The sequence below is a fragment of the Zosterops lateralis genome, assembly GCF_965231275.1.
Source record: "Zosterops lateralis genome assembly, chromosome: Z".
NCBI lineage: Eukaryota > Metazoa > Chordata > Aves > Passeriformes > Zosteropidae > Zosterops > Zosterops lateralis.
In genome coordinates this window covers 16,524,721-16,655,534 of record NC_139800.1, presented here as the reverse complement: position 1 = coordinate 16,655,534, position 130,814 = coordinate 16,524,721, and the positions used below count along the sequence as shown (strand labels likewise).

The 130,814-nt window shown below is 39.7% G+C and overlaps 3 protein-coding genes and 1 long non-coding RNA gene across 6 annotated transcripts; 3 read left to right on the top strand and 1 right to left on the bottom strand.

Moving 5' to 3' along the window:
* Positions 1 to 11,092: 11,092 nt before the first annotated feature.
* Positions 11,093 to 93,824, bottom strand: OXCT1 (3-oxoacid CoA-transferase 1). Its single transcript, XM_083883994.1, has 17 exons — positions 93,695 to 93,824; positions 90,135 to 90,243; positions 88,721 to 88,811; positions 78,005 to 78,140; positions 73,715 to 73,864; positions 71,875 to 71,981; positions 64,840 to 64,900; positions 49,705 to 49,812; positions 47,009 to 47,120; positions 46,448 to 46,542; positions 45,736 to 45,784; positions 42,540 to 42,612; positions 41,701 to 41,776; positions 27,277 to 27,366; positions 22,925 to 23,005; positions 20,827 to 20,928; positions 11,093 to 14,835 (listed from the first exon to the last, which is right to left on the bottom strand). Exons 1-17 carry the CDS (start codon positions 93,764 to 93,766, stop codon positions 14,800 to 14,802), a joined length of 1,548 nt encoding a protein of 515 aa, XP_083740120.1. The 5' UTR covers positions 93,767 to 93,824; the 3' UTR covers positions 11,093 to 14,799.
* A 2,584-nt stretch (positions 93,825 to 96,408) lies between these two features.
* On the top strand, positions 96,409 to 106,221 carry LOC310923085. The gene is made up of 3 exons (XR_014592545.1): positions 96,409 to 96,517; positions 105,677 to 105,927; positions 106,101 to 106,221. It is a non-coding gene; the product is annotated as an uncharacterized lncRNA (long non-coding RNA).
* A 1,790-nt stretch (positions 106,222 to 108,011) lies between these two features.
* RIMOC1 (RAB7A interacting MON1-CCZ1 complex subunit 1) lies at positions 108,012 to 111,737 on the top strand (the record flags this gene model as incomplete). The annotated part of the gene is made up of 6 exons (XM_083884271.1): positions 108,012 to 108,087; positions 108,428 to 108,528; positions 108,919 to 109,065; positions 109,445 to 109,576; positions 109,784 to 109,898; positions 111,325 to 111,737. 6 exons carry the CDS (start codon positions 108,012 to 108,014, stop codon positions 111,612 to 111,614), a joined length of 861 nt encoding a protein of 286 aa, XP_083740397.1. The 3' UTR covers positions 111,615 to 111,737.
* Positions 111,402 to 119,712, top strand: FBXO4 (F-box protein 4). Of its 3 annotated transcripts, none has more exons than XM_083884171.1 (7): positions 111,402 to 111,517; positions 112,154 to 112,389; positions 113,987 to 114,204; positions 115,201 to 115,276; positions 115,774 to 115,952; positions 116,802 to 116,977; positions 118,001 to 119,712. In XM_083884171.1, exons 2-7 carry the CDS (start codon positions 112,175 to 112,177, stop codon positions 118,088 to 118,090), a joined length of 954 nt encoding a protein of 317 aa, XP_083740297.1. In that variant the 5' UTR covers positions 111,402 to 111,517; positions 112,154 to 112,174; the 3' UTR covers positions 118,091 to 119,712. The 3 variants fall into 3 exon arrangements, with proteins under 3 accessions (XP_083740297.1, XP_083740298.1, XP_083740296.1); XM_083884172.1 differs by lacking the exon at positions 111,402 to 111,517 and adding an exon at positions 111,773 to 111,779; XM_083884170.1 differs by lacking the exon at positions 111,402 to 111,517 and adding an exon at positions 111,811 to 112,016.
* The last annotated feature ends 11,102 nt before the right edge of the window (positions 119,713 to 130,814 follow it).

The following is a 130,814-nucleotide window of genomic DNA, read 5'->3' as shown; positions in this document are numbered from 1 at the left end:
TAAAAGGTGATACCCTAGATGCCCGAGTTCCATGACCCATAAGCAACTTAGGAAACTGCTAATGGGAGGAGACCACATGGAAGAAGGTTTTCCCCGGGCTGTTTCTGTGAGAGTTCCAACCCACAAGAGAACCTTTCTAGCTTGTCACTGGGAGAATTCCATGGTAAACACAGACTCCTCTCCTGAAGAATTGATGAAAGACTATATATTTAAATGGTCAAACTGACTGAATGTCACAGGTTTTGTCTCTGTGTTGTTTGTAGGAAAGTGAACATTGTGGGAGGAGGAGGAGGGTTTTGAAAGTTTCAAATTTTTTTTCTTTCTTTTCCTTACTGTGTGTAGGTTGAGCCTGTTTTGCCTTTTTCTCCCAAAATTCTATTTCCAGTTGGTAAATAAAATTCAGCGAATGTGAAACCACCACACACATCCAGCAATTACAGGCTGACATCCAGAGCTGGGCTTGAGTTCCTCTAGGATCTAAAACTTATGTTTTCGGTTTCCACATTTGCAAACCTGGTTCCACAAGTCTCTTACTGTGCAGTAACTCACCTTGTGGATCTATATGAGCCCATATTTCTGTGAAGGAAAACAAGAAAAATTTCTTTTTATTATTGCTGCAGATATGTGACACCACAACATTGTGGAGTTCATAGAAGCTTGCTTCTTCTAGAGACATTTCTGATCACATGAAGGGAGTGAAATCACAGATAACCCTTCTGACTGCTGGCTTTTACAAACTGAAAATCAACTAGAAAAAATCACCCATCACCTCAGAGATAAATGAAGAATGAGAATTTAAAGAAGAGGGGCTGAGTCTCCCTTAGCAAGTATTCAGTGAGAAGCAGCCAGTTACCTTCACCAGGTGTCTGAGATGTTGTACCTGGGGCCAGGATCACTGCCCAGCTGTGGAGTCAGTGAAAAGAACAGGTGAAATTCAGCAGTGAGAACTGGAAGGGAGTGAAACCAACACTGCAAAGTTAGCTCAGTTTGTCAGGAGATCACTTCAAGGTAGAAAGGGAAGAGCTAAGAAAGCCATGAATATTCCATAAAACTTTGATTTGCTCCCATCAGTCATTGTTACAATGGATTCCATCCTACTCTTCACCAGATGATGACATTTTTTGTGCTCTGGCTGTAACATGCATTACTGCAGGATGGTGCCTACCACTGTGAGGTGCTGATAAGCTGTACTGAACCCTATATACCTTCACATGAGAAATCAGGAGAACTGTTTTGCAGAGTTTTACATCCCAAGGTGCCCATCAGCAGCTACATCCCTCCCAAACTCTGAATTTTCTCAAGTCTTAAGCTGCACTAATTTTATCTTCTGAAAGTGCACTAAGCTTCATCAGGCAATCATGGCCCTGCTCATATTGCTTCACTGATCCTGTGATAAAAAGATTTCCCTTTATTCCAAACACTACCCACAAATCAGGTATTCAAAGGCATCATTGTTTGCTCAGCTGTGGACAGGTCTGCTCTCCATCCTGGTAATGGTTTCCAACAAAACAAATCACTATTTCTGTAAGCAGAGAGGCTGGCTCATGAGGTTGGTTAATATGTTAAGAGGTGGAAGAGCATGAGTTTGGTGAAGGAACATCATATCTTGTGCACTCCAGTGGTCTCCTCATGCATTTGGGTTGGCATCCCTGAGATCTATTCCATTAGTGTCAGGTGCTGACACTGCTCCCAGGAAGAAAAACTCAAGATGAAAAATCAAGTGTGTAAGAAAAAGGCAAAAAACTGCTTGTGGGATGTTTCCTGGTGTCCAGGCAATGGTGTGATGTTGACCCCTTTAGGTGTCTAAACACTATCCAAGGTGTCTAAACCTGTTTCAGAGTGTTCAGCCAAGACCTCAAATCTCTGAACACATCACTTTTGGAAATGTTGTACTGAGTGGGATGCACCCCTTGAACAGAGTCCAGGCAAAGCAGGCAGGAGGGTGAGGGGCCAGCCAGGACCCAAGCAGTCTGTCTGTCCTACCACCTCAGCACAGTGTCCAGCACAGGCTGCCCATCTGGACAGGCCCTTTGTCCAAAACTAAGCTGCTCTTAAGGCTTCAGAACCTCAGCTACTGAATCATACTTTCAAAGACTCAGAAATCTGATTCTTTGTCAATGTGGAAAAAAACTTTCAAAAAGCATTTGTTCCCCTGCCTTGTAAGAGTTGATCAAAACCTCACCAGCACTGGGGATGGAAACTTCAGCATTTTTTTGCTCAGTTATCTGCATCTTGAAAGCTGCTGTCTGGTTAGCCTTTGAAAACAACTTCCCCGGGAACATCTGGAAGCTGCTTATTTTATTTTGCAAATACATTGAAAATAAATGCTTCTGTTGCTCTAAGGAGGAATATTTTTATCTTTTTCTTTTTAAGTGGATTTTTTATACTGAACTGTTTTATTTTGCATTTCATTGAAACAAAATGTTCTAAATAGTGGATTTGAAATTAATATTTATCTCTTTTATATATATGTCTTTTGTAAAGGAAATTTCATGCATTTGGCTTCCTTTTCATTTTGCTTTGAAAACAAATAGCAACAATCTGTGGCTTTCCCAGGAAAAGAAGTATTGAATTTCAACCAGATCTGGTTAAAATATCTCAGTTGTTATAGTCTCAAGCATATGAATTGTGGAGTTTTCTCAGTATCTTTACAAACAGTGATCTTTTTCTTCTCCATTTTTCCTGAAGTTAACAAAGATTAGTGAGCTAGCAGAAGAGGCTAGGGAAGAGTCTAATTTGTTGCTTCTTAATGGTACAGATGTAAAACATTATCTAGATCCCTATTTACAGCTAATAGCAAGATAACATACCCGAGAGACAAATCATAGGCTCTGTAAAGTGCATGATAGCTCTGAAACACAGCACCCCACAGCATTCAGCAAATAACAAAGGCTTGCAAAGGCATTATTAAGTTTATTGTTAGAGAGTAATGATGATGTGAATGGACACAGGACTATAAATAATATAATTTCATGAAAGCCTGCCAAGATAAAAAATTGAAACCAGCACCATTGCAGCACGACGGTGGAAGTGAACAGGAGTGAAGCCCTGCTGAGGGTGATGGAGGAGGGTCCTGGACCAGCTGCTCTGAAAGCTGGTGGGAGGGTGCTCAGCCACTCCAGTGACCCTTACTTAAAGGGAAAAAAATGGCCTGAAATCCCATTTGTTTGCCTTCAGTTCTTGTGCCCAGGCTTTTGCCAGTGTTGCACATTCCCTGAGGGGGAACAATTCTTTTGCTGAAGTGTTGGCTGGAGTGGTGTGAGATGCCAGGGTGGAGGGGCCCCAGGCAGGCTGGGGTGGGTGAATACCCAAAATCAGGCAGCACAGCCTCAGCAGCAAAGCTTTCAGCTTTGATAAAAGGAAAAAATCGTGGGTTTTTTTTTTTTTTTTTTTTTTTTTTTTTTTATTATTTCCTACTGAGAGCAGTCTTGTTTGCCAAACTAAAGCACTTTCCTCTCATGCTATCTTGTGGCAGAGCAGGAAACCTGCCTTGCAGATAATTCAGGAACACGTGCCTCTCCCCGTGCTCCGTGCAGCACTTCCCTCTGGCCCCTCAATACTCTACACAGCATGATAAATCCCAAGAAATAGTCATGTAATAGCCTTATCTTTTTCTAGGGTTACTTGAGGACTTCCATTGTGAGCAACCTGGGAAGTTGCCTTGAACAACAGCATCCTGTAAGTCCCTTTAGCCACAAACATCAGAGAAATGACCCTGTTGAAGGTGAAGGTTGTGGGTGAAGGTTGCACTGTCCCTTGTGCCTGCTCTCTTGGACCCTCATCAAAAGAATGTTTGCATTGGAATATACCATTATTTGCCAGACTTACCGCCCTGGGAGAATTACTGTATAATTAATTGTGAAAAGGGCATTTAATAGGGAGAACGTACAGATGGTCAAACCTGCTTTATACTCAGTAACAGCTGACGTGAAGGTTAAGGGAAAGGATCTTCTAATGATGCTGTCAGATGGTAGGGAAAGTAATAACTTTTCTGGTAAGAGGAAAGCTACCACTATTGGCCAAAAGTTTCTATTTAAAGCAAGTTTCACAAGACAAAAAGTTTCTATTTAAAGCAAGTTTTCCCAGCCACAGGCATAGAAAGGAACAAATTCTTCTCCTGTACTTGGGACTACAGGAACTGCTCCTCTCTAAATTTTAAAATGAGCTGGTTCTCCCAGATATTCTTACATTTTCCTTTGTCTTTCATTGTACCAAGATCCTCTGGTGACTATTCCAGAGCCTGATTAAAAGCCAGAGTCCAAACTGAGCACACACAGAGTGCCCTTATCCCAAACCCTGGCCCTCAGCAGGTCCTTGCCTGGAGGCTCAGCTGCCCCAAGGGCCACAGCAGCCTCAGGCTCACATCAGTACCCTGGCTCTGGCATTACACACATCCCTCCTTTTGTAATCAGAGACATTTATTTTCACCTGTCCAAGAATAATCCGCAGGAAGTAATACACATCTCCTCTACTGAGGTCAGCTCTTGCCCTGGCAGCACTTCATGTGCTTTGTCAGTTCTAGCACTGTCCAAAATACAGATTGATAAACTTTATGCTCTTCAGTGATCTAAAAAGCTCTCACACTCTGAAAGCTGCACTTTGACCTACTTTCTGTCTCACTCTTCCCTCATTTTAAGCAGCTACAGGATTTTAATAAGACACACAGTGGCTTTTCCAGGACAGGAAACAAGACAGCGACTTGGCCAAATTGATTTTAAATTATCCTTAAATGATCCTGTGGCATTTCTAGTCCTATGCCACTTACTATCACTGTAACATGTTTGCCTATCATCTTCTCCCTCTTTATCTTACACTTATACAGGTGTGCACATGCTGATGATCCTGTTAGGATCATGTTGAAGAAGAGGTATTTAAAAAACCTTGTTATAAGATTTTTTTTTTCCCCACACACAGGGGAAAGGGTGAAAAAAATTACTGTGTGTACATGACCGGGGAAAAAAAAAAAACGGTGGAAGAACAACGTGGGAGAGCCGCCAACCTTGCCTGTGCTTTCTGGAGATGGCTCTTAGCTGCAGGGATTTTTTTGTTTACTAGGATTAGCAAATACCTCTGCAACCTTACTGTGAACACTCAAACAGCAATAAGAGTCCTCTTCTTTGAATAATATCTCAGCCACAGCTTCATGTCATGCTTAAGGACCTCTAATGTTTTGTGATGCCTTAAAAATTAGTAACAGCAACAAAGCTGGCAGAAAGTGCTAGTGGGGGCTGGCTGGCACCCTGCCACCCAGAACCTCACAGCTGAGGCAGCAACCAAACCCTGGGGCTCACACCACCCCAGCAAAACATACTTTGGGGAGAAATTAGGCTCATGTTAGACCACCAGCTTAATTCACCTGTGAGAACATAGCAGCTTTCCTTCTCTGCAGTCCTGGCTTTAGTGGCAGGAACCAGTTAAGAATTGACCTTTCCTCCTGTCATTTCAGTGCATTTGGGTATTATCCTTCTGTAGATGAGGATGTGCTGAGTGCATCATTTCCAGCTGCACTCCCACCACTCCCCTGGGTAATTGCACTGAGCCTGAGCGCAGGATGCTGACCTCCTCCTGCTGTGACACACGTAACCACATTCCCCAGCAGGGATGGCAGTGCTGATTTATTCAGCAAACCCAGTTATCTTTTTTCATTTCCCAACTTACAGATTCTCTATAACTAGTGGGACTCCAGCTGTATTCATTTTTATTACGGAAGGCTTCATCTCCAAATAGTGGTGGTAAAATTAGAGCTTGCTTCCTCTTCTCTGGCCCCAGTAATTAGGGAGATGAATGTCTGCTGCTGGGTTTGATTTGACAAAGTTCTCTTAAGCTGTGAAGCACTGTGTGAATATACAAAATTTGGAGTGATAAGTGGCAAGAAACTCACAGGAAACCTGTTCTCTTCCTACTCTCTTCATTTACTGGATTTTTACAGAACCTGTTACATTAAATCTAGCTTAATATTATGTTGTTATTATTATTATTAGATTATTTCAGATAATATTATTATTAGAATATTTCTAGGTTTTAGTGTGGCTCTTCTTAATATTTGAAAGCCAAGTACTTAAAACATTTACTGTGCACTCAAAGATGAAAGCTTGTACTGGGGAGCAGTAATCCTGGGATCCTTAGGCCACAATCTCACTAAATTAATAAGCATTTAGTAGTTAATGCTTAAGTAGCTAAAATTGCTCTGGGCAACCTCCACTTCCCCACAGTTTCCCCATGCACCTGCCCCAGCTAAAGCATCATGCCTTGCATATTCTCTTGTACTAAGAACTGGGATCCCTTTGGGGTAAAATTATCAGGTACTGCCAAAATTTGTCATGTCAGAAGCGTTATTCTGTATACAGAAAGCCTTCAGATGTGCCTACCCAAGCCCAGGTTCAGCTCTCAGCATCTCTGGGAAAAGACGTGAAATCTCTGCAAAGCAGGCTGAAGGTCTGCCCTTGTCGTGACCCAACTTGGAGATGGGAACTGACAACATGGGGAGACCTGCATTGCACAGCACTTCCCAGCTTTCCTGTCCCACCATCCCTGGAAGAGCACTATGTCCACACTGCAGATTCCCCATTTGCTGGTAGGTCCTGCTTGGCTGCCAAAAAAGCCCTCTCAGGTCACAGTGCCTGTTGTCTGACTTCCCCTGACCTCCACATCTAAGCTTATGCTCCTTGAGGGGCTCCTGGAGGTCCCCAAGCCCACACTTAAATCTGATTTGAAATATGAATATATGTTTAAACAACACATGCACTTGTCAAGATCACTTCAAAGAGGATCCCATCCAAATCAAGAGCCAGGAATCATGACCTGGTGGGTGGGTTTGCTGCCCCAGGACCAGCAGTGCCATGATGTGACAGTGCTGCTCCCTGGTCTCTCTGTCCCTTTCAGTTCCACTGTGAAAATATCTGCTGCACAGTTAAAATCCCCATGGAAAAACGGTCTCATGTTGTTGCTTTTGGATTGCTTTGCAATAGGTCAGATAGCTTGTTTGGTAAAGATATACTCAGGAGCGATTTGGATAATTAATTACCAGCCATGACCTCTCCACTTTTGAAGTGAAGTTATCAGTGATCATTCCCCTTTCTCAGTTTCTCTGTGCCAGGTTACCTCCAGGCTTTTGTCATTACAATATGATGGGTTTTTTCAGATTGGAGGAGTTTTGCAACTCCACATCCAAAGTGGTTTGAGGCCTTCTCTGTAACTTTGTCCTGCTCATAAACCAGTGATGACTTTCCTGCACAACTGAGGAAAATTGGAAACTTTGGAAATTATAAATTGGCTTTTGTGAAGCTGTAGTTTATTTTATATTGATCTGCAGCTTCTTCTTCTTGCAGCAGTTAACATGTCCTAAAAATGCTGAATTGCTCTTAATGAGAACCTGGATATGCTGTTGCAGAATAATTTCACCATCCTTCAGTTTTATAGCTAGCAGATTTATGCAGTTGGCTTTTTTTTTTTCCTCCTTTTCCAGGCCAAAGGTTGCCTGAAGAAGACAAGAATCTGAAAATGTTGGTATTAATCAATACAGCAGCAGAAAATCAGCAATACCAATGCCTGTAATCCTGAAGTATTAGCACTAGAATGAGAAGCATCCCCCAGTGGAACTAAGAGTTCCAGCAGTGGTTCTGCCATGCAGGACAGAAAAATGGGTTTGTGCCATTTCAGCCCCAGATCTCAGCTCCTTCCTTTTGATCCATATAAGTCCTGAGCCATCCTCAGCTCTGTCTCCCACCACTGTATAAGCACAGCCCACAGAACAAGCATCTATGATCTGAGAAGAGCCATGTCCAAGACTGATGTCTTCCTTCTTGTCCCAGTGGGCACAGCAGTCAGGAAAATGCCCAGGGCTTTTCGCTCAGATTCATCCTCTTCACTCAGATTCATCCTCTTCACTAATTTTACAAACAGAACAGCCATGTGATCTCCAAGTTGAAATAAAATTAAAAACAGAGAGGAGAATGTAACCGTGGAACAGGTTTTTTTCTGACAGGGGTGTGTGACTGACAGTGCATTAGAAACTGACCAGAACACCAGAGGTGCTGATGCTCAGTGGTGGCTCTCTAACACCATTCCCCAGCACCATCTCTGCCCGTGGTGTCCCCTCTGCTATTCTGGTTTCAGTTCCCCTGCTGGCATGGCTCAGCAGAACATGGGCACACACATTCTACTTCCTCTCCTCCCCCTAAGAACAAGCCCAGGCAAGCAGGAAAACTGATGAAATTTGAGCAGTCTTCCTTGAGCAGAGGGAGTTACTTGTTTAGGATTGGTAGGGTGCCAGAAAGAGGAAAGCATAGGTGATGGGGTTTATTGAAGCAAATACAAGATGGAATTAGACAAAAACGAGTGGCAAACCAGAGTGTCTGATTAAAGTTTGTGTTTTTAGGGATATTATTGGACAAGACAGCCTTTCCTGCTATAGCATCACATAGTTTGCCTTGTTTTTGGACAAATCTGAATGAAGTGTTAATTGCTCATACAGTCAAATTTTCCAAACAGGTGGAGGAAACATGATTTTGCAGGATATAGGAATCAGATCCAATTCATAGTCTTTATTCACTCACTGCTTAAACAGTGAAACAGGTTTTCCCTGCATTTCCCTGCATTTTCAGTTCCCTTTTCTACCTGTGTATTATGTACTTTCCAGCTACAGAACCAAAGAGAATATTTAGGAATTTATCCAAATTGTAAAAGCAATTTGTCATGAGCATCTACAAATTTGATTCATTTAGACAACCCAATCCTAAAGGGGAAAATCCCTCTGTGTAACTGTGCTGAGGTGTAATATGAGTACTCTGCTTGCCTTGCCAGTTCTTTAAGATACTTCACAGTTATGCTGCTTGCCCAAGGAACACCTTGCAGGTAGGCACCTACACACAGGGCAGCCAGAAAAGAGGGGAAGTGAGCTGCTTACACATTTGAAAGCTCATGTTAATGAAAGAAGAGCCATCCCCTGAAGGATAATTCAAGCCTTGTCACTGTGGGGAGAATGCCTTGCACACTACCTGGACATCTCCTGCTCCTTCTTGACTTCATTCACAGCCTTGTGGCTTTTGTCATCCTTCTGCAAAAGAAGACATTATTCCCTGGAGCAGCTCTCTCACCCAGATTCCAGGCAGCATGGCCGGTTAGGTGTTTTCCTGGGACAAGAAAGATGTACTTTTAATCCCACTGGACAGGGTTTTGCCAAACCTTTGCAAAAACTCTCCCAGCTGAGTTCATACAAGGAAAGAAACATCATCACCAATTTTCAAAGGACGTGGGGCTGTGCCACTTCTGTGTTGAAAACAGCACAAACCTACATACAAGGTGAGACCCTTTAGCAGCCAGGTGGGTGGACACTGGCTTGTGAACCTCACACAGGCACAGGTTTGAGATAAACATGATGATCTGCACTGCACCAAAGGCAGCATTTCTCACCTATGCAATAGCAGCAGGGGCAATGCCCTAAAGCACTACAGCAGATGTAGTCTAATCATCTATCAAAAATTTACACAAATTAAACAGGTTTTTTTCTGGATTGCATGCTCAGGGGACAGTTCTAAAAACATTGAAATAAAAATTCTAGGTTTAGGCTCTACTGCTCCCACAAATAAGTAATGTTCTGCTTGCTTCTGCAAGAGATTACATCAATAAAATACAATCAATAGAAAGTATCATGGGAAGCAGATGGAGAACCCAATCACTTTGAAGGCAAGGATTTCTCCCATGCCCTTACTTCTTCTAAATGTGTATATAAATATGTGAACCAGGCACAGAAAGTTTTCATGACCCAAGCACAATAGCTACTTTTATCTTTGCTGGAGCCCCAAAACCTGATGTTATATAAATACATTCAGAAAAGGAATTCCTTCCCCATCCTGGTGTTCTCTGAAATTCTTCCATTTCAAGCTGCCAAACACATTGTGGTATGGGTATGTTAAGATCCCTGCTTTCCAGGAGCAGATGTCTATGTGCAGAAGAGGGGTTCTGCTCTCAGGAGACTACTGCTGTGCAGCAAAGAAAGGATGTCCCAGCCGAGTCCCCTCCCACTCCTGTGATCCCCAGCCTCTTCAGTGGTGGGGTGGGATGAGAAGCAGAAAGGCCTTAGCTCTGTGCAAGCACTGCTCAGGATAAGGGAAACACCCCTGAGTTGTCAACCCTGTGTTCAGCACAAATACTGAACACAGCCCCATACCAGCTACTGTGAAGAAAATTAACTCTACCCAAACCCAAACCAGTGCAATACACAAACCAGAAGACATATAAGGCACCTCAAAACTACTCGGATATGCCTGTAACCAACTTTCTCCTCTTGTTAGAGGAAAACATAACCTTCCACATTTGCATGAGTGGATTTCAGAGCTGCAAGATTGCTGTATTATCTCTGGGGGTTTGGCACTTACCTTGTAGCCCCCTTCACAAGGATGTTGGATTTTGACCACACATATAAATTACTGAACACTTTCATTTCAGAGAAAAACATCAGGGTTTTTTAAAATAACTCTAAGCATTTTTCTTCACATTTTTCAACCTGCTTTCTGATGATACTGAAGAGAAAATGATTCTATGACACATTTATACATGACCTTATGACAGGTATGGAAAGATGACCCTACTACACACAGACATTTTCATCCCTTTGCAATCATCTACTTTATCATTCAGTAGGTGGTTAATGGAATTTGTCTTCATGTGTCATCTAGTACAATTTTCAGAGTGCAGCCACACGCTAACATCGATGATTAACATCTCAAATGTGATCAGTTCTACAGCAGTTTTAATCAAAAGGTAAAAAATCAGTTCTCTAAGGACTACATATGCAGTCCACTATTTAACTTGATTGAAAAACAAGTCATTTTGAAAATGAATGTGATAATTATGTTTGAGATTGACCCAACAGAGACATCAGTGAGAAGAGAGAACATGTAGAATCCAGCTGCTGATTTTCGAGCTTCATTATTTCTGTTTATCAAACCCATCCACATTCAGACAAGACCTTGAGGTTTTGCCATGTGCAGAGGCGTGACATGCTGGTGTGAACACAAGCTACTTTTACTTCTCCTAAAAGCAGAACAGAACACCACAAACAATGGTAATAGACAAATTCATAGACAAAAGCTGCAATTTTAAACCTTTACTTTATTGATTGTTTAGCAAATACATAGGAAGGACTCCAATGTTTAGTTTGCAGAGTTTACAGCATAGCTATGTTTTCTAATTTTTTTTCTTTTTTTCACAGACAAAAAAATCAATAAAATATAAAGTGAAGTCCAATGTGGTAATATAGTGGAATCATCATCTTCTTCAGGACAAAGAATATCAACTGTCCTTGTCTTGTGAAGTGCTGTCAAGCAGGGAATGATTTCAGTCTCAATAAACCTTCATCCCTGCAATACCAACTATTGCAACAACTGCTCAGAGTATACCTTACCTGTGAACCACACTTGTGTCCACAGAAAGAGAAATACTTAGGAGTGCTTTAATTTTTATTTTGCTTAACAAATGAATTTAAAAGGTGGATTCAAAGCTTGTTGCAATTAGCTTGTGCGGACTCATAACATTTTCATAACAATACCAGTATTTTGCCACAATCTTTTGTCCTCAAGATAAAAAAATTGACATGTGACATACATATCTTGTCTCCTGTTGCTACAGCATCGTTGCTGTATGTGGAGAGAGCCTGTTCTCCTTTTATCCCCAATTTTCAGCACCATGTGCTTTTGCTCTCTTGCGTTAAAACTGACACAAATAAGACACAGAACTCAAATGTACAGCATGTATGACAGTTTTCCACACTCTTGATCAAGTGTGATCCCCAAGTTGAAGAGAAACAAATTACCTCTTGCACAGACCTTAGCTTCTTATTCCTCACAACATCCCTGTGAGGTAGGAAAAACACCATCCCCTTTTCCAGCAACAGGAGACAAGGCAGAGAACACAGCTGTCATTCCACAAGGCAGTAAGTGGAGAACCAGAAAAGCTGGAAACCAGGAGTTCTTGGGTCCTAATTATTTGATTCAGAAACCAAGATGCTTAACTCCTAGACATTACTAGGTCATTAGTCTTTATATAGCCATGTATTAATTACAATAATGGCTTCTGTGCGTGTACCAGCAAAGCAAAATTCTATGCAGAAGCAGTGTACACCTGATCCTGCCCTCAGACACTTCTCCTGTTCTTCACAGATGTGTAAATGTTTACTGTAATTAACTAATCAGTCCTACAACTAATGTAGCATAGGTAATTGAAAAAGATCAGCATTTTCATTTATAGATTTCTTTAAGATTTGCCCATCTACTTAAATGTTTGTGTTCTTTGGTCTTTTTGTGGGTTTTTTTTCCCTCTGGATAAGTTAACAATAACTGCCTTTCCCTGTATTATAGTTTTTATAATTCTCCCCTAAAACCATCATCTATTTCAGGTACTCTATAAAAGACCTTTGAGTGAAGATGAACAAAATGCATTCAGGGACTATACCCATCCTCTTAGAGTAGCTCTTCACCCATCTCTGGCCCTGAAGGCAAAGACAGGCACCTTTTGTTGTCTACAGCACCACGGGGGTCAGAACGGCCACCGAACTGTCTTCATGGGTTAGGGAAGAGGCCTCTGGGCTGCTCTATTCAAAAGTGAAAGCCTTTACAGTTAGCTAAAATAGTTAGGTTATATTATATACAGATTTTTAATCTTCAAAACCTCTGTGAGCAGAACTTGAGTGCACCTCCACAGCAAAAAAAAAAGGTCAAACTTAACTTGTGTGGAATGAGTGAGTAACACAGGGAATACATCTAAACAGCCTAAATAGAGAAAACATGTGAAAACATGCAGTGTTAAGATATCTTGCAGTGTGGTTTCAGGTCTTTGATGCAAATTACCTATCAACCAAATCACTTGTATATGTTAATCATGAAATTAACAGTGGTCTTTGTACAACATATTTCTTTTCCACAGACTCAGCATCAGGTCTTGCCTACAGATGCAGGGTGCACAATGGCCTACCACCCACTAGCAGCTACGAGTTCAAGTCACAGCTTAGTTTATGGGAATACTTTTATACTGGCATAACAGTGTTTATAAAGGCATTTTGTTTATTTCTTTCTGGGTAGAAGGGTGGCTTGCTACGGTATTGACAAGAGATTATCAAAGAACTGTTTAGGGTAAGTGCAACTATACAATATAATACCTCCAATCAAAGCAGTTTTACTGCTGTAAAACCCATGTGTGAATCAAGACAGATTTTGTAACTGTTCCATGAAAGAGAAGCATTTCATATTTTAGAAAAATGCTATACAAAGGCTAGAACAAGAGCTAAATATTGCATGATTTTTCTGTCTGGTTGCCCAAAAAATGTGTTACATTCCTTCCACAACACACATTGACTATGGTGAATCCCTTATTCACTTAGTATTAGAATGCCTTTCTATGTCATGTGCTTAACATGCTTATTACATGTTTGATAGGCATTATGTAAACTTTTCTTGTGCATCTACATTTTACTTGTTTTTCAGTCACCTAATATGCTGCAGTCTTGATGCCACACATTATATCAGGAATTATTTTAACCAAAGTGTTTTATATGCTCCTATTTATACAAATGACAGAAATGACAGAAACCATTATATTGGAGAGAACACTGTATTTTAGTAAATGTCGATTTCCAGTCAATTTTGCCCTCTATAATAAAGACATATTGTACTGATTTGGTATGTGAGATCCAAAGCTGTCATACTAACTGTTTGCAAAAGTAACAAAATATAAAAATGATTTTGCAATTAAGAGGAAAAAGAATGCCTCCATCAAAATGACTCTGAGATAATGTCTTTTAATTTTGATTGTCTCAAGTCATGATGAAATTGGGTTCCAAACTCTAAATTTAGACTTAGCTGGTGCCTTGATTGACAAATGGTGCATATTGCTTTTATTCTTAACCATCTGTAGTCCCTTCAGAAGAATCTTCAAAGTGTCCACAACCTTCTCTTCCCCTTTTCTCTGTGAGAACTGGAAGGACAGACCTGACTCCAGAAATAATATTCATCTGCCTTTGACTGGGAGCTGGGGAGAAGCATTATATCTGGAGAATAAGAACTGTTCATAAGGGAAATTGTGCAGCTACCAATAACCTGCATAAGGACAGACACTTTTTCATCTTCCTCCTTCACACTTGCCCCATTCTAGTTTGTATGCCTGAAATATGAAGGGCCACAGTTGGACTTTGGGAGGCACAGGCCTCTCAACACCAACAGACACACACTGTGAAAACAGCAGATATATTTAGGTCCCAATTATTTCCACTGGTTTAAACAATTTTGTTACAGACTGATGAAAAGATTCAGAAAAAGGAACGTCCATATTCCTAATATCTTTCTACAGATACATACAGTTGTTATAGACCACTCCAGAAAAGAAAAACCCACATTTTTACAGGAGAATAGACATTATAAGTGCTGTAGTTCCAATGCAACAGATATCAAGAAACAGAGGCAATCATAAGTTTTGCATGTTTTTTTCTAATTCTGTATAAAAAAACTAGTATTTGGCAGACAGACTACAAGGCATTTTTTTCTTTTTACAATGATCATTAACATTTTACTGTAACATTATTCAAAACTTATAGAATATATTCACCATTCCATTAAAGTTGGTAATTTTATGAAAGCAGAATACAATTAGGCTTATAGTCACAGCCTGAGTTTAACTATCTTTAAACTACTTAGAGAGCCCTTAAAAAAAAAAAAGGAAAAAAAAAAAGTAAAATTACAAGACAGTCATCAACTTATTCCATTTGGAAACAAGCCTTCTTGTGAAATAAGCGCAGTCTGTGATTCACATTTAAATCTGCCTCATGGGTATTAGTTTCGGTGAAACCTAGCAAAAAGAAGGGGAAAAAAAACCACAACTGTTGTCATACAGATAAGATCTAGCAGTACAACCCACCATTCACTTTCACCTGTATCAACTATATATCACTGAAGACTAGACACTGTACTTACTTAACCTGCCATATTTGCAGTTTGTCAGAGATAAAAACTACCACAACTAAATTTTCTGATGCAAGAATACAAGATACGTGTGGTGCTATTATCTAGATTCCGAACTTCATTTATTTTGAGATAGATTATTGGTGTAAGAATGCAAGGATATTAAACTTTGGCAGATGAACCTGTACTTGCCCCCTACACAGTCTTCTGTGCAGAAACAGTCAATCAAGTTTTGGAACATGCATGTTTGCAGGGGAAATGCAATCAAAGTTATGCCTATACAATAAACACTCTGTAACTATTGTGTATGGATACATTCAATGGGATTGTTTGATGATGATACATTACAATATCAAATTTATATTTCTTATTTTTTAAAATGTCTTTCTTCCAGTCACATTCAATTTTATTTGTTTAATCATTATATAGTTAATCAATTTCAATTTTGCTTTTCTTTTAAAAACCTTGTATTTTTCCATTCACATTAATTTTTGTGTAAGGACACATCTATGTATTCTATTGTTTTAATTCATTCACTCACAAAATTCAGTTAGTGATATTATAAGATGTACAGCAGGCCAAAAATAAGTAAGCCTAAACAGGAAGGTTGATGAGGAAAGAAGGTATAAATAGGAACAATATAGAGAAGACTTTGTAGAGCAGCAGTGGCTAACATTTGCTTGAACTTTTACTCCAGGTCTACACAAAACCCCTGAGAACAGGTCTCTCCACAGAAGATCCAAGCCTCTTTAATTATCTCCTGTTCCTAGCCCAATGCTCCAAGATGAAGATCAGAAATAACTCATGTGATTCAGGATGAAAAATAGTTTCATGGAAAACCTGGCACCTAGTTGATTAATGCATCCCATGGAAGCATCAGCTACTGCATCCTCCTGCCTCATTAACCCATCTTTTTTAGTTAACACTACTCAAGAAGCTAATTCATGAAAGAATAATATATAAGTGCCTTTTCAAGCATTAATGCCTCTTCTTTTATAGGTACTGGGCTGTGTTTTCTGTACCATTTAGATTTCTATGTGATCTTTTCCCCAGCCACTATGTATCATCATTTATAACCTTATGAGACTAGCCACTGCAGAAAAGTTAGTTATTGACAAATCTGTTTACTGTATCAAATACTAATGAAATGTTTTCAGTGGATAGCAACAATTCATTGATTTTTTTCAAAGTTGTGTGTGAACTAGAAGTAATCGGTACAGTGTATCAGCATTCCTGGATTAGTTCCAGAAACGCTTCAACATTTGAGTCCAAGTTACTATGTGCCTCACTTTGTTTGGGCCTAATTCGGCCACAGCCAGGGATGGTTCCATTGAAACAAAGCTAAACACTGGAGGTTGAAGTAGCAGCACTAAAATCTGTCTTCTGCAAACAACAACAAAGGTAATTACTGGAGAGATTTCTATTTTTTCTGATGATGTAGATTTCAGTACCATCAAATCATCAAGCATTTCACATTTGATGAGCATATTACATTAAATGTGGTGTCTGCACATCTGATGCTAACAGCTGTCAATTGTGGGTACCACTATCCACTTCAGATGGGTCTGATGCCTGTGAGTCTGATGTGCCATAAAGTCTGCGCAACATAATGGAGCTGGTGAGAGCCCAGCACCAATCAGAACTGGACCTAAATGCAACTTTTGCTCTAACTAAAATGTGATTAGATAAGCAGGAAAAAATGCCAGCGTAACAAAATGGACGGTTTGTGCTTGGAAAACAAGGAATAATTAAGTCTGAAATGTAGAAAACATTTCAGGACTCCCTGAGTCCACTGCTTTGGCTCACAAGAGACAGTCAATCCAGTACCACCCTGTGCTAACAGCACAGCTTTTATAATGCAGACCTCATTCAGGGTGCACAGCTTCAGAGTTGCTACTTTCTTACAGTACCTCCTAAGCATCACATTCTTAATATTATTTCACTTACAAGAAGAACACCTTATCTTGGAAGCTTTAAATACTTTGCTAATGTTGGACAGGTAGGTGTTGTGGGAGGAGTTTGCCTGTGTAGGCCAGTATGTGGCCTCTCAACTGGTAAGAAGACACCTGGGCTCTGGGGCTTGCTGCAGCTCAAACCTGTTGAATCTCTGATTCCCAACCCCAAAATACCCTTTTCAGCTACACAAACAGCCCTATGTTTATTTCATTGATTTTCTATGTAGTGAAAGGTTCTGATTCTGAATAGGGCTTAATTCTGTTAAGTTTCATTGAACTTAACAAGTAAGCAATAGCAAGTTACTGTTCAAAAGTTTAAAATGACCCCCGAAAAAAAAAAAAAACAAACCCCAAAACCCATATTTGTTAAATTTGTAAAAGTTGCTTATCTCTTATTAACACTTATTTTTTTTCATTTCAGAGAAATGCAATCCACAATTTTAACATCAAATACATATGTATATACTTGATACAAAAATCTCTTTTTAATGGTTTTTGAAGCAGGGGTGATTGAGCAGGGAAAAAAACCAGCACAGCATCCATTTAAAAATGAACTTAATCTTGCAACAGCCTCAAAAGAAAATGTTCCTCAAAGGAAAATGTTTTTCCAGAAAATAAAATCTGTATCCTGTATAATTTTGAACTTGGTCATACTTGGACACACAATTCCTTTTTAAACATACACTAGCCTTTACAGATGTTTTCTCTATGCTCCATGTTATCTTTGAAGAATATTTTGAAAAAACAAAAATCTTATTTAAGCATGCAAGATAAGTCAACATTTTGTCTTCCCAGTAAAATTGAGGGCGGATTGTTTATTTTTTAAATTATGCCAGTCTATAATGAAGATTCTTGACTCTAAATCATGTTTCCTTTGACATTTTGTTTTGTAAATGCTCTTTAGGAAATATTTTTCCAAGTAAACAGGCTGTGAAATGGAATTGTATAGTCAAATGTGTGTCAAATATGGCCATATAGACTATGAAGTTCTCCTCTCCAAATATGATTTGTCTGCACGGAATGAGGCAGTTACATACAAAGATACAGCCATCTCTTAAAATCTCATTTCTAGTGAACTTAGAGAGACATTTGTTTTAGTTCAGATCATGCACTGCATCTACTGAAAAAAAAAAAAAGCTACTAGAAAAAGGGGCCAGCTCTTCATTTTCCTCTGATTAGTTCTGTTTCATACTAGGAAAATATATGATCCTGCTTTTACTGTGGCAATACAATATCACTAAAGCTCCTGTCACCAATATAAATAAACCCAAGATGTCTTATTCAGTGAACATAAATAATCACAAGCACAACTGTTACTCTTGCAAGAAAGCCTGAGGCAGACTTTTGAAATGTGAAAAAAAAAAAGGACCAAGGATGCTGCAGTCTGAATAACTGCCTATCACTGTGCTCAAATTTCTATTTTCTGAAATTCAAAACTAAGTAAAGAACCTGTAGTTGTTTGCTGTATATGAAATTCAGGCCATCAAGGGTCCAATATTACACAACAGCAACCCAGTCTTCCTGTCAAAGATTTCAAAATATTTGGTAAGGATTTCAATGACAGCAGGACAGGACACTATGGCCTGGAAACATTCTCTACAGGATGAGGGGGGAAAAAAGAAAGAAAGGGCTAGTGTGCTTCCATGTCACAGAGGTGGCATGATAACCTCCAATAATTGAGGTTCGTGTCATACTTTCAGCCTGCAGTGCTGTAGGGACTGTAGGCACTTTTGTAAGGAACCATCAGTAAATCATGCTGACACATGCATGTGCTCTGGCAGAGGTACATGCTTTGCAAACAAGCATTGCTTTGCAAGCATTTATGCAAGACACTGCTTTCAAGATAAGTACACGTAAATGCATAAAACAAAGAAGCATCTACATTTTTCATGCCCACAGCTCATGATTTCATGCATGACTGTGGCAGCCAAAGAAAGCAGACTATGCTGGAGTTTGCTTTCTGGAGAGCTAGGAAATGGTGCCTGTTAAGGGTCCCTTCCTGACCTTAGACAGACAAATCCCAGGGAGCCAGACAGGGCATTGTTCCAGTACCTCTCATCAACTCCTAACTTCAGGTTACACTAAAGATTTGAAGTTTGTATCACTCCTTTGTAACATTTCTAGGAAAGCACCAAGGAACAGTGGGTGGTGTTAATCTTTTCTTTGAACCTAATTGTCTTGCCCTATCATACCTACTGCAAAGCTTAATCTCATAGCCCTTTATTTTAACCATATCACTTCTTTCTCTGAATTCTTTGTTCACTTCTCCCTTGAGCATAGGCAGCTTGCCTTTACTTTGAGAAACACCACTTAATTGAATAGGTATCTCTTGGTCAGTCATCTCAACAAAAAAAAATCCAGATCCTTTCAAACCAGCAGGTTTGGAACACGTAAAGAGTGTTTTCAGTGTCTTCTGAAAACAGAAGTCCTTTCCTGTAGTTTACATCTATTTAAATGCTTACTTAAACATTGCACCTTCAAATTCATCATGAAGTTACTCCCCAAAGTAAATCTAAAAGAACAAAACAAAGTGACTGACTGTGATACCTGCAAACCTCCAAAGTTAATTTTTATGTTTTACTTCTGGATGCTAGCTGCTTGACAGGCAGATTAGCCCAAGAAAAAGAAGTTCTGACATTATCAAAGTTCTAAAATATTGATAATTTTTTACTAGATCAAAGTAAGAAGCTGAATGAATCATTTCACTTCCACACAGAACTGCTGTACGTGGAAGGCTGCTTCTACGTTAAATAAAAAAATAACGTCTTCCCTAAAACATTACATGGAAAGTTAGTAACCTAGCATAGTTAGGTTCAGCAAAGGGATTCTGTAGCAGCTTCCTGCACTCTGCAGTTGCAGGCCACTAGTCTTTAATCCAACATCTTTTTCTCGGATAATTAAAGGTAGTCTCAGCAGAGAGACCTTTATTTAAAATATCTAAGAAGAAAAATACATAATCATATTTGGTTATCAGAAATGGTCTCTTATGGACATAGGAAATAAATGGAATTTCACAGGTTCATTGCGCAGAAAGTTTCCTTACTACCAAGAATATGCTCAAAGTCTGAATAAAAAACTGTTGTACATACTAAATGCTCTGCAGTTTGTCAATCAGGTGTCATAACCATGCCATGAAATTCTGCAAAAATGAGTATTTTACTTCATTACTAAATATTCCTGAACTATTTTTATAGTACAATTTGTGCAGTCATACTTGCTGCCCTTGCCAAAGAAGGACTGAACTGCCCCAAAAGACTTCATAACCAAAGAAAAGATTTTGAAATGTTGATGTAGAGACAGGCCAAGAAAAAACTTCATTATCAACCAGACATGCATTCAGTTACACTCTAGAGTGCTATAACTTTCCATTAGTAAGTTCTGTGTTTGCATTAAGTGAAACTTAAGAATGAATGTGAATGTCAAAAGGCAAGGACTTGCTGGATTAATGCAGAGCGTAAGTTCCATTTGTACAAGGCAGTTCACTGATTGGCACTACTAACATAGAGGGGACAACTGTAGTCGCTCCTGTAGTCAAAAAGACTCTCAACTCCACCTAAAGATGGCACGGAAACTTCACTAACAGAGAGTTAGGTGAACTAACTTATACAGTGAAATAATACATATTTATCCATCTCTCAGAAATTAATCAGCTTCCATAGTCAAAGCATGGAAGTTTCCTTTCCACTTGTCTTTTTACTCTTAGTTATTTCTCCATCTCTCCTGGTTTTCCTAGCTTCTGATGCTTCCAACATCATCACACTGTATCAGCCCCAAATTATTTTTTGTTGTAAATCCCTTAATAGTCTATTCAGTCCTCACCTATAAAGATGAAACTCACTTCAACTACAAGCCTTCATGTGATAAGTATTTGTGGAATATATTTGTTCTGACTCCAAACTGTACTGGTTTTTAAAATTACTTACTGCGAAGTCACAGCCAGTGCTTTTCTTGATATCATCTACTGTCAGTCCTTCCCAGATTTCTATGAGGGTCAATCCCTTCTTCTTGTCCACATCAAACACTGCCTATTCAATTCAACAAGCACATAATTATTTTATTATTAAAAGAGAAAATGAGGATGTAAATGCAGTAATATACAAAATGGTGTGCTGAAGTAGATAGCATTCCTTCAGTAACATAAGATGCCACTTTTCACTTTCATGACTGACCAATAAAGATTTCTGCTGCATTTATTTGCACCGAGAAAGAGAATCTAGAATGTGTTAGAATATCTAGAATCTAGCATGTGTTAGTTTTGTGGGGAAAAAATACAACTGTTCATCACTACAGGAAATGTGGACTGTGCCTGCTGCTCTAATCTGGTGAGAATGGGAGGTTCAAAGGGAAGGGCTAACATGTTTTTTGCTGCGAGACAATGTCCACCAAGAGACCACAAAATAAACAGAGGAAAAGAATGTCTCCCCCATTCTTTTATTTCATTTCATGGCCAGTAAGGAGATCATCTTTGGCAGACTGCAAGTTTCTCCAACAGCTATTGTGTGCCCAATGCAAATGCTAGAATTTTTAGAAGCTAGCAGTGAAATACAAGATTCCCTGCAGTATTTTTAAAAGAAAGTCTGAGAGGAAGAGGCTCAGGAAGCGAAGGCTGTTCTATCTGATGTCTTCATAAGATATGCACTCCACCTCTGAGACTTAAAGTGCATCAAATAAAAATACCTGTAAAACAGTGTGCACTTTAATAGTGCCTACCAGAGGGAGACACACAGGTTGCAAGCTCTAGTTGCCAGGGAAACCATAAGGTCTAAAGTAATTTTCCTCTAAAAATAAAAGTTTAGTAGCAGAAGACCAGTGAAACTTGAACTCGAAATGAAAGTGAAGTCGTAAGTTTATCACAGAAGTGTCCTGAAATTTAGCTGTCCTCTGGGCAAGTGGAACTGCTTTTTATGGGAATAGAAAAGGACAGCTTCTTTAAGCCTTCAAAACTGGGCACAAAGAACATTCCAAGATGCTACTGAGGAAGCACTACCTAAATTTTGTTGCACATTTGTATAATTTCCCAATAAAGCCACAAGATCTGGTAATTTATGAATATTAGAAACATTTCTTCTTGTTTATTTTCTATTTGTTCTTGCTCCCTTTCATTTTCTTTGTACCTTACATTTGTACATGGCCAGCTGGTAGAATACTAATTGAAATACAAGAAAACATCCATATTTTAAAATATTTTCCCCTTGTGAAGAAAAATTCTTTAGATGTAGCAATATCCCACCATGAAAAAGCAAATTCTTCATCAGCAGCTTTGATGCATTCTACTTGGCATGATAGATTGCTCACAGAGAGACTACTCTAAGTACTTAAAAAGTAAACACCAAAAATAAAAGGAGTATGATTACAGCAAACAACCTTAAGTCACTTATCCTTTGCTGAAAAGATCCACTAATGTACTTTGAGCAGCAGCAGTATGAGATGTCATATGTACTTCCACTGGAGAATAAATTGCTTCACAAATGGAATCAAGTAAGGACAAAAGAACTAAAGCTCTGCTACAGTCACAGGTTTCTCTAAAACAGTATGTAGCATACATGAAAGATGTCAATTGTCCAACCTATGTGTGCTCTGCTGGGGAAAAAAAACTGAAACAAAACAAAAGGATAAAAACAAATAAACAAAAAAAAAACCCTACCAGAAGCAAACAACAATATACCCCTTTGCCTCCCAAGCTGCAATTACAGCCATATTTGAAAATTTGTATGTCACAGCAAATTTTCAGAAATACTTCACAGGAAAATGAGGCGATACACCTTTTTCATGCCTGTCATACGTGGCATCTTTGTTCTGAAGGCATCTAAGCATACAGTTCATTATACAAGATGTCAAAACTTTAAAAGGAAAAAAATGAGTCCGAAGACTTCTGGATCCAAGACCTTTTGAACTCCGAGGCCATCTTTTCCCTTCAGTGGTAACAGATGATGAATATATTCTTCATTTTTGCTAACTTTGCCATTGTTATTAGGGATAGAGGACAAAATTATTAACAAGGAGTCAAGAAAAATACTTTACCTTTTCTGTAATGATGCGGTCAACACATTGTTTCCCAGTAAGTGGCAAACTGCATTTTTCCAAGATTTTATGGACATTGCCCTGTGTTTAACAATATATAAATATCAGTTTTTAAAAAACTCAAACATGTCCATGAAAATCACAGCTCTAGCCATTCAGTGTAATTTAAACATTCAAAGTGCCTTGAACACTTTTCAAATTCACTTCTATGGCTGACTAGAAAGAATCTTACTGTACCACTGAGTGGAATCCTTAGTTTTAGAAGTCCTGCATACTGTTGCTTAATAATCTGCCCTTCCTGCTATGATGTGAGGACAAGAGGTACATAGAACTTCACTAAAGATGCATGGAGGACATAAATTAGGGAACAACATTATGGACAATGTATTTCCCTGTCTTATCCTTTATCACAAATGGTATGCGCAGGATCAGCCACACACAGAGGAACTCCAATCCAGTTTATTTACCCATACTGTCTCTCGGGAAGTCTTTGTCTTTTTTTCCTTTCTTTTTCTTAATTTTTCAAAAATAATAGTTCAAATATCACTCTAGATCATACTAAGTTAATGTAGGCCACAAGAGCTCTGAAGGGATGTAAGCAGATGGATCATTACTTTTTTGGTCAGTATTTTTAAGTGTTTTACAGAAGTAGCATTAAGTGCTACTTCTCCCATTACCCCATGCTTTTATTTTTTTGTCTAATTATCAATTTTCAGTTATGCATTTCAAAACTCCCAGAGTATAACATGTCTCATTCAACCATTTAGAATCAGCAGTTTACCTTAAGGCCTAATCAGGGGCCATGTCACAGCCAGTTTGATTCTTGAGTAATAACACAGTGAGCAATCCATGTGCTTTTGAATTTATCTTTTTCTGTGAGAAATTATTTCTTCATTCTAGTTACCTTTGATTGATCTACTTATACTCAGTCCATCTTGAGAATGTCCTTGTGCAATCTGCCTAAGAGCCAAGATTAATCTGTGCTATTTGTAATATCTTCAGTAACATATCTGATACACTTTTCAGCCCTGTGAAATGAAGTGTCTCTTCATGGTACCCAACTGAGACAGAAACACATGGACACACAGAAGTGACACATTGAAAGGCCCCCTGTGACCCTGAGAACTGATACATTTGAGCTTCTTAACACTTGAGATGAAGATTACTGTATCACCAGCTAGCCTTAAAGATGAAATGCATTTCCTGATCTTTTCAAAGGTTGGACTCAATAGAGGCCCTTTTCAACCTAAATGATTCTGTGACTTTTGGAAGACACCCATCTGGGCACTATAAGAAGTGCAATTTAAATGGAACTGCACAAATTTTACCATCTGGACTTATTCCAATTTATTCAGGATTTGTTCAGATAAAGAAAAAGACTATTGTGTAGATACATAAAACCTTAGGTGTTCCAGTCTGCTTTAAATAAAAAATCCTGTTGTTGAAGAACAAAAATGTCCTTAGTCTTCCACAACACATTAAATTCAGAACTTTTCACAGTATGAGAAAGGAGTTTTCAATTCAGTACTCCATGTTTCAATCAAGTGCTTAAAACCAGTCTCCATTCTGTTTTTCTGAACAGACAACTCATTTCACAACATGGAACAATTACCAGCCCTTACTTTACTGTGTTTTGCAAAACATGTCAACGATGGTATGGGGGTAAGAACTTGACTTCTATTTCTCTCATACAGTATTTAGCAAATTAGACACAAATGTACAGGGATTGTTTAGACATTAAATATCTACTATTCTTTTATTCATGGCTATGAAAGAAGAGGTAATTTAGCAAAAAATACATAAAGGAAAACTAATGAATTTGACATAAAGTCCATTTGCCAAGTGTCTCTCAGTGGCCTAAGCATATAGAGAAAAAATTGAAATATCTTTCTGCAGATATGCCCTCTTGGTTCCTGATGTGCTGTAATGCACAGATTTTCTGAGGCAGACTGCTTCCAGGCAGCTATATTTAATTGTCGTTGATGAACTCAACCTCATAAAATAGTTTAGTCCCTTTTATATATTGAATTCTATATATTTTTGCATCATTCTCCTATCATCCACAACTTCATTAGCTGACTGTGTTAGGTGTTTCTTCTTGTTTCAACTAATTTCAGTCAGTTACCCCTACTTTGTTCATGAGGCAATGGGAATTCTGCATCCACTTTCTCCAGTCCCTCATCATTTTGTTTACTTGTCCGTTATCCTTCCTCAAGAGAAGTTATTGAGCTGAAGATTCTTCTACAAAGCTGATTTCATGTTGTCTCATCTATCTTCTGTACATTTTGGTATCCATTACATGTAGAAACTTAAGTAACTTAAAATGTAATTAACCTGGGACTGAGCACATTTGTTTGTATTTGTAACATACTGCATATCAGAGTTTTAAAGAGTAAAGTTCCTTGAGTATTTATTTGAGTGGTAAGACAGTTACTAGTTCAACCATCATAATTTAGTGTAAATTATATTCTGTCTTGCTGCAAGGACTCAGCCTATTTCTATGTGTACTGAAAGGAGAAGCACTATTAAACTCTTAGCAAACTTACTTCAATGTTTAACAAGCCATTGCTATTATTAAAAGAAAACAAACAACCAAACTTGAAAAGGATTAGAAGATCCGTCACAAGATCATAACTGAGACAAAACTAGCACAAGAACTACCTCTTGCAGCACCTCTTGAACATGTCCATTGAAGGCACTCTAAACTCTACAAGCAGTTTTGATCTCTAAACACCAGATTTCTATATGACATCATCTTCACATCTGAGCAAGCAAGAAGCATCGATAAGAAGACCCCAGAAAGTGGCTAGGTAAGAGGAAAAAGTGCAATTTAAAAATAATAATAAAATAAAAATATTGCATATTGTTAATTTGGCAGGGCCTTTGCACAAAAGCAGAAGAAATTATTTATGAAAACCTGTAACTGGCTCTCCAGAAGTGCACACCAGGTGCAACATGCACAAAAGTGCCCAAAGGAGGTATGTATATGCCAAAATAAATAATTCTATGCCTGACCTGTTCATAACAGTGAACCTGTATCTGTTTTCATTCTTTTCCTGTTTCAGTACTCCTACAGAAAAAACCAAAACAACTCAGCAAACAATTTCCAAACATTGTTTTGGAAAACTATTGTAGCAATAGTACCTTTAGGAGAAAAACCAGTTTGAATAATTATATTGTGTGTGGACTCTAAGCCTCAACCAAATTCCACAGTAAGTAGACATTTAGCATAAACATTTATTCAGATCCCATTAATACCTGAAGTGCGTGTCTGAGCAAATGGATAACTCCCCAAGTTACTACAGTTTTTGGGAGGCTGTGTGATAGTGAAGCAAGTCATAAAGATGAATTCATTTTATACTTTCATTTACTTATTTATGCATATAAAAATGAAAACTATCAGGTTAAACTAAGCCCTGCTACTCAAAATGTGCCCCTTGAGATCACAGTTTAGTATAAATTGTGAAACTACTATATTTTTCAATATATATTTGTTTTTTATTTTCAAGTGAAAACTAATTCTTCAAATCTCATTAAAACTGTTAATATTAATATTAACTGTTAATATATTTACTCTCATACTTACATATTTACTATAGTTTACCATGCAAATTCTGACAAGAGATATTACTTTGAACAATACAAAATTAATTCTTGTTGCAGACATATAATAAATATGGAGTAACAGAAACACAAAAATTAAACAAAAAGTAAATTTTTAAATATTCAGGATAGAAATTTTTCTCCTTCAGTACAATTTTTCTCCTGTGTTAAAAGTTTCAAATGAAAAGTTTCCTATGATCTTTCTGGGAGGAGACTTCTATCTATAGCATATATGTGTATCACTGCCCCTACCAAGAAGTCTCTAGATTAACCACTTACACATAATGATGTAAGGCAGCCTGCATCTCATCATGACAAAACCATATATTCTATTAAGCTGTCAGTACCAATTTGACTGGCAACTTCAAACATAAGTATCTTTCCATCATAACAAGTATTTAACAATGGGAAACCTCATTTTTCAAATTATTCTGAGGCAAAGAGTAGAGCAGCATTTACTGTAGCTTTGGCAATGGCCACCCCCATTAAATTTGCATGGAGTATCTAAAAAAAATGTGTGCAGCTTTTAAACATGAATTTAATATTTCATTTTTTCCCCATGGTGAATGATTCACTGACAAGAGCAAAGGAACCATATTAACCTAGCCTCCAGTTGCATCACCATAATAACTAACAGCAAAACTGTCAAATCCTCACAATAGCAGAATGAATATGGGGTTTTTTCCTGTTTATTTTTGTCTTTTGTGCAGCACAAAACACTGATTTAGAAAGAAGTGTCAGAGCCTTACCTTGGCTGAGTGCTCCATGGTGACAACCACTTTGGTCTGCGCACTGGATACAAGGTCCATGGCACCCCCCATTCCTTTCACCATCTTACCCTAAAATGAATTTTTAAATGGAAATATTATTATTATTATTATTATTATTATTAATTGTGTCTGCAAGTGACAGCACAAGATAGTCAACTTTTCCTGCATTGAAAGCCCATCTATTTCATAACCACAGTATTCAAACACCAAGAGTGAAAAGAGCTGTCTCTTTCTTAGCTCTATATGATGCAAATAGGAGAAGAGTGATGCGTAGAAAAAGGAAAGCCACTGCCACAGCTGTTTCCCTGGGGTGGAACCAAAATCTGAGTAGTATCATTGGCTTAGTGGAAGCACTGACACTGAGGAGCAATGAATTTAATTCCAATGTTTTTGTCTCTTAAAAAGCAAAGTGTATATCGTCCTGTTGATGGAAATGTCACTGCTTTCCCCAAAGAAATCTCTACTTATGAAACGCAGCAACAAGAACATCTGAACACTGTACATCCACCTGGCAGTTTAGAAAGTCTCTTGCCACTTCAGAAAGCCATACCTTGTATCATTGTATCAGCAAAAATCAATTGGTTTTGTTCTATTCCAGATGACTGTAGAGTTAATTTCAGAGCATGGGCAAATATGTAAATGTGGCTCAGTATTCACTTCCATTTGTCCCTCAAAACAAGCAACATGTTCAGCCTCTGGACTCATCCCTCTCTTAAATATGTGTTACAATTGCACATGCTATCACAGCAGCTGTCTTATGGCTTGGTGTTCGGCTATCTCTATTTTTACTTTCCATAATGTTATGGTATTCAATCCTGCCTGCTTCCTTTACCTTAAACTGGATGCATCTGATCTTGGAAGATAAAGAGGTCCAGACCTGATACACTACTGACAGGAAATGATCAGAAGTATAAAGTTCTACAAGTATCAGCAGAGCAATCACTTCTGAACAAGCACTAGACCCCAATAATCAAAAATGGGAACAACCAGAACTGCCAAGCAGGAAAGAAAGGAGAGTGGAAGAGAGGTTACTAGGAAACATGATGCAAGGAGAGCAATGAGGATGGTGAAGGGCCTTGAGGGGAAGCCATATGAGCAGTGGCTGAGATAAGGTCAGCCTGGAGAATAGGAGGGGAGACCTCACTGCAGTCACAACTTCCTCTGCAGGGGAAGAGGAGGAGCCAGGCACCGATCCCTTCTTTGCAGTGACCAGTGACAGGATCTGAAGGAAAGGCCTGAAGCTGTGTCAGGGAAAGTTTAGGCTGGAGATAAGAAAATGGTTTTTCACACAGAGGGTGCCTTTCATGCAGGGCACTGGAACAGACTCCCAATCATGTGGTCAGAGAACCAGCCTGACAGAGCTCAAGAAGCATTTGGACAATGCTCTCAGGCAGACAGTGTGACTCCTGGGGATGGTGCTGTGCAGGGCCAGAAGCTGGACTTTGATGAACCTTGTAGGTCCCTTCAAACTCAGAATATTCTGATTCTGTGATTCTGTCAATTTTACAGATTAAAATAAATAAATTTCTGCCTCAAATGGTTTGCATTTGCTTTTGAGTGGTTATATGGACAGTAATACAAAATTTACTACTACAGATATAAAGCCTAAAAGTTTATTATTAAATGGCTGGAAGACTTGCTAGTACAAAGGTTTTCTCTTGTGCTTCCTTTTATCAGCTATGTTTATCCAGTATCTCACAAGTATCAGTAACTATGGTCCATGATAAAAAATGTATGGAAGAGACTTGTCTCATTAAACTGCCAGGCTAGCTACTTGTCAGTCTCTAGATCATCATGGTCTCTTATGTAATGAAGACAATTGCAAAGGTTTGGCAGAGCCTGGTTTTTGGTAGCAGGAGGGCCACAAAGATAGTCCTGTGAGGAGCTGCTGGAAGCTGCCACGACGTCCAGCAGAGTCAAACCCTGATGGCTCTGAAGATGGACCTGCTGCTGGCCAAAACTGGGCCAATGAGAGAGGCTGGTAATGCCTCTGTGATGGCATATTTAAGATGAAAATCAAAACGAAGTCACAGGGTTTTGCTTCTTGTCAAAGAGGAGGAGGTGAGAACATGTGAGGGAAAACAACATGGAAACACCAAGGTCAGTGGAGAAGGAGGGGCAGGAGGTGCTCCAGGTGCCGGAGCTGAGATTCCTCTGCAGGCCATGGTGAGACCATGGTGAAACAGCTTTGCCCCTGCAGCCCATGGGGATCCCTGGGAGATGCAGAGATCCACCCACAGACCATGAGGATCCACAGAGAATGGAGAGATCCACCCACAGCCCATAGGGATCCACAGGGAATGGAGAGATCCATCCACAGCCCATGGAGAACCACAAGGGATGCAGAGATGCACTCACAGCCTGTGGGAGAGGGGCCCAGGCTGGAGCTGGTGGATGCCTGGAGGAGGCTGTGATCCCATGGGAGACCCTGTGGAGAGAGGGTCCTTGCTTCCAGGCTGGAGCAGCCTGTCCATGGAGGACTGCACCCTGTGGGTAGAGAGCCACATAAGAGCAGTTTTGGGAGGGCTGTGTGCCTGTGGGAGGGACTCACGTTTGCAGCAGGAGTGGTTTGGCTGCTGCTTGTGAGAGTGGACCCATTCTGGAGAAGGTCATGGAGAACTGTCTCCCACAGGAGGGACCCCACAGCCTCACAGAGGAAGGATTCCTCTCCCAGAGCAGCGGAACAAAATCTTAGTAATGAACTGACCAAAACCCCCATGCCCTGTATCCCTGCACTGTCAATGGGAAGGAGGGAGGGGCTGGGGGGAAAATGTGTTTTAAGGGCTTATTTTACTTCTCATTTTCCTCCTCTGATACTGCTAGTAATAAAATTTCACTTTCCAACTAAAGTTGAGCCTGTTTTGCCCTTGAAATATTTCTCCCAGTCCTTGTCTCACTCATGAGCCTTTGTTCTTTTTTTTCCCTTCTCTCTCCTCTGCCCAGCTGTAGCAGGGAGGGTGAGCAAGCAAATCTCATGGGTGCCTTGGTGTTTGGCCAGTGTCAAGCCACGAGAGCAGAATTCGCACACACACACACGCACACACACAAATATTCCTATTTTCCTACTGTTGGCACAGTGAAGAATAAATTGCATCTTCCTAAATCTATAAACAAGCCCTTTGGCATTGTTCAGACAGACTAATATTTCAAATTTATCACATACATTATCATTACTACTAAATACTTTTTTGCAAATACAAATGTGAAAAGCATTTATCTCTGTCCTTAACTTCCTGTCACTGCCCCGATCATTCTCCATCCTGCCTGGAAAAACAGCTCTAACAGAGACTGCAGTGACCTGCCTGCCAGAGACTGCAGTGACCTGCCTGCCAGAGACTCCATGACAAGATAATGCAGAGTAGCTGTAGATGACATATTATCTCCACAGTAACTCAGAATATGTTTGCATTGAGAATCAGGCTATCAATACATCTATCCTGATAATGCCATTAACTCATTTTCCAGGCCTTTTCATTCTATTAACTACAAAAGACCTGCAGAAACAAATAAATCCCTGAGGAACTAAGTGCTGATGAAGATCATCAACAAATGTACTGCTGAAGAAGCTGTCATACATAACTAAAAGAAGAGACATCATCCCTTTGTGCATGAAGAAAGAGGAAAATACAAGCTGAAGAGAAGGACTTAAGGATTTTAAATTACTTCATCTGCTCCTCCCCTTCAGGAAAACATATTCATCCCTATAGGGGGGTGCCTTGTAAAGCAAATCAATTCAGCATTAATGCAACTAGCTAAGTAATTACATGCTTTTATTTTGAGGAATATCCAAAGCATAGGAGACTTATATTGCTCTCAGTGCACCTACCAAACTACCACAACTTGTATTTTCCCCTACACCATACTGAAAAAGGGGATAGCTGCACGCTAAATTTGAATTAAAATATTCAAGACTAAAAGTTGATTCCAAATAGACATTTTGCTCATTCTTGCCCTACCCTGCTCCCTCCATTTATTTATTTAAGATGATTTTTGTTAGCTCTTAATTACAATGGTGCTACTACCTTAAGAAACCTTTCAGAAGTAAAGATTTAGTGTGGTGGTAGAGCACTGGTAATTTGAAGCACTGTTATAAAACTCATTTCATCAGACAGAGCTTGAAGTAAGAATAAAAGATTTTTGAATTAGCCATGGGAGGTCCAGTGTTGGCAGTTATTTATCAAAGAGTTGGGTAGAGAACAGACACAAACTGACAATTTCCTTGCAACTTCTCAGTTACAATACAAGGTGGGATTTATCCTTTTCCCATTGTGCTTTCATCAGCAGTTTTTTCTAAGTCTCAGTCCAAACAATACTGGCGCACAAGACATGGAAATTTTGGCCCTGATGCTTTGGGTTTTCTTAATTGAGATCATCAGCTCTCCTGCTTCTTTGTGTAGGTCGAAAACCTACACATCACTAGTGGAACTTCTTATAATGCCTACTTATTGCAAAATTAATTATTTTGTTATTGTGGTAATGGGGCATCTTTAAGAAAATATGAGAGAAAGGTATGTATTTTCTCATCTAAAGCATTTATATCTGAACATTATTTGAGTGGTCAAAATACAACATGAAAGAGCCTGAGGAATTATTTTAGTCTAATAGTAATTCCTAAACAGGAAAGTGAATGTTTGTTTGGCCACATGTGGCACCCAAGACAACTTGGCATTCCAGTGGAAACTTGTGAGTACTCCAGTGTGGGCCAGACAGTCAACATATCTTTCAAGAGAATGTGATGTTTTGCCCAAGTGGTATTTCAAGCAAGCTAGAAAGGTGCTCTTGCAAGCAGGAAACAATTTATAAGAAAATCCAAGCAGATAAAGAGAGACAGCTGAGGAAATAAAAGAAAAATTCAGGAGCCTTCTAACACTGTTAGGGTCTTGAATCGATGCTGGTGCCTTAAGACCTTCCTCCATATTCCCAGGGGGAAGGACTTTTCTTCTGTAACTGAATTTTATAACTATTCCCAACATTGTACAAAAAAATGCACCTGTACTGTTTTGCTTCAGTTAAAATAACGTGATCTTTTGGGACAAACAGGTATGGCGTCAAGAGTATAGCAGAGCTGATGCTAATGATGAGTTCAAGAAACAATGAAAAATTGTCAGTGGTAAATGCATCTTGAATTATTCCATTGAAAACTGAGTATCAAAGCACAGGCGAGGTGAAATTGTATACCTACTTGGAAAGGAATCAAGTCACTTCCCTTGTAATAATCCTTGCTCATGTTCCCAGTTGCCCTAATACTGCATTAAATAAATAGCATTCAGTCTAAAATTTCTCTTTCTTTCCATTAGATAAAAGAATACAGATGTCTCACACTATGCTTAAAGTTAGTGAAACTGCTGTTTCAAAAAGTCTTACAGAAGAGAACAAGTACTTCTACTTTAAACTGCAAGCTTCCCATTCAACCTCAATTTTCAGGCATCCCCCTGAAGACTATGAACAAGATGCTAGGATGAGAGAGCAAAGAATTTAAAGATGTCAGCATTGTCTCTCCTGCCCACAGAAACAGATGAGGTGTCAGGTATGAAAGGAAAAGTGGCATGAAAGGTGTCCTTATGAAAGGAAATTATTGTATCATGCCAAAGACAGACACTAAAATTCAGAGCAACTGGAACAGTATGAGCTTCACAGAGAAAAGCAGAAGCTAAGGTAGTGCAGTGGATACAAGGTACTGCCATCACAACTATCAGTGGTGCTGCAGTCAAAAGGATAAACTGAAACCCACTTCAAAGGTCTCTGCTCTTCCCCTCTCTGCAGAACTGCTAACATATATCAGTCACACAGCTCTTCCTCTCTGTATAGACACTGCCAGCACACAAGGGTCAGCATCAAACAACACAGCACAGTGAAGGAGGTCATCAGATCCATACATAATAATCTCATCATTTGTTGTGGGGTAACACCTGGTTGGTTGGGAAAGTGCATATTAGCTCAAAAGTTTGTTTTAGGAAAAAAAAACAAACTAAAATAATCAGAAGATAATATTTAAAAAATACGGATGCATAAATCTACTCTAACTTCATAAAAATATAGATGTCTCCTTTGCCCCTTGCTAACAGCCTTGTCCTGTATTTAAAGGACAGGTATATTTTTAGTTGATTTTAAAATGAAAGTCACAACTCTTCCAGATTTCACTTTCCATTTTTCCAGTGTAAAAGATTGGATGAAGATTGTATCAAAAAGGATGAATAAAGCTCAAGTATTCTGAACTGTACTTCCTTTTTCTAATTTACACTGATTTTATGTCCTTAAATATGTCCCACTTACAGAATTATTGTAATTATACTGTCAACTAGGACAACTAGATTAGATTTTACTCTGAGAAAAAAACCAGCACGAAGTCATTAACAGGATTTTTCAATCAGAAGAATGCGTAATGCAACAATACAACAAAAAGCTAATACTGGCAGAACACAACAAAACTAAGCACACTCTAAATGCACAACAGGGTAAATGTATTTTTTTTAAATATACAAAATAACCCTAGTTGGTGGTTTAGCCATACAAGAAATGGCCTGGTTTTGAAGAATGTTAACCAGGTATCTCCTAAGACACATACAAACACATAGAGAAAAGCAAAAATTAAAAAGTAAGTCTAATATCTGAAAGAATGGTGTATAAGTTCTTGAATTACCTCTTTTTCTTGGCCAAATGTAATAATAGCTCTTCTCTAAAATTTAACATACACAAATATGTGCACTAGCTATATTTATATTTTTATTTTCCATAATCAGAAAATTAGGGCTGCATGAAACACATGCAAAGGAAGTTGGGCAAATTTCATTCCTTCATTCTCACACAAGCCTAACTTGAAATAACCATTTGCAACAGATTTGAATGACAGAGTAAAATTCAAATGAATACACTGAGAAGCTGCATCTCAAGAGCAATGCAAAACAGTCTGTGACATGCTTCATTGAAATGGATTTCCTTTACAGTGATGAATGTTATTTCAGTGTAATGGGACAATTAAGCTGTCCATTTACTTTTGCATACCATTTCCAAAACACACAGCATAGTCTGCAATAATTAAATTTTACTGCCAACATAATACTAGTCTCACTTGAAAGTGATGGTTCCATATCATAGTAACAGTTCTTACCACTCACCCACAGATCAGAAGTCCTTTGACATATGCTTGTATTTTTGAGACAGGCAGAATTTCTTCTGCTGCCCTCATTATACAGAAAGCAGAGCTGCCACTTCCCACACTTAAAATTTAAGAGTATGAATAAAATACCAATAGGGAGCTCCTACATTCCTTCAATGAAGTCTGAAGAGAAATAAACATGAAGAAAATTTACAGAAAAAGCCCTCAAAAAGGTGGCAGAAGTAGAGCCAACACAATACACTTAGTTTCTCCTCTTTGGCTGCAGGACTCCTGCAATAATGATAATTTTGTGTTCCAAAGGTTCTGCAGGGCTTTCAGGCCAATGTTCTTTGGGAGATAAGCAGTAAGCTGATATATTACTGTAGGCGTAATTTCAAGATGTGTATCTGGAAAAACCTAATATATCATACTAAACTAGTGTCCCATTGAAAAGTAGATTTCCAAGAAGACACTGGGTAACTGCAAGTCCCATCCTTCTCTTCTGTTGAACTACTTATGTAGCCCTACTCATGTCCTAGACATCAGACAACTTGACATTATTACTGAAATAAACCCAGTCATTAAGCATATTTAACCTGCACATTATCTATTCATACAGATTTTAGCCCATTTGTAGTCCTTCACACATTTTATAGTTAATAGGTAAATTAATTTTCTTGCAATGCTGTACAGCTTGAAACAAAACACTGAGTTTAATGCATTCAGTGCCACAGATATACTAGGAAAACCAGGAGAGTAACTAGACAATGTGCTTGGATTCAAAATGAAAATATGCCTTGTGTGAAGACACGCCTACCCAAGCAAAGTGACAAACAGGCTGCCGTAAGGCTCCTCAGAGAAGACTTACAGTGCTCTCAGGCATTCAGGGATGCATTCAGGGATAAGTGTCCTTTCTTCCATCATTAAAAATTATAATTTTGAATAAGAAAAGCCCTTGTTGTGGAGCCCCCCGTTTCCAGGTTTGGTGCTACAAATAGCTAAAGGCAAAAATAAAACCAAAAAACCCTCATGGCACAGAGTAGGCTGGTCTCTGCCAATTTACCTTTACATTAAAAATGTTTTTACTAATGAGGTCAAAGCGTCAAAAACTGTGCAAAATATGTACTTTGAAGCTCTGTAGAAAAACTACCAATAATGTATAAAATTATATTCCTAATGCCTTAGGTTATACTAACCTCTACAGACTGTAAATTTAAAGATTTACTTTTGAATTTGAATGCATTTCCTCATTTCTTCTTTTCAGATAATCTTCTTTGATTTCTTTGATAATCTTAGATTTTTTTTGTCATTTTATTTAATTCTAAATGTTTTAATCCCTTAGGTTTGACTAGTCCAAGTTACAGCAATAATAAAAAGCTTAAGATTTTTTTTTTTTGCAACTTTATTTAATTCCTGATATTTTAATCCCTTAGTTTTAGTTAGCCCAAGTTAGAGCATTAAAAACTCAGGCTGCTGAATATAAAATGTAATGATTATTTTTTCCAAGGAATGATACAGATTTATGTATCCAAACTACACCTTCTGCACAAATTACATCACTCTCTGCTTCTCTTAGTGCTAACTGCACTACCTTAGCAATCTAAATATGAATTTTAGACTCTAGTTGAAGAATATACAAAGCTAAAGTTTATTTTCTAAGTTTGTATTGTTTCTAGAAAATAGGGATGATAGACAGTGTCAGGTCCTGTATCATCTCTCAGGCTGCTGCTTGTTAACTTCTGGACACTAGGCTTTGAGTCTGCTGCCTTAGGAAATGGCCAGCTTCTTTCGTACCTTTGGATCTGCCCTTGTGAACTTACACAAATCCAGTTTATTAACCAGTCCTCTTTGATGGTGGGTACTAAGTGCTATATCTACACATCTCCTAAATACCTCCAGGGACACTGACTCCACCACTTCCCTGGAGAGTCTGATCCAATGCTGGACAATTTTTTGGTGAGGAAAGTGTTCCTACTGTCCAATCTAAATCTGCCCTGAAAAAATTTGAGGCTGTTTCCTCTTGTACAGCCTTGTACAGCCTCCCCATTTGTTGGGAGAAGAAGCTGACCCCACCTGGCTACAACCTCCTTTCAGGGAGTTGTAGAGAGTGCTAAGGTGCTCCCTGAGCCTCCTTTTCTCCAGGCTAAAAACCCCAGCTTCCTCAGCTGCTTCTCACAAGACCTGTGCTGCAGACCCTTCGCCAGTTTTGTTGCTCTTTTGTGGACATGCTCCAGCACTGCTAAGTCTTTGCTGAGCAGCTTTCCAGTCACTCTGCCCCAGCCTCTGGCACTGCCTAGGGTTGTTATGACCCAAGGGCAGGACCCAGCATCTGGTCTTGTTGAGCCTCACACCACTGGCCTCAGCACATCAATCCAGCCTGTCCAGATCCCTCTGCAGAGCCTTCCTGCCCTCCCGCAGATCAACACTCCATCCAGCTTGCAGACTGACTGAGGTACACTCAATGCACTTGTCCAGATCATCAATAAAGATAAGAATCAGGGTAGGCCCCCATACTGAGCCCTGAGGAGCTCTACCAGTGACCAGCCCCAGATGGATGTAACTCCACTCAGCACCATTCTCTGGACCCAGCCACTCACAGTTATTTACCCAGCCAACTGTCCCCCCATCCAAGCCACAAACAGCCAGTTTGTCCAGAACAATGTTATGGGAAATGATGTCAAAAGCTTTACTGAAGTCCAGGTAGACAACATACACAGCCTTTCCCCCATTCACTAAGCCTCTGTCATGGAAAAAGATCAGGTTCTCAAGCAGGAATTAAACCCATCTGTCCGATCTCCTGGTTGTCCTGTATGCCCTACATGATGGGACTCAGGATGATCCATTCCATGACCTTCCCTAACAATGAGGTCAGGCTGAGAGACCTGCAATTCCCTGGATCCTTCTTCTGGTCCTTCTGTAGGCAGCCGTCACACCTGCCAATCTCTAGTCACCTGGGACCTCCCAGGTTAATCACGACTGCTGGAAAAGTGTCTCAGTGAGCACATTCATCAGCTCCCTCAGTACCTTGGGGTGGCTCCCATCTGATCCCATAGACTTGTGTATGTCTAAGTAGCATGGCAGGTTGGTGACCAGTTCCCACAAAGTGTGGAGGGTTTATTCTGCTCCCTGTCCCTGTTTTCCAGCTCAGAGGACTCAGTCCCTGGGGAACAACTGGTCTTACAACAAAAGACTAAGGCAAAGAAGGTATTAGGTACTTCAGCCTTTTCCACATCTTTTGTCACTGTGTTTCCATGCCTCCAATGAAGGATGAAGAACTTCCTTAGCCCTTCTTTTGTTATTGATGTATTTATAAAAGCACTTTTTACTGTTTTCTATGGCAGTAGCCAAATTAAGCTGGACTTTGGCTCTTCTGATACTCTCCCAACAGAACTTCATAACATCCTTGTAGTCCTCTTGAATATGCCACCTTCTCATTAATGATTTACTACATAGTTGTATTTTTAATGGATTAGATATATTTTAATATATCTAAAATACCTGATGTCATGGATATTTTATCCATTTTGTGCTTTCAGATTCATCAACTTCCAGCTGCAGAGACCCTCCACTATTGTTTCAATACTTTTTCTGCTAGTACAGAGTGTCAGCTGTATCAGTAGTCATACTAGGATTGTTTAATCTTATGAGTTGTTCAGAAATGCACATTAAAAAGACAGAGGCCTTGGTGTCACAGGGCGACATGGCAGAAGTTCTGGTGTTTTACTCTGACCTATGCCCAACCTCTGATACATGTCACAACAACCATCACAGTTATGTGCCTTCTCTTTAGAAGGATGGGGAAAATAAAGCACTACTTTGTGCAAGCTGCAGCTGTAGTACTTTTTAGTAGATTTGGCCTTTGCAGAAGGGCAGGAGAAACTGTTTCATAAAAGCTTCTATTCTTAGGGTTTCAAAAAGACACTAGTTGAAAGGAACTGAAAGCAAGTACATGCAGTCAATCACATATGTGCAGTCAATCATACATGAAGTCAATCACACAACTTTTAAAAACATGTGTGACAACTAATGCTGCTGCTCTGTACATGCTTGGAAGCTGCCCTGCTGGCAGCAATTTCTGATATTAATTTGAGACAGACAGATAGATCACAAATGTTCTGCACTCATTAAACGAAATGTGGCTCCACCCAGTAGCAACCAGCAGCCACGTTGTGGCCTATCTGCCCCACTCCATGGTCATGACCTCTGTGCTTATCTTCAATTACTCTTGGCCAGCTTCTCACAACTGCATTCTCTTCCCAGGGGATGCACAGAAATTTGCCTCCTTCTCCTTTCCCTCCTCAGAAACTCTCTTGTTAGTTGGAGAAATACCGAAGTAAGGAAGACAAAAGGCCATTAAGTTGTAGTACTTAATGGAACAAAATTACCAATAAATGTCAGTATTTAGGAAGTAACTTCTGCCTAAGCAAACAGCATTGTTTACTGCATGTGCTTAAAATATTCACACCCTCTTCTTCCTTTACTCACGGGATTTTTCTCTCCATTAAAAGTCAGGAGACAAGAGCAAAGAAAGGGCTGTAATTACTGCAATGAGACTTCCTCAGCTCAATTCCTAGAAATAAGTGCAAGTAAACACACACATGCACACGCTGGGGCTCAAGTGTTATCAGGCTCTTATGGGACAGAAAGGACTGCTTCATAATGGTACTTACTCAAAACATACAGAGCTATTACTTGCCTTTGAAATAAGGGCAAATATCATCAATACAAGAATTCAAAAGCTACACTGTATAAGAAATATTTAACCAAAACTAAATGGAAAGTGAAAAATGTTAGAACAAAATACAGCTTGAAGTTTCCTTACACTATAAGTTTTCAGCAAAGTCAGTCTTTGTATCACCCACACACAAATCTTGTGACTAAAAAAGAAACACATCTTGCTCACAATTAAATTTAACTGACAATAATATATCATCTTATTTACAGGAAAAGCAGGGAGTTCTGTATATCTATGGGCTGGTTAATCCCATTTTAAAAATCTGTACTGTAGAATAGTAGTAGCACATCAATAAAGTAGATTAAGACTCATCCATCCAACAGATCTCCATAAAAGTAACCAAAGAGAAATTATTGCTGCTTGGAAAGGCTCCTGGTTGGATTTATGAAGTGTTATTGGCATTTTTACTCAGGAGTAAATACAAACTCACTATAGAGGAAATTTGCAAACAGCCAAATATTAGTAAGGGTGGAAAACAACAACAGCAAAAAGTAACAAGGATCCATCTGATGTATACTGTAGTATGTAGTAACAAGGTACATCTCAAAGGCAACAAAAAGTCAAACAGTATTTCAGTTGTATTTTACACTTTCTTGTTTTGAAAACTGTGGAGGCCCAGGGGCCTCCCAAGGTTATTGTGCCACAGCCAGGGAGGGGCTAAGGCAGATGAGGAGAAATGCCCCTCTAGATTAGGGTGAGAAAAACCTTCCTCCCATGGGCCTTTGTAGCCAGATGTTAATACCTCTTAGGTTTCATTGCTCTATTTGTTTTTTAAGTTTATGTCACCCTGTTCAGTCCTCATTCACCATATATGCTCCTCTCCTAGAATGTTCTTCCTTGCCTTGAACCCTGCTGGCTCTGTCTTACAGCAGTACCTAACCCCTATTACCCTATTAGGGCCTCCCTGTTCCTAATTACCCCTCCGCACCACTTCCCTTTAATCCTATTGGACCTCAGATCCACACCATTTGTCTTCTTTATAACCCTGTGCCCTCAGCCCCCTACTCCTTCTCGTCCCTGATTCTGTTCAAAGCTGTTCTTGTCCCTGAACCTCTATTCTGTGTCCCTGGACCCCTCTGCTATTCCCGCCTGTGTTCCTGCATAAACAGTCTCTGGATATCCAAATGAGAACTTGCCTCTTTATTGCTTCTCAGTGCCATTGCAGTCGTGCCCTTACAATCCCACAACCCCAGGCTCAGAGACACAAAGTTGCTTTTTAGGACCCTGTGACTGCCCTCATGCAGTAACAGAAAACATACCTGTTCCTCATAAATCTGGGGCTGAACAGAACTGAGAGACAACTTCATAGGTAAAATAAGCAATACCAGATATAAAAAATAATCTTCTCAATATATCAATTTCTTTTAGAGAACATAAAGCACTGAGGGAAGAACATGTAAATCTGAAACATTTTGAGAAAGATTACAATCAATCTTAGCTTCAATGTTTCAAGAAATGTATGTGTAAATGGATCTTTTTATTAGTACAAAATGCTGTCTTCATCTTTTGATAGTTCAGATCTTGGAAAGTACACTTCAACCTAGCCATAATCCTTCTCATCACCCAGAATTACTCACCCAGACACCTGGACTAACCCTTCACATAACCCCTTCTCCCACATCGCTTGTATGGCTCCAATGTCAGACTTTGTCCTCTCTCAATAAAGGCTGCATCTTACAGTCCAGCCACTGCTCCATGATTTTTATGCTCAAAGGTCTGCTGTAGGTCTCTCTGCTGGCTTCAACTAATGCTTCCCTAAGAGACAAGGACATTCATTCGGGTTTTTGTCCTCCTCTAATCATCTTTCAGTTTCCCAAGGCCTTTAACACTCCTCAGGCAGAAAGAAATATGTCACATTACTTCAAACAAGGCTTATAAGAAAATTTGCTTCTAGACATCTCTGTTACAAACCGTATCTGAAAGTACCGTATTGAAATCCATTGAAAATACCAAACTTGCCAACAGTATGAAAATTACTAACGTTGTTTAATTTAGAACATAAAGTTCAAAGAATGGCTTAATGTTATGAGCTGTTTAAATAATGCTGGAATTAGCCTATATTCCTATCATTGAAACCTGAAGGTCTGTTTGGCTAAATACAGTATTATTGCTTTTTTCTTAATGTATTTGAAAGGCCAATGCTGCAATATTTTGACAGAAACACAGGAAAATGATGCAGACTATTTTATAGTTTTATAAGAACTACATGCTGGTTTACACTTTCCTTCAACTTACTGCTCCAGGTACAACCATACAAGAGTCATCGCTGTCAAGAAAAAGCATCAGTCCTCACCAAAAAAAAGTGACATTTGAATGGCATGGATATAAAAGGCAGGAAAAAGGTTTGCATAAATAATGTTTTGCTTTTCACAATGCGCAATCATAATTTAAGAAGGCTGACTTCTGATAATGGATTGCTTGGTGCCAGCAGTATGCAGGAAAAATACACATATCCTCTACCTTAATACTTTCAGCTTCACACCTCCCATTCTACTTCTGCCCTTTTCTCCTTCGCCTGGTCCTCAGCTACATGTTATCCAAAACACTAACAGTAGTTCAAAAACCTACTTACAGGAATCATCCAGTTGGCCAGGTCACCGTACTTAGACACCTGCATAGCTCCAAGCATTGTCAAATCAACATGACCTCTGGTAACAGAAAGGGTGTAATTAGCACATCATGTTCAAGTAATGGCCCACAAATCTTAACAAGCCTTTGTTCATTCTCACTACATCAATTCAAAAATGATGGCATATGAAAAAGGTAGCAACCATTTGTCACACATGTATTTGGGGCTTTTTCCAACTGGATATATCACTGATGCAAATGTCTCTTTATGCCTACTGAGCCTCGAAAATGTTCCTACTTGTGTCTGGTTTGGTTAATTGCATGCGCAGTCAATAATCTCTGAACTCATACGTTTTAGAGCACTCTTTAACATATTTACATGCACCCATTATCTTTTCAGAGCCATTAGGATTTAGTGCTTGTTTGCATCCAACCTGCTTTCCGAAAAACAAACAAAAAACAGGTGCAGACATTGAATTTCCATTAAGGAGGTGGAATGAGGATCACAGTTGCAAGCTGAGCAAAGAAAATATACTGAGTGCAAGTACAGATTAGATACTTGGAAATGACAAAAAAATAGTTGTTAAAACATCATTATAAATGTGTTTATAGATGGCCAGGTGGTGGTAGGCACAAACATCACCATGGTATCTATTAGTTTAGTGGGGTTTTATTTCCAATAGCTAGATCTACCTTCTGTAAACCATCACTGATTAAGTCCATGATAATTTTACAGGTTGTTAAATGCTAACCACATTTGGAAGAAATACTAATGAGTTCAGTCACTGAAGCAGTTTATTCTTTTCCTGTTTCAAAAAGATCAGAATTTGTGTTGTTACATACCCTCTTATCATCGCAAATGATTCATCGCTAGAGAAATAGGAAGAACCTGGAAGAACAGTGACTGTCTCCTTACCTGTAAAAGAAATAAGCTACAGTATGCATTGTTTCTTTGACAAATGAAGTCACAGCTATTTACCAAGAAATAGGAAGTTTTTAACAAATTCCTTTGGATTCAGTACAACTACAGACCTGATTACACTTACTTCATCACATGTAAACCTAATCAATCCTATTGAATTGTGATGCAGTTTGTTAAGAGTTTATAGAGGCAGAATTGCCCATCACAAACATCGGAGTCTATGAAATATCAATGGACTTTGGGTTTCTGCTCCATTCACATAAAAAGTAAGAAGTGTCTCTTTTTAAACAGAGAAAGATAAACAGGCTGCAAAGAAAAGCAAGCAGATTAGATTGAACAGTTTATAGTGCTAATGATGAAAAATACAAAAAAATAAATGACTGGTGTAGTCTACTCTTGATTTTTTAAAGGGCACAAGAAAATGTGCTTCTCTGTGCTATAATGTTCTCTGAAAAATGCTTGAGTCAAGCAGTGGAGCACACCTGGAAGTGTCTTATTTTGCCTTTTTCAGGGCCCTTTACTTCCTCTTCTGCCAGTTCTTTGAAACAGACTAAGCAACAAACACTTACATGGGGTGCCTCTGAAAAGGCAGAAGAAACACAGATGAAGGTGAAATTATTTTAAAAATTATAAACTTGAGAAAAAAAAATTTAGCAACATGTGACCTAGTGAAGAAACAGAGTAGCAACAAAGAGGAAGGGGAATGATGCATCATTACACAGTTTCCAGAAAACAGAGGAAAAAAGACAATGTGTTTAACTAAGAGAATGCAAAAAAGGGAAAGAAACAAAAAAGGGGAAAAGGGAAATAAAACTTTAAAAATAGAGATCTAAGATACACGCTTTAATTATTGAACTCATCTGAGGTATATTTTATGCCATTTGTAGGGAAATTAAATAGAATAGTATAGAATTAAGGTCATACAAGTGCACATTTCTCAAGGAATTCACCATGCTAACACCCAAACCTGCTGAGACAGCCTGAATTATCTTTCCCTACAGGGCACCCACCCAAGGCACTGAGAGAGAAAACAGGGTTTGCAGGCAGCAACATGGAGAGAGAAGCCTGGGATAAAGTAACAAGATAATGATGAGAAGAAAGACACATGGGGGGCTTAGGACCACAGACTATTGTATAAAGAGCACCACATTACCCACTTCTTAAAATGCTCTCAGGAGGTCAGTACTTCTATTTCTGCTGTAATACAGTAGCCTACCTTTCAGTTTCAGTCAAGATATACTTCAAATGAGACATTAAGAAAACAGGACAAACAGAAAAACACATACATATTTCAGAGCAATACAATTACATTTGCAGAGAGAAATTTGGCAAAAGCCCAAACTAGGTATACGTTTTAAAAATCTTAAACTGGACTTTGGGGCTGATACTGGATCATTCAAGTTAATGAATGACAACAAGATTAATTTCTATTCCTCTGCCATTCAGCTTCTGTTTTCTTCACATGATTTTACAAATTTGATTGGAAAACACCTAGAATGGTCATAATTCAACCATGTGAATGTATCAGCAATTATAGCAATAATTATTTTGGTGGTCGGTCTGATATTTGTCTATCCCATATCCTGTTTACTGCAGCTTCAGAGGGACATATGAAGCTGCTTAACACTGAATTAACAATACTAAAATACTCTAATTTTCATGTTTCATTCTGACCTGTTATGTTAGCTTCATCTCTTCCAGATTAACTCTTAAAAAATATTTATCAACTATAAATAACAATTCAAGATCATCTCTATCTCCACGTTAAAGTACAACTTCTTCAGAGAATTTATGAAGTTCTTGAGTATTTTTTTCACTGTCATTTTGTTATTATGTTCATTTTTCATACACACCCATAACAAAACTTAAGTTCTAACGTGCATGCATATAATTTCACTCATAGTATTTTTTTCTTCTAAATATTTTTTCTTTCAGTGACTCCTCTGACATATTCCTTCATGCAGTTCTCAAAACAATTACATATATACTGGTGAAATGCTGGACTCAATTTCTTATATAATTTTTAATTTCAAACCAGAAAATAGCCTCAAATAACTCCACATTTAAAATACAGTAACAGAGGCAATTACACAGCACTGTGATAAGTATCATCTAGCTAAGCCAAGCAGCAAATGATTCAAGTCAGTGAACAATTTCTGGACTGATATTAAATTAAAATTATTTTATGTCAGTGCTTTATCTCTTTTGACTTTTCAGAGTTTAATTGTACTTACTAACAGCTACTGAGAAAGGTACTGTCTGAATAGATACATATGTAGACACCCATACATGCATTTGTATGTATGCATGTGTATATTTAAATACAATTATTAAAATATGAAATATGTATCTTTTCCATATGAAAAAAGAAGTCTAAAATGCCAGGTCTATTACCTATACCAGTAATGTCAATAACAAAGTTACAAGTCCCACTTCTGTTTATCACAATGTAATATTTAGGTGTATTTTTACATGGAGGCAGAGAATGCACGCAGGCACAACTTTTCCATGAAAACAATAGAAATCAGACAGGTGCACTAAATCACACAAAACTTACATTGTTAGATTGAACAGCATTTTCCAAGGTGAAATGCCCCAAAACAGCTGGGCAACAACAGTATGTGAGAACTGACACTCCTTGCTAAAACTGGCAAAAGCAGCTGCCCACAGCAGTGCCCTCGGTGTGTCAGTTCCGAGCTGGGCAGCTCTTTCCCCCTGCCTTGGTTACCACTCCCTCTCTGAATGCAAATGAGTTATATTCCTGGCTAGGAATAAACCAGGCCATTATACACTGGATGTTTTAAAATATGTCCCAAGCATATTGAAAACCATTTTCTAGAAGACTCAAGATGAAAAGCAGCAGGAAAACAAACTCATATTCCCTTACAGGCTGCACAAAACAATCACTTCTGAAAAGGATGATTTGATCATTTAGTGATGGGCCTGGAAAAGAGTCTCTCCCTGTAGAAGAAGACTGTCACTTAAATGAAGACAAATACATTAATATCTATTATCAAAGAAAACAGGACTCTAGGTTCAAATACTGAATCAAAAGAAAAATTTTATATTAACATAGCTATTAATTTTCCATTAATTAAATTTAATTAAAATATTTACCTGCATTAATCAGATCTGGATCTACTTCATTTTCAAGTGGATAAGGACCCTGACAACAATACAGATGGTATGTCAAGCTTTATAATAAAATACTTTTAAAATACTATTAATAATTGCCATATTATTTCTAATATTTATTACCAAAACCAGATCATGCATTTTTAATCTTTTTAAAATCAGAATTCTATTTTTTATCAGAAAAAAATCCTAACATTACAAGCCGGTTTATATCAAGTATAAAGTGCCTGATGGACATATTTTTCAAGGAGGTTAGAATTACTAAACAACCATGAAGGGAGAGGTTTGTTTGATTTGGGTTTCTTTTTGTTCCTAACCACAGTGGCAGATATTTTTCAGAAAAAGGTTGTAACTGCAACTTCATAAAGCCATATAACAGTAAAAATACTATTCACTTTAAGCTTAATTTTAAATTATGCTTGCTAAGGTTTACAGTTCTTGGTCTTGCAAATTCCTGATTGTTTTGAGTCCAGAAATACACATTTTTAAGGACATCCTTAGCAAAGTAGCACCATAATCATAAAACTAGCATTTCCTAAAAAACTTCCCTGTACCAAAGTGAGGATTTTGTGATAACATAATATTGCATATATATTTTTAGTACTATAATAATCAAACTGGAGGTGAGCAGGAAATAAAACCCAGCCACAGCAAAATAAAAATACTATAACAACTGACCAAGACGTATTCTTACCAAACCCAGGACTCCATTTTCACTCTGTAAGTGAACAGTTATGTCTGGGCTGATGAAGTTACTAGCCAACAGTGGGATTCCAATACCCAGATTAGCTGAAAAGAAGTGGTTAAGGCAGAAACACACATTGCAAACCAGTAAATTTTAAAAAATTACTCTTATACTATTAGTAGATTAGAACTCTTCCTTTCACAAGCACATTTGTTTTTACTTAAATATCTCATATTTGTGATGAATTATTTTGCCATTTGGACTGTCTAACTACATTCTGTCAAATCCTTTACATGACAAAAAAATCAACAGTGCAAATCAAGCTTCTTTTCCAACTTTTCCAAGAAATTCTCTGACACATTCAACTGCTAACTAAGCCACCAGACATAAAGACTCCATGTATTTTATGTGTTAGCATCCCTTATGTTTCAATTGGGTATTAACAAGATGAGAGAATCATAGGGTCTAGTAAAGACAATGAGCAGTTCTCATCAACCTGTTCTAAACAAACAGATGGATTTCTTATTCTAGTCAGCAATCACTTTAACCTATAGCACAGCTGAAGGATACCATACATGCCATCTTCAAACTCTAAAGCAGCCCGTTTGATGATCCTCTCTCTCACATTGTCTCCTTTTTTTTGTTTGGCTGATGAGTCTTCAGGCTTTCGGATTGATAAACGCTGCAAAATAAGAAGTAATCCTAAGTAAAGATTAGAATCCAGATTTTTGCTTCTCAAGACAGAAAAGCTTGATTTGTGATTCCACTAAGATACTTGGTCTAAGAATAAAGTTATTTTTTCATCTTCTACAAAAAAAACCTTTTATTTTTTGCATTCAAGCTTAGCTAAGTCAATAGAGTGATCAAATATCGCCAATGACAGCCTTAGAGCAAAATATTATTTCTTGGTCTGTATTACCAAACCTGAGACATAGAGAAGTGGTGAAGAAGGCACCAAGCAGTAGTGCAAATACTAGTGAGTCTGAGATTCATTACCCCAGAGACACCTAAATAGATTCGTAAAATGTCAGCTAAAAATACAAATACTGCTCTCTTTCTGCATTCATTCAATTCAATGAGCTATTCTAGATTTATAAGGATGAGACAGACAAATGCCATTCATCTAAAAATACCAGGAGCTATGAATCAAAATCTTCAAACTTAACTCTATAATCTTGCACACCCCATGAAGTTGTTTCCTGATATTTTCTCAGCTTAAGTTCATGTTTTGTAAATCACATGTAGGTGAAAATGCCATGACATTCAAGAAGTTCGTAACATCTTTCTTTTAAATTATTGTCTATTTAGATTATGCTCTTTGCGCATCTCTCCTTTGCATATCAAATTCCTCTGGGCTACATCATGTGCTGCACCCCCATATGTCTTCATACGCTCTCCCACTTCAGGCTACAATTAACACATCAGAAAAAATTATTCTGTTACTTTTTATCACCACAAAAGAATTTTTGCAAAGTCACTTTCCCCTCAGGCAGTCAGAAAAAGTCGGTATCAATCCTCTTGAATTTCCCATCACTTCCTTTTTATGTCTTGGCTATTTTCCCTAGAATTGCTTCACTTGTGGATGATGGATAAAGTAAGAAGAATTAGAGAGGGTTTCTACACAGCAAAGAGAAGGCTGGATAGAAATTATAGCTGGTGCTAGAGAGACCACTTCTGAGCCATATTAGGCAGGAACGGCTATTTAAAGCCAGTAAGAATTATGACAGACTAGTTTCTCTTTATTTCTTATATTCCTCATCTTCTCTCACCACTTACCATACTCAGTGCTTTCCTACATACAGCCAGTTCACTTATAAAACTTAACAGAAGAGTAAATAAATCTGCCTTTTCCTTCCTATAACTATACCTAGTGAGAGGTCCCACTGCCAGAATTACAAAATTGCATAATATAACTTAAGCTCTGTTACAATTTTGCTTGGCAGTTTACAGTAGCTTTCTCCCTCACCCCTGCCCCACTTCTTTTCTGAAGCATATAGGGAAGGGGGCAGATGACCAGGTAGGTATTCACCAGGTATTCAGCACTAAGTAGGTATTCACTTCTGCAGCTGAGATGCAGTAGAAGTAAGAGTTTAATAAATTAAAAAAAATATTTCTGTCATAAAAGGTAAAGAGCTTTTCTGGGAGATAATGCAGCCATTCAGAAGAAGAAAACAGGCCATTAATTGCAATCTAATCCAACACAACCAGAGGAAAAAAAAAAAAAAAAGGTTTGACACATCTGTTTGCAGTCAATTACTCAACAACTTGCAATATGCTTTTGCAGAATGAACAGATGGAATTTAAAAAAATGCTTCTTAACCTTAGCATTCACAAAAGAGAATGCTCAGAGAAAAGGCCTCGTATGACTCCCTAGGACTTAGTGACTTGATTTTAATAACACAAGTTTAATTATTACAATTCCTTTCTGCACTTTTTTCTCACATATTTTTTTCCTTCTGTCATATATCTTCCCTTCTACCAGCTTTTCTGATGACATTTTGAACAATTCCCACCTCCAGAGTATGGAGACACAGAAGAAATACAGAATTTTCAACTTCCCTTCAAAAGCATTGTCACATCACCAAAATGAATATAGGGATGTAGTTGGAGTGTGGCAAAGCCACAGAAACAACAAAGAGCAATTACATAATCATAATTTTCTTGCGTGTTTTACATGGTAGAATATTATTGCAGCAATTTTTATAGCTATTGACATTTATTCAGACCAGAAAGGCCACCAGTCAAAAAAGTTCCTGATAAAAGAAAAGGGAACAAAGGTCTCCAGGACCTTTGCAATATAACATAATTCAATACACAGCACAAAAGGGACTGAGGCTGGCCCTATGTGCCCACATTGAAAGCTGTCCAGTGGAGAAGAAAGTTTCTACTTATTGAGATCAGATCCTCGTCTATGTGTTCCCCTTGTTGCATCTACAGCAGATGAACTGAGAGAGAGAAGGAAAATTTAGTAGCATTTTCCACTAGATTTTCAACTGCAGTAAAGTCATTCAGGGCTACAAGCAGTTGCTCTGAATTGTTCAGGAACTGAACCACAGAGTCTGAGGTGTAAGAAGGAAGGCTCAATCCTCAGGCCCCCATCTAACTACCTAAGTACCTACCTAAGCTCCAGTTCTTAGCAAAACTGAATGGGTCTTTCTCACACTATTTTTTCAGTGCTAAGATTTGGTGGCTAGACTAAAAACCATGCAAATTTTAAATACACCCCAAGCTGAAATATGTTGTGACTCAGAAGTTCAGCAACTTACTTCAATTCTCTTCTCAAACTTCTCTCCTTGTAACAGACGATCAACATAGATTTTGGGAACATGAATGTCTTCTGGGGCAAATGCTCCTATATCAACAATTTCTTCTACCTAGACAGTGAAAAGGAAAAGAGAAAATATTTAGAAAAAAATTATTTAATGAGAGGTTTTAACACCAATGAAGTTTTGAAATGAAACATTAAATATACAGCTCAAGAATCATGTCAAGAAAACTTCTGAATTGTAATAATGGATTGCAAGAAAGAAGATAGAAGAGGAAGATCTAGAAGTCTTTACAGTTAGCGAAACAGAGATGTTTCTCAGGCCAAAACGACACTCATCTAAATATAGTAGATTTGAAATGTCATCTCTCAGGAGCACCACAAACAATAGGGGTTTCCTTCCTTCTAGGCCTGAGTTGGGGGTGATCTAGTTAGAAACCTTGCTACAGACAGATACCTGTCCCACAGACCCTCAGCCATGGCTGGTGCTTTCCCAGCACGTCTGAGGTACACAGAGCACATCTCACACTGCCACAAAACAGTTACTAATGTTAGTGTTGTTTGCAGTTGCATCCAATCACACGGAAAACATATAATGCTAGAGCAACAGTTAAAGATAACATACAACAATCTACTACACGGGACATAACAATGTACTCAGAGATTAAAAGACGATTTCCAAACTGCTTTATCACCAGGGATTCAATAAACTCTTAGGAATGTCCAAAGCCTAATAATCTCAAAAAAAGACCAAGGTACGGTAGGGGTAAATCTCTTAACAGCTGCCACCAGTGAAGCAACATTAAAGAGTTTAAAACTCAATTTGACATCCTACTGGACAATATGATCAATACTAAAATCTATAGTACATGTGATAGACAATTACTTTCATACTGTGCCTTGAAATGTGACAACAAACAAAGAAACCAACCAATCCACCCTAAAAGCAGGAGAGGGAGAAGAAGAATAAAAGAAACCCCTAAAGATCACCCTAAGGATCATAGGTTCAGATAATCCCTAAAAAAGTCCTAGGTTAAACAGAAGAAAGGATGTGAAATCTGCAAGGCAAACATCCTAAACAAAAGGCAGTAACAGCTACAGCAACACCAGGCTCAGTGCTTGTGGAGAGCAGAGCCCCACATCCAGAAAGCCCTTATCCACAAAATAAGGAGAGACAATTAATTCAGTATCTTGAAAATTCCGATTTGGATATTCATGAAAACATGCTACAGTTTCATCCATCTCACTTGAAGTTTCTAATTTTATACACTCATTTTAAGATTAATATGGAGACCAAGTCAAACACAGGGTAAAATTCAAAAATCCTGAAGCACACAGCTGAAGCACACTGCACTTTTTGTGTGGTGACTACTGTCAGAACATCCTCAAAAGGGAGGAGAAGCACAAGACAAGACTTTCCAATGAAGCAATAGGCAAGCAGATGATCTGCTTTCTACCAGTAGAATTCCCAAATTCACCCTTGCTAATTAAATTTGTCTTCACTTATCAGATGAAAAACTAGGCCTGGGGAATACTAATTGCTCCTGATTTGAACTTTCTCACAGATAACTACATTTATTTGCTGCAGCAGCTGAGATTATAAAACCAAAATCTTGGCACAATTCAACAAACTTGAACAGAATTATGCTGTCAGAAAACTCTGACACACTGAGCCTCTCCCCCCATGGAATACACAGAATAAATTATTCATCCAACAATAAATTGTTGGATTTTGTTATCAGTCATGCCATTCTGCTAATTGGTTTGTATTTTGCCTCTTGGGACACAGCAGTCAGCCTGATAGCTTTTCCTCTATTATTTCCAAACACCATCCTAAATGAACATAAGACTGCAAACTGTATTTTGTCCTAGGGATTTCAGATAAGCCTAAGGATCCCTGACAACTGGAATACCTTTCCATGTTCTACCATTATATGGAATAAGCATCAAATGTAACTAAAATTAAATATGTTCAAATATCTCTACAGCAGTAAAGAGGAATTTTTAAAAGGGATTAAGAATTTGCATGTGATGTATGAAAAACTAACTGTCTTCCAGTTCAGCAAGCAAAAGAATCAGCACGTTTACAAGGAGAAGGGAGAATTCACGCAGGGGAAGTACAAACACCGTCTGAGTGCTCCAGCCCTCTCTCCCAGGGAACTGGATGATGAGGCACCACACATGGGCTGCCTGCCATCAGCACTGCCAGAGACGAAGTTGTGTCAGCTGAAGTGACACCAGGAAATCTGGCAGCTACAGGAATCAGCACCTTGGTGCCTGTGGCCACCACAAGGCATTGTCTGAGTGTCTTCCTAGACAAGAACGATACTGCAGATTTAATAGTCCCATCACTGAGTGTATACACTTCCCTTTCAGGTTTCATATTTCTTTATGAGTCAGCTCTGTAACACCTCTGTAGACGAAGCCTCAAGGAGAAAGGCAGGAGTGCATCCATATTAATAATTTAAAGGAGATGTGTGAGTTTTTCTCCTGCTCTGTTCTCATTTTACCTATGCTTCTGTTCTTTCATTTCTGTACTCACCCTGCCTCAGGCTTTATTTTGTAACATACAGAAGAATCTTTGTAAACATCAAAAATCATTATGTGTCATCTCACCCAAGAGACACCAAGTCTGGCAAAGCATACAGAGGGAACTAATCAGGGCAGACTACCTCCTGTACTCTTTGTAATAAGAAAGTCAAAATCCTCTGGTACCTTTTACATTGCCTTGATCATATGCATTCATCTTAAATCTTCATTTCATCAACGTGCAAAAAGACAGAAAATATTTACATCTTTGTTAAAAGTAGCTACGGGAGACCATGACTTCCCTCTTCTGGGAAGGCTCTGATGACTGACTCAAAAATCCTTTCATTGTTTCAAGAGTTTCACAGTACTGGAGGTTTCTTTCTGGGGATAGTGTTCTTGCAAATCTTCCCTGATTGCTGACAATGGAAAGAGGCTGAATGAATTCAGTCCTTTCTGAACACTGGTTTATCTGTAAGTACACCCAGAACATAAAAGCTGTTCTCCACTGTGATTCACAAGAGCCTTCTGCCATTCCTTTTGGTATCAGCACTCACAGAGGCAGTGGTCATTTGCTTCACAATATCACTTCCTTCTGTAATTACTTTACATTTACTTTTCCTTCATAAAGCAATTTGAATTCCTTTTCCTTACAGAAATTCAGCTATTCTTCTGGTTTTATTTCAGAATTTCTGAAGGCTTACAGAGAGAAAAAGAGAACCTTGATAGTTATGGACTTCTAGTGAGAAAAATGAAAAACTATGGTTCCTTACCAAAAATTGGTAAGGAAATAACAACGACAAACTATTTATGTGAAAACACTCAAAAATAAAAAGGTCTTTGATTCAAATATGTTTCTTTTATGTATTTCTGCAGCCTAATTATGTACTTTATGATATGTTAAATGTTTTCAGCTGGCTTAGTTTTAAATCTCAGTTTTCATAAAACTAAGCTATAACCAGAAATTACAATTTATTCCTTATAACAGAAAAAAAATCAAAAAAGTCCATATGAAAGAAGAAACAGATGGGGGGCGGGGGGGAAGAATCAGAGCGTAACAAACCTATATACTTTTAAGTAGCTTATTTTTACACTAAATTTATTAAATCCATCACTATCTTAATTATTTTAGTTCACTTCAGTTCTTCAAACTGAAATAATGATCACTACTAGTAGAATGCTAGTAAAATAAAACATTACAATTGGTTAAATGTCCAAAACAACAAGAGGAATGAAATAAAATTCAGCTACTTAGATGCTCAAGAAAAACTCATCAGTACATATCTTCAGTTCACTATTGGAAAAGTCAGGGTATCACATTCATTATAACATTTTTTAAAGTCTTAAAATTAAAAAAACCTTAAAATACGTAAGGGCTATAAGAATAAATTTTATGTGTCTGTATTCAAGATCACAGAAACTGTGATCAACCATTCATGGTGGTTAATTGCAAACAAGAGGGGGAAAAACGTTAATACTAATTGTTTAGACTGAATTTCACAAAAAGCTTTGATATTTTAAAACTATGAAATACACTCTGAAAACAGTTCTCTAGAAATTAAGAACACACTATAAAAACTTTCTTAATTACAGAAAAACGCAAAGCAGGTTACTGAATTCTGCAAGCAGGGAGATAAAACAGAGGATCTTCTGAGTTCAAGTCTTTCCTTTTGTAAGATCAAACAAACCATGAAATTTCTACTCCTGTCAAAATCTGACAGTAATGGAATGACAGCCAGTCAATATCCATCCTGAAAAAGAGACTTTTATAACTTTAAAATCAAGCAACTACCAAATAGCTTTATAAAGGCACATCTTGGTCAACAATTATCACATTATGGTCACATACGACTTCAAATAAATGTTTTCATAAGCATATTGTGGGGCAGGGAACAGTAAAAACCTGTAAAGTTCGTATTTGTTTAAGAGAACCTTTCACAAAATGAGCATGGTCTGGGTCACACTGAAGGTCCACTTAACCAAACAGCCCTTCTTCTTAGCAACAGGATCTTAAAAGGCAGTGTGATACTTCTGGTTGTAGTCTCTCAGCTGCTAGCACGTGTCAGTTGCAGGATGTCCTCAGTCAGAGGCTGGACATACATCACTTTCTTCATAGCTTCTGATAAGCCAGGAACTAATTGTTTGAACCCAAGAGACTCTATTGATGCATTTCTTAAATTTAACTATTATGAAAAACACTTCTTAATACCTCTTATAATTTCACTGTGTGCTCCCTTCTCTGTGCCATACAGGAACAGCACACAGCAGCTCTTTATTTGTCTGGTTCATGCTGTTGAAGATCTTATGTACCTTTATGTGTTTTTCTTCTTTCCAGTGGATTGTTATCCTCTGTCATCACCACAGAGAAAAACAATGAGATCTGTTGCCAGTAGGTTGTATCTGATGATTAGGAAAGCAAAACTGACATAAATCTCCTACATTTGTCTCCAGGTTTTTCGTCATGTGGCTACAGATCCTCCTAAATCAGGAGCCCCTGCTAGAATGTACTCAATTCACTTTTGTTTTCTCTGTTCTAAATCTCCCCAATTACCACCTCCACTTGTAGTTGCCTCAGGCTTAATCTCCTTTCACACTTCTCCGCACCTGCTGCCTGTTTCCTCCAACGGCCCCTTTCCATTCCATGCATTTGACATCTTCCTCCATGCTGACAGCAGAGGAGAAAACAGACAGCAGTAAATTACCTGCTCTGGGTGCTCACACACAACAGCTCCAGGATAAATACCACAAAGAAAAGAGGAAGCATACTTGATTTTCTGCAAAGGTTATGTATATGTAAAGATATGTGCACGCATGGAAGAATATGAAAAATTTAACCACCAGTCTCTGAAGAGATATTGCCATACACATAGAACTACACTTCAGAAATTTTTAAGCTAGTCACATATTAGCACAGAGAGGATACACAGTGGTCTTAAGTTTCAAGAACATGTTCAAAGTCTGAGGATACCAACATTTCTCAAAGAAGTTCCTCCATTAATTTGATGGGCTTGCTTAATTCATGACTTGCACTAGCACGTCTATATAATTCTGTATCCATTAAAAAGTGAAAGTGAAGATAGCTGTCTTTATATCTCTTTGAATTCATTCCTTTGGATTTTACTCTATTATTTTATGGTAAAATTACCCGAATTTAAAGCATGAGAGATTACTTTAAGATCCAGCAGTCCAGCAGCCCCAGCATTACCAATCAAACCAGGCTCCTCCAGCAGGCACACCTAGGGAGTGATTCCTTCCGAAACCCTGTGGCTGCTCTGATATAAGTCATCAGTGAACTCCTGCTGGCTGTGATCACATTTTGTGACTTCTGCTTTCTTGATGAAATGAGGTGATAAAGCACCCAATTCGTATTCAATACCTAGGTTCTTAACACAAAATAAAACATAACCATCTATGTGGGATTTATACAAAATCACCGTCTCACATCTGGAGAAGGAAATTTTGAAAAACAGTTTTTTAGATTACATGACGGAATTATTTTTAATCATAGAATTAAATAATGGGAGAAGAGCCAGAAGACAACGAACAAAACTCCCATAATCAGTGAATATAGTCTTCATTTGCTAAGGACCAGTTAATAGCAGAAAAACCTGTTTAATCCATACTCTGTTGAATAAGGGGACTGATCACATCCCCAAATACTTCCACTCCAGAACAGAATAGCTGCTAACAATATTATCTCCATTGGCATATAATTTAACATTTTTGCAAATAAAACATACCTTACTTTAAATAAATTAATGCTGTATTTTGTTACTTATTTTCAAATTGCTTTAGATTGAAAGCCTTTGAACTTATTAGAGGGTAAAAATAAATAACTGACTTTTTAAATTAAAATTATTCATATTTTACCAGCAAAATTGAGCCCCCAGAAAAACCCAACCATAATCACAACCACAGATTTTATTTTCTTACTCACATCAGAGAAATGACAAATGAAAAGAGACTAGAAGAGTTGTCATATCCTACACATTCCAAGAAATGTAACTTAAAGGTCAGGAGATAAATTTAAACTTTACTTTCAAAAATGAACTAAGTGGAATTTAAATACTGAAGTGAAAAATAGAATAGTAAAATGAAAATTTAAAAAAAAATCAGAGATTTAATAGCACTATGCAAGAGGTGGTTTTTGTACTTTACAGTCTATTTAACAACAAACCCTCCCTCAGATTCGGGGAATCTCTCTAACTAAGGATCAGACCAGAGCATGCTCAGCAGAAGATATATAGCAAGGTAATGCCAGTAAAACCATGTATTAGCAGCTGGTGTGTAGCTAATTAGGTTGCTGGTTCTCTCTGGTAAGAAAAGAAACCCTGCAGGTATTTCAATAAAGGTAACTAAAAGGTAATTTCATCCCAAACGACATGTTCTATACATACATCTGTTAGTTCTCCTTATTTCAGATGTTCATTAGAGACAGTGGTAATTTACAGAGTTCTGAAAAATACTTGACATGCCAGCATTTTGTTTCTCAACAAGGAATTACTATGGTCCATTTCACCTTCAGAATCGTAGCAGATATCCAACTCCCCCAAAATATTCAAGATAAATAAACCTCTCCACAGTTTTGAGGAATAAGGTAGTCAAAGTACCTTTCAAAGAAAAGTTTGAAAGAAAGAAAACAATTGATGTGGTTTAAACACTTTCAACAGACTACAGAACTGTGGGTATAAAGAGATTGTCAGTAACAATTTTTAAGAAGAATTAAGTTTTCTTACACTTAATCATTATCCTTTCTAAAATCTGCCTGGAAAAGAGAGCAATAGACATATATGGAAATTAAACCCAATTCTAAAAAAAAAAAAAAAAAAAAAAAGGAAAAAAAAGTGCTTAATGAAAGCACTTTATTATTATTTGAATATGGTAGAAACTTTTAAATCAGTCTTTCAAACTATAAAACTGGAATTTTTGGCTTATCATAGCCTAACAAGAAAATTCTGATTTCACTAGAAATGCTGAAACATTGTCTTGAGCACAAGTGTCCCTCATCCCATTGCTTACACAGCCACTTGGCTACATATCTCCCCCATTCTAATTAGGATTATTTCACAGAATCATCTGAGTCAGAAGGGACCCATAAGAATCATGGAATGAAACTCTCAAGTGAATGACCCGTATGGGGATCAAATCCACAACCCTGGCATTACCAGCACCATGCTCTGACCAACTGAGGAAATATGCTCATGTCTTTGCCTTTCTCCACTTCTTTCAACAAGAAGAAAACTGAAAAAAATACATTTGACTTATTCCAAAAGTCAACAGAAAGGAAGACTGTGCTTGCTTCTCTACTAAAATCCCAGGAACACCTCTTCAAACATGAAGCTGCTTTGAGATTTGTTTAGTTACTGCTTTCTCCAGATGAATCAGAGGTGGCAAACTAAGGATCTTAGTATCTAATTCATGGGAATATAAACGGGAGTGCATTTCTACACACTGGACACCCTGAGTTCAAGTTCTTTGTAACAGAATTTAATAAAGTTTTGGGAACAAAACACAAAAACAAACAAACAAAAAGGAAGACTAGGAAACTGTTTGGGACATGGAAAATTACTCTGTTGTCCTTGTTCCTTCTTTCACCATTGTCTTCAGCCTGAAATATCAGCATGATTTAAGTCAAGTCAGTCTTGGTATCTCAAAACCCATTACTTCTCTTTAAATACTCACTTTTTTTACTGAGTAATTCAATCGCATTTGCAGGGGAAGGATGCTAAAAGGATGCTGCTAAAATCTGAGCTACTGATTCAATTACTAAAAAAATTTTATTCCAGCAACAATTATAAGGCTGCAGCTTTTCAAATCTCGTATATTGATCACCTGAAAAGATACATTTGCTTCATGTCAGAAGGCAATTTTTTTGAAGATTATCAGTTTGGATGCTAAATCTTTCTCATTCTACACTAGAAATCTTCATCAGAGATATTAATAGCACGGAAAACAAATTAATGCTTTAAGATACCAGGATATATGCTTGTAAATTTTTTGAATCATGCCTAAAACTCTCCCATATTTTCAATGCTATAATAATGTACGATTTCAAATGCAATTTCAGGTAAGTCATTGATTGATTTACACATTTTGTACATAAACCAGAGCTGAAAAGTTAGAGTACTGTAAATTTAATTTTCAAGTTCTCATGACAGAAGACATGAGTACTATTAGTGAAATATACTTCAAATGTACAATCTATGAGATTTTCTAAAAAATGTTATGAAAACCCCTCCAATTTCAGCTTTAGAAGCAAACAGAGGCTTTCCATCAGTTTCTCCAGCACACTGACTTCCTGGCAATCTGCAGTATCTACTGATCAACCATGAGCTTGCTTTTTTTTGTTCTTTGTGAATGTCATATTTGTTTTTAACATATGTGACAAGGATAAAAGGAATTTTTTTTCACTGAAGAATATATTCACATCTGCAATGAACTTAGGAAGCTGAATGCTGAGAAAATATGCATTCAAGAAAGTATAATTTAGAAAGTAATAAAATAAAAGAGACAGTTAAAAGAAAAACAAATTCAAATCTTCCAGCAGTATATTATGAGTAGGTAAAACTACCTGAACAGCAGTCAGCAACAATTTGATCTGCCATGAATTTTAACTACTTAATATTCACTACTTGAGGAATAAAGTGCCACATATGAAGCAGTTTAATTAGATGTTATATATAAAAGAAAAACAACTGTAGGGAAAAAAAACAAAACAAACCAACAACCAGGAAATAAAAGAACAGTAAAAAAACCAACAAAAAATCCCATCCGAACAAAAAACATCAACGAACTTCATATAGCAAAATTAACTATTAAAGAAGTTTAATCTCCTGAAAATTACAGAATAGAAAAGAGTCACAGAATAGAACACGCTGTGTTGGAAAGGACCCATTGGGATCATCAAGTTCAACTCCTGGCCTGGCAGAGGATGCCCCAATAATCATACCATGGATCAGAAGCATGTTAACTAAATATGACAAGAGCTACCATATAAACTCCCTTCTAGCCCAAAACTACTTATATTCCAGTACTTTTCTAATAATTTTAAGATGGTCTGCATCACAGCCATAGAAATACTTTGTTTTTCGATTCTGTTTTTAATAAACACATGCACACACAGAAGCAAGTAATCAAATACAATGAAGGGATATAAAACCAGAAAAAGTGTATTCAAGTCTGGGGGTGGCATTCTTTTCGGCAAACTAAAATTGTTGTGGAAATGGTGTGCAAATGCTTCTAGGAGCTACTTTTCAAAACAATACTAGTAGTCCCTGAATTTCAACTCTAATCCTTCTCTGATGTGCTCTTTAATTTTCTATGACTGGCATCATTATAGTCACCAAACTGGTTGGTAACTTTGCTCAATACTGTAGGAGAAAAGGCATTGAACACTTCAGTCTTCGTTGCAATCTGCACTAATAATTTTAGTCCATTCATTGAGCAGTGAAATATTCTTGGTCTCCCAGTCCACTATGTATGTATTCTTAAAAAGATTTCCTGACACTTTCAAGTATTCCTTATTTTGTACTGGGCTGGATCTTTCTTAGAAGGTTAAGCTTTTTGGTTTGCTTTGGCTTTGTAATGCTTAGATTCAGACATTTGACCTTGGTTCTCACTTTCCATCATGTTTCTTTTCTGTGTTTGAGATTACAATGATTGTGATCAAGGTCAAACTCCTACTGCTCTTCCAATACTTCCTCCAATTTTATCCTCAAGCCCATTAACACAGTCTTTCTATAACTTAATTTCTTCTTTCCCTTCAAAATTTTCTAAGAATCATTGGCCTGTATTTCAAATTTGCTCTCCCACAAGTGTTCACTCAAATCTTTCAACTAAGATCCCTCCGAAAAAGGCTATTTTAATGTCTATACATTATATTTGGGTTATCTAAATTCAGATCCACAGGCATTTCTACTCAGGATTTAGCCAATTCTACTATCATTTGTGCCAAAAGCAGCTGTAATGTGGCAGGACTAAGAAGTTCAGTGTCCATCCTGTTACAAACGGAATTCTCAAAAAAAAAGCCTTTCCTCTACCGCAGATACATGAAACACTCCCTTACAACCATTGCCTAAGCACACACAGACTCATCATTGATCAATTAAATAATACAAACAAAAGATATAGCAAACACAAAAGCTCAGTGGTTACAGCATTTGCACAGAAGGACTTCAATTCTATGTCCTTCATCCTGCTCTGTGGTTTCAGAAACACACACTAATGTAAAGTCTGTGCCCATTCCAAAGCCATCCTCTGCCAGCGTTCACTTCGGAGTTCCATGGCTGGAGCATCCAGGTGACAAAAAGATTCTATTAGATGATTGTTTTATTTTAAAGTGGTACTTACAGGCTTTTTATAATAAACTGTCACTATGCAAAAATCTTGAAGAATTCCTCAGAACAGAGCTGTGCACATGAGGAAAGTTTTGCCATTGTTAAAGCATTTGGAAGAATAGACATACACACACAAAAATGGTTCGTTTACAGTTTCCTCAATAAAACCAAATGTCATGATTTAGCACAGATAACAGGATACAAATAGCTTATTTCAGTCTGATTCTGTCCCTTAGTGCCACACAGTTCATTGTACCTGAGAAAATGGTGTTCACTGATGTGGCTGTGTTGTTACTAGGCAACCAGAGATAAAATGCGGGGCTTAATGATTTTTATTTAATGCATTTTTATGAGAAAGTACACTCTTTTTTTTCCCCTCTCTGATATTATTTGAGGTGTAAATGCTATTTATCCAAGGAGATATATTTAGCCATCCTCCGTGATCTGAACAAGAAAATTATTCAAACTGGATATTCAAACAGCCAGTCAATAAATATTTCTAAACATATTGACCATTACCACTACCAAACACTTTCACAGTGGTAGTGGTTGAGCTCTCAAACCACTTCACCAGGGAAAAATACTCAGTAGGTCTCACAGCAGAGAATAACAAGAAAACAGGTAAGAACTCAGGGTCATTTGGGACATGTTACAGACATTTATGTACTCTTCTGTGGCAGAAAGCAAGAGCCCAAGCCTATATCACCTTTTCCCATGCTGTCATGACACCATATCTGGCAAGGTCACACCACATTTTCTCCCGTGGCTTTGGGTAGCCCCAAATCCCTACAAAAAAGAGGTGTCATGACCAAAAACCCCAGTGGGGCTCTGCTCAGAGGTGTCTCTACACGGAGATGCACATACTAAGAAGCACCCTGTTGTCACAGCCCTTGCTCTAGGAGTCTAGGCACATACCCAAGAGGCCCCACTGCAACTCCAAGCTGCCTCGCAGTTCATTTCCTAACACAAAATTCAACAACTCTATTGAGGGTGAAAGCAGTGACACTTCCTCAATTCAACTTGACCTTCATTCAACAGTGTTGGAAGTTACAACATCTGTAACACCACACAACCTCTCAAGTTTCTTCACATGCTGTACTCTTTCTTTCAACCTTTACCAGGGCTGGTGGCTTCTATGTAAATTCTGACCATTGAGTTTGTTTTGTATCAGCCAATTTCCCAACTCTCCCATCTTTGCTACCGGAGCAGGAAATTGTTAATAGATCTGGAAAAACCTGAAAGCCTCAGGCTGAGTGTGTGCTTGAGAGCTCAGGTTCAAACAAAGTTACAAGTCTGACTACATGCTTAACTTCTGCAAGTTCTGCAAGCTGAAGTGAGAAGCAGATGAACTCCCTGCATCATTTTACTTTTATGTACAGCACCAAAATAACATTATTTAGCATTTGTCTCTGTAAAGGTTAACTTCCAAATAACAGGAATCATGCAATTCAGCTGAAAATTCGATTTTGACCTTTAATAATGGGTCACCTTCAAATTAAAGTAGAAATTCCTTTGGACTTGGCACAGTTAGATTTCCCCAGACAGTTATCTGTCCCTCAGATAACCCATCCTTATAATCTTGATAACAGGTTCTACTCCCTCTCACATAGATAAACAAAAGAAATTCATGCAACAGTTAAAAAAAATTGTGCAGATCAGTAAGCACTTGTTGCATTTTATTATAAGCTTACAATCGATGTATTTTTGATCCCAAAATGCATACTGAATGGCTACTTTGATCATTTCCCTATTCAAAATAAACAAGGCTGAAAATTTAATCTGACATTTATAAATCATTAATTCTTCACTGTGTATCCCAAACATAAAAGGTAATACAGCCTGACTTCCTCCTTCTTCAGATGCCGCTATGCACAGCCAATCTTGCTTCTCACAATACAGGAGAATTTTTAAGCAAAGAATAGCTATCAGTCTGTGAGTTTGGGAAGTGGGGTCTTTTAATCTTTTATCCTTTTTTTTTCTTTGCCTCTGAATTGTTACAATTATTAAGTGTCTGTCTGTACTTCAGATAAGAGCATGTAAAACACCACACAGACTAAAATTAGAGAGCAGCAGCATTAAGTAAAGAAAAAAAAGTCTTCCACTGTGTATGCATGTCAGATTTCACAGCTCCTCAGTTTAATTTAGCAGGACATGTTAACAAATGTAATTAATCTCCAGTTAACTTCCTATTTTCCACAATTTCACAGATACACTGAGATTGGATTTCCAGTAGTTTTTATTAGTATCTTACTATTCCAAATGCCATTCCATATTTGTATCAATGATGAGAAACTAAAGTAAATCTCAGGAAAGTGGGAAACAATCCTGAAAAGCCCAATTAATCACTTTATCTTTGAAGACTAGCTTGACTCACAGCTATTTTGATGAAAAGGAGCAGGTTGGCTTCAAGTCTCTACTCCTAGAGACTAGAACTGTCTGCTTAAATTCAGTTAAATGTTTAGTCAGTGAAAAACAGAAATAGAGCTGGGAACAAACACCAGAATTCAGAAATTAATGCTGCCAAGACAGTATCTGAATTACTACCCTAAACAAACTTATTTCTTCTCCTTGTAACTGGGATTGAGAATTTCAATGTTCAGCCTTGACCAACATTAACTAAGGAGTCAGGCAAAACTCAAATTTTTAGTTGCCTCAGTTCCCTATTGATAAGCTAAGACAGCTTATAGTGCTCAGTACTAAGGATGTACTAGACACCACATAGAGATACCTCCCTTCTGATTCCCTGTGTTTTAACTCTTAAACCCAAACACAACATTCTGAATTCCACTTCGAAAGAATGACATTTAGATGTTAAGTCAAGAATGGTTCAAAATATTTGTCCTAAATCTGCAAGTTTGCATCTTCATCTAATTTGTCCATAAAAAAAGAGAATTGTGAAGTAATAATAATAATGCATGTTGCAAAAGATTGACAGTTCTATAAGTGGTATTGAAAATGCAACAAGACTCAAAGTGGACACAGTGCACAGCTGATCTACTAAAAACTGGTAAATGGAATTACAGCAAGAACAATGTCGCATCAGTTGCTCACTGACAAGAAAATTCTACCCTATCATATGCAGATAGAAGAGCAGAAAGAGAGAATGAGATGGAATGTAGGTGGAAGGCTTTGATCTACGTAAATTCTTTAAATGCCAGACTGAACAAGGTGTGAAGGACAAGTGTCTAGAAGAAAAAATACTTTATTTAATTTTTAAAGAGAAAAATACTTGAAACCTTTCTTAAAAACAAAACATGAAAATGTTTTGCTGCATTGTTGCTGTAAGTCATGTGGCAAATATCATGGTATTTTTGTGATAGTTCTGTAAGGCACAAAGAAATAACTGAAGTTCCCAAATGTATTATCCAGAGATGCTTATATAACAAATATATTTTCCAGATAGCATCTTACAAACAAACAAACAAACAAATAAAACCCCAAGCCAATCCCCAAACAAAACAAACAAGAAACGCTGAAGAAATAAAAGCCTTTTCTATAAACCATTTACTAGAAATAGTCTAGAAGAGTTTGTCTTGATCTTACTGCCAAACTGTATTTAGCTTTTATTAGGCATATAAAAAAACTTACCAGAGAGTGAAGAAAGACCTAATAGAGCAGCCTATCTTTTACATATTGCTATGCTTTAGTAACTCTCCAGGCACCAATATTTTTCCAGTGTAGGCTGCTTCATGTTTTTAAATATTATCATTTCAGACAAAGAAAAAGGGCAAAAAGATTGGAAGAAAATTCTAGATCAGCTGGCCCATCCTCTTTCTCGAGACACAGAAAAATATCTGTATCTTATTATGGACTGATATTTATGTAATTTATTAAATTTTAGAGACCACAACTGTGGTAGCTCTATAGTTTCCCTAATCTATGTTGGTACACACTTGATTTTATTTTCAAGAAGTTTTGCAAAAAGTCTTATGTGAATCTTCTCAAGCACAGTCTAAGCCTCTTTTTCTCTTTCATCCACACATTACCTTATTTAACAATTCTGAAGGCTCTTTCTTTCTTTCCCTTTCAAAGGCTGATCACAGTGAACATGAAGTCCTGGTCAGCATCACATGTACAGCAACAAAGGAATTAATCACTAAAGCAGAGCACAGTGCCAGGATAAGGCAATCCAAGGAGAGAAGTTAGACCACTGTCCCTGATTTGAAATCCTGCAATGATCTAAAATCCCCCCAGCCTGTCTCCAGAATATCATGTAAGATAAAGGGGTGTGTTGACTATACCGGTATAGGGCTTAATATGTTTCAATTCCCTACCTCTACTACAGTTGTTTTTGCAGCTTTGCACATCGGTTGGTTGAAGTTTCTTGCAGTTTTCCTGGGGAAAAAAAATAAATTAAAGGCCATAATTAGTACAATGAAAGACTGTTCAGAGGTAAGCTACTAGAGGAATATCTGTATTTTAAGTATCACAAAGCTTTTTGCCAAATACCTGGAGAACTAATAAAAAAAAGGGAGAAAAAAGTATTATGGAATTACATAAGATGCATCTGAAATTAAATCACATTTTGCTACCTTAGAAAGTATTTATCACAGCTCTTTTGACTTTTAATCAGCACACTGTTTAATTGAAATTGGGTATGTTACTGATACATTCTTTAATTGGATCCAAAAGCAGCAGCAAGCTGGACTTTGTACAATGCCTTTATTTCACTGCACAAAGAATGAAATTAATCTCCACAGGGGACCAGCACCAGGCCTAACAATCTCTCAAGTATACTTTCCTAACTCAGACTAGGGCTCGGGATAGCACTTTACTCAGAAGTAAAAGCAATCCAATTCTCTTAATTAAATACAAATAAACAAACAAACAAACAAACAATAAACCCTATGTCAGTTTTGGCACTTACTGTAAGACTCTGGCATTCACCCTAAGCATTCCCACAAAGTATTCCTGTACCAAGGAAAAACAACTAGATAATAACAGCAACACTTGACTGTTGGGAACCTGTGTATACCTGTGTTGGGAACTGCACTAAGATCCTCATAGGCACAGGGGAAGCAAGTGACCTGTGTCAGTCACTTTTTTTTCTTTTCAGAACTCCCCCCAAAAAAACTGTGTGGCACATTTAATAATTAAGAAGTACTATGAAGGTTTTAGTGGTGTTCCACTGCTAGCTTGTCAGGATTTTTCTGTGTTAAAAAGCAGAATTCTTTCATCAAAATCCATGAAACCAGATTTCAAAGTAAGAGCAAACCTCCTTTTCCACATCGTTTTCCCACAAAAGCATTTTTCCCCCCGACCATTCTTATTTCACAGACTCACAGAAACACTTAAGCTGGGAAAAAATCCCTTAAAGAGGATAGAGTCGAACAGCTGACCCGCAGGGCGCTGCTGTCCCTCTCCCCTCCCTTGGCTCCAGCCCCTGCCCAGCGCCGCAGCCGCTCCAGCCTGGGGCGCTGCTGCCCCCGCGCGGCCGCGGGGCGCAAAGCCCGACACCGAGAGCGGCTCCGGCGGGTTCCGGGGCACGGACTGACACAGCCGAGGCTTCACCCAAAGACACGTATCTTGGGGAATCGGCGTTCTATTGGCAATATACAGAAGCTGTGAAGCCTCTAACAAAGGGTCAGCCCTGTCCTGGGGACATCAGGCACAGCACGGCCAGCCGGGCAAGAGATGGGATTGTGCCGCTGTGCTCTGCTCTACTCTGCACTGCTCTGCTCTGCACTGCTCTGCTCTGCTCTTCTCTGCTCTGCACTGCACTGCTCTGCTCTGCACTGCTCTGCACTGCTCTGCTCTGCACTGCTCTGCTCTGCTCTTCTCTGCTCTGCACTGCACTGCTCTGCTCTGCACTGCTCTGCACTGCTCTGCTCTGCACTGCTCTGCTCTGCTCTTCTCTGCTCTGCACTGCACTGCTCTGCTCTGCACTGCTCTGCACTGCTCTGCTCTGCACTGCTCTGCTCTGCTCTTCTCTGCTCTGCACTGCTCTGCTCTGCTCTTCTCTGCTCTGCACTGCACTGCTCTGCTCTGCACTGCTCTGCACTGCTCTGCTCTGCACTGCTCTGCTCTGCACTGCTCTGCTCTGCTCTTCTCTGCTCTGCACTGCACTGCTCTGCTCTGCACTGCTCTGCACTGCTCTGCTCTGCTCTGGAGCGGCCTCACCTCCAGGGCTGGGGGCAGGTTTGGTGCCACAATATAAAAAAAAAATACTAAACTATCAGAGATTGTCCCAAGAGGGTCACAAGGATGATGAAGGGCCTTAGGAGGAAGCCAAATCAGGAGTGGCAGAGGTCACTTGCTCTGTTCAGCCTGGGGGAGACTGAGGGGAGACGTCACTCAGTTACAACTTCTTGAAAGGGGAAGAGGAGGGGCAGGCACTGATCTCTTCTCAGGCACGCATCTCTTCTCTGTGGTGACCACTGACAGGACCCGAGGGAATGGCCTGAAGCTGTGTCAGGAAAGGTCTAAGTTGAACATCTGAGAAGGGTTTTTCACCCAGAGGGTGTTTGGGCACTGGAAGAGGCTCCCCAGGGCAGTGGTCACAGCGCCAGCCTGACAGAGCTCAAGAAGGGTTTGCACAATGCTCTCAGGCACATGGTGTGACTTGGGGATGGTGCTGTGCAGGGCCAGGAGTTGGACTTTGATGATCCTTTTGGGTCCCTCCCAACTCAAGAAATTATATGATACTATGATTCTATTAATATCTTCTGCCTATGGGTCTTCTTGGTAGCTATACAAACCCAAGAGATGCAAATAACAGTAAGAAACAAAAGAAAAAAAATCCACAACGTGAATTTATACTCTCCTTGGAGAGATGAATACAATACAAGTTAATAGTGATTCAGGAAAAGCTACCATAAATTAGGCAGAGTTGCAAATGAGAAGAAAAATAAGAGTTATAAAAGCTGATTTAAAATAGCTGAGAAATGGATACAGATGGGGGAAAGGAAGATGACAAAACTAACAATTCAATATTGATCCCATGTAACTACTTTACTGAGCCAAAGACTTTCTCCAGATTGTAATGGCTACTCTGCCAGTAAAAAAACCCTGAAATTATATTTACATAAGGAAAAACTACAAGAAATTATTTCAATGTTAATTTGACATTAAGAAGAGCTAATGGTCTCTAATGTGACATAATTTATAAAAGCTTCTGCCATTTAAACTGTTGAGTTAGTAAAGTTGTTTCAGAAGCAGCAGTCTTTTACAGGATCAAAGGCTTTATTTCTAAAGAACACACCATCCAGAAGTTGTATAGGAACAAAGGCCCTATTTCTAAAGAGCATATCGTCCAAAACGGAAAAAACCAAAAGCACTACACTTATTTTCCAGCACAAAATAATGTTAAGAGGTTAGCATCAGGAAATTCAAAAATTCGCTAAACCTTTTTTTTTTTTTTTTTTTTTTTTTTAATTGTTATCTTTTTACTTTAAGAAAATTTTCTTGAGATCTAGACTCAGCTCCACAAAGTTCCATTGTTCCACTGGATTTGTAAGCTGACCCAAAGGCATGATATCTTTTCTCCCAGAGGCAAAAGATAGCAAACTTGTTCATACGAGACTAAACCAACAAACTACATCCACTACATACCTAATGATACAAAGGTACAGAGACACTTCAGGTATGAGCTGAATTTATGTTTTGCAGAACCAGTCAAAGCATGAACAGATGACCTGACATGACTCTGACAGAAGAGGTTCCAATTCAGGTTATCCCTTCAACATTTCTGCTTCTTTGTCAATAGTCTATTTTCATCACCAACAAGCCACATATCTGCTTGTAAAGTCAAAGTACACTGGGCTAGAACAACCAGCAAAATTGTACCAGAGCCAAAGGAGGTAGATAAATCACTCTCCATGATATTTGAAAAGTCATGGCAGTCAGGTGAAGTAACCAGGTAACTGGAAAGAGGAAAAGATGGTTTCCATCTTTAAAAATCATGTAAATGAGGGCCCCAGGAACTACTGACCTATCAGCTTCACCTCTGTGACTGGGAATATCATGACACATACTCCTGGAAGCTGCGTGAAGTCACAGGGAGGACAGGGAGATGATACAGGATAGCCAGCAAAACTTCATACTGGTTAGGCAAGTCCTGCCTAACCAATATAGTGGTATTCTGTGATGGGTGGAGTGACTCTGTGATGGAGTGACTACATCAGTGGATGGGAAATGGCTACAGATGTAATTTATCTGCATTTCTGTAAAGCTTTTGACTTGGCTTTACAGTCCCACAACATCATTGTCCCTAATTCAGAGAGAGATGGATTTGATTGCATAGATTGTTTGGTAGATGAGAAATTGGTTCAACAATCACATCCAAAGGTTAATGGTCAATGGCTCAAAGTCCCAATGGACATCAGTGACAAGTGATGTCCCCCAGGGGCCTGTACTGGGACCAGTGTTATTTGATATCTTCATTAATGACACTGACGAAGGAATCGAGTGCACCCTCAGCAAATTACAGATGACACCAAGCTGGTGGTGCTTTTGACACTCCTGAAGGAGGGGATGCCATCCAGAGGGACCTGGATAAGCTCTAAAAGTGGCCCTTGTGAACCTGATGAGATTTAACAAGGCCAAGTGCTGGTGCTGCACGTGGATAGGGACAACCCCTGGTACCAGCACAGGCTGGGCATGAACAGACCCAGAGCAGCCCAGAAGGACTTGGGGGTGCTGGTGGGTGAGAGGCTGGACATGCCCCGGCCATGGCACTCACAGCCCAGAGAGCCAAACGTGTCCTGGGCTGCATCCAGAGCCCTGTGGGCAGCAGGGGAGGGAGGGGATTCTGTCCCTCTGCTCTGCTCTGGTGAGACCCACCTGGAGCTCTGCATCCAGAGCTGGTGTCCCAGGGACCTGTTGGAACAAGTCCAGAGGCTATCAAGATCATCAGAGGTCTGGAGAACCTCTCCTACAAGGGAAGGCCTGAGAGAATTTGAATTGTTAAGCATGGAGAAGAGAAGGCTTTGGGGTGACCAAATTACAGCCTTCCAGTACCTGAAGGGAGTATTCAACATAGATAGACTTTGCACAAGGGCACATGGTGACAAAACAAGGGAGAATGGCTTCAAATTGAAAGAGGGGAAGTTTAGAATTGATATTATATCTGATTTAGATTTGATTTTAGATTTAGATTTGACAAGGAAGAAATTCTTTACTGAGGGTGGTGAGGAACTGAAACAGGTTGCTCAGAGAAGTTGTGGATGCCCTATCCCCAGAAGTGTTCAAGACCAGTCTGGATGGAGCTCTAAGCAACCCAACCCAGTGAAGGGTGTTCCTGCCCACAGCCAGAGGCTAGAACTGAATGATATTTAAGTTCCCTTCCAAACCAGGCCATTCTGGGATTCTCTGACTGTCCACAGAAGCAGTGGCACTCCCTGATGTTGTTCCTAATGAGCAAAGCTCCAAGGGAGGTTAAGACCTTTGTTAGACAAAAGCTAACCACTGCCAAGTGGTGCAGAATAGTCCACTGAGCATGAAGATGCCTGACATGAAAGCCACCACAACATGTTGTATGGAACAAAAGATCTAGGGCTCATGAAATGTAACTTTAAAAGAAACCAAAACAAACAGTTTTAAAGGCAGCTTTCTAAAGAATTCTGCAGTTCAAGAAAACAGTATAGCTTGATGTATGAGAATAGGAAAAAAATTAATGCCAGCCTGTGGTCCAAGTAAGTGTACCTAGAATTCATTCTCTAAATTTATAAAAGCTCTTAGCTTGAGGGTGATTAACAGTTTGGCAGACACATCATTGCTACTGGCTTCACAGAGTCACAGGAAACACACTATAAATAGTACCACATTGCTGTGAAAGTGGTAGCAGATGGCAAGTTATAAGATGAACCTATGTTTCTCTGTTCTGTGTTATCAGATAATCATGTCTCATCCAGAAACAGAATATGTCACTGCTTATCGTAAGCAAACTCCTTTGAGCTAACAATATTCTATATGGAGTAGGACACCAGATGATGATTAGTTTCCATCTTCGATTAGTTACAGTTGAAGGGAGGAGTCAAAATTTTTAGGTCTTCACCCCAGATGGAAGTAGTATCTGTTATCAGCTGTACTGTGTGAATGTGGGCTTCATAATGAAGATTTCTGAAAGGAACAGGAAAAAGGAAAGACGTGGAGAACAACAGGACATAAAGGAAGAGGATAAAAGGAGAACACAACTAGTCTGTTTCTGTGGAGAATGAAAGAACTTTTGAGAGGTATCTACTATGCATCAGTAGAAATATACAGGATAAAAGCAGAGAGAGTAGAGGCTCAGGATCAAACAAAGACAAGGCCAAGGGGGAAGAGTGTTTCCTGTATTCAATGTACCAGAACCTATGGAGAACAGTTTAGCAGCCATCAAAGTCATCTGCACCCACACAAAAAAGTTCAGCTTTCAACCAGAACCATATTGTCTTGCCAGTGGGTAAGTCAGGATGTCAAGAGTTGGGCAGAATAAAAACTTACTTATTAATTTTTCAAAAATTTTGATTTAGTATTAATTATGCGAATATATAAATATATATACACACACACAATACATACATAAAGAAAAGCATTACTTTATAGGTATTATTTTATACACATATTTTTCAGTATCTTTTCCAACTCCTTGTTTGTTCTAATACAAAGACAGACTCTCAGTCAGCATGTGCTTGTAATAAACTGCAAGTGATAACTACAACACTTACCTTTTCATCTGATAGCCGTAAGACAAACAAATAAAAACCAGGCATTAAACATAAGCAAACCTCTCTCCCACTTCAGTTCAGGACAAATCAGAACACAAACAAAGCAACTCATATAAAAGATTTTCTCAGTAGTGCAACATCAGATTTTTAATTGCAAAGTGTTTAAATTCATATGATGCCTTTCCCTACAACACTGAGATAAAATCAACTTTAAGCACAGTTTTCTTTATACAGAATCAGTTTTCCTATCACTGACTGGCCAGAAGACTGAGTTAATTCCCTTCTCTTCTGTCGTACATGAATCTGTACTTTTTGGGTCAGCCTTTAATTGCTCAAGAAAAAGGACCCAAACTAACATGAAAATTGAAAGAAAGAGAATGCCACTAAATTTCTCAACAGTCATCATAATGAGTTCGGTCTGCTGTGTCTCATTTTTAACTATGAGTGCTTTATTTCATAGCTATGTTTGAATCCTCAAAAGTCATTAGAAAAAGCAATTATATTTTGGTGTTTTATAGCAGTGTAATTTGACAGTAGGGAAAGGCAATATGAAACAATGTGAAATCAGTAAAACATTATTTTGCCATAACACAGGAGACAGGATTCTCTTCTTTCATTACCTAAACTGTAAAATAATCTTTCCCACCAGTAAACAAGTCATACCTGAAAATTATGTTTCCTGCACGATCAGCCTTCCATGCCTTCACAAGAGCAAAATCTCCTGTAATCGATTTCTCCAGAATAAAGTGACGGCCATCAAACTCCCTCACCTACAGAAAAAAAGTAGAAAATTGTGATTTAGGTTTCTTCCAACAGATTTCATGTGTCATACTTATTTTAGGGGTTAATTTTGCAGACTATTATATTTCAACTTCTTTTTGCACTCCATAAAATTTTAACTGAAAAACTGTATGATAACAGAGAGGCATGGAAAGGCTATAAACCCCAGTTTTATCATAGTGTCACAGTGAAACATCATGAGAATCCATATTCCTCTTGCTCCATCTACTGGAATTAGACATGCTTACTCCTGCACATTTACCAGGTAACCAAAAACTGAAGTGCTAAAGCAGAATTACTGAAAAAGTTCATAAGCCATGCCCATCATTCAGAAACCCCAAATCCAAAATGAAGTCAGTTCAAGATAGACTACTCAAATCATGTCATCTCACAGTCTGAGTTTCATTTGGTTTTCCATGCATTTTTGATCAATATTTGCAATGAATGATACTGTGCCTGAAGCCATATTACGGAACAGGGAGAACTAGTCTTTTAATCCTATAAAAAGAGACGGAAGACCACCTATCTTAGCAATGCAGAAGGTAAGAATATACACAAATATTACTTGAGAGCTTTTTAAAATTGCTGAAAGGGGAAGTAAGTATGAGAAAAGTGTATCAGACATCAGTTTGCCAGTACCATAAAAGGAGATCTGAGCCTTTATAAAATGCCACTTCTGTGCAAAATGGATGTGGAGAATGGAATTGAACAAATCATGCCAGTCATGTTATTAGCACTCCACAGTTATTAGACTGAGGAGAGTAAGAGAGATTTTCCCCAAATTGTCAAAAGAAAAACAAATGAAGAAAAGTGTTATTAAAATTATAAGCTATTTAATGAACAAAACATTCCTCCAAAACATCATACTGTAGTAAAAAAAAAAAAAAAAAAAAAAAAAAAAAAAGAATATAAAAGAATAAGACAATGTGTAGATACTGCGAATAGTCATGTATAAAATACATGAAAACCATTGGTTAAGATAGAATTACCTTCACCCCAGAAATGTTCTTGAGGTGGAATTTAATGTTGTATGCAGCATAATTGGAACACACACTATTAGCCCCACCCACTTCTTCAAGAAAAATTGCAGCACCGATATATCTCTTCCCTTCCCTACATGCAATTTCAAAATGAAACCCTTGTTTCTCCCTTGAAAGGCAGAGTCTTTTTATTTCTTCACAGTTTTAAAAACTGAAACTAAATTGCATTTCAGGTGTAGGGAAATGCATTTCCTGAAATTTGTGTCAACTGAGCTCTTCCCAGTTTTACATGAGAATAGCCCATTTCTTCTAAGGCTGAAGCTCATGTCCAGCTGCAGGGCTGCTTACTGCATAGTGCAGTATTTAAAGAGCACCTGCCCCACTAACACAAGACTGTTATCAAACAGCTCTATGCATTACAGTGGCATGCTACAAAATTTTGTTTGAATACACAGTGAACATGGGCAAAGAATGGTCAAGTAAAGAGTAACTCAGCAAGACAGGCTTTCACTTGGACCAGGTCTTGATGCTAAATCACTCCAGAACTGCAAAAACTTCACATCACAGAGGACAGCAGTAAGCAGTGGAAGCAAAGCTTATGTGTCTGGTACCACAGACATCCAGTCAACTGAATACAGTAAGGTTAAACTTAACTCCTTCTTAAACTCTTGTTTGTCTTGTAAATATGTTAGAAATTAAATTTTCAGTGCTGAAGGCTTCCTAATGGCAATCAGACCTCTTACCTCTCTTGGCTGGCTGGCAATAGCAATGGTGCCATCTGTGTTGTACTTGATGGGTGCACCCCCTTCCTGCACCAGTGTCCCATAGCCAGTACTGGTGTAAAATGCTGGGATTCCTGCTCCTCCTGCTCTAATACGTTCAGCAAGAGTACCCTATGGGAAAACACATTTAAGAAGTCATCATCGGGGAACAACAAATCCAACTTTGATGAATGGCTTGCATTAACTTTATTTTATATCCTGTCATTTGTAGCCTTTCCTTTTGTACACAGTAGACAGATGTGATCATCTATTTCTTCCTCACAGTTTAGCTTTCCTGTGTGGGATTACTACTGGATATGGCAAGAAATGCCTGACACACACTCATTAACTGCTCAAGATGACACTGTCATACAACTACCTGCCAAATACCAGGCCCAGCACTTGGCTACTTCTCCTCTCCTTCAGTTTCCCAACCCATTATTCTTGAGAATAACACAAAGATCTTTTTTTCCTTTCCCACCTGGCTACATATTCTAGAAGTTTTTTCTTCTCTGATAGTCCTAAACATTGATATTCATTCTTCAACATCCTAAGAAAAACTTCAGAACCCACTCCTAGTTGAAATAGCCAAGCATGGCAGATGGACAAAGAGAGTCCAGTGATTTGGGTTGCCTGTGCCAAGAATACCAAAAAGCTAACAGAGCAAGTTTTATACTGTCTTTCACCACCCTGTCTGCACTCTTCTCTATGTCCAGCTGTAGTACAGAATACTAACAGCAAAAATTCCTCATTTGCCTTAATTTTGGACATATGGACAAAGTTGTGTGTTTGCTTTTCATTACTGTCATTTCCTGGATTTTTTTTTTTAATGTTCTCCTGGATTCAAAGCAAGACAAGAATATCATGGTCAATTATCCAGTTCAACAGCCTCTAGACCACAGATTTGATTTTCCCCAGTTATCCTGCAAGAAGCACAATGGCTTCTGGTTTTCAAAATGGTAGCAAGAAACAGATGCAAACTATGCAACAATACAGAGTCCTGTGTTCTAAGAAGCCTTAGCATTTCAAGATCTCACTGTACTTCTTCCTTACTGTGCAACAATAATACAAAAGTATCCCATTTTCCCTAAGGTTATATCAAACTGTTTTAGGAAAGACTATTTTTTCTTGACATAAGTAGTTCAAATCCCCACATCTCCTAGCAACTAATTAATTCACCTTACTGTTTCCCATTATATACTGTAGGCCCATTTTTCCATGCTGAATCTGCATAGCTTATCTGTAGTCCACAGAGCCAACTACATGTCTAAGGAGTTCATGGTCCTCTAGGTGAAAGGACTGAACATTAGCTAGGAAGGAAAAAATGCATTGTGAGATTTATGACATTTGAAACATCAGACATGACAACTGTCTGGCTATTTTCAGGTCTGCTAACAGGGTATAAAAGGAACTTTTCCACTCACGTCTATAATTCTAAGAAACATTAGAATGTTTCCATTCTCACAGCATCCTCATAGGCAAGCTCAGGAAGAGTGGACTGTACGAGAGGGCAGTGAGATGGACTGAGAACTGGCTGAATGTCAGATCTCAGAGGGTTGTAATCAGTGGCACAGGATCCAGTTGGAGGCCTGTCACTAGTGGTGCTCCCCAGGGGTCAATACTGGGCCCATTATTGTTTAACTTATTCATCAGTGGCTTGGAGGAAGGGCAGAGGCCTCCTCAGCACGTTGGCTGATGACACAAAGCTGGGAGGAGTGGCCAAGACCCCAGAGAGCTGTGCAGCCCTTCAGAGGCACCTTGACAGGCTGGAGACATGGGCAAAGAACAATCTGAAATTCATCAAGGGAAAATCCAGGGTCCTGCAGTTGAGGAGGAACAACCCCTTGCACCTGTACAGGCCAAGGACTGACCTGCTGGGAAGCAGCTTGGTGGGGAAGTACCTGAGGGTCTTAGTGGGCAACAAGCTGACCATGAACCACCAGTGTGTTCTTGAGGCCAAGGCCAGTGGTATCCTGGGGTGCATTAGGAAGAGCATCTTCAACACATCATGGGAGCTGACCCTGCCCCTCTGCTGAGCCCTGCTGAGGCCATGACTGGACTGCTGTGTCCAGTTCTGGGCTCCTCAGGACAAGAAAGACATGGAACTCCTGGAGTGGGTCCTGGAGGGAAGGGTAACAAAGATGCTTAAGAGACTGGAGCATTTCTCTTGCAAGGAAAGTCTGAGGGAGTCGATCTGTTCAGTCTTGAGCAGTGGTGACTGAGAGGGACCTTATCAACGGCTACAATATCTGAAGAAGGAGTGCCAAAACAAGGAAGTCAGGCTCTGTCCAGGAGTCCTGAGCAGCAGAACAAGAGGCAATGGGCAGAAACTGATGCATGGAAGCTCCACCTGAACATAAGGAAGAACTCCTTTACTGTGACACTGGCCACACACTGGAACAGTTTGCCCAGAGAGGTTGTGGAATCTCCCTCACTGGAGATAACCAAGCACCATCTGGACACAATCCTGTGCCCTGTGCTCTGGGATTGCCCTGCCTGAGGCTGGATCAGAAGACCCACTGTGGGTCCTTCTAACCTGACCAATCCTGTGATTCTGTGACTCACAAGAGAGGGAGCTGAAGATGCTATTCTTAATAAAAAATTAACACAGATTTTTTTTCCCAGAAACTTAAATAGCTTTTTAAAACTTAGATTTTATGTGTCACTTCTGAAAATGCCACACACTAACACGCTGTAGGCTTTAAAGTTAGAGCACCAACTTCAGACAAGTTGATCTCAATAAAACATAACTGATATCAATGATTTTAGGATCTCATTGCATTCATGCTATTTGGATAGCTTGGAAGTGCTAAAATAATTTAAAATACAGTGCTAAAAATTGAAGTTTTAAATTTGCTCACAACAGTATGCACAGATTAATTAAGAGTTAATGAACAAGCCCAAAAAGGTTTTGTCTCACAATGAACGAAATCTCCGAATTTGATTCCTGCCCACTAGATGGCAGGCATTGCACAGGCAACGTCCCTAAAAACTGCCAGCAAGATGGGAACGGAGCCGCTCCTTGACTTCCTTCCCTTTATATGGGGCCACAGCACTGAGCATACTTTATGCCTTTTTCTACATTCTAATATATAGGCTTCAGATTAATACAATCTATTAATAATTAATTAATTCCATTAAAGGAATTCACACAAATAACAGACAGTTCTTAACAGATGCATGACCCTAAGATGTTGTATTGACTTTGCAAGGTTTTGGTAGCTACAGGGGTGGTTTCTATGAGAATATGTCAGAAGCTCCCCCGGTGTCCACAGAACCAGTGCCAGCTGTTCAAGGCTGAGCTCATCAGCAGCAGTGGTAGTGCCTCTGGGACAGTGTACTGGAGAAAGAGAACCTCCTGCACAGATTTAAGCACATCCAGAGCAGAGAGGAGTGAGAACATGTGAGATAAACAACTCTGCAGACACCAAGGTTCAGTGGAGAAGGAGGGCGAGGAGGTGCTCCAGGTGCCAGTGCAGAGCCTGTGGCAAGACCACAGTGAGGCAGCTCCCTGCTGTCCATGGTGGGCCATGTGGGAACACAAATCCATCTGCAGCCCCTGGAGGACCCAAGTCCAAGCAGGTAAATGCCTAAAAGAAAGCTGTGACCCCATGGGAAGCCCATGCTGCAGCAGGCTCCTGGCAGGACCTATGGCCCCATGGAAAGAGAAGCCCACACTGGAGCAGGTTTGCTGGCAGGACTTGTGAATCCACAGGGGATCCACATTGGAGCAGCCTGCTCCTGAAGGACTGCACCCTGTGGAAGGAACCCACACTGGATGGCAGAAGAGCATAAGGGGTCCTCCTGAGCAGAAGGGAGCTGCACAACATGTGATGAACTGAACACAACCCCCTATTCCCTCCTACCCCTGTGCCACTAGCAGGGAGGAGATAAACTGTGAATAAAGTTACAGCCAGGAAGAAGGGAGGGTTGGGGTAAAGTGTGTACAGGGAAGGGGGTGTTACTTCTCTTAGCCTACTCTGATTTGATTGGTAAAAACTAAATTAAGTTCCCTAAGCTGAGTCTATGATGCCCATGATCATAACTGGTGAGTGATCCCTCCCTTTACTTATCTCAACCCAGGAGTCTTTTGTTATATTTTCTCTTCCCTGTACTGCTGAGGGGAGTTGAGAGTGAGGCTTTGGTGGGCACCTGGAGTCCAGTGAGGGTCAGCCTACCATAGATGGAAAGTGCCTTTTGCACACAAGCAAAACATTTGGATTGCAAAACAATTTTATAAGAGCACTTAAGCCTCTTAGAGACACTCCTTACCTGTGGTGTAAGCTCAACTTCGAGCTCACCAGATAAATACTGGCGTTCAAATTCAGCATTCTCTCCAACATATGATGACACCATGCGCTTTATCTGCTTTGTCTGAAGCAGAAGACCAAGTCCAAAATTGTCAACACTGTGTAGAAAATGCCAGACATTACAGTTTTGTTGTAAACAAGGCACTTGATAAGCTGTAATGACTTAGCAAGAAGAAACAGAGTTATCTCCACTGCACATAAGGATTTGAAGACAAAAATCAAATTCCAGATTTTACAGGATAAAGCATCAAAGCTACAATTAAAATCTAAGATTTCAGTGTTCAGACCTCATCTCTTCAAAGGCATAGAACACATCCTAAACTTCCATTTAAAGTAATTTCACAAGTTAATATCTAAAAATACCAGCTTGACAAGTGGTGTTATTTTACATATCTGCTCCTTTAAAAAGCCTTATCAAATTAATAAAAAGTCAGACATTGAGTGAATAAAGTCGTATTTTTGTTCACACTCCTGCTCACTGGGAAGAAGACAAGTGATTGCCTAGCACCCAAGGAGAAAGGTACATTGATATTTATAATACTAATATCTATGTGGGGTAAGAGAATGTATTTAAATTTTCTTATTGTAGTAAATAATTTACCCTCTTACTAAATAACTGCCTAGTCCAACAAAGGATTTTGGCACTACAAACAATATTTGCTTGTCTGTTTCAGCTGAAACCGAATGCCAGAGATGTTGTACAACCTTTTTCTTGTGCCAGTGCTTCTAAAATTCTAATATCCTTCATGATATTTGTCATGCTATATTGTGTACTATTGGATTAGGAATATTTTACAGGAGTTCCTGCAACCAAGGTTGTTCTGTAAAAAACACTATTCAATTCAAGGAAAGATGAGGTTAATACATAAATATGGAAATAAACATAGATGATATTATAAAGACATATTTCTTTCACTTTTACAGCACATTATGCAAGATGTCAGCAGATTGGTATGTGTGTGAAGCTCCTCCACATTTATGTTGCATTGTATAAGCAGAGAACTCAGACCTTCCAGTCTCGCTGCACATAAGATTCCATGATCCAGAATTACCTCACAAAAAATGATGTATATCTGCCATGAGTTGGCTCAATTCGACTTAATTATCCACACAATGGCTTGATATTTCAGAATAAGAAATACAGGAAAGTATTAAAATAATTCTTTAAGATACCAATTACTCTGCACTTTGTAATTAACACATACATGTTTGCAATATATGAATCCTGTTGAAAATGCCCTTCCTGAAGAAAAGCTCCAAAAATTAAGATTAAAAAGCTTCACTATTATGCAGCATTCATTTTCAAATATAAAAGTGGTAATGCTTGCCAGCCATAGCACAGGCTGCAACGATGCAGGGGAAGAGAGAGGTGCTGAGCAAGCAGGACCAGCACCAGCTCTTCATCTCCAAGCACAATACTGCAAGAGCAGCATGGACAGACATGCAGTCCCAACGCCTTCGCAACTGCATGCATCATGAGCACTATTTTAAGGTTAGGACTATTTTAAGGAGATGGCCCACTTCAGTGCATATGCAAGCATTTTTAAAAACTGAGAGGAAGTGAAACAAGCTTCTCTGATCTGGTTCTCTGATTTTATTCTGTGTTGTCTAGATACAAAAGAATGTGATTTATTATAAAAGCTTGCTCCACTCTCCAACTCTGACCGATTAAAAAAAGTTAGAAATCTAATGGTGATGCAACTTCCAAAGTGTTCTGGTGCCAAAGCCTTGGGACTAAAATGTGCGTTGCCTAGAAACAACCCGTGTTTCTAACTCCCCACAAGAAAAAAAATCCTCCAGTTTGAAACTAGAAAAGCTGAGAATAGAGTTTTGTGGGCAAAAGAGATTACCAAAGGAATAAAAAAAGACAGAATTTCCTGTATAGATTAATTCAAAGCAGGGCAATTCCTCTCACACGAAAGCCATCAAACTCTGACCTCTCATTATAAAGGTAGTAAACAAATGTAAAAGACCAGCCAACATCTGATAGCAATTAAACAGGTGAGTGTAACTACGACACTGTGTGGCAAAAGTACAGAATTCAAACAAAACTGTGCAGTGCTTTCCAGTGCAAGAACAACGGGAAGTTTCCTGAATTGCTTGTAAGCCACAATTTGCAATTTCTGTGTATCATCCAGGTGGTCAGCACTGTTCTTATCATTACAAATCTTGGAAGTTAGAAAATAGAAAAGAACACTTCTGCATGAAGACAACTAAATACTGTGTGCATTGATGTAAGAAAGGATGGCAACAGAGGGTCAGGAGCAGATTTCTAACGGTTAAAGAAATTTCTGCTTCATTTCACTAAGATCCATAATCCTTCCTCCTACAGTCTCAGAAGCAGCCACTGAAGCATATTGTCCTTAACAGGATTTTGCATATCATCATGCAGGATTCCATGTGGATACACTTGATTCCCTGATCTACTACTGTGACATATCTTCTATCAAATGAAACTTAGTAGTTATGAAGAAATTAAGCAGAAAGTTGCACAAAGGTTACTCTGTAACACTCATGCCAAGTTGTTCTTCACTTCTTACGTCACTCTTTCTTTCTCTTCCCTCAGATGTAGCCAATTTGTTCAAAAACAAAACTGCTGCGAGGATCTGTTACTGAACATACAGGTAATATACATTATTTCCCATCACACTGAAAACAGGAATTTCACCTTTCAAAAGTCATGCACCAGGAGGCTCTACCTGCCTGGAAACACAGAATTACTTCAACTCCCATATGCATTTAATCTTCAGAGCAGCACCATAAAATCCTGTTGCCATTACTCACATATGGTTTCTTCAGATGTACATTTCTTAAAAAAAATACCCTGCCATCTATCTCTTTTGAGGATGTAATCTGTATTCAGGTTTCCAGCCAAATAACCCTTTTGCTTTCAAAAGGGTTTTTTTGCACCAGTTTTCATCTCCCTCCAAAATCTCATTTTCAGCACTTCAGCCTATTTTATGATTCCTACTATGTTTTTCTTTTACATGTCGGTGTCCCAAGAAACACACATTTCACATAGAAAACTCTGTTCCCACTCCTACTTCCCCTACCCTTTTATTTTCATGTGACATCTCTATCTCCGATTACAAATTTCAAAAACCCTCTGGTTTACAGAGATTTCTTTCAATATAACAGTTCTATGGCAATTTAAAGTTATTAGCTCTCTCTTTCTGTATTTTTTTGCTTTCTTGATTGTGTTGTTTTAAGCACAAGAGCTTTTTGAACTTTTCAGCTTTAATTATGTTTACCCTCAAAATGTTACCCACAAAATATTTGCTTTGTAGGCAACACTCCACTTATCAAACAGCAACCATAAAAAAAAAAAAAACCCTTTACTGAGTGCATGCGAAGAACACACCCCATATACCTTTTTCAAAAGCTGGACTCAGTCCTTTAAAAATTAAAACAAAGGTAAATGCAATAAGAATGTGTTGCCCTGGACAGGAAGGAAGAAGGCGTGGCAGAAGTTGACATATTTGTTATGTGTGCAGCCAGAAAAGGAAAAGTACACATTAGTGCTAGACAGTAAATGCATTCTTTTACCCTCAGAAATGTTTGGATTTCTAGAAGTTTCCTCATTCTGTATTAAGATGAAAAGTGAATCAACAGAATACATGAAACACATATAGGAAAAGAGATCTAACTAGGCATTCATCAAGGACATTGGTGACCCAAGTTCCCCAAGCTATTAGTGCAGGCAAGAAAAATTAAGGACCTCTGATTGTCTAGCAACACATTCATTCTTGTTATTTCGTCCCTCTCAGAAACCTACAAAAACTTACTGCCAAAAACTATGTCTGCCTTTTCTAATTAAAAAAAAAATAGCCAAATATGACTCCCAGACAGATCTAGCCCACACATCTCCAGTACACTGGAAGTAGTCAAAGGTAACATGTCAGTATTTCACAGCAGATAAATAATAATCTGCTGGTCTCAGCCCTTCTTCTTTGGTGGCACATTCTACAGCATCATAGGGAAGAAGAGATTACTTAAGTTTCCAAACTGATAAAAGCCTCACACACTAACAAGCCTTATGCAGCCTGATGAAACAGGAAACAGAAATCTGCATTCTTATGCAGAAAAAAAAGGCTACTTGGAATGTCATACATTCTGGCACAAAACATACAATGCCTTATTGTTGGGACGGGTGGGGTTTGAGTAAAAGGAGACCTCACAAGACAATTACAACTATCCTCTCTCTGTGTCTTTGTAAAGACATTTATTTGTTTCTAAAAAATGTGGGTGTGGTCAGAACAGACTGGCTGCCCTTACTGGATGGAAAGCAGCATCAATTAGAATTAGGGTCTCCTTCCAGATTTCTTGAAGAGACAGCTTCTTCTACTAATTGTTCGAAGATTCTTCAGAAGCTGACATTCCTGGGAGATTACACATGACCAGAAATCATTAGTTACGCAATATTAACATGAATATCTTGAGTTTGGAGAATTAAAATATATTGACTAAGGAGCTAACATAATATGCCACCTGATCTTTCTACTCTCATAATTTGGGGACTGGAAAGATAGGGTAAAACTACATCACCTCTGAAGACTACAGATCGAGAAGGAAAAGCATGTAAAAAGAATCCTGGGGCAAGGCTCCACCTCAGGCAGAAACTAAAGTTTCTTCAACTAGCTGTTGCTGAAAAAAAAAAAAGCACATAAATGGCTGGTCCTACTCCTGGAAAACATTTCATGTAAAGAAACCAGTCAGCTTCTGGAGATACACAAGCAGTCTTTTTAGGCATTCATCAGCTCCAAGTGTTACATACCAAAGCATGAAACTTGATAACAGACCTGTGCCAGAGCTAGAAATTTTCTTGGCAATAGGCTAGGAGTGGGGAAAGGAAACTATTTTCTCTGAATTCCTCTACATCCTCCATGTAGATAGAGGCTGATTTTATTTGCAACATCAGCTTTTCAGTCTTCAAAATTATTTCCTCCAAGTTACATACAATTATGCCTTCTGATAAATCCACAATTCCTATGGAAGACCAGATATGCTTCACAACTAAAAGGAATGCATCATCAACACTACCTGTGGGGCATCTCTTAGTAGCAAAGATTTAGCTTTCAGGCTTACTGGGGTGCCTGACTACAACATGAAACTTTACCAACATGAAAGGTACAAGGTACAGAGGTTACGTGGAGAAGGGAGGCAGGGAGGCAGGGAGGCAGGCAGGCAGGCAGGCAGGCAGGAAGGAAGGAAGGAAGGAAGGAAGGAAGGAAGGAAGGAAGGAAGGAAGGAAGGAAGGAAGCCCATGGTTGTGGAAAATCACAAAGCGCTGTGTGCAAACTGGTGAACGTGAGCTCTACTCTCCCTCTACTCCTCTGCATTGTCTGCACTTGTCCTTCTGCTACTGAAGTATTCTCATGGGCATTCTGTCTTTTCTGCTCTCATAACTTAATCACAAGTCTCACAGTTAAATGGCAGTACTGTTCCTCCACCATCCTCCTCCAAAAATTATTCTCTTCTCCTGTCACAATGATGGGTGCAGGCATGTCACAACGATGGGTGCATCACTGCATCTCTTCAGTTTCTGAAGAGAAGAAATATTGTACATTGCATGGTTACATCAGCAGCAAAGTCTCCTCTCTCCACATTCCTTTCTGGTATGGAATGGCATACTGTGTTTTTATGATAACAAGTAAAACAACTCTATCTAGAACTTTTAAAATATACCATGTTTTCCTACACAGAGAAGTTATATGGTATAGAAGCAATCTGACAAATTTGTTAATTTCATCATTAATGCATCACACTTCAAAAGTCATCGAGCCAAAAGGTAGGTTTAACTTTCATTGCCACTTTTCTATAACCAATTCCTCAAGCATGCTTAGTTCTGTATCTATTTTTTCCTCCTTTGTCATCCCAACCAGAAAGTTATCTCCACAGCTGATTTCTCAATAGTTCCACGTATTACAAAGTTAGTACAATTTGCCCTTCCAAAATCCTAAATAACCTCCACACTAAAATTAGCTAGATGACCTAGGCAGATTTTCAGGGATTTGCAGTTCATTCACAGTGTCAGCAATTTAACAGCTGTAATAAAGCATCTGATTAAATTTTTTATAAAGAATGCAGACAAATAAAAAAAATCAAACTCAAATTATCAAATTCACTGAAAATATATAGTCTCCTGATTTTGGCAACTTGCCATGTGCAGGATTTTACATAACTCCACTCTTCTCTCTCTAGCAAGAGCTAAGAATCACCGGTGACCTTGTTTTTCATTTCTGAAAGTATATTTAATTTGGGATATTTGAAGAATTTCTTACGAATATACAAAAATGACACACACGTTGTAAGACACTCTGAGGGTCACCTTGATCCCATCTCTACGTACATACAAGCCTCCATGCCAGTTCCTCAGACATCTTCAGTTACATTTTAACTTTCTGAATCAAAAGACTACCAAATTTGGTCCACTAAAGCTATCTAATACCTAATACTATATGGAAAAACTTTACAACCTTCTGCAAATTTAAAATGCAATTTCCACATGATGGGGTTTTTTATATACACATTTACATTTGAATATGTTTTTAATAAGTATAAGTAATATAAAGACAGACAAACAGACTGATAGATATTTTAGTAACAATAACAGTGGAATTAAGCCACATGAATTACATGCAAGAAAAAACAGGGAATCCATGGCAAAGGTGGCAGACAAATTCTGGTTTTAACAGAAACATACCATTCAAAGAAAGGACTGAAAAATTAGATAACCTTTAACTTACAGAACACTTATCAAATCTGTCTTAAATCCAATTATTTTATTGCTAAGAATATAAAGATACATTTTGTGCTTTAAAATATGGGGTCCAGTAAATTTACCACTGCATCTGATCCCATAGAGTACTGCCTTTTCGGGACTGGGGAACTACAAACAGCCCAACCCATCAGGAAAACAAGAGTATTATATGCTTAATAGAGCTAAGTAATGGCACTCAGGCATTACGCTCAAAAGTGCAAATGCTTATCTCAAAGTCATCTTTTCTTTCCTAATGTATAACATTGTAACATTAAAAGACCTTCCAAAAGAATACAGAGACCAAAGGCTCAAAAAGCTGGTAGCTGGTAATGCCTTATGAGAACAGAGTCTGAATCAGTGATAATCTGACAGATGCTGTCAATCTCCTTTCAGATGATCATCCAGGTGATAAGCAATTAAGATCTTAAGTGTGACTCCTCTATTTTTAGTGCAAGTGAAAACCTTTTTTTGAACACTGCTGCATTCAAAAAGGATGCATTTTTAAATCTCAAAAGTAGACAAACCCCAAATTCGATACAACAATCAGACCATACACAAATAATGGGCTTCATTTTCACTCTGCAAAATTCAGCCTATTCAGGTGGTAGATACAATAAAAATATTTATTTCAGTATGTGACTATAGACAAAATTATTTATCCATTTTATTAAGCACAATTAATTAAAATAATAATTTCATGCACATTTTTAACTTTCATTTTAAATATTTGGCTATGTTATAGTTTTTGCTGCAACACAGGTCCTGAAACAACAGGTAGCCTGCATTAGGAAAGTCTTGGCATAGGCTGAGCCAAAATAACCAAGTCCTGAGTTCCAAGTAACTTGAAATTAGTATGCAACAGGATACCGTGATGTTACATGGGGATGAGTAAACAGCCAAAAGATACGGTATACTAATCATAGCTATGTTGGGAATTTACTGACTCTATGTTTAAAACAAGATTTTAGTTTTTATTGATCATTCATTCATTCATTTTCATTTATTTATTATTTTTATATACTTTTATTAATTTTTATACTGGCAAATGTGGAACAAACCAAATTAAAACAAGAATGAAGAAAATCTGTAATAAAACGGATTTTGATAGCCTACTGAGACAGAATACTCCCAATTTAAAGGGCTTACAAAAACAGTGTAAATAAAGTGTTTACGGTGTGAACAATATAAGAAAAACAAGTTATAAGAGAAGGTGTGAAAGATTGTATTTTAGAAGCATACCTATCTACCACGGTTATCTTGCACTATTGCCCTGGTTCACAAGCTTCAGTTTCCCCTGCAGCAAGTTGTGCAAATACCAGAGGTACTGGATATTTGAACTGCTTCACTTTCAAACACTTTGCCTTGTTTGGCTTGGCAAAAGAGTAACTGCTCTTAAAGGTGCTGTTTCACTGCTAGCACACAGCATGAGTGCAAGCATAATGTGCAGCAGCAGACGGTAAACTCAGCAGTGTGACAAAGAGCACCCCAATGCACTGTACAACTCGAAATGCCTTAAACAAGCCAAAAACAGGACTTCACCTGCCAGCAATGACATGATTTGAACAAGTTCTTGCAGTAGGAATCTCCTGCCAATTACATTGCAGCACAGAACAGTAAGTAGGATGTGAACTTGTGAACATCCTACTCCTTTAAAGTTGTTTCCAGAGACTGCAAAGCATTTCTAGGTTCTGCTAAAGCTTGTTTCCAACTAGAAAAGTTGGCAAGAATGCTTCAGGACTTTCTAATTACTGCTGTCCCTCGGATGTAAGCGAATAGCTGTCTCCATTGCTGCTATTTTTGTTACAAACAGACAGCTCTGTAACATTCAGTGGTTCTCGCATACTGAAAGGCATGTGACTTAATCCGTGTAGCCGCGCTGCTCTCCAGAATAGGCTGCCTGTCTCTGCACTTGGCTCCTTCCCTGCTCCAATTACAAGCTGCTGCTAACCCCCGCAGGATGAGAAAACCAATTGATGACCACAACCAATTACCTCCGATCTGCTAGAAGAGCTGGAGAAAAGAAAGCAGCTGCAGTCAAGAAACTGAAACACATCCAGGCATCAACTGCAGCACAAGGTCACCACAGAAAAGCACATTAAACCTTATGGCAATTTGAAAGTGGCAAATTATTCATTCCACAAAGTGCCTGACACCTCAACATTACAGGAACAATTCACCCTTTGAATACAACTGCTGTAGGTATATGGTTGCTGTGCTACTTCAGTTCTAAAGGCATTTATTAGTGTTGCAATATTTGATAATACCACTATACTTTTAGATATGGCATTAGAAGATGCTAAGAAGATGCATGGTATTATTAAGAGTATGCTTTTTGACAGGCTAATTAAAAGATTAGAAATGGTATCAATTGCTGTGATGAGAATTCTGACTTTATTTCTGACAACAGATGTGTTTTAACTTGGTTTCCAAACACTACTAAACTGTACCAGGCTAAGTTCCATACAGTAGTAATACAGTAAATAAAAACATGATGAAACAGTTATTTTATTATTAATTAAATTTCAAAATAAATTACACTGTTCAACAGGAGAGTAAAACTTGTGTTTTTACAAACTAGACTTTTAGAAAAAACTCTAGATGTCCTTGAGCATTTTCAAATCGTTACACTGTTCAGTGAGGAACTCTCCAGGTTTTCATGAATGTTCATACAAAACTAGTTTCAAGAAAACAGGAATTCAATTTTGCTTTCCTGCCAGCAGCCAAGAGTTTTATAGAAATCACTTCTGCCTGAAAATCCGAAGAACTTGCAGGAAAGTAAACATTATTTCAACAAAAATTAATTCTAACCTATAACATAGGCAACTATATTCAGAATACAATACAAAACGTCTTATTTTTCATCCTATTCCACAGTGCTCTTTCTACCTTTTCTCATATTCAGACTTTCACTGCCCTTCAGCAACATCTGTGCAATCTCTTTATCTGCAAACACATGTGTGTTATTCAAAAAATCAGACTATGAAGAAAGTTAATGATCTCTACTCTAGTGCTTCATCTTTCCACTCAAAATTATTTGTCTCTTTCTTTCTCCTTTTTATCATCCAGCAGAAATTGTTTCCCACAGGATCCTAAGAGCTTAAGTTTGACTGTGTATGTACCAAATACCAAAACAAATAATCTGTTATCCAATGAATGTGCAAATAATATTTTGCGTATTAATATTTTTATTTAATTTCATTTCTATTTTTATCAATGCACTTCAACAGAAGTGGCTGTAGTTATTTCCTTACATGGAGATCATTAGGTATTGCAGAGTTTACTACAATTAACGGCTTGTGTAAAAATTAGCCTGAATGAGAAGATGAGAAATTATACATGAATGAAGTATTCTCAATTTCAACCCCACATGAATTTAAGGGGCAAACATTTAAAAAAATAAATCAAAAATCTGAAGAGCCATTAAAAAGACTCTCCATTCTTTAATCTTAGATATTCTCCACTGGTTTTGTGTTGCTTGGAGTTTTTTTAAAGTAACAGAAATACAGTAAGAGGGTCAGAAAGCACCAAACTGAGTTTAAAAAATATATTCCTATTTGGAACTTCAGAAAAACACACGCATGCACACAAAATCACTGATACTACATTTAAAGCCTCTGAGTTAGACTCTTTAGTTACAGTCAACCAGTTAAATATACATCAATTTAAATATAAATATTTATAGTAATATAATTGCAACTCTCTACAGCGTGACAACTGGTCCCTGACAAAGTCGAGTATGCGTATAGTACTGAACTTCCTGGGGTCCTTCCAAAAATAACACTTTCAAACCAAGCAGTCTGGTTAATATGAAAATCATGCTGGTGACTAGAAAGAATTTTTTTTCATATATATCAACATTTTCACATAATTGGAATCCTTAGTCTGTACTTATTAAACCACAGATATATGAATACCTACCCTGCATTGTTACTAACTGCTGTTATTCCCTTTACTCCAGTCTTCAGTAAACCTCCAATGAGGTTTTCAGGAATCCCACACAATCCAAAACCTACACAAAATAAAAGAAAACTGATTATATAACAAGTGTTTGAAAGAACATAAAATGTTCAGAAGTATGGGAATTAAAAATGTTTTCTGAGTAGAACAAGCTCCTTAGTCAACTAAACAAATCAACGTTTCCAGAAAGAGTATCCCACTTACCAGACACTTCCCAGTCTGGATGAAAGCTCTTTACCTATCAGAGTGGGCCTTTAGGGAAGCACTCCAGGGCCATGGCTCTTGTTACATGTGTCCTCAACCCTGTATTCCTTATTCCTCCTTCTCTCTCTACCCACTTAACCTTCCTATCTTTGCTGCACATCCCATAGCTTAGCCTTAGGTGATAAAACTCTGGGAGTCTGAACACCTTTGGGAGGATATCTGCCTGGAATCACAGTAATCTAGATCTCCACCAAGACACAAGAGCCTCACACTCCCACCTATTATGCTGAGATGTCAGTGAATCTAAAATATAAGAACATGTCACACTGCAAGCACTACCTTTTCACAGAACCACAGAATCAATTAGGTTCTAAAAGACCCCTCAGATCATCAAGGCTGAGCTATCTTGGGCTCAAATATTCTTTTCTTCACAAAACAGTAACGACAACAACAAAAACAAACAAATAAAATTCCTGCAAAAGGAATTTTGCCTCATTACATATCTCCATAGAAGCATTTTATAATGTTACATTCATTACTTCTGCAATATTAAAACAACTTAAGAAATAGAGAAATCACTTTAAAAAAAAATGCAGATTAAACAGAAGAAACTGTGGAAAGCATCTACAACATCCAAAAGCTCAAGTCACAGTTCAAGTTAGTATGATGCAACTTCTTGACCCCTCTGGAAACACCACACATAAGCATTAGGTGTAACATAGATAAGTATTATCTTCACTTTCTAACACAGAAACAGGTTAGGCAATTTGTTCAAGGTCACAGAGACCCAGAAACAAGGCAGACAAAGGATATAAAGAATGCTAACATAAAATAATCAAACCAAATTGTATTTATTCATCATGTGAAATAACAATGCCATCTTGAGTATTCCCAAGCTCATTTTCTGGAGTCAAACAAATAAGAGTCCAATTTTTGCTAGTGGGGAAAAGAGCCCATTTTTCTGAGGCTTTTTCCCCTTCCCCAAGACACAACCTGGATTTTCTCACTGAAAGAGTATACCTCTCACGAGCAGAGTAGGAAACCACTTGTTTAAATTCATGCAATTCCATGGATTCTCAAATTAGTTAATACTAAAAGAAACAAGGTAAATGAGTAAAAAGTATCTCGTTAACATAACATAAGTGCCTCCATAAAGAATTTAAATATTTACCACCAACAAGTATAGTTGCTCCATTGGGTATATCTTTTACAGCTTCAACAGGATCAGTGTAAAATTTGGTGTTGCGATGACAGCTGGTGGAAAAATAGCATCCACAAACCTGCAACAACAATAAAAGAAGTAAGTGAATGAATAAAAGGCACTATACAGTAGCTCTGTAATGAAGACCATCCCTCTGGCTAGAGAGGGGAGGAAATAGATACAGAAAGATATTGCTGCTGTAAATACTAAGGGGAGGGGGGAAAGGAGAGCAGGCGGGAGGAGGGAGGGAAGTACAATGCAGGTCTCCAAACCAAGAGAATTACATCCTGAATTACTGACAAATTGTGCCTCTCTGAGAAAAGATTTACAAAGGTAATTCCTCAGCACAAGTTGGAGCCATCCACAGACTTGTTAATTCTAAATATTGCTACATGAGCTTCAAAGACATCCAAACACTACACACACAGAAACTGCTTAAAGAAAGACAAGGGTACCATAAAATTTGAGTGGAAGTCATGGAACAATAGGAAGGACAGCATTGTAACCAGCAGTATGGTAAGCTGGGACACCCTTCCACAGATCAAACCCTGCCCCAATTTCCTTGTGCAGTCTTAGAGCTTTCTAAACAGCCTTAGAGATCCTCATGTTGTTGAAGAACAGACAAGAATCAAGGAGACTCCAAGAAATATGGAGGGCAAGAGGGAAATCAATACAAATCCTACCCCAAACCTGGACGTCAGTGTAAAGCCATTACACAGTAGCCATCATAACTTATGTATGTACTACTATGTACTTAGATCACAGTTACCTTTTTTCTCTTTAAGTATTTACCACTAATACCATGCATTAATACTACTCAAGTATTTGTTTAGGCACCAGAAGAAAAATTGACCCCTAAGTCACTTTGTTCAAACAGTCCCAATAAATTCAGAAAATCTAGAAGCTAAAGTACTACCTACTGGTATTTCAAGTTCTAGCTTGATAGCAGGAGTGAAAAAATTTATATTGTGAAAGAGGGAGAAAAATTAATAAATAAACAAAGTAATTACATATTTTGAAGACAACAGTCCAGTTCTTCCCTGAAGAGTTACTTTAAGAGCTACCTACAGTTACAACCAGGACAACAAATTTTGGTTCAGTTTCAATATTACACAAGCTGTCCTCTTTTTATAATTAAAGCTGCAAGAATTCATACTGAATATTAAGAAAACCTTTCTGAATGGAAGCTTACCTCCTTCCCAGTGGAGACACTGATGTTTCTCTGCTTTGATGGGCTCAATAAAAAATCAGTATGTGGGTCATGAGAAACAATGTCATGTGAGAAAAACTGCAACAGCCTCCTGCATGTCAAATTATACCATGAACGTTTCTCCACTGATCCATGGTATTTGAAAAGTCATGGAGTCAGGTGCAGCCCCTTAAGACTTCCCTGAGGAAAACAATGTGCCCATCTTTAAACAGGATAAAAAAGGAGGACCCCAGGAACTACCGACCTGCCAACCTCACCTCTGTGTCTGAGAAGCCCATGGCACAGCTCCTCCTGGAAGCTGTGCTAAGGCACATGGAGGACAGGGAGATGATTCAGGACAACCAGCACAGCTTCACTGAGGCCCTGCCTGATCACACTACTGACCTTCTGTAATGGAGTGGCCACATCAGCGGACAAGGGAAGGGCTACGGACTCATCTGGACTTCTGTAAAGCCCTTGGCACAGTTACATTCACAACATCCGTCTCTAATTTGGAGAGAGATGGATTTGATTGCATGGATTTGGTGGATGAGGAATTGGCTACATGGCCATATCCAGAGGGGAGGGGCCAACGGCTCGGGGTCCTGATGGATATTGGTGATGCATCATGTTTCTTAGGGGTTGGTACTGGGATTGTTTAATGTTTAATATGTTTAATGTTTAATATCTGCATCAATGACAAAGAAAGATCAACAACACACTCATCCAGTTTGTACGTGACACAAAGAAATTGCCCCACGGGAATCTGATAAGGTTCCTTTGATAAGGCCAAATGGTGGTGCTGCACATGCATCACGGAAATCCCAGGCCTGAGTGCCAACTGGGAGAGGAACTCATTGACTAATTGGTGCTGCTGGTGGGTGAGAGGCTGGACATGCCCCAGCCATGGCACTGACAGCCCAGAGAGCCAAACGTGTCCTGGGCTGCATCCAGAGCCCCGTGGGCAGCAGGGGAGGGCGGGGATTCTGCCCCTCTGCTCTGCTCTGGAGAGACCCACCTGGAGCTCTGCATCCAGCTCTGGGGTTCCAGCACAGGAAGGACAAGGACCTGTTGGAGCAGGTCCAGAGGAGCATTGAGCACTGGCAGCCTTGGGAATCACAGTACAACAGGGCTGCAAGAAGGCTCGAGGGCCAGGGCTGAAGGGCCTCTGCTGTTGTCCCCGTACCCATTCATAGGAAAGTATTTCAGAGGCCACGTGGTACCTTTTCTTTAATCTTCCCTACTGTGTGCAACAGTGGTGAACAGCGCAGCATGTGTTATGCAAGTGTGCATTTGCAGGTTGGATGTCTCTAATAAGTGTATCTTCTCTTCTGCTCTTCTGTCCTAAATATGCTCCTCTCCTAGTCCTTTTCCTACTCACCTCATTGTTTGAGAGCAAAAGGCTTTCAGGGACCTGAGGCACCAGGGATCACCTATGCTTCCCTGCACACCGAGGCAGCAAGCTAAGACCTCAGGAACTGGCAGCAATTCTGGCAGGTTTAAGGAAGCAACATGGGGACAGATTAGCTCCTTCCTAGAATAATCAACAGAATTTAAATATCTGGAAAAGCAAAATTATGACTTACTAAAACAAAGTCTGAAAGTGCTAAGATTTGTCCATAAGAATATCAGGAGTAATAAACACAAGCATAAGAAGGTGAGCTTTTTCAACTAAAATAAATTAAGAAAAGCCACAGAGACAGTTCTGGCTGAAGAGACAAAAAATAATAACTTTGCTATGGTTACGTGTGGGCTGGAAACCATTTAATCTGTGAGGCTGGGCAGAAGCTTCCCAAAGGAAGCGAGCTGCACGGCTGCACAGCACACGTTTATAGATAGCAGTAGATGGCGGGCCTGCCAGGGAGCCGTGCACACCTGCTGCCCACCCCCGGGAGAGGAGGCGGCGAGAGCAACACACGGTAACCGAGCTGCCTTTTGAAACGACGGGGAGCTAAATAAATAGTAACAATAATAAATTCAATATAAAAACAAGACCAAAAAAGCCTCCAAGCCAATGCTCCGTGTCAGCCTCTCAAGGTCACCGCATCCCCACCCGCCGCCGGGCCCGGGCCTGCGGCGGGGCCTCCTCTCCCCCTCTCCCCCTCCTCGCGGGGCCGCGGCGGGACAGACCCCTCGGGAACAAAGCCATCCCTTCCCCGCGGGGCGGTCAGCGCCTCCCCCGGGGCCGCAGGGCGGGCGCCCACCCCGGGGCTCGGATACCCCCCGGCACACACGCCCATCCCGGCGCGGGCGGCTGCCAGCGGGGTCCCGCCAAGGTCACCCGGCGGGCAGGGCGAGGCGGAGGGGCTCGACCCGCCTTCCCCGCGCCCCCCGCCCTTACCTCAGCCCTGCGCGCGGCGGGGAGGAGGATGCGACGGCCGAGGGACGGCAGGAGGAATTTGAACGCCGCCATCTTCGCGCTGCGCCGCCGTCGGGGAGCGGAGAAGGGGTCGGGGGCCGGGCAGGCTGGGGCGGCAGCGGCGGGAGGCCGAGGCGGGAGGCGGGGAGCAGGAGCGGCGGGACGGCGGAACCCGCGGCGGAGGGAGGGCGAGGGGCTCGGCCCTGACGCGCCGTGACGTGGGTGCGCGCGAGGCGGGGCCGCCGCTGAGGGGCCCGCGGGTTGAGCGGCGCCGGTGCCCCCGCCCGGCCCGGCCCGGCCCGGCCCGAGAGCTGTCCGGCCTCCCCAGCACAGCCAGCCCGGCCCGAGAGCTGTCCGGCCTCCCCAGCACAGCCAGCCTGGCCCGGACCGGGCCCAGAGAGCTGTCCAGCCGCCCCCGCCCGGCCCGGCCCGGCCCGAGAGCTGTAGAGCCCCCTCAGCCCGGCCAGCCCGGGCCCGGGCCCGAGAGCTGTCCAGCCGCCCCGCTGTCCAGCCGCCCCAGCGCGGCCCGCCCGGCCCGGGCGCTGTCCCATGGCAGGGAGCAGCCCCGCTCCTGCAGCTTCCACTGACACCTCCCCATCGTCAGCGGGTTTGTTCATAAAACCATCAGAACCCGCGCAAAACACGGGTGGGCAAACCGTCAACCACCGACATACCAGTGTAACAATGTTACAACCACTTCAGAAAACAAAACCTTTTCCTGTTTTTCTTTCTTTTTTCCTGTTTCCCTTTCCACGATTTCCACAGATGGACACGTCAGATGTGCCATCTCAGCTGTTTGCCCCGTAAAGTTAAGGCGGGTTAAATTTCTGTGCTGTCACTTTGTGACCAAGGACGAGCAGCACAAGAATTCAGCCAAGGGCAGAGGATAAGTGGTTGAGTTTCCAGTGCACAGTCCTCAGGGTGAGCCAGACTCAAAAAAGCACATGGTCTCCACGGAGAGCCGGGATGCTATGTTTGGGTGGGAAAATGTTACTAGAATAGATGTATACTCGTTGAAGTGGCAGCCACATGATGTGAACTGCTGTCCCTTTTGCTGCTGCTAAAAGGAAAATTTAAGGAATGCCTCAGCTAACATTTACACTTCCTAAAAATACCGCAAATGATTAGTGCATGCCCTAACGATGCCCAATGCAACAGAAGGATTCATAGAAAAAAAAGGTGCGAAGCTGTTTGGAGGCAGGAAAAGAGAAATTCTCCTCACGCACATGACAGGAGGTCACACTTGTGGCCGGTCATGCTGACCCTTGTCTTGCTTCCAGGCAGTTTCCAGCGCTGCTGCCAGCCTCACTCTATTTTCCCATTGTGGTAATCAGCATGTGGAAGGATAAGTTACAAGGAAAACTAGGTCTTCAGAGTGTGCTGGTGGCCTGCAAAGTCTCTCTGCAGAACCCACCCATTTTATTCAGAACGCTGGTCCTGCCTTGCTGGTGGCACTCTGTGGCCTGGGACATGCCACTCTCAAATAAGCATTTGGAAAAGTCCTGGTTCCTGTACTTAGAGTTCACATAACAGGCACACCTTGCAGATACCAGTGAAATGAGGTAGGAACACTTCGCTATTGTGAAGGGTTTTAGTAATTTTTTTCTTTTTTAGTTATTCACCATATGTATCTAGTCAGTTAAGTGTGGGACAGTTCCAGGTGAAAAAAGCTACAAATTACAGGGGTATAATGAACTAGACCCAAAATAACAGCACAGCTTGTATTCTTCTGCGACTACTCATAGTATAAAAGTTTCACTGGATTTCTGAACCTTGCTTCTACCTAAATTTCATATAAAAAAAGTAAATTCCTTAAGTCATGTTTCCTTTCATGACAAAATTTCCCTAAAACTTGTCTAGAGAAAAGCTTAGAAAGAAAAGGTTTTTAGATAGAAAAACTTGTCTAAAGGAAGTTTTTTCTCTTCAGTTCAGTAAGCTATCTTCCTTTAAACCAACTGTGTGCACTCTAGAATTTACCAAAATGTTCAGCACCAAGTATTTGTTACATACCCAGCTACCATTTATTTTGCATAGAGTTTGCACAATTTGGAATTCCAACAGTATTCCTCCTTACAGAGTGAAGGTAGGGGGCTAACTGCCCACAGTAGGTATAGTGATGAGTATTAACAGTTCCTTGGAACATCTATTATGCAAAAATGGTTACTCTACTTACAAAAATAAGTTTATTAGCTAAATTTTCCTTATCAGGTGCTACAGATTATGTTAACCCAATTAAAAAAAAAAAAAAACCCAAAACAAACACATTCACATGCTTTTGACTGCAAGCATTTTATTTTGGCTTAGAAAAGCTCAAAACGTGACTGGAAGAGCAAATAAAATAATTTGTTCTGGCGTAGCTTAGAAAGGACAGTAGATCATCAACTTTTCTTAAGATGTCTGAAAGCTCTTCACACAATGAGAACAACTAAGCAGCCAGTGTGAAACAAGTCTCTAAAATGATCAAGAATTTTTTTAACATACTATTTTGTTTAGTGAAGTAAATCACATGACAGCAGTAAATGTGAGTCAAAACACCTTCCAAATTCAACACCGCTTACAAATGAGGAGAGTTTTGAGCCCTTGGTGCCCAAAACAAGTCAGCAGGTAGGCATTCTGGAGCTACCACAGGTTAATCATTATATATACTGTATAACAACAGGTTGCTTATACTACTACCAAACATAAGATGTCAAAGTCAACACACCAATACAGTGAAATAATATTGTCCAAAGAAGCCATCAAGGAGTTAGCAGGTAGTTTGGAGGTTTGATTTACCTGCACAGGGGGAAGAACTGGAAATCTGAGGTAAAGAATTTTGTTTCTCAATGATTTTTTTTTCTTAATTTGTTTATACTTGACCCAGGCTTTAGCTAATTAAAATTTAGCAATTTACCTTGTTTTCAGACCCATTGGAATTGGGCAGGAAAATTCAGTTAGTGAGGCATGAAAACCATATACAGATCCACAGAAAAGGGAAAACTCATCTAACCAGGGATCATCTAGAACACATAGACAACACCTGAACTTATCTTCAACATGTTAATAGGTTCCAGTTCCGAAACAAGAGTTTGGTGTTTCAGTACTTTTGATTATTACTCAAAATACTGAAGTATTATTTATATTATTCATTTAAGAGCACTTGCAACTCGTCTTTGAAAAGTGCAATGAATCTGATTCCCTTGATATGGGATGGAAAATCAAAGAAAATTGAAACATTATTTCATGGCTTCCTCATATTCCTGTAAGAACAAAGTGCCACTGGGAAAACAAACAAAGAGAGGATACAACACTTGTGATACTGACCTAAAAGCATTAAATAATTACAGATAAGATGAGAATATGAAAATACTTACAAGCTGTGTGTAATACATTCAACAATTTCAAGATCAACTCATAGCACTTACAGGGTATATAACTAGGGGAAGACAAAAGGGCTGCTAGCTGCATGACTAATTATCACACTAGGAAGCCAGGGAACTTAAATACTCAACTTATTAACAAGATTTTAGTGAAAGGAAGGTCATTACAAAGAAAAATTAATATTTACAAGCCTAATTAAAACTGTATATTTTAAAAGTCATCAGGGATTAAACAAATGAAAGTTCAAACATAATTAAATATAAATACCAAAGACAAAATTAAACTGGAAAACAAAAAAACAATAACAAAACCTTCCAAACAGTAAAAGCCATTTTCTAGATGGTTAAGCAAATGAGAGAAGCACAGAGAGAAGGTTTTTGATGGAAACAACACTTGAACCTATTGAGAAATCACTTTGCTAACTTTTATAGTCCTAAGCTTAGGGTAAAGAGGGACATCAAACTATGAAAGAATAGTGAAGCTACATAATAGGGAAGAACCAACACATTTTGGCAAGAGCAGTTCTTTATCCCTGAAGAACTTCTTGAGCAAATAATACGTATTAAGTCCTCAAAAATTTTGTTACAGTGAATATTGCAGTAGCATACTAGAGCTCATCTAACTAAGATATTTAAAAATGCAAAAAATTTAAAATAAAACTAAAAATTAATCCAAACCAACCAAACCAAAAAAACCCATTTACTGGATGAGGAGTTCTATACAATGAAAAACAATCTTAAAGGCTTTGTTTGGGTTTTTTTGTTGGTTGCATACTTGTCCAGTTTTCCTTATACCACACTCATACTTTAAGTAGAATGCCCTATTTTCATATAAATTATGCCCTACTTTCATTATAAATTACAGAAGCCTCTATATCTTGTTGGACTATCATCTCATTATTACAAGGTAAGATAAGCAACTATGCAGAATTTCTTAGAAGCCACCTTAGAATATTTTTTACTCAGCAAACTTTGAGAATTAAAGTTATCACAGCAAATTATTAACCTTGACAGCACTTGAGAAGTAGCCACTGAAAGTAGCAGTTAAATCAACAGTTAAGTAGTCACTGAAATTTGGTAGTCTTTAAAAAAAATGACAGAACTTCAGATTTTCTCCCCACTGCAAATGCTGCATCTCAATTCAAAGCCACAGCACTTACAAGATCTAATTATAGAGCACTTAAAATTAAGGTGTCATTTTTCTTTAAACAGAACCACAGAGTCTGTTACTCAGCATGACCCTTGGCACTTCTATTCATGATTATATATGGCTCATTAAGTAACTGGTGTTAATATTGTCTAAATAAGTTATGTGCAATAGCCTTTGAAAGTGACAGTCAGTATGTCTAACAGTTGTGGAGAAAGGATAAGTGGCTTATCATTCCTTTACAGCAAGAGTAAGAAGACCACAAAATGTCTATTCAGCAGATATTTGCAGACATCAGCTGCACAAGTTCTGTATGTTTGTGTATCGATACTTATGGAGGATGGTATAAATGGCTATTTAGAAAATTCTACTACCCTCTGACTCCTCACATTTGCCAGGAATTTTCTGCTGTGAGAATGCAACAGAACTGGAAAGTCTTTCCCCCCACGCCATCTGGTAAAACTGAAAAAATGGGGGGGTTTACACTCCATACCAATGGTGCTGTAAAGGTAAACATAGCAAAAGTGGCTACAGAAACAAGAAACTGTCAACAGGAATCCTGAGCAGCTGTCACACGGCAAGTCAGTTCATGTTTGGTTACAGCACTACTGTAACAGGCTTTTCTGGGTTTTGCAATGCAATGTTACATTATTAAGCTGCAGATTGTTCTTTCAAATAAATCTCTAAAGCAACAGAATATACCATAAAAACAGACCGAGGTAGACTTTGTAAAACTGCTAGTGAACCAACTTTATTCCCTCCATTTGATATGCAACATATAAAAAGAATACAGAGCCTTAGTAAGATTATGCAGGTATTCTTTTGCAGAGGTTGTGCACAGTAAATAGATCACATGGACACACCCTATCCCACGCCTCGCTAGTGCTATACAGTAAGTCCACAGGGCCAACCTGCCAGAGCTGTAAATGAAGAAAGGCAACGCCTGCCTGGTCAGCAGGTTTTGCCTGCAACTGTGGTTTCCTCTTTGAAACTTGAATTTTGCCATCTATTTCATGAGTGTGGAGCTTAATTAGAAAGCATCATTTCACATCTACAAGAATCTAGTACACAACACATGCATGTACTCCAAGCCTTTGTAATTACTTTATCATCTACTGACAAGGGAGACAAGTCCATACATGCAGCAAAAAAACCAGGTGCCAATCCATCTTCAAACTGGTTTAGATGTTAATTGTTTTGCCTAATTCTTCCAGACCATCCAACTGCAGAAGGAGCAGCTGTTTGGAGCTCAGAACAGCTTCCCCCTTACAGTTGGCAGCTTATCAATGACTTGTTTAATATTCTCAACAGTCCAAAACTTGCGTGTCTAAAAGCAGACAGTCCTTTACAGTGACATTTCATTTTTCGATCACAAGCAAATTAACAGAATTAGTAAGGAATATAACAACTTGTACAAAAGATGGCAAAATATGAAACTTTTGCTGTTAATTTTTTGGAAGGTGATTTAAAATGGGCTCCTACAATTCCCTCCTCCAACTTTTTAAAAGGCCTCTTAGTATCCATTAGTCTTAGAGTACCGTGCTTTCCTTCAGCTATCCCTGGTTTTGGTACAGTAAATCTGTCCGATTTTAAAACAGGTTCTACAAAGCTCAGAAGGAGCTCTGGAGCCTGCCTGCTAAGCCTAAACAGCAGATTGCCTGCATTTACAAGCACACAGTTGCTTGTTGCAAAGCTCTTGGGTTTCTTGCTCTCAATTTCAGCATATCCCAGAGATATTGATAGTTTGTTTCAGGGGCCAGTTTGATAAGACATCCATGCTCTGGTTTTTGAGTTTTGCGGTGTAAGTAAACACAATCATTTCACTTTGACACCACTTCCATGAAATGTCCTCCTTAAAAGCTGGACTGTACTGAGTGCATTGGTGACACCCGGTGGCATCCTGCTGAACTCTCTAACACAAATGGCTTCGAGGTCCTTGACATACATCTTCTCAGCAGCAATGCCTGTCCTTAAGACTACCAGGCACCAATGAAGCACTACTTCTGTAGCAAGTTTGGCGTAGAGAACCTTAAGTTGCAAAGGTAACCAGTAACACTGGATTGAAACTAATTGCTATTGGAATGGTAAAAAGGTCTTAAGACTCCCACATAATTTTAGAATGCATAATTCACATGACTAGATCATTTAAGCAAGTGATAAACATGATAGGTTTTGCTCATAGCACATTTATATCATTTATAAGTTCAAGCAATCACTTGAAGAATTTTCCTTAGCTTGCAAATTATGCACAACAGGAATCAGAACATTTGTCAACAAGCTTGAATTTTTTTGTTTACCTCACAGGGTAAAACCTTGATTTTCATTATCATAGTTTGCCACCTCAACAGCTGCACACTGTAACAGAGGCATTTACCTGTGACAAGATTAAGTAATCAAACTCAGTATGTTTATATTTATTTTCTTATTACTTCAAAAGGTGGAGTATTTAGTTGAACAGAAGGCTCAAGAGGGTCTCTTGGCAGTCACACTCACAGGTAGCAGTTTTCCAGCAAGCCAGCCAGAACATCCTCCTCCACACTTAACATACAACAAACACAGACTTCGTGCTCAAGCAAGGGCAGTGCATTGATTTGCATAGCTGAACGTCGACCTGTAGTACTGGAAAAGGGGTCGGGAGGCTTTTAACACAGATGAGACTTCCAGCCACACTAATCTGAAAGTTGCAATCATGTAAGCACAACTTAAAAGTCAGTGTCATAGACCAAAGTAGCTGGTTAAACTCATTTTCTTCCAAGAGTAATGCTTGCCAGACTAAGGCATGACACCTGTTTTGCGTACAGCTCAGGTACATATTTATTCTTATCCATTTCATGACCCTTTCAGGAATGTTGATTGGTTGGTTTGGGCTTTTTTTCCCTCATGACAAACCCCAGAAGAACAAGAAAAGCTTTTGTGCTGAGTGCTATGTAGATTAATACAACATCCCAATTAGTGGATTTTATTTTGCTATGATCCAAGGGAATTAACTATAAAACCTCTTACAGAGGCAAAAAAACTTCAGTAAAAGCCAAATAAATATTCTCTCTGGGGACACTACACATGACAGTTTCAGAAGGAAGCTATAGTCTCATTTTAGAGACATTCTGATGACCTTGATGATTCAGCTGCACATTAGGTCTGTGCAAGAAATGGGCAGCATTCAGTCAAGCAAGAGAGCAGATGTTGTGAACCAAACCATCACACAACTCTAGAATTAATACAATTAAAGATCCAGTAACTGATGAAAGTCTGTTTGACCAAAGAACATCACTTCTGTGTTTGCTGTAAGTCGACTGTGAAATCACACCATAAATTACAGTGATCTGTAACATTTGGAAATTATGATGAAGACTGATGTAAGCAAGTTCTCCCAGACCAACACTGACAGAAGGCAATAAATGAGATGTGGCAGGTGCAGCATTCCTCTGGATGAAGGCTATAGTGTACACACCATTCTTTCTTCATTAATCATGTAATAGAAAAGCCCAGGTTTGCTTGCCTGTTGCAAGTAAAGCATTTCATTCCCCATAGAAGATTGTCCAGAATATCTATGATTCCTTTTTTAAAAAGAAATTACTTCCCTCAAACAGCAAGAAGTTCCTATATGTCAGTCTTTAATGCTCCCCTCTTCCAGGGAGGCCACCCTAGAAGACAGCAGTTCCAACATCAAAGTTCAGTGCATGCCACTCTAACAACCAGATATCAAACTGCTAAATTACCTTCTTTGTTCAGAACCTAGTTCAAATCCAGTACCACATTGTTCCAGTAGCAGGCTATAAGAAAGCAGCTGGTTCATATTTTGTCAGGGCACCACCTGAACTATAAACAAAATAGAAAGCAGGTAGAACAAAGAACAGCTATATAAGATCAGGCAAATAGAAATATGACACACCTGCAAGTTCTACTAATCATTGGCATTCACATGCCTCTCCAAATAAAATACATTTCACATCTATTTACACAAAGGTGAAATTCCAATACAGATCAACCTTATTCTCTGATTTTATGTTTGGCATTGACAATATGAATATCAGATGCCCTCACCTGGATATATTTCAGACTAAATACACAGCCTAATTTTAAGAGGGATGATTGAATTTGATACTCTCCCTTTATAGTGTAGTGAATAATGACATTATGAATAAACCCATGACAGTATTCCATATGACTCTAGATTCTGGAAATCATTTCATAGTTTTTAATCCCACAAACATGAAGGAAATCTTTGGTAACAATTTTCCACTTCCTTAGCATTATTCTGGGTAAATTCCAGTTTTACTCCCCTTCCCTGGTAATTGCAAAGCCATGAAGTAAAAGGCAGAATGTATATCTCCTTTTTTGAACTTGAATAATGTCTGAAAGGTGACTACCATACTACTGACCATCAGATTTTATTACAGATATTATTAGCTACAGCAAACACATGAAGCTCACATACAATAAATAAAGACCTCTGATTCATATTTTCTGGGCATAAATACAAATATTTATTTTGCTTGTATTCAAGAGCAGAAAGATCTACTTCAAATAATACAGTGATGAAAGACAGGTGGAGAACCAAATATTATGCAACACATTTTAATAAATTTAGCTTTAGTCAAGTATTTTTATAACCAACTCTTCTTGTACTCCTCAACTAATTATTCATGCTCGAAAATTAAGGGGAAGTACTTATTTTTGAAATCATAGTAATTCAGTGTCATTCTAAGATGCTGTACCAAATACAGTCTTATAACTTTGGCCAGTTTCTACAGGACTTGAAGCATGATAGACTGCTTTATTTGCTACAAACTCAAACTAGCCAAATTTACAAAATACAGCTGCATTAACATCCATGATACCCTCCTTGTTAGTTTTACACACAAATTTTGACCACAGTCTAAAACTGTTAGGAATCTGCTAGACAAGGGATAAATCTAACAATTTTTGAGTCTTGTCTGATCAAGTCTGATCTCATCTTTCTACTTCTCTAATTCCATTAATTTTTTCCATTACTAAGTACTTCCACCTCCACATAACTTTTTTTTTCTTTTAACATTAGGAGTCAATTCATAACCGAAACAATCAGTAATAAATCCAGTGATCATCAGGCTTTGTAACCTCTGGTCAGAGGACTAATTTGCTGGAAGCTAATTAGCTTTCTTTCTAGAGATCAAAACAGCCAGCAGTCAGAAGACTGAAGAGTAACCTCACAGGAATCTGGGCCCTCTTAACCAGGCTCAGGGAGGCAGAGGAAGAAAAGGTGCTAATCTCCCCTCTCTGGTGACCCACAACAGGACATGAGGAAATTGGACGAAGCTGCATCAGGGGAAGTTCAGGTTGGACATGGTGGGGTCGACATTAGGGAGTTGGTTTTGCTGATCCTTTTGGGTCTCTTCCAGGCTGAGGAATTTGTGACTCTATGAACATATACAGTTCACTTGAACCCACAAAAATTCCTCTCTTGGCTGCTTCACCCAAGAATTGGTATGAGGTATTATAAGTATTACCTATTTTAAGTGTCACAGTTTAAGAAAATTTGCATAATTCAAAAGGTCTTGAAGCTGCTAATAATAATAAAAAAATTATCAATCACTGCTGTGCAAATCTGTATTTCTTAGACAATACTGTATTTTTGATTAAAGCTAAAGACATTTCTCTAGTTTAAATAATATTAAGAACACAAACGAACAACTCTCTTGTGTTTAATCACTCTTTAACTTTCAATATAAATATTATATGTCCCAGAGCTACTAAAGCCAAATAACTATGTATATTCAAGACATTACTTATTCTAGTATGTTCCAAGTTTTCAGGTATTTGGAAGATATCAGGATAGCCCATTTCACAGTTACATATATCAGGACAGTTAGCAAGTGCTGATGGAATACCACAGGACAAAAATAATCCCCAAGTGTGTCATTATAACCAGCCTGTTCTCTAGCAGCCTCTACATCGACATACACATGCCAGCAGGACAAGAGTATGTGGTTTGGAAGGAAAGAAGCAATGGAAGCCAATGTAGCAATCTACAGAATCTACTTTACATTTGCACCATGTATACATACATGCACATATACACAGAGATATATTTATATACAAACCCAAAATATCAGGAGAATTGTAGTGGCAATGCCCCTAAAGGACAGAATCATATTACCTTTCCCTTTTCCATCAAATGCACTGTTGACACACAACACTCTTCCCGGTATTCTTCCATCAATTTAGGAACAGACCATGTCTCTAAACAGTTATACTGCTTATATCAATACTGTTATCCATATTGATAACAGTAGCCTGAAAAACAGGTAGTGCTAGGCAGTGAAAGAGCATGAATCCCACCCGAATTCCCTCACCAGAAATCATTTTATCGTAACTGTTCCCTTGAACATGAAGTGAAACATTTTTTTGCTTCAACATAACTTACGGTGTCACTCAGAAAGAGTTTCTTTTTAAACATGGAAATATTCAGAAAAATATGTGATGCACCTTCATGTGAAGCTCTAGAAATTTGAATGCTATGTTTCCCAAGCTCTGAGAAGAACGGTGAGAGGTAGCAAGCCAGTCCACTCCCTTGAAATATCTGACAGGGATTTTATTCAAATAGGTTCTAAGCAAAAGCAAAAATTAAGGCAATTCAGGTCACCATTCCCTCAAATATTCAGACACCTTGTCTTTTACCAGTCTTCAGACCAAAGCACTTTGAGGAAAAGACTAGCACAGCAGCTCCATGAACTACAAAACAGAGCTTGGGGGTTTAGTGCTCAAGGGAATACAGCTTGAGGAAGGGATGGGCATGAGGCCATTCAGAGCCCAATCCAGGCAGGAGGGAGGCAGGGGCTGCCTGGGGCCAGGGCTTGCCAACTGCAGTGAGGAGGCAGCACCCCATGAGAGTTCAGCCCAGACCCTCTTCCAGGCTCTGCAGTCCCTCAGTTACTTGCCCAGAAGTCCTGTCATCTCTGTTCCTCACAAACCACCTCCCAGTGGGAGTATGTAGGGCATGAGAGAAACAAATGCCAAGAAAAATGACACTAGAGATGTTTTCTGCCCCCTCACATATTTCATGATAAAATCAAATTGGGGGAAATAAAAAACCAAACACTACAAATCTTTCAAGAGAAGATTTTAATCTTTGCAGTAGCTTCTATTTTACCAGCTTGATATTAGCAGCAACACACCTCTTACATCTCAGCAACTGATAAAGTCAAAACCAGTTCCACTGGATGTTACAGAAGAAGTGGATAACAATTTCTGGGGAAAAAAAACAGTCACTGCATATACATTTAGCTTTGAAAATGGATACAACTAAAGTAAGCTGCACACTGCCTGAAGCACAGGAAAAAAAATTACTACTTCCCTTATCAGATAAGTCAACACACAACCATGGTGCTTTGTTCTGGTTTAGTTGTTTGGGGCTCTTTACTTTTTTTTTTTTTTTTTTTTTTTTTTTTTTTTTTTTTTTTTTTTTTTTTTTTACAGGAGACATCTTGAAGGCTGGGTGACATCTCCTTCACTATTAAGAGCTGACGCACCTGCCCACTTGACTAGGTATGAAAAAAAGCAGCACAATCATAGCTGGGGATTGAAGAGAAGAAGTAAGGATCAACAAAGCAAAGGATCTGAAGAAGGGGATGTCTCAATCTCACAAGCCTTTTTCAGTCCCAAAGCTGACAACACGGAAAGTGTTGTATTTCACTTTAGCCATGAAGCACCATCTCCTCCACTGACAGGTTAGCTATGAGAATACTTCTGATATTCTTAACAGGGCTGTTCTTTGATGAAAAATTGCATTTGAGTATCAACTACACAGGAATGGACAACAATCCATTATCCAATCAAACCTCTGATTTCTTCTACAAATCAAACCATTTTCAGAAGAAAACACTTTTTTTTTTCTTTTTAGGTTTTACTTTTTTTGTTGTATTAATCTGTTTGGCAACTGTTTCATAAGGCATTTGACAGACAACAGCAAAAATAACTCTGCCTGTAAGTAGACAGCTTTTCACTTCTAAAAGACTCCAGTAAATGACTTTTTTTGGGGGGGGGAAGGGGGTGGTGGAACAGGGAGGGGGAGGCTTGGTGAGTTTTTGCTTGGTTGGTTGGTTGGGTAGTTTTCTTAGGTACTTTGGTGGAACACCGGCAATGACAGAATGAACAGCATATGACCTCAAAATAGGAAAATGTCTTTATTCAATTATTCTTTCAAAATATTCAAGTTGACAAATTCTGAATATTGTGTGAGTTTGTTTTATATTACTACAATAGGCACTGAGGTATTAGCTTTTTCTAGGCAGGTAAAGATATGGAGAAGGCTAGGGAAACAATATAGTAAAATGTAGCACTTTTGTAACTAGACAACACAAAATATTTGATGATTGGCTGTCAGATAGCTAGATTTTGTTAAAAATAAAAGGAAAACTTACAGTTTCCCCCTCATGTATGGAAAATATCATTTATGAAGTTCATGAAGAGTATTATTTAAAGCTGGACAAAATGTTGGAGCAAGTGCTTCATTATTCTAATCAAAGGTATGTAATTTCAAGATGATTTAGTGTATTTTCACAGCTGTACTTCTGCATGTTAAGTAATTAAATACTAAAATGTAGTTTAATAAAAACCCCTTCACTGAAAAGTAAGTATGAGTTTGATCCTTGCTGCCTTTGTTTTAGTTTGTTTTTTGGGCAACACCTACTATTGTGCAGTGAAGGTGGAAAGCATTAATTGATAGGGGCAAAACCCCAAACAAATTTTTGCAGCAGAAAAGGACCTGGGAGTGCTGGTGACAGTGACTGAACATGAGGCAGGGTGTGCCCAGAGGGCCAAGAAGGCCAAGGGCATCCTGGCCTGGATCAGCAATGGTGTGGGCAGCAGGAGCAGGGCAGGGATTGTCCCCCTGTGCTGGGCACTGCTGAGGCCACACCTGGAGTGCTGTGTCCAGTTCTGGGCCCTCACTGCAAGAAAGACACTGAGGGGCTGGAGAGAGTCCAGAGAAGGGCAATGGAGCTGGGGAAGGGTCTGGAGCACCAGTCCTGTGAGGAGCAGCTGAGGGAGCTGGGGGTGTTTATCCTGGAGAAAAAGGTGCTCAGGGGAGACCTTATCACTCTCCACAACAGCCTGAAAGGAGGCCGTGCCTCTTCTGGCCTCTTCTCCGGGCAACCAGTGACAGCAAGAGAGGAAATAATCTCAAACTGTGCCATGGGAGGTTTAGGTTGGACATAATACTGTTTCACGAAGTATCTTACGAAATACTTCGCAAAACATTGTTTCAAATTGCTTTAGGGAAGGGGTGATTATATCTTGGACAGGGCTGGGTGCCCGGGAGGCGCTGGAATCACCGTCCCTGCAGCTGTGAAAGACTGGACACGGCACTCAGTGCCATGGTGGGGTCGACATAACGATACTCGGTCATAGCCTAGAACCAGGGGTATTTTACAACCTGTAAATTGATTCCGTAAATACTGTAAACACGGGGTCACGCTAGGGACTCTCCCCGGGGAGGGACAGAGCTCTGCAGACGCCACACGCGCGTTATGAAAGAGCCTTCACGCCACACAAGCCCAGAGCCGCAGACCCAGCCGTCAGCGGGTGAGGGGCGGGTCGGGGGTCGGGGCCGGGTGTCCGGGCGGGGTCCCGGGGGCCGGGTGTCCTGGGCGGGGTCGGGGGATGGGGTCGGGTGTCCGGGCGGGGTCCCGGGGGGGTCCCGGGGGGCGGCGGCAGCGGCCGGGCCCGGCCCCGCTTCCCGCTCCCCGGAGCCGCCCCCGCCCCCTGGCCCGCGCTCCCGCGCCTGCGCGGAGGGGCCGCGGCGGGGCCGGCGATGGCGGTGGCGGCGGCGGCGCTGCGGGCGCGGGTGGCGGCGCTGGGCCGGCGGCTCGGGGCGCCCGGGGCCCGCGGTGAGCGGTGCAGGGGGGCGGGAACGGGGCGGCCCTGAGGGCAACTCCGCAAACGGCGTGGGCGCTTGGCAGCATCCGAGCCTGGCCGCCGATTGCCCTAATTTAATTGTGAAAGGCGTGGTCTGACAGGATGACCGGCCTGCTCAAGTGCTGAATTATTGAGCCCCAAGGACGGATGATAAATCCGTGTGGAAAAGGAGAGTGAGTGAGTGAGTGAGTGAGTGAGTGAGTGAGTGAGTGAGTGAGTGAGTGAGTGAGTGAGTGAGTGAGTGAGTGAGTGAGGAAAAGGCTCCTGCTGGGTGCTCATCCGTGCTAAGGGAGCGTTGTGTTCTTCCCTCAGATACCTTCTTAGCGAAAGGCTCTGCCAGCCTGGACAAGCTGAGGGACCTCTGCGAGGAAGGGAAGGAACATCCTCCCGCGCTTCTCCAGCTCTATACCCAGGTATTCTGCTATGGACATCACAGTCCCTTTCAAGAAAATGTGTGTAGGGTGTGGGAGACGGTTCGCTGTAAAAAAGGAGGGTGGGGCAGAAAGGCGTCCCCATTCCTTGGGGGTGTGTGGTGAGCGTCAGTGAAGCACAGAACTGATTTTTCTTGGATGACTTTGAGTCGTTTGTCCTGTTACTTTAGGGACAGAAGGGGGTTTGGCTTTACATTCACCATCACCAATCCTTCAATACTTCTAACTTGCACGTTTTGTAAACTAAATGTTAAAAAATACCTTCAAATTGTAATGTTTTGTAAACTAACGAGTTTTCTATGTTACAACACACTACCATTTGATTATTTTGACTGTAGCATTTCTACTCTGTATATGTTCTTGTCTTCATAGGCTGTCCTAGATATTACATATTTTGAGGAAAACCAGCTTGTGGATGAAGATTTTCCAGAAGAATCTTCCTTGCAAAAACTTAAAGAACTTATTTGTGTTCTTTCAGAACCAGAAGACCTAGTGAGGGAATGCAGCATAAAAGAAGAAGTGAGTAGGCCAGAGGGTGAATTATTTCATTATTTAAAACCAAAAAATCTGAAATGGGACAGTAGTGTTTCTATTTTTGATGGGCAGAATTTAAAGTACTTTGAAACATTTTCAATTCTTTTTGGTATTTAAATAGTAATTCCTGAAATGCCTTTTTGTGTGCTCAGATTTTCTCTTGCTAACATTTCATGATTGCACAGGCAGTTAACAATTCTCTTTGACGGGCAGTGTTAGGTTAGACAAGGCATGTCTCTGAATGTTGTTATCAAGCACAGACCCAGAAGTAAGATTTACAAAGTGTTTGCATATGTGACAGTGCATATGAGTAGTTCAGACGGTTTATTTTTGTGTTAGACCAGTTTCCTGGATTTTATTTCAGCCCATCAACATCCTTGGTGCAGAGTTGTTAGAATGTCTTTACTGGAGAAAAGGAGCCCTGCTTTACATGTATTGCCACACAGCAAAAGAAAGGAGTGAATGGCTACAAGAAAACATTGCCACATTTAAACAGGTAAAGGAGATGAAAATGTTCTATGAGCTTGTGAATACAGCTTTAAAGTTTGACTCTTCACTTTTAAAATTTGGCTGGGTTTTTTGTTTTGTTTGGGGTTTTTTTTGTTGTTTAATCAGGATTTTGGGGACTTCATAGTAGGAATTATTTCTGTCTGGCATTAATTTAACAAGAACTTACTTTTTCCTCATTTTTAACTGTACTCAGTGTCTTAATGATGGAGTTCATTACTTGATGAAGATGCTTAGCTTTAGATGCCCTCTTCAGCTAGATGAAGATGTTTCACTTCAAGATAAAGACACAGCTAGATTACTCAGTGAAGGTAAAAAAAACCCAAAAAACAACTCCAAAAAACTTTTTAACCCACTCCTCTTAATAACTTCTTCACTTTATTAAATGCTCTTCTGCGTGTTTTTTATTGTTTGACTTAATTTATGTTCAAGACTTGATACTTTTTAGAACAAGGAGATAATAAATGAGGCAAATAAGCAGGCACCGGTGGCCCCCCCCCCCCCCTTTCTTTTTTGACTCATGAATTTCAGGAGGTGTCAGTGCTCATTTTCCTGGTGTTTTATGAGTGCACTGGAGGGAGGTGAACTGAGGCAATGAGTGTTTGATGTACACTTGTGTTTTACACTGGCAGTGTTCATACACAATATTTTACAACCATCCAGTTCACAGCTGACAAATGTTTAAGGCACAAATATGACTGCAGAGGGTGCCAGAGGGTCACACATTGGTCTTCCTCTTTAGCTGTAGGACAGCACAGATACAGACGCCATTATGGACTTCATGCAGGTAAAACTATTTGCAAAATTGGAAAAAATACCTCTGGTTCTAGCCTATGACCGAGTATCGTTATGTCGACCCCACCATGGCACTGAGTGCCGTGTCCAGTCTTTCACAGCTCCAAGGGACGGTGATTCCACCGCCTCCCCGGGCACCTAGCCCATTCCAAGATAAAATCACCCCTTCCCTGAAGCAATTTGGCAAATGCTCTCTGTCACCACTTTATGTAGCTTTATGTAAGTTTCATTCCTGTTGAGTGTTTACAGGAGGATCTTAGGCTGCATCAGTGTGATGCAGGTAGGGTGAAAGTAGGAGGGGTTTTGTAAAGTAAAACAGCTGGTGCTAAGAACATGATGTTCATGTTGAGCACACTCCTAAACAGCTCTGCTCTGACTGTGGCAGGATGCAGCACCTTCTTGTTACATTTCATCTGAAAGTAGCATTGCTGCTATATAGCTCCATAATGCAAAGTCAAGTTGTGGATTTATTTAGCAGGATTTTTCTTTCTGTGGAAGACACACATGTGCCTTTGAATTCAAATACAAAAGCTGTTGCTGGTTAACCTGAGTTAAGATAACCTCAAACAGTATCTTTTAAGTTTAAACTAAGGGAGGCATAGAAGTACTCTAAAGTAAAATGTACAGTCATGACTGTTCTAAAGAAAACTGTAAAGAAATACTGAAAATCTATGAGATAATTAGGCAAACAAAATTATGTAAATAATATTTCTGTGGCAGTCTTAAAAGACTTTAACATTATGGAGGGCCAAACTGGACAGATAAATGAGCATGGTCTTGATCCAGGTTTCTTCTAGGCATTATATTTTTATATAGTTATATACTTACACTCTCTTTTTGGATTTTTTTTTCCCCAGTGTTACTGACAAAAATTAAAATTAACAAGCTGTGTACTTGCCTATAGCAGAACAATAAAGTACTTAATCTAAATTATTTTTGCAGGTATATTTAGTGACACTCACTTGCTGGCAATGATGTACAGTGGAGAAATGTGCTACTGGGGACTGAAACACTGCAGAGAAGAGAAGCAGGAAAGCCTTGAGTCAGTAGATCCTGTGTCTAACAGTGACCCGGGCAGCAGTTCACAGAGCACACGGCTGGGTTTCCAAGAAACAGGGAGATACATGTTAACAAAGTACGTTTCCGTATGTGAAGGACCGTTAAAAGGTCAAGGGTGGAACACAACAACTGCAAAACAAATGCTGCGTTACTTTGTGGAATCCCACAACTAAGATCCGCTGCGTTGTCTGTGCTAGAAAAAAACTTGCGGCATGAGAGCACACTCTTCTGTGACTGACTTTTCTTTTTCTTTTTTTCCAACCGAAATGTATACTTCGTTGCATTAAAAACGCGCATTGCCGGGCGCCCTGGCCTGCGGTGCAAAGTGCGGTGTTGCGGTGCGGGCGCGGCGGCCGCTCCCGGCCGTTCTGGCGGCGTGTCCGGAGCCTGCGCGGCGCTGGGCGGGCGGGGCAGGCGCGGCCATGGCGGCGGAGCAGCGCGGGGCCGGCCTGGAGGCCGCGGTGCGGGGCGGGCTGCGCGTCCTCCGGGAGCGCTGGATGCGGGGCCCCGCGCCCGACCCGCTGCCGGCGGCCCCGGAGGGCGCGGAGGGGGGGAGCGCCCTGCAGGCGCTGCCGGTGAGCGGGGCCCGGTCGCGCCGGGCGGGGCGGGGGGGAAGGGGGGACCTGGGGATGGCAAAGCGCTGCATCCCACCCCATCCTTCTTCACTGCTGCATTCCTGTGTCGTTAAACCCCTGCTCTCAATGGTTTGCAGATCGACGTGCAGCTGAACATCATGTCCTTCCTCTCGCCCCAAGATCTGTGCCGGTTAGGAAGCACGAATTGTTACTGGAGGGCAGCTGTGCAAGATCCGCTGTTGTGGAGGTATTTTCTCCTGCGGGATCTCCCCTCTTGGACATCTGTTGATTGGAAATCACTTCCAGATGAAGAAGTTTTTAATAAAGCCTTTTCAGAGGTCAGCGACAATGCGCTGTATGATTACATGGCAATGTAAGTATCTCAGTATTCTCTTACTTGATTTCAAGTGTGCCTACAGCAGTAATACTCAGTCCACAGGCATGTTTCATATTTACAGAAATAAAGCTCTGCTGTAAGCTGCTGTTTAAATTTTGATGTGTCTCTAATCTATTGTTTATTTTGGAAATACAATTTCCCATCGTTCCATGGTCTGGTCAGCTCTATCTGTTTGGAACTCAACAAGAATGAAAAACATTGTAAAAAAGATAATGCTGATGCTATAAAAAATTAAAGCTTTTTGTGTTTACTGTGTCCACTGTGGCACAGAAATACTGCATACTGTTGATCTTGATAAAGAAGTGTTCTTTGCTCTCAGTACCATGGCAAGTATTTTCGTAGAAGTACCAAGAAGTCTTCCAACTACAGGAAGTGAAATTAATTTTTTTTTTTTAATGTTATTTGAAATACCTTATAATAAAAAAGTTCACAGAATGTGCATGGAATAACAAGTTGTATTGTTTTAGCTCTGATTGTCAAAGGCTGTAAGACAAAGACTGGTTTCAGCTAGTATAGCTGAAAAGCATAGCAACACAATAAATATGTTTGGATGGCTCTTAAAACAAGTAGATTATTTTGTGATGATTTATTTTCTAAACTTCATTCAGTTCTCTTAATTTACAGTAGTGGTCTGTGGATTTGTGTGAGATTTTTGATTTATTTGCAGTTACATTTTCCAAAGGTTGTCCTTAACACCTGTGGTAAGTGCACTAACTTCTGCAATCTCTATGCCCTTCATCCCCTCGTAACAGATGGGAACAGTACACCCAGGATTTCATGTGCAAATCATGTACTAATTTTGAAATTGGATTTAAACCTGTTTTGGTGTGAATCACTTATATGAAACCACCTGTCACTGATTTCCATTGTGTCCACATACACTTAGTGGTTTTGCTGATCTCAACTGAAACATTTCAGTGTGCGTATAAAGGTGCCCACATTTGATGTTTCCTTGAAGAGGTTTGTCCAGCAGCAGCCTACCATGACTGCAGAAGCAGACTGAAGTTGCTGCTCTAGGATGTCAGTCTGATTGTTACTCTTCTCCTCAATAACCAGTCTTTCCATGGCATCTAGCATCCGCACCAAATGAACATATAAGTTTGCAGACAGCACTTGTCTCTTTCCTCAGCTTGCATGCTCTGTACCTACAGGGAAAATGGTTCTTTTTAGGTGGTTACTTGTTATAAACACAAAAGCAGTCTAATGAAGGTTTAAAATGCACTCATAAGGCTAATTTTTAAAATGTTATTTTTAATGGGACTCTTCTGCTTTGGTATTATTTTACCTATGTTGTGTATTCAATGAGTTTGGGGTATATGTGATTTTTATTTTAAATAAACTAAACAATCTGTAGATAGAGGTGTACTAAGGTCTAAAAAGTCAGTATTTGGACTTCAAAAGAGCTGATGCTGTTGCCTGCTTTATACTGGTGCTTGAAACCATCAGTTTGGAACTTTACAATTTTTGACCTTGCTTTGAATTGCAACAGTAGCAAAGCATAAAAAGCATGGGACCTAAATTATTTTGTTTGGTTAATACCTCTTCTGTATTTTGTGTTATCTATTTTACACAGATATAAAAGGAGCTGTCCTCAAGGTAGAAGTTTGAAATCGAGCCGTCCCCTGTATGGGGCTGTGACTTCCTTTTTGCAATCACTGGTCACTCAGGCAGAACCTCGCTTTGCTATGTTTGGGCCAGGTTTGGAACAGCTGGACAACTCTTTAGTACAAAAGATGATGACATGCCCAGAAATTCTGCTGGTAGCTGGCCTACCTCATAGACAAATTCATGGTAATGATAGTTTTGGCTTTTGGCCTTCTTATTTTGTAAATAGATGTTATAAAAAAATTCAAGGAGGAAATGAAGAAAAGGAATTATTTTTTTGTATCCTTAGAATCAGTAGAATCGCAGTAAAAACAAAACTCGTTTTCTCTCTGATTTGTTTGGAAGGATAAATGCAGTGAACATTTGGGACAAACTAGTAGCTTCAGTGAATTTATGATTTACGATTTGGACATTGTCAGAAGAATCATATTGCTCCTTGTACTTCTATTTTCATCCAAAATTCCATGTTATTGCTGCAGTTGTAATTGATAAATGCAGACAGGCCTTTCTTTATGTACTGCTTGCAGTACGTGGCTAAAAAACACATTTGTGATTTTACACAGGAACTCAAGGCTGATCCTTATATGATTCAGTATTCTGATATCAAATTATGTAAATTTTACTTAGAAGAGTTACCGGAGCAGGTGAAGGAATTTTTTTTTGAAGTTTAAAAGAGTAGCTTCGAAAGTGTAATATAACTTCAGTCCAAGCCAGAGACAAAAATGTGTTACTTTTTGACTAATGGTTATTTTAGCATAGCAGAACTCGAATAATTAAATTGTATTTATAGGAAGCGTGACAGTTATTTTTAGTGGGTTTTTTTATTTCTCTCATATGTCCTTCTCAATGCAGCTTCTCATAAGCAGACTGGAGCCTTTTCTATGCCAGTTTCAGCTAATAAACACCAGTCTGGCTCCTTTCTTATTTAGATTTCTAGGTTCAAGTTTAATAATCAGAAATACGTTAATGGTTTTAATACCCTTTACTTGAATTTCTTGAAATTAAAAGTCTGATCAATTGGAGCATGTATAAAGTTTAATTGTAAAATAGTAACTTTGCTACCCCTAACAGCAATATTTGGGTTTGAATATATTCATTTTGTGGCACCACTGGAATTTTTGGAACTACCACTTAATTGTATTCAGTAGCTGTAATCTCACAGATTCATTTTTTTCCCTATAGGAATTGGATCAGGAGTTAGTTTTCAGTTTAACAACAATCAAAAATTCAACATTGTGACACTGTATTCCACCACGAGGTAAGATAAGATCTGTTCTCTGCCAAATAAAAAGTTTCTCATTTATTTCAGACTTTTCTTCATATTCTTGTCATGCGACTTTCATCTGCACTTTCTCATGCATGCATATCTCTTATAAATTGAAGTTTCAATGCATGCCTTTGCTTTTCCTTTCTTTTTTCAACCACTAAGTTTTCATATGGAAGTAATAAAGTTTTTCCAAACAGCAGCAAACGTGTACAACAGGTACCTTACAGGTGCTTCTGTCCCTCTTGATATCTTGTTTGAGTCCCTTTTGAAACACTCTATAAACTCATCCTGGCGTGTATTTTCATAAGCATCTTGCTGCTAGCCATGTCTCTATGTGCACTGAGAAAGAAAGAAGGGCAAGAGGGGGCAGGGAGAAATGAAACTTTTTCTGGCTCAGCCCATTTTTCTGTCCCTTTCCTGTGTTGCCTCGACTTTCAAGATTTAGTTTTGACATTCTCAGTTAACCTGACTACTGAAATATCTTTCAGTGTGGAAAGGAGGAGAGCAAGGGAGGAGCAAGCTGTTGCTGTGAATAAGATGTTTTACCAAGAGAGCAGCACAGCAGGGAATCAGCAAGCCGTGCACTACAGTGTAACAGCTCAAGTGAGGAAGGTGTGCGAAGTAGTTGATGGATTCATTTATGTTGCGAATGCAGAAGCTCACAGAGGTAAGGGGTTTCTTTTCATTTATATTTTGTGAATAACTGGAGTGTTAGAGTACAAAGAATATGCAATACATCAAAATCCATGTTCTGATCCTTTCAAAATCTGCTATTTTTTCATGGTTTATCCTGTGGAAGAGGTCTCCTATCCTAGATCTTCTCTCTCATCAACCTGTTAGGTGTTATGGTCCCTTATTTTGTTTATGGCACACACTAGTGTGGTTGCTATCTAAATTACATGTGGGAGATTATCTGGATTAAAAACAAACAAACAAAGACCCAAAAAACCCCCTTGGTATGTATAGGAGAAACTTGAAAATACGTTGTTCGTGCTGTAGTAGCCTGGAAACAACCTTCACCATGAAAACAGTAAAGAACGCAGTTAGGTCTAAATCAGTTTAGTTCTGTAAGATGATCATTCAAATAACAATTAAGGTAATTGTCTTTACATTCATCAACTTTGAATGAAGGAAAAGGCTAGTTCAGAAAAGAAACAGGCAAAAAACTTGGAAGGACTACACTAAGAGAAAAGTGTATTCAGTAGAGAAGAGCTGCTGACTGTGCAGCGTATTTCTGAATAGCTTGTTGTAATTTTGACCTCTGTGAGGTACTCAGAAAACACTCTGATGTTAAGACTGAAATAGGCTGCCTGTAGAATCTGTGGAGATCTTTAAATAACATCTAAATGTCATCAATATCTGTGTAACATAAAGGCAGATGAGTAAGTCTTTGATAAGCAGAACGAGATCATTTGCCCCTTCCTGCCCTCTGTCTCATTGCCTCTGAAATAAAACAAACAACCCAAACCCTTGTATTTGCATATACTTAAGACATATATTAAAAATTGTTTCTTAGAGCATGATCGTCAGGAGGAGCTGGCCCGTATTTTGGCAATGATTGATCCAGCCCTCGGGCCTCCAAACAGACCTCTGCTGGTTTTGTCCTGTGTGTCTCATGTTGGCATGAAAAGAATTCCGTGTGTTTACGTGGCACATCAGTTGCAACTAAATCTACTGCATCAGCCCTGGATGGTACTTGCTCTTAAACCTTTATTTTCTGTTTCTCTGTGGTTTAAATTTAATTTAGGCTCTTGGGTTCCTTAACTATACCTACCTAAGGAAGTGCGCAGCTTTCAACACTACAACATGAGCTTTCCATTGAAGTGAAGGATTTAGTTTCTCTGGTTCTCTAAGATGAATCATTAGCCTGTCTGCACACAAGGAGCTAAGTGATTTAGCACACAAGAGCAAAAGCACACAGGAGACTTCAGATGGTGCTAATATGTGAGGAAGGACAAATTATGGTCTTGAAGGGAATAAAGAAGCTTCAGTTCATTTAAATCTAAATTTCCTGAGTTACAGCCTTGGACACAAGATAGATTTTTGGGACATTTTTAAAAGTTTACTGTCACTCAATTGATGTGATGTCTTCAGTTTTGACAGATCAGTCTTTTACCCAGGATGTGAGATCTTGCATATGTTTTTGTATGCTTGTCAAGCACAGTGTCTATGAGCATGGTTCAGCCACACAGAATTAATTTTTGTTGATGTTGTGTAGCTGAGGAATAATTAATCAGAAAAAACCCTGATTTGCTTGCATAAGGAAAATGTTTATAGGCTTTTTACAAAACCACCATTTATAATAGCCACTGGATGAGATATTACAAAATCTGAGTGTTAATAACACACATAGAAGTCTACAACTAGCAGCATTTTTGGTTTAAGAGTTACAAGAAGAATTTTCAAGTGGATTGCTTTCTGTAAAGTAAGCGTAATGTTCCGGAGCAACTGATGGAACAATTGAAAACAAAAATCACTCTGATACCAAGAGTTGAAGCTTTCCTAACATGAGGGGTTTAGTTTCTTTGGGTTTTTTTCTTACTCTTATAAAACCTTTTTTGTCTAAGGAAGCTTTACACTAGTGATAAAAATTTAGATTTGACATGACTGTTTCTGACTTTACAGATAGACACAGACTGATACTAAAATACTGTTAGATCCTGTTAGCTGTTACATCTAATATATTAACTTTTCTTTTAAACTTTATTTTCACAGATGCAGGACACTGTAGCTGCAACTTTAGATGGATTGCTAAATGGAATTGAGTGGCTCTTGGAAGAAGCAAATTGTAAAAGTGCTCAGTAATAGAATTAGGCACTGTTGCATTGAATAAACCCTTTGGTGTTTTCCATTTCAGCTGAAGTATGAATCTTGTGCTTCCTGACAGAGTAATGTCAGAAAGGAAAACTAAAAGGCAAACCTGCATATATTTCACTGCACAGACTTAAGTCCTTAACATTTTTCCAACTATTATCCTGAATTAGAAGTACAAGTAGGATTGCCTGGATTCCAGCTGTAATGAAGAAGTGATTTGCAGTGACAGGCAGTCTGAGTGTTTTGTTGTTTTCACTCCTTTCAACCAGCGGCCTTTAGAGTACAATCTTTTCCAATATATCTGATGGTCTAATATCTTCTGTAAATATATATGTAACACTATGTTAGTTTACCAGCACAGGCCTATAACACATTTAGTAAATATATTCAGTGGAAATCTTTACAGTGACACTTCCTGACCAAAGAAGACATACTGTAGGTTGTACAGTAGGAAGTTGACAGACACTAACTCCTGATTTCAGAAAAATGAGTTCCCCTGTATTTTTCTAGAAAAAAATCCCTAGACAAAAAATAGTGGAGGGATTTTCAGCCCAGACCAAATTTCTCAGAGGCAAACAAACACTGCTGCATATGAATTGTTTCTTTGTTGTGATCATACTTAATTAACACCCACAACAAACTTCAGCATCTTTTGCTTTCTGTTGCACTGAAATCATTAGCTTGAAATGCATATGCCTCTGAAGAATGAACAAATGTTAATAGGATCATTCAGGACTTTCCTGTACACATAGACTGTCAGGTTTTCCAAGTAGTTGTGGCCATTTGCAGATGTGAATTATACCTGTCTTGAAATTTTCTACACAGTTGCAAATAGTTTTATGAAAAGCAAACACTTTAAAGCTGGAATTGTGTTTTCCATATTGATGTCTTTGGGGATATTTGTGGTCTTCCACCTTTTCATGTTTTTATTATTGGGTGAATGTCCAGAAGCTTCACTTGTATTTCTTGCCTGGGCATTTATTTGCTTTATTTGCACTTTTTTTTTTTTTTTTTTTTTTTTTTTTTTTTTTTTTTTTTTTTTTAATCTATCTTCATGGAAATTCATCTGTCTCACAATTTTTTCTTGGTACCTAGATAAATGATTGCATGGCACATACACAGCTGTAACTGCCCTTAATCTGGGATACTTGAGTGATGATCAACACAGCTATGTCAAAAATATTCCATTTAGGAATATGTTTGGGATTTTTAAAAGAAGTAGAAAGTACCTCTCTTTCTTTGGTCATCTTTATGTGCAATTAATCAATCTTTCTAGTACTTTTTTATGTGTCCTAATCAGGGTCACATGGGAGGTTCAAGGGAAAATCCAAAGGAATATGTACAATTAATGTTCTGTGGTTTATATATATATAATAGATATATTTTTTTAAAAAAATAACATATGTGTGTTTTGCCCTTTAACATAGAGTGGACACAATAGATTTGAGTGTTTGGGATAAAATTCCATGCTTTGTGACTGAGTGTATGTGATTTTCCTCCTAATGTCATTAATTTCATAGTGTTCTATATGTAGAGGACTGAATGCAGCAATCTGATTGTGTTAGCTACTACAAATATGGGGAGGTTATGGAAAATCCTCTTTCTACTTTCTTCATAAGGAATAAATAATTTTTTTAAAATTATATTTAGAGTCTTCCTATGTTTGTTAAGCCCCCTACATGTGTGCATGTGTGTGCTCACACACTGCAGTCACAACTGTCATAACAAATTACCATTTATTAATGCAGTCATTAATTAACAAGGTTATTTTATGTTTAATTAAGATAAGTCACTGTCATTTCAAAAGGTTAGGATAATGTAGAGTATGTAATTTTTCTTAAAGAATGTCGGATTAACTTGAAGCTAAGATACCTTTCAGGATTACAGGTTTTAAGGGTGCAGTCTAGAAAACAGTGGGAATGAGAAGTCTGTGCAGGCACGATTAAATGCTGTGGTGAATCACCACGGGCAAGGAAGATGAGCATGTACAGTGTCCAAAGGAGCAGCTGAGCTGCACAGAGATGTGCTGTGGAAGAGGCAACCAACTTGTTAAGCATTCATACAGCCTATAGTTGCAGAGATGCCCTTTAGATTTGATAATTCCTAATATTTAAATTCCTGAGTCTGCTAAATTAAGCTTAGGACTGTCCAAAGAAATCCAAAGATAGTGGGGTATGGAATATTAGAACATTGGAATATGAGACCATGGAATATTAGAACACAGCTTAAGTGTATCTTTAAACTTTTTAATGTAAAAAGAAAACCACTTTTTAAAAAAATCTAATTGGTTTTGTATTGATCAGAGTAGATGCAACTGTGATGTGTTTGTGAAAAATCAAGCCAGGATCTGGATCCCTAGAATCTTGCTTTCCTAGGGATGAAGGATTTTAACAGCAGTAGAAAAAAATTGCTTTCCTGCCAACTGAGGTAGGATGTTTATCTAAACAGTGGTCAAGAAATAAAAGGTTAGAATGACAATAAATGTGATTTATATGAAAACTCAGTTACTGAGGCTTCACCTGAGCAGCTTTCTAAAAAGAAAGTGGCTAAGGGGATGCTAATTTTCAAATCTTTGAAACTTCGAATAACAAAAATGCCTGCTGCCGGCTCCAGAGCAGTGCCTGTCCTGTCAGGCTCTCAGGACAGAGGCAGCACACTGTCACTGGTGAGATGTCTTGCAGGTTACGAGGATGCTGGAGCAGCCCTGGATCTAAGCAGGACTGTCAGGACTCTTCTTAGATGCAGCTTCAGAGGGAAGCTCTGCCTCTCTGTTTCCTGCAGGATGGCACTGCTGATCTGTGTCAGCACTATGCTGTCCAGGCAGCGTCCCTACCCCCTTTGCTGAAATTGCTCCAAGTAATCAACTGCACTCCCTGCTCAGAGGTGCAGGAAGCAGGTGCAGTTATAGAAAAACCTATGGGAAAATCGAAATGCTTTTCAAAGGCTTATAGATGAGGAATATGCTGCCTCTTAATCTGGTGAGTATTGTCAATATCACTTTGTATGGTAGCATGAATATTGCAGCCGAAAAGAATAGATGGAGTTGCTGTCAGGAAGACATCAGGAAATAACTGCTGGCATTATTGCAAAGTGATAGATGGCTGTGATTTAGTGTTTTTCATTCCACTCTAGCATTAATGGTTCTGGATAAATTACTTTCCTCAAATACACAAGTAGAGAAATAACACTCTTTGTTCAGTTAGAGAAGGTGATATTATAGCTAGAGTCTGTGCCTTAAACCTCAGAGGATGTCTGCAAAAAGGCTGCCCTCAGTTCTCTTAGGAGGATGAAACTGCAATCAAGAATGTAGGTAGTAGGCATAGAGCAGAGATGTAGCTAACAATAAAACACGATGGGTCTGGATAAGGGGAATATTTAGGAGCCAGTGAGATTATCTCCTGCACCAGCTCACTCCTGCTCCAGCATTACTATGTCTGTGCTAGCAGCTGTTCGCAGATACCAGTCTGGGCATTACTGGCCAAGGTTCCTGGGCAGCCAGTCTCTCAGGGTTCCTCCTCCAGCCTCTTAAATGTCTTAGTGACCCTTTGCTGGTCTCTCTCTGGTTTGTATGTCACATAGCATAGGCTTAAAACTGGACACCACTGCTCCAGATTCAGACCTACAAGTCCTGGGCAGAGGGGAACTGAGCGCTTGTCCTCAATGTAGCCTTTATCACTTGGTGGACATACTACTGAATCCACGTTCCCTGGACTACCAGGACCTCGGGTCCCCTTTGCAGAGCTGCTCCCAAACCAGTCACCTGTCCTGCACATGTGCACAGAGTCCTCCCTTACTGGAGGCAGGACTTTGCATCAGGAGGTTTCTGAATCACCTGTTAGCCCACTGAATGGGCTAATAATATTCTCACTTGCAGTATTTCTGGCTGTCCTTGCACAAGGAGCCTACTGTCTCTGGGAGCACCAGCCTACATGAGACAGCAGCCAGAATCAGGCACCTAATGGGAGAAAAAAGGCATTTAGTCTTTTCCTGAAGCCTGAAATCAATCAAGTCATTTGTTCCATCAAAGTTGAACAATACTAGTCTTAGAGTCTCAAAATTAATTTCTCTGTAGTATGCAAACTATGGGTAGACAAGAGCTGTAAGTATGAAACTCTGGTATAGTTCCAGAAGTAGTTTTCACCCAGCTCTGTGAAGTGTTTCACTGTGAAGTAATCCTGATGACAACCCAGAAAGACCTACTGTATTCATGACTTTTTTTGATAACAGTAAATCACACTTTCCTCACATAAGAATGAAGGAACTGATGTTGTTTGTTACACAGTAGCTGAGAACTGAGGGCTGTACTTCTTAATCCCTAGTGCTCTGTTGATGAAGAAATATCATTTTGGTGTGGCATCTCTGATGTCTTCCCCACAGACTTGAATTATGAATTCTGTTCATACCTGATACCATCGGAGACACGTTCCATAAATGTGAACATAAAAGGGCTACTCATCAAGAACAAAACAAGCCTTTTTCTCTATTTAAATCAAACCATATTTTGTAGAAGCTTTTTATACAAGTTTCCTAAATGTAACTAGAAACACCAGTTGCTTAGAACTTTCATAGACTGATGGTGTTAACAGCCAATTCCCTTAGAAACTCAGCTTGCTTCAACTTAACTTTTGTGAAGATTTAAAACAGTGTCCAGACCTTTAGTTCATGTTAAAGAGATAGGTTAAATTTGATCTGCATACATGCTGTACATTACATTTGGTGGGATAATTTTTTTTTTTCTTGATTCTGAATAATGAGGATTTAAGTAAATTAGTTACCCGAGAATCCTCTTAAGACTATAACCTTCGCATATCACACATCTTGACCTTGGGCAGTATAGCATAAGGATGCACTGACACAGCTACACATTAAGCTTCTTTGAAAAACCATAAGCTGTTTGCAAGAAAATTACAAATTCAGCTAACAAACAATATTAAAATAATCTTATGGGGTTTTTTCCCAAAATTAAGAGACTCAAATTTTGTAAAAATATATATTATAGAAAGCAAAGAAGCGAGTTACATGATTACTGCTACATTCCTTTAAAACAAGAAAGGAAACTGAGTATAATCAATACATGGCTGAACTAGGGATACAAGCATCAAAAAGTCACCCCAGGAAAATTATGTACTTGAATTCAAGCATTTTTCAGTCCTTTGTTGAAAAGAATTGCTACTGAGCCAATATCAATATCCTTCTTTTCAGCTGAGTCTTGAACTGCTTTTAGACTCACTATAGCAAACAAAAACTTCTACCAAGTATTTATGTTTTCCAACTTGATTTTTACCACAGGAACTGAGTTGATATAAATCAGCTGGTATACATACACACATTTTGACCCCCGACTATTCTCTGATCACTTGTTCCAGTCACAAGTAACTAATAACATAGAACTAAACTGAAAAAGAAATGACTGAAAGGACATATTGTTGTAAAGATGTTTTTGGAGTGTCTTCATATGCTTGAAGGGTTAAATTGCTTGAGGGCCCCAGCTGAAAAGGAAGCACTGGAAACTGCTGCCACAGTACCCGATAAGATTCATGGCAGACAATTAAAATCAACAACCATGAAAAATTCTGGCTAACATTCAATAACCTGATACTGATGTTTCCACAATGTCTTTAGGTGTCTCTACTGAGACCTGAGTGAGCATGCAGAGTTGCGTACACCAGGAGAAATTAAGGTCTTGGAATTTTTGAAACACATGCACAAAGTTTCAGTGGTTATGGAATAATATGCAGTAAAATCCATGAAGTCTGATCTTGTATTCTTAGTGAAAATGCTTCTTGGAAACTTCTGTGTATTTATATGTTGCTAATTTGGTTTTGTTTTGTGCAAAGTGGAATAAAGATAACCAGATATTGGAATATCGGTGTTGTCACAGTATTCTGTGAAATGGCCGGAAAGCTCAGGTTGCTCCCATGTGGGACTTGCAACATACTCAGAGGTTGTAAAGCTTCACATTATCTGAGTGCAGGTAGAAGTTGGCACAACAATTAGGGCATCACTCCTCAGAACGGATATAATTTTCCTGACACCTCTGAAATAACCAGACTGCCTACATTTGAAAGTTGTCTCCAATTAGATACTGAATTCAGAAAATATTAGCTGCTCTTGAAAACCTATAAGAAGGTCCAGCCTTATTCCAAAGAAGGAGCACTTTGTTAATTTGAAGTGGGTCAAACTATGCCAGAAAGATATAGCTCTTTCTGGGAAAAGAGCACCAGCACATTGGTGTACTGCTATAGGGGACTTCCTGGGGCTATGCCTTGGAAGAATGTCCCCTATACTTTAGCCTTTCCTATGGATACCTTTGTTTAATTGACATGCTGTCAATCAACGCCAGTGCACACCCCCCCACATTGGTGTGCTGGCTGTTACACCCCTTGTTTACCAGATATGGTCAGTTTCCAGCATCTGTTTCATGTGCCCTCATTGGTTTGTACCCCTGTTTGTCTACTCTAGTTGTTTCCCTACTGGTCTCTGTAACTACTCTCCCACCTACCCCTTCCATTGATTGGCTGTTACTGTTGGCTCTGCCCCTTTGTATCCTCAGAAAAGCCTGGACCATCTGCCCCTCTTTGTCTTTGTCCTTGGACCCCTTCAATGAATAGGTAAACTAAACTGCTGCTGGATAGCCACACAAAGACCCTTCCTGCCTCTGTTGCTTAGACAGTCAACTGCTGTGCTTGAGTGTGGTGTTTGCTGCATGCCTGGTGGAGTGCCTTCCTCTTGGAGATGCTTCAGGAGGGTTGCAACGTTTTGCCATCTGTCCACATTGCAACAGACTAGATTTATACTCCAGGGTAAAGTATTGTAAAAGAGTTCCCAGAGTAAATTCACAGAAGGTAAGCCTTAAATGACAGTGTCCTGTAAGATAAACAAATACTGTATTTCCAAAACAGAGATGCAATTAGCTTTGAATTAAGTATTTTTATTTCTTCCTGGATCATTGTTTGACACACTGTGACAACAAGACCTCTATGAAACTCACATTCTGGCCTCTGCAAGCTGTGGGCCTTGCTTGCACAGTACTTTAGCTGCAGCACATTCCAAAACGATGCACTCAGGGCAGTGTTTGTACCTTTACAGCACTGTATGGTTACAGTTCACACTGTAACCATCCCAGCTGGCAGAAAGCCGTAGCAAGGAGTGTGTTAACAATGCAGCCTCATCTCCTCTGAGGTTCCAGAGCACTGGACCCCCCCAAATCCTGAAATTTACTCCCAGTCACATTGATAAAGAGCCAGAACCAGCTCCTAAATAGAGCACAGATGTAGCCTGAATCCACTAAAATATGTTCCTGTGTGGAGGACTGTACCCCTGAAAAGGACTTCGATAGAGTGGTGCACCCAGCCCTCCCTTGGAGGGCCACAAGTGTTTGAAGGAGATTATGTTAATTGCTGTTCTATGATTGGTTGTTATGGTTCTGCAGTTCTCCCTTTCTATTGGTTCAGTTTTGATCCCCTAATTTGTTTATTAGTTTCCCCCCTGATTGGTTAAGTTTCAATTCTCAACCTCATTTGTTAGAAAGTTTCCAAACTATACCCCATTGGTTGTTATGTAATACCCCGCCCCCTCGCCAGGTGTATAAATCCCGGCAGTTGGCCCCATGCGGGGTCTTCGAGCCTTTGAGTTCCTGAATAAAGAAGATCCTCGAAGATCACTCCTGGCTCCTGTCATTCTTTGGCGCTGCCTGAGACCTGCTTCAAGGAGCTGCGTCAGCAGCACAGCCTGGAAAGAGCTGCCAGCCTCCACCTCACAAAAGAGCTGAAATCACTTCCCCGAGGTGCCCGTGCCACCTGGGCTGGGGCTGCCCTGCTAAGAGCGGTTCACCAGGGAAGGTTGCGGTGCTTGAATACTCATCGGGAGGCCTGAGCGGGTTGTGACAGCTGGTGCCCAACGTGGGGCACCTCCCCCAGGGGTACCCCTAGCAAGCCATCCTCCTTCAGGAGGTGAAGAAACGGCCTTGGGCAGCCCAGCTCCTCTGACGGACCCCCCTGCGTTCTAGCAGGAGCTATGTCAGAGGCATTGATCGATACCTGCAAACTACATCGGACTGCAGCTGATCGAACCAGGTGGCCACTTCCCATTGGTTTTGCGTTGCCCATGCTATCAAGCGAAAAAAACCTGTGAGTTCACTGGGCTTTATCTTTTCTCTTCAAGTTTTGCCGATTGGGAGGGAGTGAAGGCAGGATGGGAAATCAACTTAGCCAACCATCGCTTACCCATCCTGAGCAGGAGTTTTACATCCAAGTTAAGCGTACCCTTGCTGGGGAGAATTTTAAGTTTAGGAGGGTGCTTTTGAAGAATTTTGTTAAGTGGATTTTTGTTCAATTCCCGCATGTTAAGTTGAACTCTGTTAAATCTGATAAGTTTTGGGATATGGTGGGGAGCAAGTTAACGGTTGCACAGTTGGAAGGGGATTTGTCTGTTGCAAAGTTTTTTCCGTTGTTTAAGTTAATAATTAAGGCTTTCGAAGGAATCAGTTCGGGAAAGAAATCGGAGGATGTTCAGGGGCCCCAGGTGAAATCCCCTACCCTCTTCCCTCACCCCATGTTCCTAAACCCGTTTCCCCATCAGAGGGTGGGTCGGCAAGCATGTCATGCAATGTTGCACCGGGTAGCTACCATCTCTCGGGCTCTCCCCAACCCCCTCTCTACCCTTCCCAGGACAGTGCTGGCCACACTGCCTTGGGCCTTCCCTGTAACCTCCTTCCCATGCCCACGTACCCAGTTGTACCCCCTCCCAAGGTTTCAGATTTACAGTTCCCTAGTTCTTGCGCTGCACAAAATGGTGCTGGCAATGTGGCCAGCCCCACCATTTTGCCTCCTTCTTTTCTAAGTTTTCCCGCCTTTAATCCTCAAAATGGCCACTACTCGGTGATATCATCTCAGGTTGTGGGTGTGTCAGGTCCTCTTCCCAATCCCCACCCCATCACGCCGATTGGTGTAACTGCGACGGGTCCCTCCCCTTGTGACACAGTAGGCCCTACCCCCGGTTACGCCCCCCAGACAGTCCCACCCCGACCACGCCCCCCGGACAGAGGCCACACCCATGGCCCAGCCCCCGGCTCCCGACACCGGAAGTGCCGATGACGCAGACCGGAAGGAAGCCATCTTGGCTTCAACTACTAACAAGGCCAAAAGATCTCCCAAACGGAGACAGTGCAGGAAAAATATTAAGCTTTCTATACCCTCCTCAGAGGAGGATAGCAGTGAGTCCTCATTGACAGGCATTGAGTATGAGGACCACTGGGCAAAAACAAGAGAGGAGGCGATCAGGGACAATGACTGGGAGAGTGCAAATAAGATCACAGCTTTCCCAATTATGGTGAGACAAGGAAAGCGACAAGCACGCAGAGTCACCTGGTATGCCATGCCATTCAATGAACTTAAAGAACTTAATAAAGCAGCCAAAGAGCACGGCTGTGGGTCGCATTACTTTAGGCACTTGTTGGAAGCCACTTTTGCTGCACGCACGCTGTTGCCTCATGATATCCGAAATATAACTGGATGTTTATTAACCCCAGCAGAATATAAGTTATGGGAACATAATTGGAAAAAACGATTGGCGACTCTAGCAACAGCTTATCAAAACGATATTGATAGACCAAATTTAATATTAGAGCAAATTGCTGAAGAAGGAAATTATTTAAACCGACAGACCAATTTGATATCCTGGATTCGGCTTTATGAGAAATATCAAATGCCGCAAAAGAGTCTCTCCTTCTGGTGCCTGATGAGAATGTGCCCATGTTGAGTTTCACTTCTATAAAACACGGAGTGGAGGAGTCATTCACGAAATTTGTGAACAGGCTTAAAGCAGCTAGAAAGTTCTGATGCTCGCAGGGAAATGTTAGTAAAAATGGCGTTTTTAAATGCTAACTCCACCACAAAGCCTATCCTTCAAGCCCTGCCTGTCGACCCAGAACCAACTATTGATCAAATGATAGAAGCGTGTATCAAACACCATTCCACTGAAAATACTGTGGCTCAGGTTGTGGCACAAGGCATAGCTCAAGGTGTTTCGGGTGCTTTCGTGGTCATTTCCACCAAAGACAAACAAAGATGTGGAGATTTCAGCCATTTCATTGCTGAATGCCCATAGAAAGAGACTATTGCGGACCACAGAAGGGACCATCGACGGCTTGCCAGCAACCCCAACCGGTGGTGGAAGCAGAGAAACGGCAAGCCGAGTGCAGGACGGTGCTGCGCGACAACAGCAAATACCTCGCCGATGCAGACCAACCGTCAGGCCCTGCCCACAGACGACCAGTTCCCTCACGGCAAGAAGATCCCAGTGTTGCAAGTTCCCCCCCAGCAGAAGAAGACGACCTTTACACCCAGATTCAGGTGGGAACCCGGTGCGAGTTGGTAAGCGACCTCTCCATCCAATTCGAGGATGACTCTATTTATCAGATTGGTACTGGGAAGCAAGCACCACTCAGTGGACCTTTTGACATTTTAATAATAGGGAATCCGCTGCACAAGCCATCTGAATTAGCAGTGATCCCTGAGGTCCAAACTTTGGAGCCAAGGGAAGAAATTTTTATCTCGGTCATGTGCCTAGATTATCCATACTTTCTAGCAGCAGGAGTCCCCATTGCACAGGCTTTTCTCCTACCTAGGAACCTACCAGACATAGTACCGAAAGATCCTATGGTGCTATGGACCCAGATCTTGGGAACACGGAAACCCATCTACCTCTGCACTTTATTTTCAAAAGGGCATAAAATAAAGAGACTGGAGATGATGGACACAGGCGCAGATGTCACTCCGGTGGCAAAATCTGAGTGGCCACCAGACTGGAAGCTGGAGCCAGTCTCTGGCTTCATTTCAGGAATTGGAGGGGTGGCAACATCTTGGCGGGCCAAAAGAAATGTTGTCATCAGTGGACCTGAGGGCAAGGTTGCCACAGTGAGGCCATTTGTTGTGAGGGCTCCAATCACTTTGTGGGGAAGGGATGTCTTGTCCCAATGGGGGGCCACACTCACCATCAATTCGAGGGATTTTTAGTGGGGGGCGCTGAGGAGCACGCTTGTAACACCATAAAGCTACGCTGGAAACAAGATCAACCAGTGTGGGTTGATCAGTGGCCCCTACCAACAGAAAAATTAAGCACGCTACAGGTCCTGGTTGAGGAACAATTGGCAAAAGGGCACATTGCCCCTTCAAACAGCCCATGGAACACCCCAATTTTTGTTATTAAAAAACCAGGGAAAGATAAATGGAGGCTGTTGCAGGACCTTCAAAAGGTGAATGAGGTAATGGAGGATTTTGGCCCCTTGCAGCCAGGGATGCCCTCCCCTGTAATGCTTCCCAGGAATTGGCCTCTAGCTGTCATTGACATCAAAGACTGTTTCTTTGGAATTCCCCTCCACCCAGCAGATGCGCCGCAGTTTGCCTTCTCTATTCCATCACCAAACAGACAAGCACCACTCCAGAGGTACTATTGGTTGGTACTGCCGCAGGGGATGAAAAACTCACCTTCAATTTGCCAATGGTCTGTCGCCAAAATCTTATCCCCAGTGAGGACAGCGTTCCCTGATGCAGTAATCTTACACTACATGGACGATGTATTGGTATGCACAAAGGACCGGACTGACTTAGATCAAGTGTTGAAAGCTACCATGGACGCCATTAAAGCACACAGCTTCGAAATTCAATCAGACAAGGTGCAGCTCACATCTCCCTGGGACTACCTGGTACTGTGAGTCCACGAGAGAACCGTCACTCCACAACAGATCGTCATCAATGCCAACCCAAAGACCCTCAACGAAATGCAGCAACTCTGCGGATCCATCAACTGGGTGAGGCCTCTCCTGGGAATCTCCTCAGAAGACCTGGCACCGCTCTTCAATTTGCTGCGAGGAGACAGCACACCCAATTCCCCCAGGAGCATGATGAGCAAGGCACGAGCTGCAGTCGCCAGAGTCCAGGAAGCCTTGTCCTCCTGTCAAGCCCATAGGTATGACCCATCTTTACCTTTTTTTTATGCAGTGCTAGGTAGAGCACCTCATTTTTATGGATTAATCTTTCAGTGGGACAGCCAGCTCAAGGATCCTTTATTGATCCTTGAGTGGATTTTTCAACACACACAACCCCACAATACCATCACAACCCCCCAAGAAATTATTGCGGCGGTATCCGCAAAGGTAGGTCACACCTCTGCTCCCTTGCAGGGTGTGATTTTTCGTGCATATATGCTCCATTGGCCACAGCTGAGGTGCTGGAATTTCTGCTCCAACACAATGACAACCTCCAGTTCTCCCTTGATAGCTACCCAAGAAAACTCTCCATTCATTATCCCGGCCACAAATTATTTAAAACTAATTTTAATCTGATTCCTAAATTCGTCAAAAGCAAAATTCCCCTGGAAGCTGTGACTGTTTTCACTGACGGCTCAGGATCTTCTCACAAGTCAGTGATGACTTGGAAAGATCCCCGGACTCAGAAGTGGGAGTCTGATGTCCGCATGGTGGAAGGGTCCCCACAAATTGTCGAACTTGCCGCTGTAGTCAGAGCTTTCGAGAAATTCAAAGACCAGCCTTTTAATCTGGTAACGGATTTGGCATATGTTGCAGGTGTAGCTATGCGGGCAGAACATTCTTGCTTAAAGGAGGTGTCCAACAAAAACTTATACTCACTGCTTTCTAAGCTGGTCTTTCTTATCTCCCACAGGAAGCAGCCATTTCATATCATGCACGTGAGATCAC

Excerpts from the sequence above, each read along its gene's own strand:
- OXCT1 (XM_083883994.1), bottom strand. The coding sequence starts at position 93,766 with ATGGCGGCGTTCAAATTCCTCCTGCCGTCCCTCGGCCGTCGCATCCTC. Across the intron at positions 46,543-47,008 it reads GTTTGAAGATGGCATGTATG|CTAATCTGGGTATTGGAATC; the intron begins GTATCCTTCAGC and ends ACTTCTTTTCAG. Across the intron at positions 45,785-46,447 it reads AAAATGGAGTCCTGGGTTTG|GGTCCTTATCCACTTGAAAA; the intron begins GTAAGAATACGT and ends TATTGTTGTCAG.
- FBXO4 (XM_083884170.1), top strand. The coding sequence starts at position 111,864 with ATGGCGGCGGAGCAGCGCGGGGCCGGCCTGGAGGCCGCGGTGCGGGGC. Across the intron at positions 112,390-113,986 it reads CTGTATGATTACATGGCAAT|ATATAAAAGGAGCTGTCCTC; the intron begins GTAAGTATCTCA and ends TATTTTACACAG. Across the intron at positions 115,953-116,801 it reads GAATGCAGAAGCTCACAGAG|AGCATGATCGTCAGGAGGAG; the intron begins GTAAGGGGTTTC and ends ATTGTTTCTTAG.